Genomic DNA, 144,179 nt, shown 5'->3' with positions numbered 1-144,179 from the left:
CTCGCATAAAACTTACAAGGAACAAGTTAGGTTATTTAACTAAAGTGCAATCAATTTTATTCCTTATTTGCATGAATGACATATCAAACAATGCTGTGTAGGCTGGTGACCTAGCGATGATGACTCATAATGCATCTCTGCATTCAGGCATACACTCCTTACAAGAATATTACCATGCACTGGAGTCCTAGCTTCAGCAGGTACATTTTGTTGTGCTATGCAATCTCTGTGGGTCCTAAATTCTAAAAACTTTTTCATTTTTTTTTTTTTAATTTAAAAAATTTTCCTACTTGATACTTCTGTAAATTCCAAAATTTTGCACACCTGCCATAACCACACTGGCTGTGGCCTCAGTTATCCAATGTTCTAGCAAAATCAAATATTGTAACGTTATTTTAGACCAGACTTTCTTAAACCCCCATCTACAGCAGATCTACAGATCGCAACCCCCATCTACAGCAAGGGGTAGTAAAACATTTTAGTAGTTTTGTTATTTCTTAGACTCAATATAATGATTTTCAATTACCCAATATGTTTACACAATGTATCTGAAAATAGATAAAGATAAGACAATACAGACAAAGAGAAAGACAAAAATGTTTCAACGCATTCTTTTTGTAATATAAATGTTCATTTTACTTGCTTTGCACATGATGCTGTTGCTTAATTAAAATTTTAACATTGTTCTATGTCTTAAAATGAGAAATTAAAGATAATGACCTAAAACTGCAATACTATCTTACAGTACAAGTGAAAAAATTGACAGTTTCACTCGCGCGTTTCGGATTTTTGCAATGCTTATGGGGTCCCACAAAATTTTCGTAAATATTTTGGGGTCATGAAAAAAATCTGTGATAAAAAAGGGTCACGACTAAAAAAAAGTTTTAAGAAGCCCCGTTTTAGACCAGTTTCCTAACGGCAACCCATTTTTGGCCTGTTTTGTTTCTCAGTCGAATTATGTTTCTGTGGGAACTTTTCTATATTTTTACTGTTTCAGCTGAATGGAAAAACACGCTAAAATGTTTCAAATGACTATAAGGGGAAGAGGATCAAATACCTCACATTATTATCATCTCCATTTATCTCCTGTTTCGGTTGAGTTGAATTATGTTTCTTGATAGAATTTTTCCATATTACATATTTCAGTTAACAAAAAATCAACTTTTAAAATATTGAGGAAAAGCATGTACTAAAATGTTTCAAAATGAAAATGTGAGATAAATAAATATATGAATTAAGTTTTTTCTAGGAGTTCTTGGATATACATATATATAAAGAAATTTAGAACCAACTTTTCACAAAGACTAAAAAATTGAAGTTCAAATGATCTTCATAAAATCCTATCTAAATGTAGAATAATAATACTTTAAAATGTAAAAATTAATACGTTGACTGCCGCGTGCATTTTACGTGATTTGTCCATGATGCCAACTTGAAATTTTTATTATGCGATATATATTATGTTGAAATATTAGCTACAAAACATAATGTTATATATAATCGTGCTTAATGCATTTTTCATGCCGGGGGTCACCGACGAATCCCAAACATATGTAGACCATTTTTGTGATTTATAATTTAAATTTTTACGATTTATTATTCTTCAAACCATTATAGCAACAATGGTACTATTTAAAAATTTATCAGTATCAATATTTATTCTAAGTTTGTATTTTACTATTGGTCGCATTGCCGGTGGCACCTGGACGGTTATTCTACGCTACGAGAGTCGACAGCAAGTTGTGGGCCGCCAGATGTCGCTGCTAGTGAAAAACAGGTCTGCCCGACATCCTATATTCTCTGAGTATGGAAGTTGTAGAAAGCGCGCAAAAAAGTGTTGCCGCGTCGTCAATCAGGGTTGTGCAGTTGACGTACTAAGTAGACGATGGCTTTGTATATGTTTTTGCCACTGATTTTTTTCATATTTAAGTGAAGAATACGGTCGTAGATCTCTGAATTGGTGGCGAATTTATAGAAAATATGTTGATGCTTTTGCTCTGCCAGAAGATGTTTTCATTGTGTATTTCAGATTGCCAAAATTTATAGTTATTTTAATTTGCGATGAATTGGTAGAGTATTTGGAACCACATTCAGAAAACAAGAACGCAGTTTCTACTGAAAGAAAGGTTATTTATACTATTCCTGAAATTATAGATATAAATTGTAATTATATGCTTTAAAAATGTAGAAGATAATAAGTTTATTAAGCACATATAGACATCCGATAAGCTTCTACTCGATTTATGTACAGCAAGAATTACGTTTATTTTAAAATCTAACAGTTGAATATCTTACGAACAATACTGTACACAAAAAGGAATGTCGTTCATTATTACGCGAAATTCACACTACTGTAAAATAAAAATTTAAAAAACAATTATAAAACTATAAAATAGCTTTATAATATTTTTTCAGTAGCAGTACTACTACTAGTGTGATACTTTTAAAAATAAGTTTTAGCCCAGAAGGGCTATTAACTTCGTTTTGCCATTTTGCAGCGTTTCACTTTTCCAATTGTTGCCACTAAATATCATCGCACTGTATTATATTTAAAGAAATTAAATAATGAGAAATCTGCAGGCAACATTATACGGAAAAAAAAAAAAGAGGAAAAAAACATTTTCATCTCTAGCGCGCGAAACTATGTATCAGAAATTCTAAAGATATGCTCTTTTTAAATTATATGATTTTGCTGTTGAATTGAATTTTATGGTTTAAATGCGAAGAGCATGATATTTAATAAATAGAGGTAACACGCAAAAAATTGAAAAAAAAAAAACGCCCTTTTGGTAGTAATATAAAATCTGAAAGCTTTCAGATTTTTTTCTTTTGTGTGTGTAGTTTTATTACGCTTTAAAATTGGTTTCTAAGGGAGGACTTTCTGAGGGAAACTGGCTTGTATACGCATCACATATGGGGAAAAGCCACGAAAACGCCGATGCGGGCAGCTCGTTCGTGGGATTCGAACCTCGGACCAAACTACCTGCGTTCAGCGACTCTACCGCTCGGCCACTGGTTGGCTTATTAGCAGAGTTATACTGTATTATGCTATAAAGTAACAATACTATAAGACTGAGACATACCTTAGAATTTCCGATACATAGTTTCGCGTGCTAGAGACGAAAATGTTTTTTTCCTCTTTTTTGTTCATGGAATAGTACTTTTGTAATCCATTAGTATTAAAAAATCATTGTTTCTTTGCAAACTTAAAAAAAAAGATACTGTTCATAGCAGAGTTCTCATTTTTATACAGTCAAAAGTCATTAATCCGGACTTGTCGGGACTTCGGTTATTCCGGATTATAAATCATCAGTTTAAATCGCGTAAGATGGCATGCAGAAATTATAAAATTAAAAATATGAAACCGTAATTTATGAAATAAAGAACAATTATGATCTAAAGGGTATCAAAATTTACAAAAAAAAAAAAAGCTTAATATTTATTTGTTTACTTTATTAAACATTTCTGTCAACGTAAGTTGTTTAAGTTGCTTCGTTTTATGTGATAATACTTTCTCTTTAATTCTATAAACAGACATAATTTTTTGTTCAATTACAAAGTTCCGCTGTTCAAATCCCGTTAATTGTTGTGCCGAGAATACCGACTAACTTGTCAATCGAAATTTTTTCGTTTTCACTAACCTCTCTGTCACATTCTTCATGTCTTTATCCATTTTTTGCAGCAATTCCACTTTTTGTTTGATGGGCATCGAAACATACTTCGGTGCCCATCAAACAAAACGATCCTTTGGGAGCTACAGAATCTAAAATTCTATTTGACATAATCGAAAGTTCAAGTTTACTTTTATAGTATTGATCTTACAGTCTGCAAAAAATAATAAGACGGATCCAATTAGAAAATTAAGAAACAACGCAATCATCAACATTAACTGATTTAGATAATTTTAGCTTATACCGTCCGTTATACATAAAACGCACACGCAAAAACGTATTCTGCGCTTGCGCACACGCAAATGCGCAGTCGTAAGAGGTCTTACTCGCACGCGTAAACGCCTATGCGCATGTGTCAACGCGGCGCATGAGCAGAAAGTTTTTAGCTTTGAGGTCCGGATTATAGATCATTCTGAATTATGGGTGTCCGGATTAACGACTTTTGACTGTATTGTAAAAGAGATATTGATTATTATTAGTTTTCTATTTAATGTGTTGAAACGCTGGTTTGACAAGGACTTCAACTGCAGAAAAATATTTAAAGAAACATTGCGAATCTGGAAAAAAATCACCTTCAGTATATTTAAAAAAACACTGATAAATTTATAAAATAATCTGAATTAATATAAAAGATTTTCTTATATGAAATTATCTAAGTGCATTTAGTTACAAAATTATTAACGCGAATATCGTTTTGTGTAAAGGTAAAGAAAATATTTTTTCGCGCTAAATTAATTAATGGATTATTTATTTTGAGAAAAAAAGAAAAAAAAAAAACCATGAAAATCCGAGTTTAAATTATCGCGAAAAGTCAAAGAAACGTTTTGTCAAAGAACGATTCATCTTAAACCCTGTTCCTCAATTTCCTATATACGTCGTACATTGATTATTTTTACTTTGGTACTTGCATTGTGAAAATAATATTACTAGCTTTTAATTATTTTCACAGAATAAAATCTTTTGAGAAGGAAGAATATTTTAAATAAGCAGTTTATATATATATATAAGAAATTAAAATAACACCAATGTATTATTAAAAAAAGTATTAGTAATTGTGTGACAAAAATTACAGTACGAATTAATCACACATACAGGATAAATTAGTATAATTTAGGTATATTTTTTATATTGAAAAAATATTTTCTTTCATGTTAATTATAGAATAAATTATTTAAAATAAAACATTTTGATGAGTGTGTGATAGCTGAATGCAGCAGCAATCGGCCGTACTGTAATAGCGAATGAATTTTAGTCCTTTTCCTGAAAGAAATAATTTTCATAAAAAAAGGAAGAAATATTTTCTTTCTAATTTCTTACTTAAAGGAATATTTTTCTAATATTAACTGTAAAATAAAATGCGTGAAAACAGCTTAATGTAAGCATATTTAAAAAAAAAAAAAAAAAAAAAGAACTTAGTTTGCAATTAGATTGCAATGCAAGTTAATCATATTATAAATTTAAATGAATAAAATTGTTTATTTCTAAAAAGATTTGGAGTAAGCTTAATTCATTTACTCTTATCTATTTGCTTTCATGATATCCCATATCACTCTATATTTCCTAAATTCCTGCGTTAACTTTCCCCTTAAAAAACGGATAACATAGCAGCATGTTCTGCTGCGTGTTGGTCATAATACTGTTTTGTGCCATTTTTTTTTTCAAACAACAAATGCAGCATGTGAGTTAGTGAAATAATGGGAGAATATTCCTAGAGCTTTCAGCCAGCGCGCGCTATAAATTTCGTCACTCGTCTGTACTGCGATTGGTCTAAAGCTCCTTGAAGCCTTGTCCCCTTTCAGTAAAGTCAAATGGACCCACCCGCCCACCAACTGAGGACCACAGAATGGCTTTCTCCGATAAGTTGTGATGGGTTGTCCATACCAGTTTTTTTGAGTCAATATTGTTCGCTCAAATTGTAGAAAGATCCAGTGATCATAGAATAGGCGTCCTGAGGCGCTGTAGCCAAATCGAGTGCTGGTCACCGGTGATCCCCACAGCAGTCAACATGTTAAAATAAACCATCACAAGAAAAACAAAAAAGAAGTATAAAAGAACAAGAAAGGCGAGGAATGCAACCACCTTCAACATAATATCGTCAAGAGGAGGTATGTCGAATTTAATTATATTTCCTCTTCTAAAACAAAATCCTTGCTTTTCTGTATCCAGAATCAGCTGATGAACCATTTCAATATATTTTTTATCTTAATAGTTCACCTGAAAATTCTAGTCCTCCTCAAAGCGAAGGAAAATCATTAGAAATAATCTTCCAATTTAAAAATATTTTTCTAATCTAAAAAGAATCTTTCAAAAAAAAAATGTAGAAAAAATTATAATCCTGCAGTGGAAAATCTTTGAAAGTTCAAAATAATCTTAACACAAAACTTTACTAGAACCTCTTATCAAACAGCAGTAGCAAAGGAAAATAAGGGGGGGGGAAGTAAAATCATTAAAAATATCTTTTAAAAAGATTTTACTAGTCTAAAAAGAATATTTGATATTCTACATTTACAGGATTTTATCAAGTTAATTTAAATTTAAATTTTTATTCTTTCTGAAAAATTGGTTCTAAATTTCTTTCTTTGTATATTTACTGATCAATTTTTAGCAGCATAATGCAAGAAAATTTTTGGAAGGTTTATAAATTTTCCTTTAAAAAAAAATATTTGTATATACATACTCCAAACACATCTGTATACAGTGGAATACGTTTAACGTGAAAACGCTTAAGGCGAAATATTGGTTAACACGAAATAATGCAACGGTCCCGACAAACTACTATGTATTTTCATGCATTTTGTTTCTCTTACAACAAAAATTGCTTAACATGAAAAGGTATCCTTTCTGGAAATGAACAAAATACAGAAAACACTGGCATCGCAGGGGAGATTTAAGCGGGGTGTGAAATGAAAGAGAGGTGGTTTCACATTTCCTTAGAAAAGAGGCTAATTTGACTTTGAAATACCCTCGGAATAGCCTGTGATACAAGCCAGTTTTGTTTATCTATGCTACTTTTGCCTTCCACCTCTACAAACATCTCATCTCTCATCAGTTAGCTTTAGAATTTGGTGACGAGTACATGGTAGTGTGAGTAAAAATTAGTGAGTTTGGTGCATATGATGCATTGCATGGAATTCAGGGATTCTAAGGATGAATGAAAATTATTTTCATTACACACGATTCTCAAAAGTATCATTCTTTGGCGCCAAAAGAAATGGAGAAGTAGGATATTGAAACTGACAGGGTTGCCACTCAAACAGGAGAATGAAATTCCCTGACTTTTCCAGGTGTGTTTCAAGAAAATTCCAGTCTATCCATGTAATGTACGTTGGCTGTGCTAAGAGGTAAATTAATTATGGTATTACTTGTATTGTGTAGCAAATTCACTTAATTATTCAATAAATCCCAGAGGACATTTATTCTTAATTATTCTTGGTATACTTTGTTTGATAATTTTGTTTAGTTTTCCACTTAAGAAACTTAATAAAATTTAAGATATATACATTGGATAACAAATGTATGTTTTATTTAATTATTACTCATGATCATCACCAGTTCAACACGAGGCTAATCCGGTCCTTATAAATCACAACGCAATGCTAAATAGTTAGGTTAGATTTTAGGTAAATTTAATTTGCGTGAGGTATGTTCTTAAAAGGCATCTTAACACTTGAAAACACAAATATAATTATAATAGTTGTTGTTTTCTCCACTGAAGATTGAGATTAGAATCTTCCCAATCTGGAATAAAATAAGGCTTTTTTTGCAGACATTCTGCAGCTAAACGAAAGAAAGAAATCTATTTTAATAAATTGAGATATTTTATATTTATTTTGCAGCATACATAAGGAAAAAATATGTGCATTAAATTTCGTGATGGTATGTCATCATACTGCTATAATTAATTTTAGGATTATGCCAGAGAAAATTTCCTGAAATTTGGAAATATTATTTACTAATAATAAATAAATTTAGAGGGAAGAAGCAACATTAAATTATATGAATAACATAAAAATAATTACTTAAAAATTGAATTAGAATAATCAACGATATTTTAGCGAATATAGTTATATTACATGGCTAGCCTAGATGACTGATTACTATTTTTTATTTTACTGCAAAATGGCAAGGTATTTATTAAAAAGAAAAAAAAAAAGGTTTAAAAAGATTTTGCGGTAAAATTCTAGTATACGGTAAGGCTTTGGCACGATTTTGAAAATTGTCGCCAAGACCAAAATGACCCGTTTACTGCGCATCATGATGTCGCCAAATCCCATTATTATTCTAAACAAAGAACGTCTATGTAAAGAAGAAAAGGTTCCATACAAGTAAAATGCTATTACGCCGTTAGAATGCGGAGGGAAAATTTGCTAAGGGATTTGGCGACGGAACCTGGCGGCCAGAATTTCTCTCTTCGCGATGTGTACAGGAAATTGAGAAACACGTGTTAAGAAGAAACGCTCTTTGACAAAAACTACGAAAATCCGTTTTTAAAATTATTGCGAAAAATCCACGCAATAATTTTAAAAACGGATTTTCGTAGTTTTTTTTTTTCCCTGAAAATAACTAATCCATGAATTAATTTACTTGCGCCAAAAAATATTTTCTTTTCCTTTAGAGTTTAACCACTTGCGCTAAGACTAAACTTCACGGTAGGGGTGCAGTACGCTACAATATAACAAGCGGTAAAGTGTCTCATTTACGCCGCTCCGCATCTGCGAGTGCAATCCAGAGCTGTAACTCGAGAAATAAACAATCTCGTTGTTAGGCGACGTGTGCACCACGTTATTTTCATTTTTGCGATAAATGCTTATCGACGTGGTGTTCACGTCGCTCACGGTTTGAGACAAAAGCATCTCGACGTGCGGGGCACGTCTTTTTAGCGCAAGTCGTTCAAGAAATTTTAAACGATATTCATTTTATGAACTCTTGATAACGTGACCTTCGAACTTCGACACCGGTTTCGAGCTTCGGCGACAGATATGTCAGACATGCACAGCTGTTTCCCTCTATGATGGAACGGAGCCACGTCTGTTGCAGAGAGGTTTTCCTTCTTTACAATACATATTCTTTGATTCTAACCTCCATGGTACCGTATACTAGGATTAAACCCATTTTGTTTTATGCGAGAACAGGTACTTTCTTTAGTTCATGCACTGCACATGCGATTCTCGAGAATAGTGGAAACCAAAAGTTGCGGGAAAGTTGCTTTGCCTTTCTAAAAGACAATCAAATTGGAGCTGCGAAAATTGGCTCTATGCCAGCTACCCGAATGACACTCACGTGATACATAATTCGCCAAAAAAGTTATCTCTTCCGACGTCGGCGCAAAAATCGCTTTTTTTGGCGGCATCGTTGTATGAACTTCCCTGACTTTTCCAGACTTTGACAAAAATACTTAAATTCCCTGACTTTTCCCTGAATATTTTGGTCAATTTTCGAATTCCCTGACTTTTCCCGGTTTTCCAGGTAGCGTGGCAACCCTGAACTGAGCTGACACTTGATGAAATGTTTGAGAAAGTTTCTGTATTAATGAACTGTCCTACTGTCTATCGGAAGAATTTGTTGCAGTAGTTTACGATAATGTGTGTACAGCCCCAATTATGGCAGACAAAGTTATTTTAGAGTTTGTTCAAAGGTAAAAATATATCACTGATGCAGATTCTGATGATGAATAATGCAGTTCCTGTTCCCACATCATCTTAAATGAGGAACATCATAAAAAGTATGGACAATTATATAGACGCACATTCCAATGGTGAAATGAATAACAAAATATTCGACATTGAACAATTTGATGCTAAAAAAGACAATGCAAAGAAAAAAGATTATTTTCCCAAAACTCAATAAATGTTTTGTTTTTCAAAAAACTTGAAAATTTTGTATTAAATTCCATTAAGTTCTTGTGGATGTTTTTGTTTCATTGATTTTTATTAAAAATATGCATATATACATATCTATGTAAATAATGTGTACTCTAATAAGCTTAATTTCGTTGAATATATGTTCTTTTTTTTTTTTTCCCCTCAATATTCTTTAACACGAAAAAATATTTCAGTCCCCTCTGTTTTGTGTTAAATGATTTTTACTGTATATCTATTGCACATAAATCCCTTTCTTACATAAAATATAAATGTACGTATAAAATAACTAAATAAATTGTAAAGGAAGTTTAATTAGCAACAATGAAATCTTAAAAAAGTAGTATGAAATTTATAATGGCAAACATTAAAATAGATGAAAGTAAATAAAATTTAAATTATAGAATTTACTTTATAAAATTAATAACAAGTGGTTAAAATATGTATTTTAATTGCTTAAAACATGGAAGTTATTTGGCAGAGATTGTTGGATATAAAATTACAACTTCAAATTTTCAGATTACTATTGTTCATATTTAAAGTCTCAATTTGCAGTCTTAACAACCATTGTAAAAATAACTCGTTATCATATTCCAAAGATCAGCAGCATACATTTTTTTCAAAATCGTGCATAATATTAAATATTGGCTTTTAATAGTCAAGTTGATACAAATAAGATGAACTGTTTTTATGGTTTTAGACTAGTAGTTTATTCTTCCATTCACTTATTACAGTATTTCATTTTTTATATGCTCGACTATCCAAAATTTCAAGAGCTTTCCGGATATCTTTTAGTTGAATTTTTACTGTACACACATTTCAGTATTTATATCGTCAAAATTGCACAGACACACACTTGAACTGAATTTACTTTTACAGCTAAACACAGGAACTGGAAAACAAAAAAGTACGTATTCGGAGATTGTATTTCTTTTTCGTTCATGAAAATCAAAGTTCATTACATAAACATGCAATCACACTGCACAAGCATGTATGGAAATTCTTAACACATTTAGTACTCCTGATAATTGATTACACATTTAGTAAATAAAATAGAAAATATTTTAATGTATAACAAATGAATAAAGTTATAAAACAGAGCATAATACTACAGTTACGAAGATACTTAATGTTATAAAAGTTAGGTAATTTTAGTTTTTCACCAAAGCAATGAAATATTTTGATAATTATGAAGTTCCTTGTATATCTTTATAAATAAACTTTATTGCTGTTTTAAGCATTTAAACAACTGTCCAAGTTATTTTAATACTTTTGAAATATATACACTAAAAGAAACATTAAAATTTAATTAATCTATTTGTCAACCTTGATTTTGGTATAAAAGTCTGCAGAATGCTTCGTAGTTTTTAAGCACACAGAGGCACTGCAATTCTTTCTTATTCCTTAATCTAAAGTTTTCTGCAAGTTTTTTTTTTTTTTTTTTGGAAATTTGTTTGGCGAAATTTTGGAGCGATAAATGAAAAATTATGATAACCTTGGTAACCCTAAATACTGAGCTTCAAACAGCCATTTCTGTCCACGTAACTTAAACGAATTTGATAGGTATCAGAGCTTTGATGGCAGGAAAGATAAATTGTGTGTTTTTCTTAAAGTTACTTTTGTGTTAGGAAAGCACAACATTTAAATTTTTTTTTAAAAAGCCAAATTTTTGATAGTTAAAACTGGTGCTTTTAATATTACATCACATGAGTCTTGACATTTTTTCATATGTCAACTCTGCATATTCTTATAAACTCCACCCCCCCCCCCAAGGAAAAAAAAAAAACACATTTTCAGTAGCATGAGGTAAACTCTTGGTGTTTCCTTTGCTAAGGAGATCAAAATTACCATGGTCTAAAAATACTTATTTACCTCATATTAGAACTAAAGGGATGTGTAATTGCATGAATTCATAGGTTCAAATCAAGACCAAAATCAGGTTTCATTATTGCTTTTATAACATGAGGTAAACTCTTGGTGTTTCCTTTGCTAAGGAGATCAAAATTACCATGGTCTAAAAATACTTATTTACCTCATATTAGAACTAAAGGGATGTGTAATTGCATGAATTCATAGGTTCAAATCAAGACCAAAATCAGGTTTCATTATTGCTTTTATAACATTTTCATAATTTGTCTGACTATAAAAAATATAATGTTGCTTAGATTATGGAATATATTGCTTATAATTTAGAGTTCTCAAATTTTGTAAATCTTACAACCTAACAGCTGTATGTGAATAACCTTCACTGAGTATTATTACTTTTATTAATAGTATGTTGACATAACAGTTGACTTTTTATTTTAAATTTTATGCAAATTTTCTACATTACTTAAACATTTTATCTAACAGAAATCTGAATTTTTTGTAATAAAAACTCTATAATAAAAGTAAGAGTACAATTTATATATAAAAATTTGACTACATGGGAAACACTAAGATACTGATTTCAATGTCTTTAAATGTTATTATCATAAAGTTTAGATATATTCTTATTAAGTTAAGATATACTTTTATTCTATTATAAAGTTTAGATGTACAGAACAGAAGGCACACTTTGTGCTTACGACTCAGTCAACCACTTGTGGCATGATAACAATTAAATTCAAATAAATTTGTAGCCCAAAGGCTGCACAAATCAATTTAATGCAAAGTTGGTTAAAAACTTAACTGGCATGGAATTCAACTATCAGCAATTATAATGCAAGGCTGAAGACTACAAATCTTTTCTTATCTAGCAACCTATTAATGTGTCCTCAAAAGGCAAAACACAGTTTGTTTTACAAAATAAAAACTTCATTTGGATTCTGGTGAGAAAACGGATGGAGGAAATTAACAGTAAAGATTCCAAGCATAAAATAACTCTGGTTACAAAATAAAGGAATGTTACAATATACTTTGTTCCCTGATTAATTATTCAGTACATGAAATAGTGTAATGCATTTTTGTATTTAGTTTATTTAAATGCTTTCCAAAACTGACAGGATTTTGCAAACATATTGACCATATTTTTCGACCTATAGATGCAACACTTCTTCTCTTCAGAAGTAAGATTTAGAATTAAGAAATAAGAAAATAAGAGAGAATTATGAATAGAAAATAAATACATATGCTGGCTAGCAGAAGAAGGATGCCTTCATAAAGTACTTTTTAAGAGAAACTGGCTCAGATTCACATTACATCTACGGAAAACTACTAAAACTCCCATATAGCCAGCCTGAACTACCATTGTTCAGTGGCTATCACTCCACCACTAGTGGATTCCAATGACTGTTCGAATTTTTCACAGAAATTATCATTTACAATGATTGTTGTATTATTACCACTGGTACAAAATTTACTCATTATGATAATTTAATTTTAGCTTTTAAATTATAATCATAAATTACTTGTAATAAATTGAGGGATTAAAAAATACACACTTCTTAATATTTTTACCATTTACAAAATTTAATCATAAAAAATATTTCTAACACTGGTACAAAACTTGCCCATTATAATTGAATTTGATGTCCTTCAGTTTGAAATATTTTTTTTTATTTTCTTTTAATAACAGCATCTAAGAAACTAAAGTAACATATACTAGTTTGAAATGCATTTTTTAACCTTTTGTAAATTTCATTATTCATAAACATAAAAATTAACCTTTTGTAAATTTAAAATATTAGCTAAGTACTAATATAAAAAAATATAAATATGAACTAACTACTTAAAATATTAATGTTTAATACATTATATTTTGTAATTAAAAATATTAACATTTTGTAAATTTCATTACTCATAACATAATAATTGTCATAAATTCATTTACAGTAGTGTTTCAAGAATTTATCATAGCAGTACTTGAAATATTGAAAATTAGAGAAAGACTGTTTATTCTGATTAAGAGCTTATTTTTTAGGATTGTTGTTTAGTCTAGATCGGGTTTTGTTGACAATCCGCCATTTTTTTCCGATCTTCAAAACCGGGTCTACCTTTGCGACCGAAGTTTGTCGCCAAAAGGACCAATACTAAAGCTGTTACTTTTTTTTTTTTTTTTTTTTTTAATTTATTTATTTATCAAAATATCTGTGTTGGCACACATACAATTTTTGTATAGTGACTTCAGATGTGGATAAGTTTTGCGACTACTCGTTTGTTTTACTGGCTTCGCTGAATTTTGCGATGAATGCATCACATTTATTGCGGAGTCTTCCAAATTTTTCATACTGTTAATGCATCAGCAGTGAATTATTCTCCTCTTTCCTCAAGTACACTACGGCGATAAACAATAACCATTCACTAAAGATTTTGCTTAAATTTCCACTCATAATAATTTAAATTGCGAAAAATCTCACAATTAGCACCCAAACACTCTAATCAACACCATGACACCACAATTCTTTCGAAAACGCGCGGTAGTAGTCAAAAGTGGGGTACGCCGTTTTGCCAGGTGAAACTAGTCGATATTTCCGTGACGTCAAAAATTCGAAAAGTGGGGTAGGGTTTGGAAATACGCGGAGCCGTTCACAGCCATCCCTGTTTTGAGCCGCTAGTCTTTTGGGATCATGAATCTGATCCTCCCGTCTTACGCGCATCTCAGTTTGCGCATCATGTGACGTTAACAGATACGTCGAAAATGTGTCTGTTTACATTTTGCATTTGACTTCGTGCGTTTTATGCTTCGTTAGTATGTGAATTTTGCTTTCACATATTTATAATGAACTGAAGAATCTCTCAATAAAAGACCCTTCTCACGGCCAAATACTTAGGAATATTGTGAGGATTCTGCTTCAGAATATTAGAATATATAGCACCAATTTAAATGAGCTGGGTGGTGATATCAATGATCATTCAAGACAATAGATCTGAAATTCACATTTCCGCTTTGATTACGATTGGTAACATCTTTCAGAAAACTGTAATTTCAAAATCTTACAACTGTTCTATTTGCAAAAAGTGTTTTTCAAATGCCAGCAATTTATAGCATCATTTGAAGAACATACATTCCAATAAAAAGCATATTTCTACTGCTGAAATATTTAATTCCAATTCAGATCATGCATTTTATAAAGTCGTCAATGGTAATTCGATTTCATATACTTTTGCTTCAAAATCCAGTATAACGTCAAAAAAGTTTTAGCTGCCCTGATTCCAAAAAAATGTTTCTCAAGTAACAGCAATCTAAAATGTCACTGCATGAAATTGCATATATCACAACAAACAACATTACTCAAAGCAAGTAAAAATAAAGTTTTCCAATTTAAATGCAGTTTATATAGTCGTCAGTTCAACAATAATAAAAATTTATTATTTTCACAATCAGATAGTGCATTTACTGCCCTTGAATGTTCATCATTAAAAAATTATATAAATGCACATTATGTAATGAAGGTTTTCCAAAGGAAAACTTTTCATTACATTTTCAAATGGAATATGAAATAGTCATTGAAAAAGAAGAGAGAGATTTCTCTGTGTTTAATGATTTCATGTTGTGAAAGGAGAATTTTGAAATGGAAACATAATCTAAATTTTTTTAATTTACAAAGAAACATGACCCATTACATGTAAAAGATATTTATTTTGTATGCCATCATTCAGGACATTATTTTATATCTAAAGTGCAAGGCATGGGACATTTAAAAATACAAGGGAGTAACAAAATTAATGCTTATTGCCCAGTAAGCCAGTTTAATAATGGAAAATGTACTGCTTATATAGAAAAACCCATTGTAAGTCATAGAAAGGGTATAGGGCATCTGTCTCTTACAAAATTAGATCGGCAGTTATACCATTCTAATGTTAATTTATGTAACTTAAATTGCTGGAAAAGTATCTTTTGATGAAATTTTAGATAAAATTCAAGATTCTGTATATGATACTGCATCTTTTGACAAAGAATGATTTATGGAATATTGAAAATTCGGTACTCTTCCATTATCAGAACCAGAATCAGAAATGTATGCATGTATGGCTGGATGGATGTGTTCATGTATGCATATATATGTGTACATATGAATGTATACATTTCTGAATCTGGTCCCAGTAACAGAAGTGTACCGAAAATTCTTATAATCCACAATCAAATGCTGTAAGGCATAAAAATGATTGTATAAATGTTAATGAAATGCCTGGGGTTAATGAAATTACTAGTGAGGATAACAACTCTATTTTATTTTATAAGCCTTAAAATAGAATTTTAGAAAGTTATCCTGAATTTTAAAATGATGATTTCACATTAATGAAAATGAATGACTCCCAGAGGCACTTTCTTCAGAAGTTGGGATCAGACTATATATGTATAAATGGTATACATAGGTTGAACGGTTACAGAATTGAATTAATCACACTGCTTTTACTTGATGCTTTGCTTCACGGCTTTCCCTGTGCATTTATTATTAGAAACAGAACTGAGCAGGAAGTTTTGTCTGTTTTCTTTGCACATCTGAAAGATAAAGTCAGTTAATACCCGAAGTATTTATGAATATGAATACAAGCTAGTTTTGGCTCACCAGCGGCCGAACGGTAAAGTCACTGAACGCTGGTAGTTTGGTCCGAGGTTCAAGTCCCTCAAACGGGGTGTCTGCATGGGCATTTCCATGTTTTTCCCCATGTGTAATATGTATACGAGTCTGTTTCCCTTAGAATGTCCTCCACAAAGGCATCCCTCCCCTTAGGCAGATGGCCATCAAGTGCTTTGCCATAATAAAATAAACCAAACCAACAAACTAGTTTTGATTAAAAAGTCTTCCATGAAGGTATTTCTTCCCCCACATGATCTTTGCCATATTCCAGTTCCAACAATCAAATCAACACATTGTTATTTAACTACTTAATTTGAAGATTTTTGGGCCCACCAGCGGCCGAGCAAGCGATAAAGTCGCTGAATACTAGTAGTTCGGTCTGAAGTTCGAATCCCGTGAACGGGCTGGCTGCATGGGCGTTTTCGTGGTTTTCCCCATGTGTAACGTGTATAGGAGCCAGTTTTCCATAGAAGGTCCTCCACGAAGGCATCCCTCCTCTTAGGCAGATAGCCCTCGAGGCTTTGCCATAATCACACGCACACATTTTGAAGATTTTATAGCAGATTATGAAATATACAATATTATATTGATGCAAAAATATATTTTTTACTCAATTCTGGAGGAGGGGGCAAGTGTTCATTTTCCCGTTTCCTGCAGATTCCTAGAGTCTAGCATTTTCAAACCTAAAACATGATAACCCTAAGTAACATATCACCATCATTGGTACGCATTAGAGCAAACAGATCACTAGAATTTGCATATCTTCTATGTCTATTTGCTTCAATATTAAATCTGCTTCAATATTAAGTCTGTAATAGTTAATGTGAGAGGCTTGAAATAAAGCAGTATGCATGATTGATTAGAGCTCATATTAGCAATATCATTATTGTTTAGAGCCTGTTCTCTGGAAGTAATTTACAGACTTGCTGGGAATTTTATTAAAAATGATATACTTTTCAGTAGTTGCTGCGTAAAAAGTAAAAGCCGTGTGTTGGCCATCCCTGGTGTAGGACGGTAAGGATAAAAATTGCCTTTCTCTCGACATGTTGCAATGCAGTGAATATAACTGAGCTTTAACTTCAAATATCTTGAGTTATACTTTGTGCAGCAAATGAATGACATATGTGTTATCCCTGTTTCATTCTTACTTTTAAGCAATTCTACTGCAGAACGTAGCTTGAGAGTTATACACCAGAAATATGAAATACTTGTCAGCTGGACTAACACCACAGATTTACACCAGTGGACAGGGCCGTCCCTAGGCCATTGGCTGCCTGTGTACTTTCCTAAGAATACAGTGCCCAAATTTTAAAAAAAAATTCTTAATGATTAGTTGAATTTTTATTTCATACTCACTAAGTACTTATATGTGACAAATTGTATAAAAAGTATTTACATGTGACAAGTACAATGAATTAAAAATATTTAGTCGTGGTATCGCGAGTGTTCAGCTGTTGCATAATTTTACAGCTGCACCGCGCTAGGAACGGCCCCGACAGTGGAAGATAACCATGTTCAAATCATGACAAAATTACTTTGGCAACAACACAATCAACTGGCTATTAAATTGCTGGTGAAGGTTACTTATCAAGTTCCTATAATTAATAAATACCCTCATTCAGGACTTAATTTCTAAACTTAGAAGTGCCAGAAATTTCTAAACTTAGAAGTGCCAGAACCCTATGCTAAACTGTCAGCAAAGGGGAAGAAAAGTAAATAAATAAATAAAATGACTGTTACAATCATTAATAATTTAAAAATTAAATAGTTAATTAATACCAAATTAATTCATTATTATTTAATTAATATTAACAATTATCAATTATTTTTAATTAATGATTGTTATTTAATTAAATAAATTATTATTAAAAAACTAAATTATTAAAGTAATTAAAATTAAGTAAAATGTAAAGAGATAAATTAAAATTTAATAAGCGATTTGTAATACAGTTTTACTGCAAAAAATAAAATTTTTGAGATCAAATTTTTGTTCAGTTGCATAAAAGAAGTGCCGGAGCCTTTTTATTTAGGCCTCCGGCTATATTTATGATTTATTCCAAAAACTAAGAAGTACCGGAGCCAGGCTCCGGTGCAATTTAAGCTCTGTCTCTATTAACTTTTTAAAAAACTTACACATTTAGTCATTATGAATATCTTAAACTTCCATTAAGTTATAAGGTTATTCTTGGTCTAATAATGGAATTTTAGTCTTATAACCCTAATATAATTATCACTTGAGATATTATGACAAAGCTTTATGAAAGATTTTAAAACAACCTTTTTATTTAAACTGAACTTTTAACAAAACAGAGCATGGCCTGAACTTAGAGCATAACCACGGCTAGTGGCGATGCAAATAAATGCGAACAATCAAATAAATGAAAAATGTTGATCAGTAGTCTAAGACTACATAGTTAATTATTAAGCTAGCCACTAATTTACTGGCACATCAGATTAAAGTATCGGTGGCATGAGAACACAAAGCTGATACTTTTAATTATACTAGAGCTGGAAGAATCTGACCATCCAACACAGATGCCAGAAACGCTCTCTAAAGATCCAAAATCCTTAATTTAAATAACGGAGGTAGAAATAAGAGGAGAGGTCTTAACTGGTTTTCCTCGTGTACTGCCCTGAAGCAGTAGTGCACCTCTCGTGGAAACCAAACTATTCAGTGACTATCCATTAAGATCAATAGGTTTTAACATAATCGGCGGTAAACATTTTGTAATTACATCGTAAATATACATATAAATATATATATTTTCTTTTTCCGTAATACTTCAAAGTCATAAGTATGTAAAAAGAAAATATTTTAAAACAATGTTTTATTCTGAGCGGAATTAAATGCTATACTTTCCCAGAAAAGTTTAATTTGAATGAAATATTTTCACAAGTTCTTGTTAATTACATTACAAAGAAATTTTAAGTTAATTTGATTTTATTTGGTTAATGATTACAAAAATTAAGATCAAAGTTTATTATAATACTAAAATCAAAATTATGCATTATTTCTTTCCTATTTACAGAGCTTCTTCCTGAAATACCTTCTCAAATGCAGAATGATTTTTCAGCTTCTGAGGCATCCTTTAAAAATCAGAGTTACTTTATAATTAATGCTCAGTTCGGTTAATTTCAAATTAGAGCAGCGGTTATTTCCATAGTAAAATACGTTAAATATTGCTACTGATTTCCATGTACTTAACTTTCTATGAGTATTTTTGAAATGGATTAAAAAAGTTTATTTTTAATATTGTTTAAAACTTGTAACTGATTTATTACAAAATGTAAGGAAAGAATTCTTTTGATACTTACAGTCAAAAGTCTTTAATATGGACGTCCATAATCCGGAATGATCTATAATCCAGACCTCAAAGCTACAAACTTTCTGCGCATGCGTCAACACAGAAATTATGGTTTCATATTTTTAATTGTATAATTTCTGCATGCCATCTTACCAGATTTAAATTTATGATCTATAATCTGGAAAAACCCCTAATCCGAAATCACTGAAGTCCCGACGAGTCCGGATTAAAGACTTTTAACTGTATTATATTTTTTATATCCTTAATTTCAACAATGCATATTCTAAAAATTATTTTTTACTAATTCCTTAAGTACACATCTGTCTACCTCACTTTTATGTACTTTGTGTGTTTCTGGACAAGTCATGGACACTGCTCATCTGGACATGTGCTAAGCACTTTAATGGTCAGCCAGGCATTTGATAGATAAAATTAAGTACACATCTTGTAGACTGTGCTTTACAGCACTTTTTAACAGATTGCTTTCCAGTATGAATAATTCTTGCTGAAATAGCAAATAAAAAATTCCTGCTCAAAAATTTCAATTTATGTTTACAATTAAATGTTAAGGTTATTATATATTTAAATAATATTTATAATCATTATAAATTTAGATATATTTAATAACTAGATTTCTTCACAATAACGTTAACAGGAGTTTATGAAAGAATAAATCCTTCATTTCCAAATACATTTATAATAATTTAATAAATATTTATGTATTTTATGCTTTTTACAAGGATAATGTATACTCATATATTTCATATTTTTCGAAATGTGCAAATCTTAAATTTCTGTGTATTTACTATATTTTTCAAGTAAAGTAATTAACAGTAATGTAGCATATATCAGAATTTTTTACATATGAAATATGTATAAATTGAATGAAAATTAGATGTATTATTTTTTAATATGCACTCAAACTTCAGTTTTGCCTTGAAATTCCTCCATGAAGGCATATTTTCCTTTAGGCATATAGCTCTTGCATTCCTTACCTTATTTAAAAAGATTAACCTGACCTATGTGCCTAATTACAAAGTATTTAAACATCCATAATTTTATATTTACACTCAGCCATCAAGTTTCAAACTTTTGACTCAAAACATGTGTTTGGATACATTCATTATGAAATTCAAATTTTTTAGTAAACATATTTTCGCGTAGCATTCAATACCTTCCTTGGCGATTATGCCCAGTTTAATAATTCTCTGATAATATAATAAATAACAACTTTCCATTTCACATTTAAACATTAATCTCATTGTCATCGGATCACAATCTTGATTTCCTTACTCTGCATAATATTGCTTCATTTTTTAAAACAGTTAAAACGACTAATTGATCTGAATTCACAAATGCATACATTATACAAGTAATTAAAAATATATAAATTATACAAATTTTCACACTTAATACTATTTAGATGTAAGGAAACTGAGGTTTAAAGAGTGTTATATTTTTCCGAAATTTTGACATTTTAAATGTATCTTAAGGTATTTTTCATTCTTTACGCATAACATGAACATTTTGCTAAAATCTATATTTTTGTTATCCAGTAGCTTAGAATTTCCTAAAACAAATTTATAATCAAAATCACTGTTGCAAGTTATTGAAAAATAACCAACACATAATTTTTACATAAATGCCCAACTGTACAAAGTACTATTATCCATTCAACAATTGAATGTTTCTTTTATGTAGAAGTGTCCCCCGTTTTCGATTTGTGTTGAACTGTCATGTGTGGAAAAAACACTACAGTCAAAAGTCGTTAATCCGGACTCGTCGGGACTTCGGCGATTCCGGATTATCGATTTTTCCGGATTATAGATCATCAGTTTAAATCTCGTAAGATGGCATGCAGAAATTATAAAATTAAAAATATGAAACCGTAATTTATGAAATAAAGAACAGTTATGATCTAAAGGGTATCAAAATTTGCAAAAAGAAAAAGCTTAATATTTATTTGTTTACTTAAATAAACATTTCTTTCAATGTAAGTTGTTTAAGTTTTGCTTCGTTTCATGTGATAATACTTTCTCTTTAATTCTATTAAACAGACATAATTTCTTGTTCAGTTACAAAGTTCCGCTGTTCAAGTCCTATAATTGCTGTGTCAAGAACACCGACTAATTTGTCAATCGAAATTTTTTCGTTTTCAATAACCTCTGTCACTTTTCTTCGCTATCGGAAGCGAATTATAATGACGAGGAACTTGTTTTAAATCATATCAAAGACGGAGCATATCGAGATGAAATACTACATTTGGTAAGGAATTATAAGCCAAATAAAATAAAAACATCTGATCTTCAATTATAAGCCAAATAAAATAAAAACTTCTGCGCTGAAGATAAGGATAGTGTTGACAGATCAACTTCCAATTCATTACGTGCCCGCCGGCGCGTTCCCCCCGCCGAGCAGCGTGAAATTGATAAACAGATTTCGAATTTCAAAACATACTTTCGCTTTAGATCCTTTACATATTAACAAATATATATCGGAAATTCTATTTGATATAATCGAAAGTTTAAGCTTACTTTTATAAAATTGCTCTTACAGTCTGCAAAAAATAATAAGCCGGATCCAATTCGAAAATTAAGGAACAACGCAATCATCAACATTAACTGAAATAGAGAATTAGATAATTTTAGCTTATACGTCCATTATACATAAAACGCGCACGCGAAAACGTATTCTGCACTTGCGCACACTCATGTGTGCAGTCGTAAAAGGTCTTACGCGCACGCGTAAACGCCTATGCGCATGTGTCAACGCGGCGCATGCGCAGAAAGTTTTTAGTTTTGAGGTCCGGATTATAGATCACTCCGAATTATGGGTGTCCGAATTAACGACTTTTGACTGTATCAAAGAGCTCTGGATGTAAAAACAAAAAATACTGCCTCTGGAGACAGTAAGTGAAAATACATGCAAGATCGAAGTACTGTAGGCAGTTCAGGTAGAATGTTATAGCTAACATTCAACCTGAAATGGTCTTTACTAATATCTCAACTATGAACTAGCAATAAAAATGTTGCAAATTTACTAACTGTAGTCTACTACTATACTGTTATGTTACATAATCCTTAGCCATTGAAAGGCTCCTCAACGATAAAATCACAAATATCTGAATTATTAAGTAAACTGCAGCTATGGCTCTTACAGTTATTTTAAAATTAGATACTTCTATTTAATCTTCATGTCTATTAATTTCATTTTAAAATCCAGGTTGATGTATGTTTTTTAAGATAAAACACAGAGCTTCAATGATAATTCTGAGCACCTTGTTCTCCAGCTGTTACACAGACAGTCGCTTCATTGGCAGCAACCATCCAGTAAGATGATGTACATAAAAACACGTTATTCATGGATTGATAAACCTCTTTATTTTAGTACTGAGTAGTGAATCATGTTTAGTTACAGAAAGAATTCTTATACTTTCTTTGTCAACCTTGTCCTTGACATATAATATACCTCTTTTAAAATGATAAATTATCACAAATAATACTTAGGTATTATTAGCTTGACATTGTAAATATATTGAGAATAACATGATGAATATGAATGTCTAAAGTATTTATTTTTTCCAAAAAGTAACAGTTTTTTCAAAGAAATTGACTTTAATTTTCTTGTTTTCACACTATTGTAATAACAATTTAATGCATTTGTCTCACATGCACGACTTAATGATATAATTAAAATACAGTACAGTCAGGATATATGGAAAAACAGTGCACTTCATTGCTCTTGTACAGATGATGAAATGTCAATAATTTAATTCATAGTTGAAATGCCAGTTGTAACACCAACTTATCACATAGCTGATGCAACAGAATGTGCTCATATGTGTCGTAAATAAGCTTTTTAATACACTTTAACGCATAAGCTTAGTATAAGCAATAAAGAAATTTCAGGAACAAATAATAGCCACTCTCTATCATGGTCCTGTGATTACCTGCTAAGAAATAAACTAGCATAACATATATTTCCTCATTATTTGCACATGTTTTAGCAATAATTTACAGAAGATAGGCATGCTTAATTAACAACAATCATAGGTAATATTTCATTATTATTTAATGTATAAATTTAATTTAATGTTTAATGTATAAAAAGAAATAAACTCTTTTAATGAAAAGTGCACTACTTAATAACTTTCATTAGCAAAAATTTTATTTTTTTATCTCCAAGCATAAATTAATTTTTTTAACAATTTTTAACAATGAAAGTTATTAAGTAGTGCACTTTTCATTAAAAAAGTTTATTTCTTTTTATACATTAAACATTAAATTAAATTTATACATTAAATAATAATGAAATATTACCTATGATTGTTGTTAATTAAGCATGCCTATCTTCTGTAAATTATTGCTAAAACATGTGCAAATAATGAGGAAATATACGTTATGCTAGTTTATTTCTTAGCAGGTAATCACAGGACCATGATAGAGAGTGTCTATTATTTGTTCCTGAAATTTCTTTATTGCTTATACTAAGCTTATGCGTTAAAGTGTATTAAAAAGCGTATTTACGACACATATGAGCACATTCTGTTGCATCAGCTATGTGATAAGTTGGTGTTTTTTAACAAACACCGATTTATTAATTGAACTGTATTTCACTGTAGATCAAATACAGATGTAATACAATTTCATCCATTCTCAACACATGACGCAAATTTCAAAACCACAAAGTACTTCACGTAAATAAACAAAATTTCACGAAGTGCACGGCAGCATATGCGCAAATTGAGATGCGCACGGGAGGATCAGATCACGATCCCAAAAGTTGCCTTCTCTCCATAGACGCTAGTCACATTGGAGGCATGTTCATGCGCAGATGATCTCTGCGCAACCAGTCGTACGTTTAGCATTTTTACCATGTTTGAGCTAGCCGTCCGACGTCGTACGGGTAGACACTTCCCAACTTATATCAACAAGAAAATAAATATTAATAAAATAAAACAGATTTATGTGAATTCAATGATTTCAGTTTATGCGCGTTTCATATTTATGAATCTCAAAGAAATTACCTTGAATTAAGCTGAATTACAGAAATATACATATATAAATTTTTGGAGATATCTTTTCACATGTTCAATTGTGTAATATTTTATTTACATTTATCGCTATACTGCCAGAAATTTGTAAGCTTATGCAAAAACATTTTAACAACAGAAAGTTTATCTCGATCAAATGCACAAATTATATCCGCAACAGTTAACAAAACTTAAGAATGAATAGTAATTAATACATAAAGAAAAGCGTTGCTTTATTTAACACCTTCACAATTCATAAAAATAGTAACAATTGATTTCTTACTTTTCATGAAAATTATAAAACGAATTATCTAAGCGTCCAAATTATACAGTTTAAATCCTAGCATATATCATTGTATGTTAAGGAACGAAGATACCAGATGTAAGCAAAAACATTAAAATGTATTTAACATGTTTTGATTATTATTAAGTCATTTTTGTCACATCTGGAAAGAAAACAACATGACATTGTGATATTTTTAACATACTTATAAAATTACATAAAAAAAAAGAAAATCAATACTTACGAGTGAACAGTAATCCCAGGAATATTTTTCGAAAATCTATTTGTGCATCCATATGCAATATAAGCTGACATGCTTCAAAAAGAAAAGGAAAAAAAAAAAAAAAAAAAAATGTTGCAATTACAGACTTCCTTGCACAAGTCACAGCGATAACAGTAACATGGCCGTCAAGCTTCACTGTTTAAAATGAACCTTCCCTCCTTGTATTCTAACCAAGGAGGTTAGAATAGAAGGAGGGAAGGTTCAACTCAAACGGTGAAGCTTGGCGGCCATCTTCCTGTTATCACCGTGACTTGTGCAAGGAAATCTGTCATTGCAACATTTTTTTCTTTTCTTTTTGAAGCATGTCAGCTTGTATTGCATATGGATGCACAAATAGATTCTCGAAAAAAATTCCGGGCATTATTTTTCACACGTAAGTATTAATTTTCTTTTTTATGTAATATGACAACTATGTCAAAATATATCACAATGTCATGTGGTTTTCTTTCCAGATGTGAAAAAAAAGGACTTAAAATAGGTTATTTAATATAACTATAATCAAAATATATTAAATACATTTTAATGCTTCTGTTTATAGCTGGTATCTTCGTTCCTTAAGATACAATGCTATATGGTAGGATTTAAATTGTATAATTTGAACGTTTTAGTTAATTCGTTTTATAACTTTCATGAAAAGTAAGAAATCAATTGTTACTATTTTTATTAATTGTAAAGGTGTTAAATAAAGCAATGCTTTTCTTTATATATTATTATTCATTTTTTAAGTTAAGATAAACTGTTCTGTTGTTAAAAATTTTTTGCATAAACTTACAAATTTCTGGGCAGTATAGAGATAAAATTAAGTAAAATATTTACACAATTGAACATGTGGAAAGATGTATCCAAAAACTTATATAGGTGTATTTCTGTAATTCAATCAAAGGCAGTTTCTTTGAGATTAATAAATATGAAATGCGCATAAACTGAAATCATTGAATTCACATAAATCTGTTTTATTTTATTAAGATTTATTTTCTAACCTAAGCAAATTCGTGAAATATGCAGAAACATCATTTTTGAAAGGCTTTAATGTTATGCGCATGCATTTAGATTTCGAACTATTTCTTAATAATTTGCTGTACATAGTAAATTATGGATATCATCTTTATTACTTTAAAACAAAAATTCAACAATAGCGAAGGATTTCATTATAAATTTAAGATATTTTTACTGGAAAATAAATGCACGGAACAGCTTAGAAACACGTACATGTCACTGCCGTAATGCAATGTTTTGAAGTCACAAACATGGACGCCGCTTGTTCGGCGGAGTTTCATTCCCCGATAGTGGAGGAAACTGCGAACCCTCCCTCCTTCTATTCTAACCTCCTTGATTCTAACCTTCTTGGTTTGTGTCCGTGGTTTGTGGCAACGTTCTTTTCACATGTGCGCAGAGAGGCTGAAAAAATTTGTTAGATGTTGTTAATATAAATACTTTATTATTATAAAATATGGATCGCCAAAGTGGATACCTAAATATTTTTCCGTCTGTGGATCCTAATATGATGCAATGTGAGTATTTGATTTTAGCGTAGTTTTATGAACAGCATATGATAAAATTTTCAGCAAGATCATGATATACATTACGTAATCTGGAAATTTACTTTTTAATTTATGAATAATTAAACTTTTGGGGTATTGTTCAAAAAATTAATGCTTTTCTTTTATATAATTCATTTTAATCTGTATGATATTAAAATGCAGCAATTTAGACATGTAGTGAGGCAAATACATGTTATCCGGCTCCACTCGCCCAGTTAATACAAACACGGAAACATGCCAAGGTATCGCATAGCTCAGACCATTTCTCTCAGTTTAAACATCATAAATAAGAAAAGGTTATGTGGTAAGTGGAAAATAAAGAAATACTTTATTTAATAAATGTTACGTTTACTTTATGTAGTTTTCACAGGTAGCATATTGGGATCTTTACATTATGGTAACTTGGCGAAAATTTGGCGACCAACTCTCCTACAGCAACCCTCTATTTTTTTTCCCCCCGCCGCCATTTTGTCTTCACGAAGTAAAGACATGTTTCTTTTCTTTTTATCTACTGAACACTTCTTCCAACAATCTACTAGCCGAATTACACTTATGCTAGAAATTTTATCTAACAAAACTGCTTAATCATGACAAATATTCACTGCAAAATTGGGAAAAAGTGCACAATACCATACTCCTTACGCGTTTTTCAAAATAACACATACACATAAACCATGTACACGCCGACTTATTTTTACTTAAAAAAACATCCCAGAATTGCACAAAAATGGCATTGCGCACACTCTTCACTATATCCATGTACACTGCTTTTTTCTCATAAATTAGAAAAATTTCACGAAAATACATGACAATTTTCTCAATCTTTAAACCCGGTAAAAAGAACATATATGAAATTACCTGATCGCGAAAAAGTATTTACCCTTTACAAATATGAACATTTCCACATATAAAATAAATAAAATATCCAAAAACTTTTACCTCTAAATCATCTATTACATTATACACGTCACCAACGAATTCATACCGCAAGCATTACAAATACTTAGTATCAAATATTTAAATTATTTCCATGCACGTTTATTTCAACTTAAACGTATACCAAATTCCTACAAACATAAAATTCACAAAATAACTATCATTTAATTAAAATATCACTAAACCATGTACACGTCGACTTATTTTTACTTAAAAAAACATCCCAGAATTGCACAAAAATGGCATTGCGCACACTCTTCACTATATCCATGTAGACTGCTTTTTTCTCATAAATTAGAAAAATTTCACGAAAATACATGACAATTTTCTCAATCTTTAAACCCGGTAAAAAGAACATATATGAAATTACCTGATAACGTATACCAAATTCCTACAAACATAAAATTCACAAAATAACTATCATTTAATTAAAATATAATTAAATTCAGAAACACTATTTAAAATATAAATAAGCACATACATTAAATTAATAAAAATTACCTTACAATCCTAATTACTTTAAACTAAATCATTGCTAATAACAATTTTCCCAATAATACCAAATTCCTTTACTTCCACCTTACATTTAGAACAATGCATAAAAATAATATCCTCAAATAATTAAAAATACTAACTTACCTAATCTTCTTCAGAATCTTGATTACGTGTCCGATAAACCGTCACCAGGTTTCTTGCACCGCCATTCAAACTGTCTGTAATATCCTTCCTTTCACACAATCTCATTTCATTCCCACATATCGGACATTCATACTTATCCGCAATTAAGCAATTCTTTTCAATTACACATAAACGCAATAAAAATTTTGGATTTACTTTATATACGGCCATGCGATCCAAATATTAAACAACACTTTTTCACAGAGCATAAGATGAAACTACTGCTATAAAGTACAGCAGATATTTTTACAAATATACCCCCTTTTCCGATTAAAGATAAGTGATTCATCCATTAATGTCACATGACATATCTCAAGATCTCTCATTTCCCTCACACAAAATAATGCGTAATCGGAACTGACTACTTCTCACATTATTCCCAAAGTCCTAGGTAGTAACCATTATCGCCTCCAAAATGTCGCCAAACTACCTGTTACCATATTCCAAAGATCAGCGAATTTTTCTTAAAATTTTTGGTACATTATGAGAAGAATGTTCAGGTAGTTGTCAGAATTAATTTTAAAGCTTTATTATTATATTTTTCTTAAAGATTTTACAAAATACTCATTTTAGAATAATATACCAGGTTGTTCAATAAGTTCTCGGAATGGAAATGAAGAAATCAATTTTTATTTGTAAAAATGACTATTTTTCAATATAGTTTCCCTGAACTTCAATATACTTATTCCAACAGTCTTCTAATTTATGGATCCCTTGATTGTAGTGGTTTTTTGGCAGCTCTGCAAAATATCCCAGCTATTACCTCTTCATTTGAAGAAAATCGTTTTCTACGGAGATATTGTTTGAGGTGTGGGAAGAGCCAGAAGTCGGAGGGAGCTAAATATGGCGAATAGGCTGGATGTTGCAACAATTCGTACTTCAATTCAGTTATTTTAGCAATGGTTTTTTGAGCTGTGTGCGCAGGTGCGTTATCTTGGTGGAAAATTATTTTCTTCTTCTGTAATCCGGGTCTTCTTTCACGAATTTTTTCGTCTAATTGATTCAAAAGGTTACAATAATAATCTGAATTAATTGTTTTGCCAGTCTGATAAACAAAATTCCTTTCGCATCCCAAAAACTGATGCTAACACATTCTTGGCTGATTTTTGCAGACGTTCTCGCTTCGGCACCAAAGAGCCGGGTTCACACCACTCCTTAGCCTCCTGTTTTGATTCAGGATCATGATGGTAGACCCAAGTCTCATCCATTGTGATAAATTGACATATAAAGTCACTTTTATTCTTCTTAAAACGCTCCAAATGTTGCTGGCAAAGTCACATCCATATGTGTTTTTGCTCAATCGTTAGAGAATGTGGCACCCATTTTGCACAGAATTTTTTGAAACCCAAATTAACACTCAAAATATTGCTCACTATGCCCAATGAAATGCCTAAAGCCTCTGTTAAATCTCTTTCAGTCAATTGACGGTCTTCATTTTTCCGATGATTTCCAGTGTTGATGCAGTTTTTGGACGTCCCTCTCGTGGATCGTCTTCAAGGCTGGTACGACCACTTTTGAATAAACTAACTTTTGAAACCCACTTGCAAACCATTGTTTTTGAAGGAGCAGATTCACCCAACACATTCACCATTTCAGTATGAATTTCCATTGCCTTTAAACCTTTCTTTACAAAGAATTTGATAACTGTATGTTGCTCAATTTTATCCATACCTGAAAAAAAGCACAACGCGTTAGATATAAAGGGCAGTTAAACAATGAATAAATTAACAGATTGAAATGAAACTTTTGACGTGTTCCTAAGAAAGAACAAATATGAAAATGGCATCGAAGTTTTAGGTCTAATATTGACGAATAGATGGCACTCCGCAAACTTGTTGAACAACCTTGTAATTTTCTCATCTCGCAAATAAATATATATGGAAAAATATCCAAACAATCGCAGATTTTATTTAACATAACACACAATAAAAATTAAAAAATATTAAAACTGTCTCATAAAAATTTAATGAGCAAACAACGAAAAGTAAGCAATATTTTAAAATGAGACAGTGTATGATATTCTTTGAAACATGGGTGTGTGCAAAGTCCAACGTTGCATATATCACAGGAATATAATATCTGCTGCTATTTGACTCATTTAGCATTTGTATATGTTCCATGGTCAGATAGCGCTTTCGTTTTGCCATTAAAAAAAAAACCTTTCGCTAAGCAATACAAAATATTCATCTCAATACCAGTAAACTCAAAAAGTAATAAAAAAGTCTCTAATGATAGAACATCTACTCCACTATAATGGATAACAAAATAAAATAAAAATTAATAAATTAAATTAAAAGTATTCCAGAGCATCGAGAACATGTTCATTTGTTTGTATAAAATGACGCAGTAAGAGCCATTACATTACTCAACACTAACGAATTAGCATTTGTGTATATTCTACGTTTACATACTGCTTTTGTTTGCCATTAACAGAGTTGCCAACTCCCGATTTTCGACCGCTCTCCCGCCAACCCGATTTACAATATATTTCTCCCGACTTTTTCTTATTCTTAAAATTTCTCACGATTTTTATGCAACTTGGCTTAATACTTTGTTATATGAATAAAAAAAAGTGCTTTTGGACGTCTGAAAGCAATTGAATTTTCTCTACATTATACAGTCAAAAGTCGTTAATCCGGACTCGTCGGGACTTCGGCGATTCCGGATTATAGATCATCAGTTTAGATCTTGTAAGATGGCATGCAGAAATTCTAAAATTAAAACTATGAAACCGTAACTTATGAAATAAAGAACAATTATGATCTAAAGGGTATCAAAATTTACAAAAAAAAAAAAAAAAAAAAAAAAAAAAGCTTAATATTTATTTGTTTACTTTATTAAACATTTCTTTCAATGTAAGTTGTTTAAGTTGCTTCATTTTATGTGATAATACTTTCTCTTTAATTCTATAAACAGACATAATTTCTTGTTCAGTTACAAAGTTCCGCTGTTCAAGTCCCGTTAATTGCTGTGCCGAGAATACCGACTAACTTGTCAATGGAAATTTTTTCGTTTTCACTGACCTCTCTGTCACATTCTTCATGTCTTTATCCATTTTTTGCAACAATTCCACTTTTTATTTGTTGGACATCGAAACATACTTTTGTTTTGTAGATCCTTTGGAAGTTCCAGCATCGGAAATTCTATTTGACATAATCGAAAGTTCAAGTTTACTTTTATAAAATTGCTTTTACAGTCTGCAAAAAATAATAAGCGGGATCCAATTTGAAGATTAAGGAACAACGCAATCATTAACATTAACTGAAATAGATAATTAGATAATTTTAGCTTACACCGTCCGTTATGCATTAAACGCGCAGACGAAAACGTATTCTGCACTTGCGCACACGCATATGAGCAGTAGTCAAGGTCTTACGCGCACGCGTAAAACGCCTGTGCACATGTGCCAACGCGGCGCATGCGCAGAAAGTTTTTAGCTTTGAGGTCCGGATTATGGGTGTCCGAATTAACGACTTTTGACTGTATCTAAAACAAAACCTTGCGAATCAGATAGCTTCTGCTTTGTGAGTAAGAGCATTATACGTATCCAGAAACGTCGTTCTCCAGTTCTCCAATGGGCTTCGAGCTCCACTGCATGTCAGCTGGCATATATTAGCCAATGAGGACAAAGCAAGTTGTTATTTGGTCGTTCTTTTAGTTATTTCGTTCATTTTGTCCTGAGTTGTGTGAGTACACGTGCCTTAGGGAAATAGTTTTAGAAATTATCATCTTTTGTTACGTCTGCGAGAAAGGTGAAATACTCGTGTACATTTCAAAAATCGTACACAGTTGACTTTCCTTCCATTATTTCCTCAAGGAAATGTAATAAATTTGCGATGTGTACCGCCTGTCGTTACGATTTTTCGATTTCGTATGTTGGAAGGGCGGATGTTCTCAAACATGTGCGTACACAAAAACACAAGGATAACATGAGTTGTTTTGAAAAAAAACGAAAAATTAAATTTTTCTTCGGAAACAAAGGACCAAAAAGTTATTAATGCAGAATGTCTGTTCTCTGCCTTTTTACTGGAGCACAACCTGCCACTGAATGCATCGGATCACGCTGCAGCTTTATTTAGAAAAATGTTTCCCGATAGTGAAATCGCTAAGAAATACTGAAGGTGCAAGAATCAAAACAGGTGCAATTGTTAAAGAAATGGGTTTGAAAAATAAATCTTCAGTTATTGATTGCATTAAAACAGCTATGGTCTGCCTCTCTACTGATGGAAGCAATAATACCGATTCAAAACTGTATCCAATTGTTGTTTCTTTTTTTGATCCAGAGTCTTCAGAAATTGAGTGCAGTTTACTTTATGTTCCCACTTTAGAAGGACATTTGACAGGCTTTAATATAGCACAGCTAATTATTAAAACTTTAAAAGAAAACTGCAGGCACTCTGGATAATTGCTTAGCACTTGGTGCCCATAATGCACCAGTATTGGTAGGCTTGGAAGGCTGGTGTTGCAGGCATCTTAAGAAAGGAAAATTCAGATTTTCAGATTATGAGATGCACCTGTCACCTCTTAAATTTAGCAGCTGAAAAAGGGACAACTTCTTTACCAATAAATGTGGATGAACACATTGTTGATATTTATTATTATCTTGAAAGGAGTTCTAAAAGGAAGGAAAAATTGAAACAGTTCCAACAGCTGCATAACAGCAGTTTACAATTAGAAAACTTGGATGAAGTTATAAAATCAGCTACGATTGACACCCAGTGGAGTTTAATTGCAAAACTGAAAGGTGCTGATGGAATTTTAAAATATAGTGAACTGTCTAGAATTGTGTTGGCCATCTTGACAGTTCCCTATAGTAATGCAGAGTGTGAGAGGATTCTCAGTGTTGTTGCGAAAACGAGGACTAAATTTAGATCTAATATTAGAGATGGCACATTAGAAAAACTTTTATTAGCGAAAGCAGGCCTACGTGGCAATTCAATTGCTGTGAACAAAATTATGAAGTTTCTTTCTTAAAGAAAGCAAAATCTGCCACTGTTTATAACATTTGTACAAAAACTGATTAAAGTGTTTTTTTTTTTTTTTTTTTTTTTTTCTTAAAAGATGCGTGTAATAAAAATTTTTTTATGTGTAAGGTATTTTTGTGTTGCTTGCATTTAAGAATTAGTTACTACTTAAAGTTAATTCATTATTAAAACTTATATTTTTATCATTTAAAAAGTCTTTTTATTTTTAACATTGTGAAAAATCTCCTGATTTCTTAAAAAAAAATCCTGATTTTTGAGTGTCATAGGTTGGCAAGTATGCATTAAAAAAATACATTTCGCTGATGATAAAACATATCAAAGCCTGAAAAATCTAAGAGTAATAAAAAAAATCTCTAATGATAGAACGTCTATCCCACTATATCGTAAAAATAAAAAGTACCTCAATGCAGCGAGAACACATGCATTTCTTTATATCAAATGACGCAGTTAAAGAGACATTACATTGCTCAACACCCACCCACGAATCTCTCTCATTCTGAAACAAAATACCAAAAATAAAAAACATTGCGTAGGAATGAAGGTAAACCTACTTAACTTTCGATATATTTCGCCATAACACACATACAGCTACAACGGCAATGAAAAATACAGTCAAAAGTCTTTAATCCGGACGTCCATAATCCAGACCTCAAAGCTACAAACTTTGCGTTTACGCATGCGCATAATACCTTTACGCATGCGCATATGCGTTTACGCGACGCATGCACATTTACTGTATAACGGACGGAATAAACTAAGCTAAAATTATCTATTTCTGTTAATGTTGCAGATTCCGTTGTTTCTCAATCTTTGAATTGGATCTGGCTTATTATTTTTTGCAGACTGTTAGAGCAATATTATAAAAGTAAGTTTAAACTTTCGATTACCGTAATTTCCGGAAGAAACGCCGCGGTGTTTACGTGTTTAAAACTTAAATTTTCAGTGGGTGCGGCGTTTCTACCCATGCGGCATTTAGGTGCACTAAAAATAAAATATTTCCTATGATGGTCATTGTACATAGTTTGGATGGCCTTGTCATTGTGCATAGACTGGTGCTGTTCCCACACAAAAGACCACTCAGTTGCTTTTCGTGAACGTTATTTTGTTTACATTCTTTCCCTTGAATAGACCTACATGCCTTATTCACCCTAAACGAGATCTCAGAACAATAACATTCTTCCCCCTTTCAAATCAACATTCTTATCAGTTTGAGTAGTCTCTCTCCTCTGCCATTCAATGAATCTTCCGGGACCCATCCTCTTTCCACTCCTGCCTTTTCTGCAATTTTTTTCAAAGGTGGACACGACTCCACCTGCCTCGCAATAACGAACTCTTGAACTCTTGACGTATTTCCCCTTCAGCATGAATGGATTTTTCTTGGCATTCTGCCAAATACAGATCCCATCAGTTAGGGTACAAGTACTTGTTGCATAGTTTTTAATTAGGGTGCGGAAAATTTTTGAAAATGTCTCTAAACAGCACAGAAGCTATACATTTCTTACCTTAAATTTATTTTTGAGTTATGGTTTCATTTCATGCATTTTTCTTAACTGGTATGTCATATATCGGGACTTAGGTTGAGTTTTTGCATCTATACGGCCCACGACAATGTCACGTGCAATTTAATCTATTGTGGCGTTTCTGTGTAATTTTAATTTTTTTCCTGCCATTTTTCTCGAGTGTGGCGTTTACGCTGATGCAGCCTTTCTTCCGGAAATAACGGTATGTCAAAAAGAATTTCCGATTCTGGAGCTGCCAAAGGATCTACAAAGCGAAAGCATGTTTTGATGTCCATCAAACAAAAAGTGGAATTGCTGCAAAAAATGGATAAAGGCATATCCTTTGTTTCTCTAACATTCCGAAATCTGTATGTCAATTTCATGTTGCGGCCCGCAATGTACTGGAAGTTGATCTGTCAGCACTATCCTTATCTTCAAGGCAGATGTTTTTAATTTATTCGGCTGATAATTCCTTACTAAATGTAGTGTTTCATCTTGATGTACTCCGTCTTTGATATGATTTAAATCAAATTCCTCGTCATTATAAATATCACGAATACACATCAAATAGTTTTCTGGTTACAATTTTCTAATTTCGACTAGGCGTAATGTATGCTTTACACATGCGCGCGTTGAAAGAAATGTTTGCTAAAGTAAACAAATAAATATTAAGTTTTTTTGTGTAAATTTTGATACCTTTTAGATCATAATTGCTCATTATTTCATAAATTACAGTTTCGTATTTATAATTTTATAATTTCTGCATGCCATCTTACCAGATGTAAACTGATGATCTATAATCCGGAATAGCCGAAGTCCCGACGAGTCCGGATTAAAGACTTTTGACTGTACTAATTAAATGTTCTATCTAAAAAGTCAAATGGGGTAAGCCAGGCCATAGAGTGAACTAAATGGCGATTCAAATATGACACACCCGGCTGTAAGATAACGTTTGCTGCTGATGCATATATGACACGCCCGTACTGAACGGATTAAGCCAAATGGCATTCTCAAACAAAACATGCCTAACTTCGTTATAAAAGCTATTTTCTCGACATCCATGGGTTTCACTGCAATTTGAAAATATTCTGCGTCAGGTCTAGAGTATTCATGTACTTAGTGGATCAGATTTATCTAATTATTGGGAGGGGATATGTGGGATATTTAGTTATATTATTCAGTTTACATTACTCAACGGTGAATCCCCACGAATTCGCATCAGTGGAGGTGGGAGGCCATTTTCCTTTCTGCATAAAACTACTGGGCTTGCATAGGGGCTGCTACTCAGAACAATTCTTTGATATGCCAGCATCTATTTAATATGCTGTTGTAGGATTTTTTCCTTCACCTGGCCATAGTGATAAGACTTAGCCTGAACTGGGAAGGTGAGCATATTTATCTCGTACTACACCAGCTGACAGAAACTGGGCTTCTCATTGAATAATTTACAAAACTTTCGTACCAGATTTTTACCCATTTGGTAAGCCATCTAATGGTTTTTCTTTCACATGGATAATAGGCAAGCATCTGATCTTGCTTATCAGTACCTGCCATAAACTTATTATATTGAATCACAGGAAGTGGTTTTGATTTCGTTTTGCCTCTTTTGTTTATTATCCTTACAATATCATTTTTTTGTGTTCATTAGAAATATAAGCTATGTCTCTTTTATCTTTCCACTTGCCAATTCATATCACCATTAGCACACTTCGCTACCGTTTCCTCTTTCTATAGTTTTTTCTCACTAACCTCTTTTGGAAATGTCTTCCTGTTCCTTCTGATTATCCCGGTACAATGAGTTTTCTATTGTTAAGACATATTGCAGTTCATAGCTATTATAAAAATTGTCCACAAATACACTATTCCCAACATCTAGCATTCCTTCCAATAAATTAAACACTACTTTTTACACCTGTCTCTTCCATCTACAATCATCTATCATGCTGATATAAACCATAAATTTGATACCAATACCATTAAGGGTTGTAATCATATATAACTTGTATCTAACTTGATATATTTATGGTTTTTGTTTGGACTATACTGTTTAAAAATGAGCCGCCTATGCCATAATAGAGCTACTCTTATATAAGCCCTCACTTGGCGACAAATTTCTCGCCAAATATTTTTGGCGAGAAACTCCACGGTGCCATATTACTATCTCAATTTTTACTCTACATTTCGAACTTAAAGCCTTAAGCCTAAAGTGTCTCCAAAAATGCGGTTTTCGCATGTGCAAAAGCCACATTTTGAACACACAATTTAAGCTAAAAATCTGAAACAAAAAAAAAAAAAAAAAAAAAAAAAAAATTTAGATAGCATAAACGTAAAGTTTCTAACCTAAAATATTTGACAAGAATTCATGTTCACAGCGATATGTTTTAACTTAAAAAAAATCACAGAATTGCACAATCTATGCAGCAAAGAAATCTACGAACTACCCACACCTAGCTTAAATAAATTAACATAACAACAATAAATTTCAAAGAATACCATATACACAGTGCTCTGTTTAAATTTAAAAGAAATCTACGAATTGCGAAATCTAGGCAGCGAAGGAATCTACGAATTACGCACACCTCGCTTTAATAAATTAACATAATAACAATAAATTTCAAAGAATACCATGTACACAGCATTCTGTTTAAACTTTAAAAAAAAAAATCTACGAATTGCTCAGCGAAGGAATCTACAAACTACGCACACCTCGCTTTAATAAATTTCAATAATTCCATGTATGCAGCATTCTGTTTAAACTTTAAAAAAACATCTACAAATTGCACAATCTAGGCATTGCGCACTAATCAACAAAATAAACTAAAATAACTAAAATAAATTTCAAACAATTAAAAAAAACAATAAAAAAAACAACAATAAAGACAGAAATTCATACTAAAAAGACAATGAACATAATCTTTACATCAACAACAACAATAATCATTACAGTAATAACGACGAGCATAACATTCTACAAAATAAGAACAAGAATAAAATAAAATGCACTTGAATGAATGCTTCTTCGAACAGCAGAAATACCAATTTCAAACATCACCAAACAATTTCACCACAAATTTGTTAAAAGCATCTTCTCCCGTTTCAGAACAACGATGGAAAATATATAAACCACCAAATAAAACTCCAAATCGCTTTTCCGTTTATAAGTCGGCAATGTCGCTTTAACATGCCGCTACGTAATTTATATGACAGCCAGACTCACTATCTACAAAATTGATATTATCTTTAACAAATAAATGTTCAAAACCTTCTCCTAAATACTTGTACAATTTCCAGCCACCCGAAAAAATAGTTGTACCAGGCACATGACTAAAATTTTGCCAACAGTAAAATCCAAGTTTTCACGTAAAAAGGAGCATCCATAAAAACCAACATCACCCCAAATACCAGTGCACAACACATAACGCAGCATTTGGCAACCTGAGGGCGCATATAAGAGTAGTACATAGTAAGAGTAGATAATGTCATCAACTCAACTAATCTCTCATCTTGGGTAATACATTTCAGTCAATCACATTTTGAACAAATTCACCATACTTCTAATTTCATATAGTCGATCCTTTGAGGGTTTTTGCATTTTGCTTTGGGATTGTTGCAAAGTGCTAAGCTCTCAGCAATAAAAGAAAACAATTCCTGCTCATATTATATGAGAATCTCATATTTAAAATTAATCCCACAAATACCAACATTTCATCTTGTGGTTTCCTTCCAAGGGTTTTCCATCTTTTTCATACTCCTGTAAGATATTTATATTGTTTATTAGTTCTTCATCAATTAAAATTCTTTGTTTAAATATGCTGCACAATGCTGCTAGGGAAATTTAGTTTAAATGTAAATTTTCACTGGGTTCTCTTATCAAGGACCTTAAGATTTTTAAACAATTTTTCCTTATCTTTCAGGCTTAGATCTTTTCACCTAAGCATTTTTTAAATGTTACAGAATAAATCTACAGCAAGTTTTAAAATGCTTCTTTCTATAATTTATTCAGTTTTAAACTCGCATTTCTTAGCCAGTGGAAAGTTTGCACTTATTCAGTTAAGTTTATCTGCCACTTCATGATTACAGGTATGACCTTTTTTTTTTTTTTTTTTTTTTTTTTTTTTAACCTTATGTTAATATACGTTGCTGCTAGGAAATAGTTTATGAACTTTTTTCAGAGCATTTTATGAAAAGAAGTAATCCTGAAAAGACAATATTGAACATGGAAACATCAAAAGTTGGGATGCAGAAGTTGCATGTCTACCTCTTGTTAGTATGGAGAAACACTTACTCATTTACATTGACTCTAGAGCAGCAGTTCTTGATCTTTTAAATACCGCATACCATCTAAACAAAAACTGAAAAATTTTACTACTGCCACAACATTTTACAATGATTATTTTTTAATTTCTCAATAGAAATATTTTTGAAAATATATATTTTGCCATTTGCACAACCTATTGGCTATTTGTATTAAATATGCACGCACAAATAATACGTATTAGATTAAGAATTGGTTGCCGTTTTAACTATCAAAATTTAAGTTTTAATATTTTAATTCTCAATTTAGTGCAAAATTTGGGTCTGTTTAAGGGAGGTCAATTTCTTTATGTTTGTTCTTATTTCACTTAGTTTTAGCTGTAAATTAGAATCCACTTTTAATTGTGTTCTGTAATAATTTTACAAATGTAACACGGAAGAAAATCCTTGTTCACACAAATAGGTTGTGCAAAAAGGCAATAAAAATCTAATAGCTGTATTTGAAATGCCTTTAAATTCTTTTTTTCACTTCATCCAAAAGTTAACAAATGTGTTACTTTTGAAATCTTCAGTTAGAGTTCCCCCCCCCTCCCAACAGCGTGTGATTGTGAACAGTTACAGTTTTGTAACAGAGTCCATTAATCTATGCCAGGGGTTCTCAACCAGTCGTACGCATACCATTGGTGGTACCCTAGAGAAAAATAGGTGGTAAGCAAAGCATTTTTAACTATAAATTCAAAAATTAAAACCCTTTTCAAAATTAAATCCTGATTGAGTTTTTTCTCTAATACTCGCAAATTTATGTGATCTGAGCTTTGTTCAAGAGTAGTGATGGGCAACTTCGGTACTTTCTTGTACCCGGTACAAAATACCCGTTACTCAAGTAACCGTTACTTTGAAAAGTACTGAAAACCGATTTCAAGTACCGAGTTTACATAAACATGTCCGGATAATTTACGGTGTTCCATTCGATAGTTCCCCCCCCTCAAATAAGCTCCAAAGGTAGTAAAAAAAAAAAGATTCGGACTGCCAGGTGAAAGTTCACCTCTCTTCCTATCGGAGGAGCGTCGTCACGTCCTGGGGTTAAGCAGGCGTTGACAATCCTGCGTTAGGCACATGACCTGGGTTTAGTTTTTGGCGAGATGAAAATCTGTTTTTAGAAAGGGGAAGAATTATCATAAGTGGGTCAGTTATCTTTGTTCTTTCATTAGAAAAGTTTAAAATTGCGTCTGCATTTTATGTTGATTGGCTTAGTGATCCACTAGATGCTGTGACATTTTCTGAAGTAGGTACAGCGGGATAAAAAAGGATCCTATTTATTTAAAAAGGATCATATGATTTACGTTGCTCTATTAAACAAGCAAGCGAAAAATATTTTTCTTGATTCATGCTAAAAATATGTTGAGGAAAAGGAAGTAATCTAGTTGGTAGTTGATTCCATTCACCAATCCAACAACAGCAACTTACCAAATCAGTCATTTCAGATCCATGCAGTTTTTCTCCTACAAATGATGAAAAATTAAAACATGCACAATTCAGATTGCAAATCATCTAGTGCTCCCTTCCCTTTCCCTCCTGACTATACCGACTCCAACCACAAGCGAGCAATGCCGGCTACAGTGACTATCCCCCCCCACGCGCACACGAAGGCAATTAATTATACTACCTCAAACTCTAGTCTCCGTGACGAACGGAACGGAAGTTCCCCCCTTTCACGCTTGCCATTCCATGCCCTATTTCAAGGTCATTCATGGACACAAGGAGCGCATATCACCATTTCGCAAATACAACCAGATACTACTGTCCTCGTACCAAAACCGAAGTGAGCTGAACCGTCATCGATCCTCCAGTAACGAATACCGAGAAGAGACACATATTTGCGTTCCAAAGTAGCGAATACCAAAAAGCACCCGTTTCGCTACAGAAGTAACGAATACCAAAAAGTACCCGTTTCGGTACAGAAGTAACAAATACCAAAAAGTGCCCGTTTCAGTACAGAAGTAACGAATACCGAAAAGTACCCGTTTCGGTGCAGAAGTAACGAATACCGAAAAGTACCGATTTCCGTACTGAAGTAACGGGTACTTGGATGTACTGATTTTCAGTCCCCGTTACAAAATACCCGGTTCGGTAGTACCGACTCTTCACTATTCAAGAGTGGTGGTGGTAGTAGTACTTTGTAGTGGTGGTACTAGAGGTTTTCAATTTTTGTTTAGATGGTACGTGTTACTCAAAAGATTGAGAACCGCTGATCTGTACTAAGGCCAGATGTGGTGGTCTCTTTATTATGAAGGCACCTAATAGGTGGGCCACCATTGTTTCCTATGAAGGGACAGACAGTTACAACCATCTCTTCTCCGGTATTCAAACCCATGCTCTTCGCTATCACAGTCAGGCTTCCCTAACCATTATACTGTCTGGGCAGCCTTCAGTTAGAGTTCGATCACAGAGTTTCTGTCAGTTGTTTTTTTTCTTTATGAGATAAAATGTCAGGTACATTTGAACAAAATGGATTTCTAATTCAATTTTCTTTTTCATAATCCAATATTATACTTTTATTTATTTATCAATAAATACTTGTTAATTATTTATCAATGAAAAACGATGATTTTTAATATTGGATGCTAATTTTTCTTTGATTTTTCAAATTATTTTTGTTTAGAAAACTTTCTAAAAGTTTTAAAAAAGCTTAAAATATTATTATTCATTTCTTTGATTATTAGCTCCAGTTTCTTTTTTAGTTCAAAGGTGCTTTGTCCCTGAAGAACAACTATTGTTTTAGTTTTGCGTTAAAAACTTTAAAAGGCTGTATCACTTTTCAAATCATTGCCACCAAATGCTATCACCCTGTATTTGAAGAAATTAAATAATGAAAAATTTGCATAAATGTATGTATGTTTCTTGCATTGTGATAAAACAATGGTGTAAGCCATCCAATTTTGAATTACGTAATCATTCTGCAAATATGGGCATCTGAAAGTTCAAATTTGAAACTTGGAATTTGTTTTATTATCGATTACATATTTTGTAAAATTTTAACGAATTTTTGATTAACAAACTCTCAATGATTTAAAAGCGAGCAATGGCTCTCTATGGGGCGGGGACCTTTTTATCTCCAGCGTGTGGAACTGTATATAGGAAATTCTAAACTTATGCTCATTAAAAAATTACTTTCCAACATTGCTGTTGAACTGAATTTAATGGTTCAAGTGCAGAGAACATGATATTTAATAAATAAAGGGGACACACAAAACATTAAAAAAAAGCCTCTTTGGATGTAATTTAAAATCTGCAGCCTTTCAGATTTTTTTTTATACATTGCATTTATTTGATCTCCAAAAGCAAATAAATTAACACTTTGTCCTTGTAATCCTGAATTTAATTTATTTAACTTCTAAAAAAAAATCTGCAAAAAGCTTAAAATATTATTATCCAATTCTTTGATTATCGAGTTTTTTTTAATCATTGCTTTTATTTTATTTCTAACGGTAAACAACATTTGTTCTTATAATCATTTTTTCGGTAACATTTTGTACTTATAATCCTAAATTTAATTCATTTAATTTTCCGAAAATGACAGCTAAGTATGCTCAACCATAATTTCCTAAATAAACATTTTTGCAATTCCTGTTTTGATTCACAAAAAAAGGAAAATTTGAATTTCTGATTGAAATTCAAAAAGACGATTTAAAAGTCTGACTCTGGATAACCACTTTACTTCAGAATGTGACAAAGGTATTTCATGTTCATTGCCCATCTCTTGGCATAAAATTATAAATATTCTTGAATTTAAAGCTTGGCCTTTAATAAAATTAACAATTTTCACAGTTTGATTCAAAATGATTTTCAGATTTTCCGCAATTGTTTTGTCTACTAAAACTTCACGATGAATGGAGAAGTGAGTAAATTTAGTTTCAGATGTGACTTTATTTGAGAAATAACGTAGGAATTTTTCCTTTTAAAGCTTCGTCATTGCATACGCCAATGCACTAAATCAATGGAATATCATTCTCAGACATAAAATTATCAATTACTTTAAAAATTTCATTTTCATTTGCTCTATCATGAAGAGAAGCACAAAATAAATACTCTTTGGCAATTCGTTTATCTTCTTCGAAATGTATGTTAACTAATAATTGAACGAACATCGTTATGTGATTACTTTCATCTAATTGTAATGCGAAACACTCACTATGTGTTATTTTTTGAATTTGTGTCTCTTTTATGGAATTTGCCATTTCATGAATTTGTCTACTTTCTCTATCATTTGATAATGGAATATTATTATGTTCATTAGCTACTTTTTCATTGAGCACTGTTAAAACAATATCTTTAGCTGCTAGTAATAAAAGTTCAAAATGCGGACCTTAAAACCACCAACAAGGTTTTTCTTGTAGGCTTTATGCATGCACATTTGATTTCCCCCTCTGCACATAATAAAACATCTGAAGAGTTCTGATTCTTAATTTCACTTCAACACTAAATAAAATGCCATGTCATTGAAGAAACAATCATTTTAGCATAAATATGTACGATCAGTAATTTGGCTCCATTGCTACATATCTGCTTGGCAGCCATCCCAAACTGAAACATTCCATGCCAAAAGCTGATGAATCATTATTTATTATACTTTCCTTTCATCACCACATGTTTATCAAAATGTGACAACTTGAGTAATGACTCATGTAGCACTGCCTAAAGAATTTTTTTATGTATCCTGGTGTGGTAACCTTTTTTGTTGACATTACGCTTGGCGATGATTACAGATTTGTGTTAAATATGCTAAAACATGTTGACAAGGAAAAATTTACCAAAAATTTTTTTCCATATGCTGAAAATATATTTTGTTGAGGATACTCATAGACCCAAAGATTACATTTAGGGCTGTTTGAATTAAAAATAACTGATTTGTTATTCACATAAACCCAGAACCAGCGCCAGGGCTCGTATGGCTGCAACGAGTCGCAGAATTTAGGACCCACAGATGCTGCATCAGGCAGTCGCTGGCCCTCAATAAAGCTTAAGTATATGTGGCAATTTATTTATTCAGAACTCTGATAAGCCTTAAGCATGTGGAAGAAATAGACATAAGTATAATAAATAACTGAACTAATACAATTCAGGCTTAATTGTCTCAGTGCGTGATAGAAGCTAGATAAAATTTAAGGGAACAACTTGTCATTAGTCGCCAAGCTCATGATGCATAGCCAAATATGTATAGTGAAGGATAGCTAAATTTGATAATGATTGCCGCTAATTTTAAAGGTTTTCGAATATCGCAAAACAAAGGTGAAATTTTCCAATTAATGGATTTTGTAAAGAAATGTTGAGAAGCGGTAATAAATGAAGATGATATAACAGCAGTTTTTTATTGCAATGGCAATGCCGCAATCATCAATCAATAAACAGATGTCGAAATCTGTAGTGTGCTTCTAGATCCAGAAAATACTGCTACCGATAGTGAAGGAAGTCGACAGAAAAGGTGCTAAAAACGAGAAAATTTCGATTGACAAGTTAGTCGGAATTCTTGAAACGGCAGTTACAGGACTTCAACAATGTAACTGAACAAAAGATTAAGTCTGTCTACAGAATTAAAGAGAAAGTCTTAGCACAAAAAACGAAGCAACTTAAACAACTTACATTGAAAGAAATGTTTAACCGCTTGCTTGATTATCCCGAGTTATCTCGGGTTGGTATATATTGCAGTTAATTATTATGCCGGGAAAACTCAGGCAAAGCAGAATTTGGTAGTACGATTCGTTTTATTACATTTTTACTTGCTCTTGAGGAAATAAAAGGAAATACAGTCAAAAGTCGTTAATCCGGACTCGTCAGGACTTCGGCGATTCCGGATTATCGATTTTTCCGGATTATAGATCATCAGTTTAAATCTCGTAAGATGGCATGCAGAAATTCTAAAATTAAAAATGTGAAACCGTAATTTATGAAATAAAGAACAATTATGATCTAAAGGGTATTAAAATTTGCAAAAAGAAAAAGCTTAATATTTATTTGTTTACTTTATTAAACATTTCTTTCAATGTAAGTTGTTTAAGTTTTGCTTCGTTTCATGTGATAATACTTTCTCTTTAATTCTATTAAACAGACATAATTTCTTGTTCAGTTACAAAGTTCCGCCGTTCAAGTCCTATAATTGCTATGTCAAGAACACCGACTAATTTGTCAATCGAAATTTTTTTGTTTTCAATAACCTCTGTCACTTTTCTTCGCTATCGGAAGCGAATTATAATGACGAGGAACTTGTTTTAAATCATATCAAAGACGGAGCATATCGAGATGAAATACTACATTTGGTAAGGAATTAAAAGCCAAATAAAATAAAAACATCTGCGCTGAAGATAAGGATAGTGCTGACAAATCAACTTCCAATTCATTAGGCGCCCGCCCCCGAGCAGCGTGAAATTGATAAACAGATTTCGGATTTCAAAACATACTTTCGCTTTAGATCCTTTACATATTAACAAATATATATCGGAAATTCTATTTGATATAATCGAAAGTTTAAGCTTACTTTTATAAAATTGCTCTTACAGTCTGCAAAAAATAATAAGCCGGATGCAATTCGAAAATTAAGGAACAACGCAATCATCAACATTAACTGAAATAGATAATTAGATAATTTTAGCTTATACATCCATTATACATAAAATGCGCACGCGAAAACGTATTCTGCACTTGCGCACACTCATATGCGCAGTCGTAAAAGGTTTACGCGCACGCGTGAACGCCTCTGCGCATGTGTCAACGTGGTGCATGCGCAGAAAGTTTTTAGTTTTGATGTCCGGATTATAGATCATTCCGAATTATGGGTGTCCGAATTAACGACTTTTGACTGTATTCAACTTTGATTGGCAGTTTGCGAAGTTTTGTTGGTTTCGCGGTTCTTTTGGCAGGACTGGTTGCGTGTTTCCCTATTGTATAGTATATGTCGGTTTGTGGATTAGTAACGTATGAAGAAGGATACTTGTGTTGAAAAAAGTAAAATAATGGCGATGGTGCAAGACAGCGGTTTGCACCATCACAGATTATGAAAAGGTGGAAAGATTATGAAGAGAATTATGCGAGGTGGAAAGATTATGAGAGATTATTATTAGAAGAGGATTATGAGAGGTGGAAAGATTATGAAGAGGTTCATATAGTGATTATGAAGAGGTGGAAAAAAATCAAATCCTACGACACAGTGTACTATATGCTCCCATAGAAGAGATCCCAGCGGTAAGTCAGTAAGAAAAGAGACCAGGACGGTTATTCTACGCTACGAGAGTCGACAGCAAGTTGTGGGCCGCCAGATGTCGCTTCTAGTAAAAAACAGGTCTGCCCAACATCCTATATTCTCTGAGTACGGAAGTTGTCAAAAGCGCGTGAAAAAGTGTTGCCGCGTCGTCAATCAGGGTTGTCCAGTTGACGTACTAAGTAGACAATGGCTTTGTATGTGTTTTCGCCGCTGATTTTTTTCATATTTAAACAAAGAATACCGTCGTAGATCTCTGAATCGATGGCGAATTTATAGAAAATATGTTGATGCTTTTGCTCTGCCAAAAGATGTTTTCATTGCGTATTTCAGATTGCCAAAATTTATAGTTATTTTAATTTGAGATGAACTGAGAGAGTATTTGGAGCCACATTCAGAAAACAAGAACGCAATTTCTACTGAAAGAAAGGTTATATTATTCCTGAAATTATAGATATAAATTGTAATTGTACGCTTTAAAAATGTAGAAGATAATAAGTTTATCAAGCACATAAACCTTCTTCATTTAATACAAATATAGACATCTGATAAGCTTCTACTCGATTTATGTACAGCAAAAATTACGTTTACTTTAAAATCTAACAGTTGAATACCTTACGAATAATACTGTGAACACAAAAAATGTTCATTATTACGCGAAATTCACACTAAAATAAAAATTTAAAAAAAATAATAATAATAATTATAAAACTATAAAATAGACTTATAATATTTTTTTCAGTAGTTGTACTACTACTAGTGTGATACTTTTAAAAATAAGTTTTAGCCCAGAGGGGCTATTAATTTCGTTTTGCCATTTTGTGGCGTTTCACGATAAATGGCGTTTCACTTTTCAAATCGTTGCCACCAAGTATTATCGCACTCTATTATATTTAAAGAAATTAAATAATGAGGAATCTGCAGACTGTATGAATGTTTCTCGCACTGTGATAAAACAACGGTACCTAGAGCCATGAAATTCTGAATAACGTAATCCTCCATCCTAATATAGGCATCTGGAGGCCCAAATTTGGAACTGGGAATTTGTATTACTATCCATTTCATATATCATATTTTGTAAAGCATTTATGAGTGTTTGATTAAGAAACCCAACGATTTCAAAGCGAGCAATGGCAAAAAACACTTTCATCTCTAGCGCGCGAGACTATGTATCGGAAATTCTAAAAATATGCTTTTTTAAAATTATATGATATTGCTGTTGAATTGAATTTTATGGTTTAAGTGCGAAAAACATGATATTTAATAAATAAAGGTAACACGCAAAACGTTAAAAAAATGGCCCTTTGGGAGTAATATAAAATCTGTTTTTTTTTTTTTTTTTTTTTTTTTTTTTGTGTGTGTGTGTGTGTGTGTGTGTATGTGTGTGTGTGTAATTTTAATACGTTTTAAAACTGGTTTCTAAGTGAGAACTTTCTAAGGAAAACTGGCTCGTATACACGTTACACATGGGGAAAGCCGCGAAAACGCCGTCCAGCTCGTTCGCGGGATTCGAATCTCGGACCAAACTACCTGCGTTCAGCGACTCTACCGCTCGGCGGCTGGTGGGCTTGTTAGCAGAATTATACTGTATTATTATTGTATTATGCTATAAAGTAACAATGCTATAAGACTGAGGGTTTGTTCATGGAATAGTACTTTTGTAACCTATTATAGTATTAAAAAATCATTGTTCCTTCGCAAACTTAAAAAAAAAAAAAAAAAAAAAAAAAAAATTAAAATACTGTTCATAGCATTCTCATTTTTATATTGTAAAAGAGATATTGATTATTATTAGTTTTCTATTTAAAATGTGTCGAAACGCTGGTTTGATAAGGACTTGAACTGCAGGAGACCTACACTGATTATTTTTACTTTAGTACTTCCATTGTGAAAATATTACTATCTTTTAATTATTTTCAAAGAACAAAATCTTTTGAGAAGGAAGAATATTTAAACTGAGCAGTTCTTATATACAAAATTAAAATAACAGCAATGTAATATTGAAAAAAAGGTATTAGTAATTGTGTGACAAAAATTGCAAAACGAATTAATCACACATACAGGATAGATTAGTTTAATTTTGGTTATATATTTTATATTGAAAAAATATTTTCTTTCATGTTAATTATAGAATAAATTATTTAAAATAAAGCATTTTGATGCATGTGTGATAATTGAATGCAGCAGCAATCGGCCATACTGTAATAGCGAATGAATTTTATTTCTTTTCCTGAAAGAAATAATTTTCATAGAAAAAGAAAATAAAAAAAGGGAAGAAATATTAAGAAAGAAATATTTTCTTTCTAATTTCTTATTTAAAGAAATATTTTTCGAATAGTAACTGTAAAATAAATTACGGGAAAACAGTTTTAATGTAAACATGGGAAAAAAAAAAAAAAAAAAAACTTAGTTTGCTATTAGATTGTAATGCAAATTAATCATATTATAAATTTAAATAATTAAAATTGTTTATTTCTAAAAGGATTTGAAGTAAGCTTAATTCATTTACTCTTATCTATTTACCATTGCTTTCATGGTATCCCGTATCACTCTTTATTTCTTACCTCTAAATTCCTGCGTTAACTTTCCCATTAAAAAACGAGATTTTCTTTCACATAACACAGCAGCATATTCTACTGCGTGTTGGTCATAATACTGTTTTGTGCAATTTGTTTTTCGAACTACAAATGCAGCGTGTGAGTTAGTGAAATAATGGGAGAATATTCTTAGAACTTCAGCCAGCGCGCGCTATAAATTTCGTCACTCGTCTGTACTGCGATTGGTCTAAAGCTCCTTGAAGCCTTGTCCCCTTCCAGTAAAGTAAAATGGACCCACCCGCCCTCCAACTGAGGACCACAGAATGGCTTTCTCCGAGAAGTTGTGATGGCTGTCCATACCGGTTCTTTTGAGTCAATATTGTTCGCTCAAGTTGTAGACAGATCCAGTGATCATAGAATAGGCGTCCTGATACCAGTGTGTAGAATGTCAGGTATCACTTTGTGTTGTCCTTTGTTTTAAAAACTATCATACAAACACTAACATTTAACTTGTTTTCGCTTGCCCAAGATAACTCGGGATATTAAAACTAAATGCATTTACACCTTCAAAAAATTAAAAATTCAACTTAAACCTACATATTTGGATTTGTTTCATTGTATTTAGTAATAAAATATAAAAATGTGATGATTTTTTACAATTTTGTTTGAAAAAAATGTGTAAGGGAAGTGGTTAATAAGGTAAACAAATAAATATTGAGCCTTTTTTTTTTTTTTTTGTAAATTTTGATACTCTTTAGATCATAAATACTTCATTATTTCAGAAATCATGATTTCGTATTTTTAATTTTATAATTTTTACATGCCATCTTACTAGATTTAAACTGATGATCTAATATCTGGAAAAATCTCAAATCCGGAATCGCCGAAGTTCCGACGAGTCCAGATTTCGGACTTTGTACTGTACAAGGTTTTCTCCAATAGTGTGAGCCTGCGTAGTCTTAGTAATTCTTATTCTTACTAGCTAACTAGCTTCCAAAGCTTTTTCACTTGAAGTAACAAAACCTGTCATTACTTGTTTACAAATTTTTAACGCCCATAATTTCCTCTCAAAATATTCTTCAGATTTATATTTTAAACTGGCATGTTTAGATTCAGCATGGGAGAAACAATGGTTTCTTGCTTTGATTAGATAATAGTTTACCGCAAACAACACATTGAGGTTGATGGTCCATTCCATCTCTATTCCAAGCAAACCCAAATGATAAACAACTTTTATATTTTTTATAAACATTTTTTCTTTTCTTTTCAATATTCTTAGTACTAGTAGATTGGCCTGGATACATCACTTGTGAATCATCACTTTTCAACTTAATCAGTCGTAGCCTTTTTTTTTTTTTTTTTTGAAAATCTAAGTTTGTTTTTATCATTTTTTTCACAAACATTTAAATGCATAATATATAACGAGTTCTTCAAAAACAAATGATACCATGCTCAAATGGGTAGAAAAGTAAAGAATGCAAAGCAATTAGAAGACAAAATACCTGCTGTTAGAGATAGCAAATCAAAGTTAAAAAAATATATATATTCTAATTGAAAATAGAGAAATATGAGCCGAAAAATGATGGCGATAAAAATGCAACATTCAAATAAATTGATTAACTGTAAAAGAATTAATGAGATAATACTATCTTTGTATAGAAACTTATTTTTATTTCCTGTAAACATCTATTTCTATTACTCCTTTTAAAAACATCATTTATGACAAATTTTATGATATTGTCTATGGCTAAAAGAATATTTGTGAAAATAAAAACGGATTATTTTGCTAAAGTCTATGAGTGGCTCTTTCATATGCAAAACATTTATCTTTTGGGGGGAACTAAGTAAGCAAATATTTGAGGTTTGTATGACACTGAGGTGGTTATAAGGAAATACTAAAAAGAGTACTTTCTGTTTAGGAAGCACTTTCTCTGCCTGATGAGCTTTCTTCTTCAATGTACCTGATACTTCTGATGAAGAATATTCACACACACACACACCAAAAAAAAAAAAAAAAAAAAAAAAAAAAAATGAAGAAGGGGTAGTTGTTTAACAGCATTTCTTCCTGATACAGAATGCTTTATTACAACTTACATTTGCAAAAATAAAGAGACCCAATGATCGAAAGTGTACAGGTGGGGGGAGGGCTCTCGTTATCATAGCAAGAAACGTGCTCTTTTTATGTACTATCTAAAGCATAAAATATAATAATTTCAAAAAAGAAGATTTTCATTTTTTTCAAAAAAGAAGATTTTTATTGTTACATTTTTAGAGCATTATGCTAGTTCAGTTATGATAGTTTACACATGCAGTGTTAAATTTTTTGATAAAATGAAAATATATATAATTATAAGTTATCATTTTAGTTCTGACTTTTCCTTTTCATTTTATTAATTTTATTATATATATATTTAAATATTGAATTATTGATTTTATATTTAAAGATAGTGTAGCTAAGTGAATTTATTGTCTCTATTTGTAATTTTAAGCCATAGTGTCCTGTTGACGTTTTAAAAAAATCAAATTAATGAATTCTTGATATATATTATATTACTGATTTTTATATTTAAATATTGAACTTAAATTACTTTCAAAAGCCATTTGTCGTATATTTTACATAAGTATTTTCAACTGGATTACATCATCTTAAAGTGCTTAAAAATGTAAATTTTATTGCTAAAATTTTAAATTCCTTCAGAAATTCCCAGTGTTTTTTAATATAGTTTTCTTTTTGTATATCATAAATAGCAGTCAGTTTCCTGATGGCTATCAGGCACAGGTTCCTCCATTCACTTCTTGAAGAAGAGGGACCAATCCATAAGTCAAAATTAGTAATTTTGCTTTTTTACTTACTTTTATATTGTGTCACTCAGTTTCTGTTTGAGTACTAGTGTGTGTTGTTTAATAAGACAGCTGTCATTATATATTTGCATTAGTTTCAGAACGTGGATTTGCTGTTTTTAGGAAGGATTTTGGATTTTTTTCCATTACAGGGCAATGTGCCACAGAGAATTTTGCATAGAAAAATAATGAGTAAACTCTTAGACTAAACATTTTAATAAATAAGGAATGAAAAAGAATTGCACACTTTAAAAACTTTTTATTGACATTACTTATTTTAAACAACCAGAATATTGTTATAAGAAATTATTTAAAAGAAAATTGTAAATAATAGGCAAAATTAGTGCATATGTCTTTTTGGAGAAAATCGTTTGGCACATGTTGTTCTCTAAGCAAAAAGGGCTAGGATTTTATTTCATTTTCCAGAAATTGACCTTTGATATATTTAAAGAAAAGTATAGCTAAGTGAATTTATTGTCTAGTACAGTCAAAAGTCGTTAATTCGGACACCCATAATCCGGAATGATCTATAATCCGGACCTCAAAGCTAAAAACTTTCTGCGCATGCGCCGCGTTGACACATGCGCATAGGCGTTTGCACGTGTGCGTAAAACCTTTACGACTGCGCATATGCGTATGCGCAAGCGCAGAATACGTTTTCGCGTGCGCGTTTTATGTAAAACGGACAGTATAAGCTAAAATTATCTAATTATCTATTTCAGTTAATGTTGATGATTGCGTTGTTCCTTAATCTTCGAGTTGGATCCGGCTTATTATTTTTTCCAGACTGTAAGAGCAATTTTATAGAAGTAAACTTGAACTTTCGATTATGTCAAATAGAATTTCCGATGCTGGAGCTCCCAAAGGATCTACAAAACGAAAGTATGTTTCGATGTCCATCAAACAAAAAGTGGAACTGCTGCAAAAAATGGATAAAGACATGAAGAAGGTGACAGAGAGGTTAGTGAAAACGAAAAAATTTCCATTGACAAGTTAGTCGGTATTCTCGGCACAGCAATTACGGGACTTGAACAGCGGAACTTTGTAACTGAACAAGAAATTATGTCTGTTTATAGAATTAAAGAGAAAGTATTATCACATAAAACGAAGCAACTTAAACAACTTACATTGAAAGAAATGTTTAATAAAGTAAACAAATAAATATTAAGCTTTTTTTTTTTTTTTTTTTTGTAAATTTTGATACCCTTTAGATCATAATTGTTCTTTATTTCATAAGTTACGGTTTCATAGTTTTAATTTTAGAATTTCTGCATGCCATCTTACCAGATTTAAACTGATGATCTATAATCCGGAAAAATCGATAATCCGGAATCGCCGAAGTCCCGACGAGTCCGGATTAACGACTTTTGACTGTAGTAATTTTGAGCCATAGTTTATTGATGACGTTTAATAAAAATCAAATTAATGAATTCTTGGTAAGCTTAATTTAATGGAACCATAAAAAAATTAAATTATAATTTTTGACTTAAAATAAAAGAAAAGAAGGGGGGTAGCTTCATAGACTATACCTAAAGCTTTAGTTGTGTTTCTATAGAATTAAAGATCAAAATGTTTTTCTTTTAGATGGTTCTGGTGGTGGAATGCAAAGTATATCTCCTTACTTGAATGTTGATCCAGCTTACTTAAATCAAGTATGAGGTTTGACTTCTTTTTTTTTTTTTCCTGTTTTAAATTAATACAATTATATCTTAATGATTGATTTAGAGAAACATAATATAAGCCAATTAATTACATAAGAAAATTCTAGCTTAGTTACATCTTTCTACGTTAAACTTTTTCATAGTTTTTGTATTTTAGATTGATAATGTTAGCATTAATAATACTTTGTTCAGGCTATAATTATTATAGCTATCTTATATACTGGAGCTATAACAGGATCTGAAATTAAGTGTATTTGGTATTTGCCTTCTGTAGTGACCTTGGCAAGAGAAAACAGAATTGGTGCAATTTAGACTTAAGAATGTGTGATTTAAAAATTAGGCAAAAGAACAATTTTATTTTGGCGATAATGAATTCTGTAAAAGGCGAAATTTTCAAATTACCTGAATTTGTAAAGAAATGTGGAAAAGTGATAGTAAATAAAGATGATGTGAGCTGAAGTTTTCTATTGCAATGGCATTCCCTCAATTGCCAAGCAACTAACAGACTGTGAAGTCTGTTGTATGGTTTTAAATCCAGAAAATGTCATCATAGGCATGTTAAAATAAATATCTTCTTCATGATCCATGTTCTTATCCTGCAACATCATTCAAATTACACAAATTGTTATAGTTGTTCCTTGTTATTTTTTTTTTTTTTTTGCTAATGCATATATGCATAGATTCATAAGGAGCAGCTAGCATGCTTCATATCAGATTTATCTAGCTGAAGTAATTTCTTGTCATTTGAAAATTTCCCATTTCAGGGAGGACCAGAATGGATATTTCCCGAAGGTGCATCACGGACTCGGGGTAGATTTGAGCTTGCGTTTTCTCAGATTGGTGGGGCTGTCATGACAGGTAATTTTGTTATTAAAAAAAAGTAATAATAACATTTTGGATACTAATTTATGAACTAGAAAAAGATAAATTGGAAATATTTACCCCTTTTTAAGAAGTTGTATAACCTTGTTTTTTTCAAGGGGGAAAAATGTTAGATTTTATGAGATGTCAAAGTCTGCCAAAGATTGAATAATTTGTGTACATTTGATTCTATGTGTATATAAATATATCAGTTTTTGTTTCTTTGAAAAGTGTGTCATCTTAAAATATCTAAAATTGCAATAAAAGAAATGTAAATATTACAATTCAAGAAAAAATATAAGTTTCTTTTATTCTTTTAGTATTCTTATTGAAATTTTAAACTCTTTGCTTTGAAAAATTTCTCTTCAGGTGCATTTTTTGGTGGTATCCAAGGGTTTTATGGAGGCTGGAAACAAATGAGTTCAGTAGAACAAAAAGCTAGTGTTAGGAGAACTCAGTATGTAACTTTTACTATTTCTTCACTATTTGAATGATTTTGTATCATATCAATTTAATGTATTAGGCAATAATATTTATACATGTAAAAGACATATTTTTATCATAAGATAAAATATTTCATCTTATTTTGAAAGATTATAAAAATATGCTTTAAATAAAATTTATACAAGCTTTTATAGTTCTAATTTATAGACGTTTGCCAAACGAAAGATTTCTTCATTATTTCCAGCTATAATGATTGTTATTCGTTGAAAAATAAAAACTAACTTCCAAAAGTGGCTAATTTATTGTCACCCAAAAGGCATTTTATTATTTTTTACTTTATTTAATTTATATATGTATTTTAAATTTTTTATTTCTTCTTATATCTGGCATTTAAGTAAAAGGTTATCTTTGCATGTTTTGTTGCTAGCAGGCTTTATAATCAAAACTGAAATATTTTACTGCATGATTTAATGTTGCATAAAATATTAAAGTAGATTTATTTTATGTGTATAACGTTTAAATGTCTCAATACGGCATACCCGAGAAACAGTAAATGACTTGTTGAACAAAAAATACTACCATATCAGATTTTTTTATCAAGTCAAGAAAAATGGATACCATGTTTAATCACATATTTCCCCTTTTCCTTTTAATTTTACCGCTTGAAAACTGGAAGAGAAAAAATATGCATTCTATACTATATAAGATGGCTTAAATGACACTAATAGCACATTAATAAATACACATAAAGGCATATCATTATTATTATTATATTATTCATTTTAAAGAATTTCTCTGTTTCATTGCACAAACTTGGCTATTTAAAAACAGTGTATTACTACTGCCTAAAATAAAATACTGTTATCTTCCACGCATCAGGAACTTGTCATTCAATAAACTGTAAGGTATTTAATCTTTTTGTTATAGATTAATAAGCCAAGCGATTTTAAAGCAATAAACACAATTCTTATAATTTTCTTTCAATATGGTTGATTTTAATAAAAATACATTTAAATCATGAGATGTCTAATTAGAAATATTAAATATTTTTATGAAATTACACTAATTGAACTCACGAAAATCATTTTAAATTTTTTCTTTTCATAATAACTGTTCTAAGCAGCTGGCCATGCAAATAGTTTGTTTTATAAATATGTAATTAGTATAATGTTTATTTATACAAGCTTTTATAGTTCTAATTTATGGACATATTTGCCAAACGAAAGGTTTCTTCGTTATTTCCAGCTACAATGATTGTTATTAATAAACAACATCTTTTTTAAAGTTTTTCATTAAAGTAAGTTCTGCTATAATATTCCTTTAAAAGAAAAGTAGGCTTTTGAGATATTTTATGTTGGTACTATTAAAATATTGATTAAGTATTGATGAATTAATGGACTGAACTTGGTTTGTAATAATATCATTTAGAAAATATGTTATTAGTCATAAAAATATTTTTTCAAGGTGATCTGAAATGAAGAGAGTACTTATTAACTAACTTTGGGCATATTGCACTACGAAATTTATTATTATAAATAGAAAAGTGCTATAATAATAGGCTTTGTTATAATAGGAAAAATGTAAAGTATATGAATTTTTAAGCAAGCTTGAATACAAGTAATTTGCCACAGTCAACTTATATTTAGCATTTATTTCAGTTTTAAGAACTTCATTAAATTTCCAGATGTAAAAGATTAAAATTTTGTGTTTACCTGATTCCTTAATCTTGTTTTTAATTATTGAATTTCCTTTTTAAGTTCCTTCTAATTTTGCTATATACTATGCTGTGTATTTTTGCAATATGAATTTATCATGTGATCATTAACTGGCAATCTCTTTAAGAAAACTAATATAATGAAAACATTTCTAACTGTGAGAGACACAGATAAAAATGATTCTAATTCTGTCTCTCAACTTTATGTGAGAAATATAGGTTAATATAAGAGGTTGCAATCTTTCATCCAAATCCATATGTACTGGCATCATCAAAAACATCAATGTATTTTAATGTAATAACACCCCCTAATGAGGAAATTATGAACTCTGTTTCCTATGAAAATTTCAAATAGAAATACCTGCTTCCCTTTTGGTAATATGCATTTTTCTGCCTCTAAAATATCCTTGTAGTTATTGAATAAAAGATGTGCTTCGTGTTAAATATAATATTGAATAAAGGATGTGCTTCTTTTTAAATATAATATTGAATAAAGGCTGTGCTTAAGTTATATATTTGTTTATTTGATAATGTCATGCCAGAAATAAAGAAATGTATCGACCTATCATGGCAGCTTCACCACCATCATCATCTACATAAGACCCAGAGTTTTATCATACACTGTGCATAAATTTATGAATTACATTGCATTTTTTATTCTGCCATACATTTTCCCCCTTGTTTGGATAAACATAGATGTGCATTTTTGTATAGTTTGGTTTATTTCATTATGGCAAAGCATGTTAAGGTTATCTGCCTATGAACATGGATGCATTCTTGGAAGACATTCAAAGGGAAACTTACTCATATCTACATTACATGTGGAGTACAATGTAACAACCTATGCGAGGAATCAAACTCGGATCAAACTTCCAGTATTCAATGACTTTGTCACTATTTTTGTAGTTTTAAGTACTTCATTAACGCTTAGAAGACTGGTGACCTAAGAAATGGCCAGAGCTGCAGTGTCTCAAAAAGGCGGCTGTGGCTGAAATTTCGGCCAGAGAAATTCTTTAAATTTAAAGGGGTGGAAATGCATTTGCATTACCCATCTTTTTAAGTGAAACCTTTCCAAACTCCCCAGTCTTTTAAAGGTTAAGATGTCTATATAACACAGCATTTCTGTGTTTTAATTTTATTAAAACATACATCATTAATAAAAATGATGAATCAGCACACAGTGTGCTTTGCAACTGATTTGAAAAAGAGCAAGGAAATCTATTCTGTTGGCCATCTTTGAAAGAGACCAATATTTTTCAGAATATAAACAAACAATGGTGTTGAAACATTAACTATCTATTGCTATATTTCCATGGAGCACCAAAAGTATATGGAACTATGAATGATGAATTTATTCAAAAAGTTGTTTGTGATGTTAATTGTATTCAAATTCTTTTTTTTAAACTGGTATCAAACTAATCTGAATTTATGAATTTTTGAGTTTTATTAAAGTTCAAAAATGTATCAGTGCATTTTATTTTTTGTTGTGTAGTGTATGTATATGTTTGTATAGATACATTTATATGTGTATAATGATCTAAATGATGCATTGTTCCATCATTAAAGATATCTTTTATTTCTTTAGATTACTAAATCATATAACAAAACGTGGAGCTGGTACTGCAAATACCCTTGGTGTAATAGGTATGTTAATATAAAATCTCATTTCATTGATAATTGACTACTATTTGTATTGCTTAAAGAGTAATCCATAAAAGTTAGGTACTAAAAGTTGTCAATGACTACTCTTACATTATTTATGATATCTATTAATAATGACATGTTTTTGTGCCAAAATTAGTATTTCATAGTGTTTTCATTTCTTACTAAAAATATTTGCCAACCATGATATCTATTAATAATGACATGTTTTTGTGCCAAAATTAGTATTTCATAATGTTTTAATTTCTTACTAAAAATATTTACCAACCATTGTGTGGGGATGTATACTTTTTCCTTTTATATCTTTTACAATGAAACATAAATTCTTGAAATAAAAAAACTTGTTTTAATGTCTCAAACTTGGAAAAATTCTGACACTGTTTAAAATAGTACACAGACATACACACACATACCAAAAAAAAAAAAAAAAAAAAAGTCCCCCTCCCCATGCTTACCTTGGAGGAAGGTTAGGTTTATTTGGATATATCAAAAGTCATAAGGACTATCTACCTAAGGGGAGTTTTGCCTTCATAGAGGGCTTTCTAATGGAAGCTGGTGCTTGTATTATCATTACGCATGGAGGAAAACCAACCATGCAAGTAAGCTCATTAAAGAATGTAATACATAAAGTAATAGTCATTAATATTTTTAATATAAGCCCTTGAATTTTTTTATTCCCCCCAAATTTTGAAAAGTTAATCTACCGCCACCCAATAAAACTTGGTGCACTTCTTTGAATATGCATATCTATACATTAAGTGTCTGGATTCGTAGCGTGCATTTCTTATGTAAAAATTCTGAAAGATGCTGAATTATTGTAAACTAATTTACTCAAAAAATATAAAGAATGCCCTGAAAATAAAAGAGTTGCTCTAGCTGAAAGTAAAATATGTGAGTGTTTATGCATATCCTTTTAAAATAACATGCATTTCCATCCAACCAATTATGTAAATATTAATTAACCCCTTCGAGCCGGGTAGTGAAAACGCGCGCTTATCGCAGAGGCCGGCAGTGTCTTCCGCGAGCGTCTCTCCAGGGCCGGGGGCTTTTTTGCTACTAAGCCTAAATCCATGAAATTTCCGAAGTATCAACGCATTGTTTAATAATGCTCTATAGAGTATTTAAACGGCTTATGCTTTATAGGTATTTTTATATATATACTTTAATTACCTTATTTCTTGTTTAAATGCATATTTTACACATTTTATTTTAATTACTCACCATTTTATGACTTTTAACATTATAATCTGAAAACTAAATATATTACTTAAAATTCTCTTTTCATATGAAAAATTTTAAAACAGGGATCTACACACAGTCCTACGCTACATTCCTTGAACTCGTAATAACTCATTTGCCGTTTTGGAGGATTTTTTCGGGAATGTGAACAAATGAAGCATCGTCGTCTCATTTTCTTATCAGTCTCTTCTGAACAAAGTTTTGGAAAATGTCTTTCAGTTAATCTTTCAGAATCAATATCAGAATTTCAGAATCAATATCTGAAATATTTTGCATCATTTCTGCTATTTCATGCTCTGTTAAACATTTTCGACGCTTCGACATTGAAACGGTAAAAACAGAAAGAATTCACGTCTAACAAGATGTAATTATTTTCTAAAAACCGAACTGTAAACGGAAATACTCAACGCTTTAGTGCATATAAAACTTCTACTTACAATAAACAACTACCACGTGCGAATAAAGTGCGATTTAAAGAGACGCCATAAATCATGCCATTCGGAAACATTTAGTTCCCCGTTTGTTTATATAATCAAAAACACGTGTATGTGAGTCATGCTTCTCTCATTTCAAGTAGAAGGTCTAATGCACATGTATCTGAAACCATATGGACGTACAGTGCCATCTTGTGGCAGAAATTATAGTTTGAAAAACGTTCCAAGATACTGGCACAAATACGTGACAGTCGGTAGAGAATGCAACAATGCTCTGGCACGCCTGTGTGTCTGCCGGTAGATAAGTGTGTTCGTTGCTGGCACGTATACGTGACAGTCGGCGCGAAGGAGTTAAATTAGTTTTAAATGTATTTAGAAATGAAAGATTAACCACCAGCCATTGGTGGGGCTCACCTTGGAGGAAATGTAGGATTATGAGGGGAAATATGAGCTAAATGCATCGCTGAATTAGTGTATGACCTGAATTTAAATTCTGGCAGTGATGTGTATAGTAATTATGAAAAATTTCCCTTAGAATATCCTTCACAAAGGTATCCATTTCCTTATACTTATATACTTTGCCATACTTGATTAAGTGAATAAGTAAATCTTTTGAAGACCAAAATACCATGTTGTGATAAAAAGGATTAAAGAAATTTTTCAACTGAAGTTTTGCATATTGACCTTTTATGGTGAATTAATAATTTTCAGGTGTTCACTTTGCAATTTTAAGCTGCAATTAATTAATCAACCCAAATTCTTAAATCCACAATTCATAAGAATGCAATATGAAAATCCACTAAATGAGAAAAATGACTGTGATTGATGAATATATTAGTATATAGAATGGAAAATTGGAATTTTTTATTTACTCAGTATTTATAGCAAACATTAACATTCATCATACCCAGTTTTACCACTTTCACCTTTTGACACTTTTATATCCCTAATAGCAGTGTAGAAGTTTTTAGCATGTATGGACATGACTGTGGTTTTCATGTGTTAAGCACTTGCTGCATTGTCTCGTGCGCCTATTTGGAGCTGAGCTGTCCAACACTAATATGTAATAGTTAAATCACTATTTTGGTTATGATGCCCCATGTCATGTTTCCCATAACTCTCTTTCATGCCTGATATAATCTGGTGAAGAGAATTCTCCACATTAATGACACTGGTCTTCATTGCCTCAATCTATTCATGCATGTATGTATCAATGCATGTCATTATATTGAATTCTCCTCTGACAATTAACTTCTGTAAGTGTAGCTACTTTTCTAAACAAAAATCTTACTATACTTAATTGCTTTTGCTTGGTGCATCATTGTAGACACACCTGTTTTGTCAAACTGCTTTTCCTTGCATACACACATAGCTGACATAATAATAATGGGCATACATGCACACAGATTTTAGTACAACTTTTTGAGTTTCTTACTGGATTAACCTAATAATTTTTGGTGATTAGCTATTGCTGGCCTGTGAAAAATTGAGTTTTACTGATATATAGTTTATAACTGTTCATTTCAGAAAATTTTAGAAATTTTGATGCATAAATACACTATTTATTCATGCATTTTCCCACTTGAAAACCAGGAGGGAAATATGTGGTACATAATATTTCTGAAGAGAATACTTAAATTGTAAACATAGCATATTAAAAAGCATATGTAAAGACACATTATTATATTATGTATTTCAAAGGATTTATCAATTTCAATTATTTTTCACTTGCGTGAAATAATTTCCTTTATGTGCATACATTTTACATTGTTGTCACAAAGTTATAGTTTCTAAAACATGTGTTGAAAAAAATAGGGGAAGAAAGCTTTGAGTAAATGTGATATTTAACATAGTGTGCATTAATTTTGTTACACCGAAAAGAAATTATATTCGTAATTTCTTAAGTTCGTTGATATAGAATTTCTCTCAGTTTCGATGTATAGTTAAATGTTTTTTAATGCAGGCACTGTCATTAATTAAGTTTTATAATAAATTTATCCCACTTGCAGATTTATTTTATTCTTTGAATGTTATTACAAAATGAAGTTTGGGCATAGATATTTGCTTTAGCATATTCAATTCCCTTTGCTGTTAGGTTCTTTATTTTTTCATTAATGGTCATTAAAAGTATTTAATATCAATGTGCAGAAATGTGTACAAATCCTGTAAAAGTATTGCCACTTTGTCTAGCTTTGCATACTTTGCATTGAGCTCTCATGCTGTGGATAAAGTTATTGATAGTAGCTTGCGGCAACAAATCCCATTCTTTTTAAAGCAAGTATTTTAATGTCTGGATGATGTTGACATCATGCAGTAGCCTTTTTCTAAAGTATCCTCGTATTTGTGTAGGATTCAGGCCTGGTAATTTCAGTGCCAATACCAGATAGCAAACACCATCTTCCTCCAGAAAACTATCAATCATTTGAGCTCTTTGTGGAACATTCATTATTAACCCAGTACAAATTATGTCCTCACCATGAGCATTACAGTAAAATCTAACCTAAAGCTCAAGGACCTTATTCTTATAATGCTGTATGGTCATAGTGCCCACATTGAAGACATGCAATGGTGTTCAACCTCAAAGATGATGCCTCATCCCTTAAGGACTCAACTTCACTTTAGGTGGAGTGGTGGTTGTGGCTAATTTCTCTTTGAAGAGAAATGGTGGACTCCAGGTTGTTCAGATAAACATTTGTTGAAAATTACTTTGTATACCTTAAACATTTGTTGAAAATTACTTTGTATACCTAATCTTGACTTCAAATTTGGTGGTCATGTTTTCAAGACATAATTTCCAAATTTGATGTGTTAAAAAATGATGTGCTTGATTCCATAAAAAATGTTTCTGTTCTGCTGTCTGTTGATAAGGATATATGCCACTGAGCATAAAGGGTCTACTTTTTAAGGCATTTGTGTACAATTTGCCTAGAAATTGTTATTCCCAATGCAGTAATGGCATCCTGAGAGAGAACTCTTTATGTATCATCTGTATAGCGTTGTGATGATCTCAAAATGTTTTCTCACTTGTGCTTTTCCATCTTGGCTGTTTGCTAATAACAAGATCTAATTAGCATTAATAAGAAGTGCAGCAGCTTGTGAGTTTTCAGTGCCCTCGAAGATGGTAAGTGACCTTGGGGTTCAATAATGGGTTTGCTTTATGTGAGTTATATCATACCACTATCGCTAAAGCATTCTCAGGCAGTAGCTTTAGATGTTGTTCCATCGTACCAGCTTCTGATTGACTCTTGAGACCACTACATAGTCTTTTCCCAAACTTTTTTAATGCGATATGAGGAGATGCGACTGGTCATCATAAATTGAGCCCATGTTATGGGCACGGTCACAAGCCCTTTGCATTGATGTGATTGATCATTACACTGATGGGTTGTGGCCTCGGTGTATGGGCATGTGTAGTGTGTCCATTATAGCACTGTGATACTACTAATATATGTTATGAACTACATAATACATGTTATGGCATACTGAGCCATAACATGTATTACGTAGTTCAACATTTGCCCTCACGTGGGTGGAGGGGCATGTTGTTGTTCAAGGTTATCCAACTGTGACGATGCTGAGGTGGTATCCTTCTTATTACGTCTCAGTCTGTAGGCAGTATGCTTGTTATTGCTAAGAAATTATCTCGAGGTATGCTCATTTTGCTTGTCGGTCCTTTGCTGTTGCTTCATGATTTTTTGTTGGTATTTTCCAGGTCACCATTTATAGTGAGCTCAAAACGTATGCTTGTTTGTGCTTGCTGCTTGTTCATGTCACGGTCTATCGATACCAATGAAAAGTGTAATAGTGTGCTAGTTTTGATGTTCTTGAAGGTGGCATATGATCTTGGAGTTCAATCATAGGTCTGCTTCTTTTTAGTTAACCTCTTATTGTACTCAGCCGAGTTTACTTGGGTACACTGAACTAAATTATTTTCACACACCCAAGTAAATACGTTTTAAGAACTTTTTTCAGATACATATACAACAGAATATATCTGCTACAGTTTTGAGTTAAAATAAAGAAAGAGGTTAAAATAAGCTGAATTAAAGAATAAAAAAATTGGTGGAAGGAAGATCACTTCCTGAATTTTTATTGGTGCATTAAGGTGTTAAATACCATACTGCTATCGCAAAAGAGCTCATACGTAGTAGTTTCGTATATTTGAACAGTTTTAGTGGTATGAGGATCTGATTGACTTTTGGATTCACTCTGGTGCCGTGCACTTAATGATTTTCTATATGTGTCATGACTCTTACATGCCTTTGGCCAAGTCTGCTCTTCATGGTGCCTTTAGTTTAGAATTGGTGCCATAATATGGATACCATCATTCAAAATTTTCATAAATTTTGAGCAGCTTCCACTTGAGACTAGCCAGCCCAGCCTCAAGCCAACTAGTAGCTGTCCATCTCAATTCATGTGTTTTAATTGTATCGTCTAATCTTTTAATAAGTGAATTTTACTCAAAATCTCTTCCAAAATAAGGTTGCTTTTTTGCCTAATTTTAAACCACCAGATGCTTACATATCATTTGAAATATTAGTGGTAGCTATTTTGAATTATTAAAAAAAAATGTGTCTGTGACTTTAATTTTCGATGTCATTATACCGGGTGGCCATAATTAAACGGACAGTGCTCACAGTGTTCTGTAGCGTGATCTATTTGCGAGAATGACGCCACATTTTGTAGGAATATTACACAAGACGGGGACGATCCGCGAAAAAACAAATTAGTTTCAAAAGTCACCGCTAGGGGAATATTTAGCACTGTGTAATAGAAAATAGAGTGTTAACAAATGCAAATTAATGCGGAATAAAATTACCTTTTATTATGCACATTTTCTGATTTAGTTCCAGTGCAATATGGCAACACTTTTAAAAAAGCGTAAAGTCTACATAAACACTGATAAAGTCTCGTGATCTGTAATATCACGAACGCTGAGCAGAAGAAGTTCTTTATTCAGATTTCACGTTACATCCATTTGCACAGTGCCGGCTGCTTGGGTTTTAAAAGGCAATGTGTTACGTTTCGAATCAATCAGATTGAAAGTTTATGTGCAATGTCTCCTTCTTTAGTCGAGCGTGCGTTACTCGTCAAATTTTTTTACCTCAACCAGTGCAACGCGTCAGCCGTTCTTCATGCTATTAGAACGCACAAAAAAATGCGTAAAGGTAACGGTCCTGTGTCAGTTAATGGGCTAAAAGCAATGGTTGTGACGTTTGAGAAAACAGGTTCTCTGAAGGTTCAGTCAGGCAGAGGACAAAAACCTGTACTACAGGATACAATCAAAGCAGTTGCCACGGTGATTGTCGACAGAGAACCAGACAATATTGCTGCCACCTCTAGCGCTCGTGGAGTACCTCGGAATATGGATATGCCTTACAGTACAGTATGGAAAATCTTACAAAAGATTATCAACTTCTATCTGTACAAGATCAGCCGTGTACAGGAGTTACTGTACCCCGACCATGATAAGCGATTGACTTTTGCCATCACCTTTCTTGCCAGAATGGAGGTGGATGATGCTTGGCCGTGGAAAATCTTATGGGGAATTGAGGCCCACTTTTACCTGAATGGAACTGTGAATACCCTGAACTGCCGAATTTGGGATGACAAATCACCACATGCAGTCACAGCAATTCCCTTACATTCACCAAAGGTAACTGTTTGATGTGGGTTCACAGCAGAATTTATCGTAGGTCCATTCTTCTATGAGAACATTACCCCGACAGGACCGGAAACCTATTCCCAGGAAATTCTATTCCCAGAGAGAAATATCGTCACATGTTGAACAGCTTTGTCATTCCGGCACTTTAGCAAAGGCAATGCCTGGGGAAAATCATTTTCATGCAAAATGGAGCCCCTCCACACGTTGCTGTACGGGTGCAACAGATGCTCCGACAGAAATTCACAACTCAAAGAGTCATTAGCCACTACTTTCCAACTGCATGGCCACCTCGGTCGCCTGATCTTACCCCATACGACTTCTATGGGGTTACCTTAAGTCCAAAGTCTATAAAGGAGTGGTCCAGGACCTGGCTACGTTGAAGGATAACATATCACGGACTGTGCGGGAGATTCCTGCAGACATGTTACTTTCTGCTGTTGTGCATACTGTGCGCAGAATGTAATATGTGGTCCACAACAACGGCAGCCACATTGAACCTCATTTGAATGCAAAATAAAAGGTAATTTCGGTATTGATTTGCATTTGTTAACAGTCTATTTTCTATTACACAGTGCCAAATATTCCCCTAGTGGCGAGTTTTGGAACTAATTTGTTTATTCGCTGAATACTTCGTCCTCCGTCTTGTTTAATCTTCCTACAAAATGTGGCGTCATTCTCGCAAATAGATCGCTCTACAGAACACTGTGAGCACTGTCAGTTTAATTATGGCCACCCGGTATATATAATTTTTAAATCATGCATTGAAATCTTTTATTCTTTTATTATTATTTATGTATTTATTTATTTATAAATGTCTATGTATCAATAAAATATCTGATTATTAAAATGTTAATAAATTGTAAATTTTTATCTGTTGTAGCTGTTATGTATAGTGGCTTTGGTGTCGTACTTTCATGGATCCGAGGAGTTGACGATGAAGTCAATACCATTGCTGCAGGTACAGCGACTGGTTTACTGTACAAATCTTCAGGTGAGAATCATGCTTTCCGAAAACTTTTTAATTCATTGAAAATTGTTTGTGATATATTGGTGCAAAGAAGCAGTAGAATTCTTAATAATTATTTTAAATTCAGTGTGAATTGTTGCCTTTCTGATACAAGTGGGAAACTTCCAGTTTTTCTTCTCATCTGATTGACTCATCTGTAAAATTTCTAAATTTCCCAATTTTTAATTTATCTGAATTTAGATCATCTCTTTCAGATGTGGTTCTGAAATAACTTTTGATTTTTAAATGACAAATAAAAATTCTTTTATAAGTTTGCTAATTAATTTTTACTCCATGACAGAGATTATGTTTTAATACATAGCAGAGATTGTTATGACAACAGAGATTATTGTTTTAATTCATAACAGAGATTGGTAAATATTTCACCTCTTCTTCTATTTCACTCAGATTTTCATCAATATAAACTTTGAAAAAATTTAAAATCAAGCAAGATTAGCATAATTACTTAATGTTTAAAATGTTTTTCTAAATTTTAATTATAAATTAGGTTACAATTAGTGTAATGTTGAAATTATGCAGTAATAAAATGTTTTTGTGAAAAATGTTAAATTTGCATGTTGATAAACACGTAGACTCCAACTACTACAAATTTTTTGTAATTTTTATAGAAATTCCTTAAAAATTTCAAGCTATGGGGAAAAAACAAAAATATGGATTTTGCAGAAAGAGGACAAGTGAAGTAGTATTTAAAATAAAACCAACTTATTATTCTGATGATTGGTAAAATGCTCATGACATCATGTATAGCATGTTAAGTTGGTGGTCTTGCTCGTTTTGTAGAATAGCCAATTGTAGATTTGAAAATTCTGACTATTAATCTTTTCATTCAGGCATCTTGCATTCCCTTTCAGTTAGATCACAAAATGCCCCTTGCTAAACGCGGACTTGTGAAATGTGATTTTGCATATGTATGCATTATCTTAATTGTCTTCATTTAATTTGTCCAGTGTGAAAATTTCAAATTTATCTTATACACTGCAGAGAATCAGCTGTGCTGTAATGATCCTCTTCAACCCTTTGAAGGGCTGGTTGTTTGTCAGTTTTTTAACTTCTGAAAAAATGCTAATTTTTCTACACCAAAAGCTATAATCGTAAGTGTCTAGTGTTTCCTTTTGATTCTAAATGGCAGCATCACCCTATGAATGCTCAATATTTTGCAGTTATGAAATTAATATACCTCGTTCCAAGGTATCATGTTGGAAAATTGATAAATTCTATTGGAGGGAAAGAAAAAATTCAAAATCTGCAAATATATGACGTACACATGCTGAATCTTATATATTTACTTCATTTCAGTCAGAAGTGATAAGTAACAGAAGATTGTTTATACGATTTTAAAACTGGTATGTAATATATACCGTCGCCCGCACTGAGAGTACCACGCCAATAGATGGCAGCACCAGTCTTCTCCTTTTCTACTCTGTGACATGACATAATTTCTTTGTTATTGTAACAGTTTATGATGTAATAATTTTTCATGATTAATTTATAAGTCGTTTAGGATTCAATATTATCAAAATCGTAAAAACAACCTTGTATTTAGCGTAAAGTATAATGAAACACTCAATCGATTTCGAGGGCAGCTAAAGGTCCCTCCTCATCAGGAGAAAGAAATACCTAGAAAGAAGAAAATAAAGGAGAAGGAATCTCAGAAACACATGGTCCTTATCAGCACTGCACGTGGTTATAACTGGATTTTTAATCAGAGTTGCACTGGCCGCCTACTTTTAGTTAGCCAGGCTATCTGATCAAGCATAAAGGACAAGGAAAATTAGCGAAGTTAAAATAGGGAGCGAGGGGCAAATGCACCTTCATGCTCAAAATCTGAACTTCAAATAATGGAAAGCAACCACTGAACGGATTTTTATACCCTCTGGTAGTACCAAACGCACCAAACGCGAGGAGGTAATGCCATCTATCGGCAAAAATAACTGAATTAAGATAGTAGAATTTTAAAGGCATAAGGAAGGACTGGATTGGACTTCAAATCATTAACTAAACCTGCTAAATCTTTGTGAATGTGAAAAGCCTCAAGAAAATCCAATTCACCTATGGAAGAAGCCTTTTGCATAATTTTTGCAGACTCAAAGTCAAAATTATGGTTAAATGTCCACTTATGATACGCTATTGAAGACTTGTTAATTTCGCCTTTTCTGACATAAGATTCATGTTCCTTGATACGAAACTTCAACGCTCTTTTTGTTTGGCCAATATATCTTAAACCACACTGACACGATATACTATAAATTCCCCAAGAATTCAAGACAGAAATGCAATCTTTTAGAATCGAAGGGTGAATTTTATTAATAGGGGAGAAACCGACTTGAAAATTGAATTTCTGGAGAATCCATGCAATTTTATAGCTAACAGAAGGACGTCCTTCTGTTAGCAAGTAGCAAGAGGTTGCTAAGCATGGTTCGATTAAACCTTTCTATCATACTGTCTGACTGGGGATTTAAGGTGTCATTGGGTTTTGTCTATGCTCAGTAGTTTGCAGAGGTCTTTAAATACAATCAAGATGAAATTTCCTTTGTCAGAATGTAACTGAAGAGCCATTCAAAACCTCTGATACCATGACAGCCTCTTGATCAGAGACAGGGTATGCTTCAGGCCACTTCCTAAAGTAATCAATGACAATGAGGATATATTTGTTGCCATTAGCAGTTCATGGCTGAATGTTGAAGGCGATGCTTTCAAAAGGCACTCCCACATTGTAACATTGTAGCTTCCCTCAGTTGTATTTCTTCATTTTTTTCTGGCCCACACAGGCATCCAAGATTGGCACCATTGTTGCACATCAGTTGTATTACTCCAGTAAAAGTGCTTCTGATACAAGATGCCATTTCAAATATGTAGTGAGTCTGATAGAGATTGTTTTTTCATATAATCATAGCTCGAAATGACCTGCCAGGTTGATTTCTTATTTGAAGATTCCATAAGGTCAGATATGGGTTTAATGTCGCCATTTTAAATCTGGTCGTTTCTAACTTATTCATCATTGTATGGGTTCAGGATCAGACAGTGTTCAATTTGTAACTTGAGGTGTGACTGTATGAAGCAGCTCGTATATTTAACTTTGGAACAATATGGACAGTTTTCTGGGTATGGTCTTCTTGACAGGGCATCGCCATTTCTCTGTGACAGTCCTTTTTTGAAGACTAGTTATGTCATATCCCTGGAGTTCTTTGTATCTATCTGGATATTTGGCCTTCCGGAATCTTGAAATTTAACTACCAGGTCAACGTGCATGGTCTGTGTGGAGTGGGAATTTTTCACTGTAGAGGTAATGGTGTTCTACGGCTTTAATTATGGTGAGAAATTGAAATGTTCTGCCAGGAAGGTATTTTATTTGAAGACTACATGAGGTCAAATGGGTCACCATCTTAAAACAGATTTTTCGTGACTTCTTTATCATTCCATGGATCGTGATCAACCAATGTTGAAGTTGTAACTTGATGTATGACCAGATTAACCAGCTTGTTTTTCTCTTTGACCCCTGCAATGATATGAGCAGCTTTCTGGACAGGGTCCTTTAGACAGGGCATCGGTGTTTCCATGTGATGATCCTATCCAACATCATATTCTCCACGTACTGATTTTTTCTCTGTATTCTTCGGTGGATTCAAGTTCTTTATCTTGATCTTTGGAATCTACTAACTTTTCTACTTTGGTATCCACAACTTTGAGACTTTCAAATTTGTTGTTTAATTGTTCTAAGTACAGCTCCAGCTCACTATCAGTGGCAGTTACTTCTGTTTTTGTAATTTCTGCTTCAATTTTTGAACAGAGTTTTGTAACTGACGCTGTTTAATGTTGATCGTTTTTGAATACACAAATTTAATGCTTCAGTGGCCATTTTACTGAATTTATGTTATGTTTATATGCTTAATTCAACTTCAATACTAAATATGATATTCAAATATATTTCTGATAAATTATATCATATTACGTAAAATACAGATCACCATTCCAGCGTGGGATGCCATGTTAAAAAACTGACTTGATAATTTTTTAGTTTCTTTAAAAGTTTTATTTCAAATGAAATATAAAAATTCTGCCTACCTGTTCTTCCCGTGTGGTGACTGTATCTCCTTCGATGTTGATTCAGCTTACAATGAATGACAACGTAACTAAATGGCCACATGGTTAGACTAGCCCTAGAATATATTTAAAACAACATTGAAATTACAATTAAAATGATACAGTCTCAAGAATACGTCGTTAGCATGTCATGGAACACATCTATCTCTTTTTCCACCGTTCCAAATGTGTTGTAGTTAGAAGAGTTGAGTTGCAGTGTGCTTCTCACAAATGATAACTATGCGCAAAATTTTAAAGGCTCTGTTTTTAACACTCCCCCTTTTGAGTTTTGAGAACATTAATCCGGAACTCAATACCTTTTTGCCCTATCTTAAGGGAGGTTTTAACAACACGTCCAGTTTTTGTTCTAACAAGATGGTAATCGTTTCATAGAAGGTTCTCCTTCTAACATAGATTTTCCACATTGGCGACATAGTTCTCGTCATCCAATTCTAAAGGACACAGTTTTTGATGGGCCACAAGTCCTGCTTTAGTTTTTATTTTGGCGGTTCTAGCTACTCCATCTTTGCTGGTGTAAATTGATAATATTCTTCCTAAAGGCCAATAAAATCTTTTGAGGTTATCAGTCCATATTAATACAATATTTCCAATGCTAGGGACATAAACTTTGTTTCGAGCTATTGCCCTTTGTTGCAATTGACCCAAGTATTCATTTCGAAACTTGACTTGAAGATCGAACATCAGCTTTCTTCTGTAAACCAAATTTTTTTCAAGTCTTTGCTAGTAGATTTTATTTGAACAAAATCAGTTGTATTGCTTAGGCAATTCTCTTTCAAAAATAGATCAGGTGTTAATGGGTTTAAATCCTCTGGATCTTCACTGACATAGATTAGATGTCTAGCATTTAGTTGGCTTTCACAGTCACAGAGAATGATTTCCATCGCTTGATTGTTTAGAGATGCTCATCCTAAAACTTTTTCAGAATTCATTTTAGAAGGCCAATCAACCTGTCCCGAAAGCAACCCCACCATGGGGCTGCTGGAGGAATGAATTTCCAGGTAATAGGATAAATAGGTATTTTTAATCTTTTTGGATCGAAACTTTTCAATACATTTTCAGCTCTGGTAAAGTTAGTTGCGTTGTCTGAGTATATCACTAAAGGGCGACCGCAACGAGCTATGAATCTTCTAAGTGCCAATAAGAAATTGTCTGCTGATAGAGAAGTTCTATCAACTGCTCTATAAACTGCACAGGTTAAAATTACCTTCTTTCTTTCAGTAGTAATGAACTTGCTACATCCACTCCAATAATTTCAAAAATGCATGCATTTTTTACACGATCTTCAGGAAGCATTCCTACTGGAATATCAGGCGGTTTGACTCTGAATCTTGGACAAACATTGCAAGTTTTGATTACTGCTTTTATAGTTCGTCTACTTTTCAGTATCCAATAATTTTCCGTCAAAGCTACCATTAGCAACTGTACTGTACAATGTCCAAGTTCGTGATGTTTAGACAGAATCAGGCACTTAACTACATGATCATCTGATGGTAGAATAATCGGGACTCTGAAATTTTTATCGTCATTTCTCAAAAGAAGTTTTGTTTTAATTCTCAAAATTCCATTAGTGCCTGTAAATGTCAACAGTGATTTTAGACATTGAGTTTTCACTATGGAAAGAGTCTTCTTGAACTTTTTTCAAAATTTTAAGTTCAGCTTCTTTAAGCTGTTCAGTAGATAGTTCTCTGAAATTTTGTTAGGAGACTTAGAATTCCTATAAAACCTATATATCCAACTAGTTATTCTAATTATTCTCTTATAGGAGGATATGTAACTATAACAGGGATGCCACGCTACCTGGAAAACTGGAAAAAGTCAGGGAATTCGGAAATTGACCAAAAAGTTCAGGGAAAAGTCAGGGAATTTAAGTGTTTTAGTCAAAATCTGGAAAAGTCAGGGAATTTCATACAACGATCCCGCCAAAAAAGGCGAGTTTTGCGCCGACGTTGGAAGTGATCACTTTTTTGGTGAAATGTGTATCACGTGTGTCATTCGGGCAGCTGGCATAGAGCCAATTTTCGCAGCTCCAATTTGATTGTCTTTTAGAAAGGCAAAGCAAGTTTCCCGCAACTTTTGGCTTCCAGTAACCTCGAGAATCGCATGTGCAGTGCACGAACTAAAGAAAGTACCTGTTCGCGTATAAAACAAAATGGGTTTAATCCTAGTATACGGTACCATGAAGGTTAGAATCAAAGAATATGTATGTATTGTAAAGAAGGAAAACCTCTCTCGAACAGAGGTGGCTCCGTTCCATCATAGAGGGAAACAGCTGTGCATGCGCAATATATCTGTCGCCAAAGTTCGAAACCGGTGTCGAAGTTCGAAGGTCACGTTATCAAGAGTTCATAAAATGAATATCGTTTAAAATTTCTTTAAACTCTAAAGGAAAAGAAAATATTTTTTGCCGCAAATAAATTAATTCATGGATTAATTATTTTGAGGGAAAAAAAAAAAAAACTACGAAAATCCGTTTTTAAAATTATTGCGAAAAATCCAAGAAAAAACGTTTCTTCTTAGATTTTTCGCAATAATTTAAAAACGGATTTTCGTAGTTTTCTTTTTTGTCAAACAACATTTCTTGACATGATCATGAGCAGTAAACGGGTCATTTTGTTCTTGGCGACAATTTTCAAAATCGTGCGAAGACCGTACCGTATAGTAGGATTTTACCACAAAATCTTTTTAAACCTTTTTTTTTTTCCTTTTCTTTTTAATAAATACCTTGTCATTTTGCAGTAAAATAAAAAAAAAATAGTAATCAGTCATCTAGGTTAACCATGTAATATAACTATATTCGCTAAAATATCGTTGATTATTCTAATTCAATTTTTAAGTAATTATCTTTATTTTTATGTTATTCATATCATTTAATGTTACTTCTTCCCTCTAAATTTATTTATCATTAGTAAATAATATTTCCAAATTTCAGGAAATTTCTCTGGCATAATCCTGAAATTAATTCTAGTAGTATGATGACATACCATCACGAAATTTAATGCACATATTTTTTCCTTATTTATACTGCGAAATAAATATAAAATACCTCAATTTATTAAAAAAATATCATTAGATTTCTTTCTTTTGCTTAGCTGCAGAATGTCTGCAAAAAAAGACTTATTTTACTCCAGATTGGGCAGATTCTAATCTCAATCTTCAGTGGAGGAAACAACTCCTATTATAATTATATTTGTGTTTTCAAGTGTTGAGGTGCCTTTTAAGAAGACACCTCATACAAATTAAATTTACCTAAAATCTAACCTAACTATTTAGCATTGCATTGTGATTTATAAGAACCGAATTAGCCTCGTGTTGAACTGGTGATGATGATTATGAGTAATAATTGAATAAAACATACAATTGTTATCCAATGTATATATCTTAAATTTTATTAAGTTTCATAAGTGGAAAAGTAAACAAAGTGTACCAAGAATAATTAATAATAAATGTCCTCTGGGATTTATTGAATAATTAAGTGAATTTGCTACGCAATACAAGTAATACTATATTTAATATACCTCTTAGCACAGCCAATGTACATCACACAGATAGACTGGAATTTTCTCGAAACATACCTGGAAAAGTCAGGGAATTCCATTCTCGTGTTTGAGTGGCAACCCTGTTATAATAATTATCATTACTCTGATTCATGTGAGATACTATAGTTTTCTTCTCTTCTGCATTTATCACATCTTCGTCAGGTGACAGATCATAATCCAGCCATTTATCTTTAGAATCTCTAAGCCAGGGAGGCCCTACGTGCCATTTTTGCTTTAATAAGGTTTTTACTGAGCAACCTCTTGATGGTATATCAGCAGGATTTTGACATCCAGGAACAAACTTCCATTCATTGGATTCTGATAGAGTTTTAATTTCATTTACACAGTTAGATATAAACATTTGCCACGGACCTTCTCTTTGTATCCAATATGGTACGTCCGTGGAATCGGACCAGTAGACTGAATATTTTCTAACTTCAAATCTTTCTTCACTGCATTGGTTAATCTAGCCCCAATAAGACATGTTAGCAATTCCATCCTCAGAATCGATAATCCCTTCAAAGGCGCAGTTCTTGATCTAACTTTTACTAATTGATAAGTTACCCTTCGCTCCTTTTTAGCTCTAAGAAAAATACAAGTCGCATATGCAAACTTGGACGCATCACAAAATGTATGCAGTGTTATGTCGGATTCACTAAGGTCTAAATCAGATAGTCTGCGAGGTAGGTATCTTGAGATTTTTAATTTCTGGTAACTGGTTTTCCTATTTTTCAAATCTTTTAATTAAATATTACGAGATTCCCAGCTTCCAGCATTCCTGAAGAAGCAGTTTAGGAATTAACGCTATCGGGCAAGTGAAACTTATGGGATCAAATAATTGATGTGCTTTAGATAAAATCTTTCGTTTAGTAATCAGTCCATTGTTCTTCTTAGTTTCTATCAATTGGCATGGTAGGGTGTCATTCTTAGTATCCCATTTGAGACCTAAAACCGATACATTGTTTTCATCTACATAAGCTGAGCTATCTCTAAAGGAATCTTGTATCTCAGGAAGATAATTACTTCTCCATCCATGCAAGTCAAATTTAGCCGCTTTTAGAATTTTTTGAGACTCTCTTTTGAAATATTCTAAGCCAGCAACAGAGTTAATACTTGCAACACAATTATCGACGTAAAATGAATCTTTCAATTTCATTGCAATACCTTTCAAAGGCTCTTCTACTTGATCTAGAACATGATTCAAAACAGCTGCAAGTAAAAAGTGGCTGCTTGAAATACCGAATATGACTCTGCAATGTCTGTATGTGATTAACTGTTGGGGATCTCCACCTTTCCACCACATAAACCATAAAACATCTTTATTGTTTTCGTTTAGGCTTATCTGCAAAAAGGCTTGCTGGATATCTGCAACAACACCTATATTTCCCAGCCTAAACCGATTTAAAATTGTCAGAATCATTTCAATTAGATTGGAAACGTTTTCGATGCATTCATTCAATGATACCGAGCTGCTTGTTCTAGCAGAACCGTCAAACACAGGATAAATTTTGGTGGTAGAGTTATCCTTAAATATTGCTCTATGCAGCAAATAATGTATACCAAACTTTTCCTTGAACTTATCCTGATCAACTTATTCAATACCTTCTTTTTCCCATTGATTGAACTCCTCTTCATATTCATTTAATAGATTCTTTGATTTAAGAGATTTCACTGTGATTTTAAGTCTTTTTTGGGGTAACTCTTTATTATCTGGTAAAGAAGGATGTCCTTGTAACCAGGGTAACCTTGAACCTTGAATCTACCACTATTGTCTCTGCTAAGAGTTTCTCTGAAATGTTTCAAAGCCAGTTTTTGGATCTCCGTTTTAGTGCATTTTTCGCCACTTATCTAAACTCCAGAGATCTTCAATCTTTGCTTTATTCACGTAAGCCGAAGCATCTTTTTTCTTATATTTACCCATTACTGACCACTCCAAGAGAGTATGAACTGCAACTAAGCCTCTTGAAAGATGCTTTATGTTCCCCGTTAATAATTCTCCCGCACAGTCAGCTCCAGTGAGTAAATGGATTTCATCCGAATTATTTTCATATAGACAAGATTTATCATTTATAGCCGTATCACTTATTAAAATATCAAGATCGTTTAATTGGTTTAAGCAAAGCGAATCATTCAATTTAGGAATAGAAGCACCCAGATACATTATTTTCGTCTAAAACTTCTAATTAACAATTAAAGCTTCCATATATATTTGCGAGTTTAACCCGATCTTTTTGGTGCTTTTCTGTGTGGGTAATTCCTCCAAATAAACCATGGTTTACAGATATTTCTCCTATCTTCTTTAATTTCAACTGATTAGCAACAAATTTAGACACATAACTTGTTTGGCTACCCATGTCTATAATTATTCTTGCAAGATATTTTATATTGTTTTCCATAATATACACTATTAAAGTTTGAAGATAAACTTCAGTTGTACAGTTATTATTCGAAAGAACTGTGTTCTGACAAATGTCCTTTATTTCAGTATATATGGCTTTATCACTCGACTTTTTTTTTTTTTTTTTGTCTGAGTAACACATTATTTCCAAATGTCTTTTGCTGCCACATAGTATGCTGCACTTTACCTTTGATAAACATCGAGAAGAAATATGACCAGATTTCAAGCACCGGAAACAAATCCTGTTTTTATTAGTAGTGATTTTTTGTTTTCATATGGTAAACCCTTTCTGTATAAACAATCTGTGCTTATATGTGAATTCTTTCTGCAGAGGTACAATGTTTAGATTTGAAGGCCAAATTGCTCGTTAATAACTCATTAGCTGTCACGGGACACGACTTTTCTTTTTGTTTTTCTAATCACGTGCCACCCGGTCTGGAATTAGTAAATGTATCTGGGTGTAGCACAGGGGAATTATGAAAATGCAATTCTGTTTTTTTCTTTAGCTATTAACTGTTTGTGCAAAAAGCCAATTAGATCATTAATAGAATATTCATCTCCTAATTCTTTATTAAATTTGAATATTAAATCGCTCGGTAATGCCTTTAAGATTACAGGTGCTAATAAGGCACTGAACATGTTCGAACTTATACCTAGCGATTCCAAACTTCTAATATTAATTTGAATTTTATCAAACTATTTCAAAAATTCACTACATCACTAGAACGTTTAAGTGTGGATATTTCTAGTAACCGTTTCATGTGTTTATCAGAACTGCTTACCTTCCAAATCTTTCTTCAAGTAATGAAGCAGCTTTTTTTATAATTGTCGCTTGAAATAGAAAAACCTTTTATAGTTTCCAAAGCAGTTCCAGCTAAATGGGCTTTTAAGTAATTGAATTTACTAACATCGTCAAGTGATTTGTGATTATACATCGATGTTTTGAATGAGTTCTGAGTTCCAGAATGTAAGCCAATCACTTAACTTTCCATAAAATTTTGGAATTGTTATTTTAGGTAATTTCAGATTAAGCATTAATTGGTGAGAATTTGCATCCAAATGAAGTGATGAATGGGAAGAGTCGACTGGCTGATTAATTTGATTCACACATGGTAAATATTTGTTTGCTCTAAATCTCCATAAAAATGATTTTTTCTCTGCATTCATCGGTGGATTCAAGTTGTTTATTAAGATCTTTGGAATCTACTAACTTTTCTACTTCAGTATTCACAACTTTGAGACTTTCAAATTTGTCATTTAATTGTTCTAAGTAAAGCTCCAGCTCACTATCAGTGGCAGTTACTTCTGTTTTTGTAATTTCTGCTTCAATTTTTCAACAAAGTTTTGTAACTGACGCTGTTTAATGTTGATCGTTTTTGAATACACAAATTTAATGCTTCAGTGGCCATTTTACTGAATTTATGTTATGTTTATATGCTTAATTCAATTTCAATACTAAATATGATATTCAAATATATTTCAGATAAATTATATCATATTACGTAAAATACAGATACCATCCCAGCGTGGGATGCCATGTTAAAAAAACTGACTTGATAATTTTTTAGTTTTATTTCAAATGAAATATAAAAATTCTGCCTACCTGTTCTTCCCGTGTGGTGACTGTATCTCCTTCGATGTTGATTCAGCTTACAATGAATGACAACGTAACTAAATGGCCACATGTTTAGACTAGCCCTAGAATATATTTAAAACAACATTGAAATTACAATTAAAATGATACAGTCTCAAGAATACGTCGTTAGCATGTCATGGAACACATCTATCTCTTTTTCCGCCATTCCAAGTGCATTGTAGTTAGAGAAGAGTTGAGTTGCAGTGTGCTTCTCGCAAACAATAACTATGTGCGAAATTTTAAAGACTGTTTTTAACGCTGATCTAATACTAAACTAAACTGACTTAGCCAAAGCTAGACACAAATATCTAATGTAATTGGCCTTTAATTTAACCTAGCCAGCAGTTATCAACAGGCTCATTCAATATGGCCGAGTGCAGTAGATTTAATAACAAAGTAGCCTGACGGCAAGCACACATCACTAAGGATTCCTAAGATCTCTCTTTTGAAATAAGCTGAACCTTCCTTAAATAGTCCTTCTAACTCATTTGAATACAACGTGATACTGGAACTCATTCTGGTAAGGAATAGTAGTTGGGAAACAAGAATGGACAGTTAAACGTAAAATAACTGTTAGAAACTTAAAGTAACCTCTACAACTTATTTATTACACTTTCTCTTAAGGCTTATCCAGGGCCAGTGCTTTATTCCGTGGCCTGTTGCAGTCTCTTTGGGTCCTAAATTCTGTTGCCAAGCATCTCCTTAAATACCTTAAAAACTAAGAAAAAACACCCCTTCTCATTTTTTTTTTGTCTTACATTCGATGAAAGTCTTATTTCTTATCTTTCCAAAACTGTTTGAATTTTGTTCCTACGAATTGAATTCCTAAAACTTTATTTAATTGCATTTTAAAGACCAGAAAGTATTTTTATGATGGCAACAAAACAAAGTTCTAGCATATTTTCAAGCTGTGTGTTATTGAATTCACTAACGCATTTTCGTTGGTTTTTTGATTCTGTGTTTACATTGCTGATAAGCACTTTTTTAAATTTATTACTGAGTAATATTCATTAATTTTTATAGGTATAGATATGGTAAATTAGGTATTGATATTGGTTACTACACTGCAAACAAGTGTGAATAGTTTGATGTTAATTGTATCAACAATGCAAAACGACATTCCCTGATTTGGCTTTAAAAAGCAGAGAAAAATTTTAAAAGCTGCCAAAAATGCAAATTCTGAAAAACAAGAGGTCATTAGTTATAAATCAGAGGAATTTTAAGTTTATGAGCTGATTAAAAGTAGGTAATCGAGTGTTTGAATTCTTTAAATGCATTTATCTTGTTTTTCATTTTTGTGTTTTAATGCTAACAAGAAACGCAATATCTTTAAAAATTATGATTGAAATCTTCTGAAATTTGGTATACCTGTTTAGAACACTTCATGTAAGGAGACAGACTATTCACTCATTGAGAAATGCATTTTTTATAAAGTTTATTATGTGTTAAACATGAATTTTAATGAGAAAATATGCTTTTTCTTTGTTATATTACACATTCTAGCTTAAAATTGTTTTAAATAACTTCCTAGCTTTAACACTATAAGCGCTGAGCTTTCTCCCTACCTAGAAGTGCCAACAGCAGTCAGATTGACTGCTCAGCCAATTAAGTGTATATATCAAAATAAAAATGTTTTATAATGCTTTTAAGAGTATCAATTATAGTTCTTTAAATAACAACAGATTATTTTTAATAATAAATAAATATTTTATAACTTTCAACTTACCATCAATAAAACGCATTTTATAGCTTTTCGCAATTTTAACACAACTTTTTCAATACTGGAAGTGTATTTTTCGCACATATAATATGAACATTTTTTACACATATCACTTGTTTTGTTGTTGTTACAAAGTCCAATCTGGCACTGACATCTTTTCTTCGAGAGTCTATTGCTAGAGTTGGAAATTTTCCTAGGGCAATCTTGTGCTTTTTCTTCTGTTTAAATGAAGCTGTCTTAACTCCTCTGCTAATTGAAATAGGAAGTTGTGCCTTGTAATATTTTTATCACTCAATTTATAGTAGATAACGTAGGCATTCATTCCTGCTAAATCCAGCATATTATAGAAAACATGCACAGGCCATCTACGTGAAGCAGCCCGAACAGAATATTTATGCGTCATTTGGTCAAGGATAACTCCATATGTGGTTTTGTTGTAGAACTTTACTGTTTCTGGAAGTCTCTTCTTATTTTGTGAGTCTATATTTGCACTCGGATGTAGTAGGACATTTTTATTTCCTTTTCTCTGATAGACCGTCAGTGTAGTTTCACCATTCTTTAGCAAAACTGTTTCAAAAAGCCGGCTTTTTGATTTCCTTACTTCATGCGGAATTTCTTTTCGATGTCTTCTTACTGTGATTACAAAACTTGTGTTTTTCATTCTAAGTTTTTTAGCTAATGATAGTGAGGAAAAATAATTGTCTGCAGTCAAATTTCTACCTGAATTCAGATAATGGCTTAGAAGACGCATTACTACATTTTCAGGAAGACTTTCAGTTTCTTTTCCAAGATATGGAAAAGCATTGCACATAAGTAGACTAGAAGAGAAACACGCTAATGTGACAATCAAAATCGTAAAACCCACCTTGTCTTTAGTGTAAGTATAATGAAACACTCAATCGATTTCGAGGGCAGCTAAAGGTCCCTCCTCATCAAGAGAAAGAAATACCTAGAAAGAAGAAAATAAAGGAGAAGGAGTCTCAGAAACACGTGGTCCTTATCAGCACTGCACGTGGTTATAACTGGATTTTTAATCAGAGTTGCACTGGCCGCCTACTTTTACTGAGCCAGGCTATCTGATCAAGCATAAAGGACAAGAAAAATTAGCGAAGTTATTTGCCCCTCGCTCCCTATTTTTAACTTCGCTAATTTTTCTTGTCCTTTATGCTTGATCAGATAGCCTGGCTCAGTAAAAGTAGGCTGCCAGTGCAACTCTGATTAAAAATCCAGTTATAACCACGTGCAGTGCTGATAAGGACCACGTGTTTCTGAGACTCCTTCTCCTTTATTTTCTTCTTTCTAGGTATTTCTTTCTCCTGATGAGGAGGGACCTTTAGCTGCCCTCGAAATCGATTGAGTGTTTCATTATACTTATGCTAAATACAAGGTTGTTTTTATGATTTTGACTGCACATAAGCTTCGAGTCTACATTGACTAGCATCCAAAATTTGATACCGAATTTGTCTGGTTTATTCGGCATATACTGAATAAACTTACACCTGGCTTTGGATGGAAATAACAGCTCATCCACAACTAGATTTTCTCCTCGCTTATAGGAAATTGCACAATCTATATCTGTGGCAGATAACACACTTGTTCAGGACTTTTCGAATGGAAAATCGAGCAGATATCACCCAAAAGCTTTGTCTCAGAACTCATTAGTAACTGAGGTTCAGCATGTAAATATTTTAGGTGAAAATGTTTAATGATCAGTCCGTTGATGAAATGCTTTTTAGGGGGGGGGAATTACATGTTTTTCATTTTCTGGAATATTAGCATTTCTTGAATGTCCACCGACACACAAAACACCTTTTTTAGATATTTGGAATAAATTTATCCCAAAAATCTGAAAAAAGTGCAAACTAACCACTTTCTAAATGCTGCACCCTAGTTGACCAAGTCAAATCTTAGATATTTCATAATATTTCGAAAACGATTGCCAGACATTGTTTCTCGAAAAAAAGGAGGACTCCCATGTATTGTTCCACAAAAAATCATAATCCATATCATTGCAACCATATGCTCCTCTTGCATACATAATAGCAATAAAAGCATCAAGCTCCTCTAAAGATGTTGTCCAATTTTCTTCATTGTTCAAAACTGCCTCTTTTTGTGCACTTTTTAATATGGTGTAACGTAGAAATGCTTAATAAAGTAAATGATTAAATATTTAGCATTTTCTTTTTGAAAATTTTGATACCCTTTAGATCATAATTGCTCTTTATTTCATCCACAAATAACCTCCAAGCACTTGACACATTGTCCCCAACATTTCTTTTTGCATAAGATGTTGACCCTGCATTTCTTTTAGCACATTTTGAGCTCCATATTTCCCAGTTGTAGTTTGTGAAGTAGATGCCACAGTCCACGAGGTTCCATCTTTCGAGACATATATAGAACCTACTTCGTGGTTTTGTAAAAAACTTCTTCTTCCCCATGCATATTTTGAATTACATAAATCATGTTTTCTCTTTAATCCTGTGCCTTGTACATTAGTAGAACCTAAAAAAATAGTATATCTGTATTTTTGACAATAAATGAATCATTATGTTTTTAAAAAAATTCAAGTATATCTGAAGTTATCAAAAAAAATAGCAATACATAACCAGAAACATTTCTTACCTATTTTAACTGATGTGGTCGTCGCAGTTATTGATAACAAAATGTTTGCTGCGGAAATATTGATGGGCTGAGAATCTAGGCCCAACGATTGCTCCTCCATGCTCTCTTCAGAATCAATAGAACTATTATTTCCCTCAAAGTTTTGTGGAGGCTTGTATTCCATATCATTATCAATATTATGTTCTTCAACATGGGGTTCATTTTCAGGTAAGTTCTGTAAAAGTTGTACAATTTCTTCTGGACTCAGTTTTGTGGCCTTCGAGCTCCCATGAAATGCCACAAAGCATAAATTGACTCAACTACAGCAAACTAATGACTATAACATTTCGCCAAAGAAGGATGGACAGAGAGGCAGGAAAGTTAGGAAGTATTTTCTGTGTAAATAAACAGAGAATGAAAAGGAATGTGGAGACCAGATGTTTTTCCAAAAAAATGTGTTTTCTGATCAGAAGTATATCCTGTTGTAAATAATCAGTGAATGAAAAGGTGTATACCAGACGTTTTTCGAAGAAAAAGTGTTTACTGAACGAGATAACAAGATAACTCTACCCAATATTACTAGCAGCCAATATGACTGCTCGTGGCACTTTTAGGTATAACTCATAATATCTTTGTTACTTTTATTCGATTCATGTTTGGTACCAATAATTTTCGAGGTTTTTTAGGAAAATACAAAAATTGACTTCTTAAGATAAGGTTTTTTTTAGGAATCCATAGTGAAATGACAAAAACAGTCAAAATGACTGCTCTGGTGCTTCTAGTTTTAAAATACAGTCAAAAGTCATTAATTCGGACACCCATAATCCGGAATGATCTATAATCCGGACCTCAAGGCTAAAAACTTTCTGCGCATGCGTCGTGTTTACGCGTGCGCGTAAGACCTTTACGGCTGCGAATATGCGTGTGCGCATGCATGTTTAATACGGTATAAGCTAAGGTAAAATTATCTAATTCAGTTGATGTTGCAGATAGCGTTGTTCCTTAATCCCTTCGAGTCGGGTAGCGAAAACGCGCGCTTATCGTGGAGGCTGGCAGTGTCTTCCGCAAGCGTCTCTCCAGAGCCGGGGGCTTTTTTGCTACTAAGCCTAAATCCATGAAATTTCCGAAGTATCAACACATTGTTTAATAATGCTCTATAGAGTATTTAAACGGCTTATGCTTTATAGATATTTATATATATATATACTTTAATTACCTTATTTCTTCTTTAAATGCATATTTTACACATTTTATTTTAATTACTCACCATTTTATGAATTTTAACATTATAATCTGAAAACTAAATATATTACTTAAAATTCTCTTTTCGTATGAAAAATTTTAAAACAGGGATCTACACACAGTCCTACGTTACATTCCTTGAACTCGTAATAACTCATTTGCCGTTTTGGAGGATTTTTCCGGGAATGTGAACAAAAAAGCATCGTCGTCTCATTTTCTTATCAGTCTCTTCTGAACAAAGTTTTGGAAAATGTCTTTGAGTTAATCTTTCAGAATCAATATCAGAATTTCAGAATCAATATCTGAAATATTTTGCATCATTTCTGCTATTTCATGCTCTGTTAAACATTTTCGACACTTCGACATTGAAACGGTAAAAACAGAAAGAATTCACATCTAACAAGATCTAATTATTTTCTAAAAGCTGAACTGTAAATGGAAATACTCAACGCTTTAGCGCATATAAAACTTCTACTTACAATAAACAACTACCACGTGCGAATAAAGTGCGATTTAAAGAGACGTCATAAATCACGCCATTTGGAAACATTTAGTTCCCCGTTTGTTTATATAATCAAAAACGCATGTATGTGAGTCATGCTTCTCTCATTTCAAGTAGAAGGTCTAATGCACATGTATCTGAAACCATATGGACATACAGTGCCATCTTGTGGCAGAAATTATAGTTTGAAAAACGTTCCAAGGTACTGGCACAAATACGTGACAGTCGGTAGAGAATGCAACAATGCTCTGGCACGCCTGCATGTCGGCCGGTAGATAAGTGTGTTTGTTGCTGGCACATATACGTGACAGTCGGCGTGAAGGGGTTAATCTTCGAATTGGATCCGGCTTATTATTTTTTGCAGACTGTTAGAGCAATTTTATAAAAGTAAGCTTGAACTTTCGAGTATGTCAAATAGAATTTTCGATATATATATACTAATATGTAAAGGATCTACAAAGCGAAAGTATGTTTCGAAGTCCATTAAACAGAAAGTGGAATTGCTCAAAAATGGATAAAGGCATATCCTTTGTTTCTCTAACCATTCCGAAATATGTTTATCAATTTCACGCTGCTCTGCGGGGGGGACGTGGCGTGCAATGAATTGGAAGTTGATCTGTCAGCACTATCCTTCTCTTCAGGGCAGATGTTTTTATTTATTTGGCTTATAATTCCTTACTAAATGTAGTATTTCATCTCGATGTACTCCGTCTTTGATATGATTTAAATCAAGTTCCTCGTCATTATAATTCGCTTCCGATAGTGAAGAAAGTGACACAGACATTATTGAAAACGAAAAAATTTCGATTGACAAATTAGTCGGTATTCTCGACGCAGCAATTATAGGACTTAAACAGCAGAACTTTTTAACTAAACAAGAAAGTATGTCTGTTTAATAGAATTAAAGAGAAAGTATTATCACATGAAACGAAGCAACTTAAACAACTTACATTGAAAGAAATGTTTAATAAAGTAAACAAATAAATATTTAGAATTTTCTGTTTGTAAATTTTGATACTCTTTAGATCATAATTGCTCTTTATTTCATAAATTACGGTTTCATATTTTTAATTTTATAATTTCTGCATACCATATTACCAGATTTAAACTGATGATCTATATATAATCCGGAATCGCTGAAGTCCCGACGAGTCCGAATTAACGACTTTTGACTGTAATAGTCTACCTTATTGAGAGTATAATTATGATGGGTTTGCCTTTTACAAAATATGAAAATATATTATACTTGTTTTAACGCAGTGTTTCTAATTTATTGTAAATATTGCTGTGTTTTTGCTTGTATTCTTACTTTACTCCAAAAATACAAAATTAATGGTCATTAAATAACTCGGCTTCTTCATTTTTTTCATCACTAATTAATTTAAAACCAAAATTAAATGCAGAAACTTAAAATTTTTTTAAAAAAGTGTTTAAAGGTATACAGCCTACTTAAATTTTAAAAATTTTGCATCCTAGTGCCTATTCTAAATTCTAAAGACTTTACCATCTCTAGCACTGGTCCTGGGCTTAGCTGAATATCAAATCAAATATTCTCAAGTTAAGCAATACTAAATGTGATACAGTCAAAAGTCTTTAATTCAGACTCATCAGGACTTCGGTGATTCCAGATTATAGATCATCAGTTTACATCTGGTAAGATGGCATGCAGAAATTATAAAATTAAAAATATGAAACTGTAATTTATGAAATAAAGAGCAATTATGATCTAAAGGGTATCAAAATTTACAAAACAAAAGCTTAATATTTATTTGTTTACTTTATTAAACATTTCTTTCAACACGCGCATGCGTAAAGCATACATTATGCATAGTCGAAATTAGAAAATTGCAACCAGAAAACTATTTGATGTGTATTCGTGATATTTATAATGATGAGGAATTTAATTTAAATCATATTAAAGACGGAGTACATCGAGATGAAATACTACATTTAGTAAGGAATTATAAGCCGAATAAAATAAAAACATTTGCCTTGAAGATAAGGTTAGTGCTGACAGATCAACTTCCAGTTCATTGCGTGCCACTACATCCACCTGCCGAGCAGCATGAAATTGATAAACAGATTTCGGAATGGTTAGATTAAAAAAGGATATGCCTTTATCCATTTTTTGCAGCAATTCCAGTTTTTGTTTGATGGACATCGAAACATACTTTCGCTTTGTAGATCCTTTGGCAGCTCCAGAATTGGAAATTCTTTTTGACATAATCGGAAGTTCAAGCTTACTTTTATAAAATTGCTCTGACAGTCTGCAAAAAATAATAAGCCGGATCCAATTCGAAGATTAAGGAACAATCTACAACATTAACTGAAATAGATAAGATATATAGATAGATAGAATAGAACTGAAATAGTTTATTAACTGAAATAGATAAGATATATAGATAGATAGAAATAGAACATTAACTGAAATAGATAACATATATAGATAATTTTAGCTTAGCTTATACGGTCCATTATAAATTAAAAACGCATGCGTAAATGCATATCCGCATGAATGTGTTTACGCATGCACAGAAAGCTTGTAGCTTTGAAGTCCGGATTATAGATCATTCCGGATTAAAGACTTTTGACTGTAATCTTTTAGCCTATGAGTATCATTTATAAATTCTTTCCCCCCCATAAGGAATGAAATTTCTGTTAAATTTATCTTCATGACCACACACTTCAACTTCGCAGCAGTGTTAACTCAAGTTTGTAATCATCACCAAGTGTAATGTCAACAATATAAAGAGATTACCATGCTCTGGTATTCAGTTACAAATATTTAAAAATAGGTTATTTAGACATGACAGAGTGAGTCTTTCTCAGGCAGGGTTCGTACAGTCCTTAAGAGTCCTTAGATTTTTTGGAATCTATTTTTGGTCCTTAAAAGTCCTTAATTTTGGCCAAAATCAGCAGAAGGTCCTTAGTTTTAATCATCTGAAATTTCTGTCTCTTTTTACAATTGCCATTTTGAGTGTGAATTAACAGTTTGGAGGAATATTTTCGGCGATTAACTGGCATATATGGTTATCTTTTGAATAGGTTTATGGGTTATAATTTGTTTCTATTTCTAATATAATTGATGGGATACTCGAGTTTCTAAGCAAGAAGTGAGATATAAGCATTTCAAAATTCATTTTCTCTAATAAAGAGTTCTTAATCAACTTTTCGCTTTTGGAGATGTGAATTCTTTTATTAAACTGTTCTAAATTTGGCGACTTATCAACATTTTGGCGATTTTAAGATCAGCTTCTATAGAAAATTTTTAATTCCGAGATCAGAGAATTTTTGGACGATTTTTTTTAAACATCCTAACATTGATAAAGTTCATAAAAATAATGGTAATATATTGAAATTATATTTAAAAAATAACATTAAAATAAAACATTTTTAATTTTCTCTGTCATATTATAAAATTTCATTTTGACAACTTATTATACAATATTTTGATTCTGAAAAATAAAGAAGGTATAATGCTATAAAGCACAATTTACGAAATGGCTCTTAGCAAAAGTAAAACTAGCTATGTAATTAGTTAAAAATATCTTCTTTTTAATTTTTTCATAGTAAAAGTTTTTCGCATGTAATTGTCTCGGAATATTCAAAATTCTCAGAATATGTATCAGTTTTCTCTATAAAATTAATTTTACACTTTTTCCTTCCTTTTTTTTCCAAAATATTTCTGGCTTTTTTGCTGTTACTGAATTGGTATTGATAATTTTTCTTTAGTATTTTAGCCATTGCAGCTTGGAAAGTTTAGAAGGATTTGAAGGCAAGAATTATAGACCCACGATTCTAGGAGATTCGAGAAATATGTCACAAAATGAAAAATGTCTCCATGGTATCAACACGTAATGGATGTATTTTACTGAAAGTTTGCGATGAATTTCTTACTTTTTGGAGAATGTCGGGAAGAACTATCAAAACATAATATTTGAATGTTTTACTCCTTATACTAGAATCATTTTCTTAACATGTTTATCTTCCCTTTATTTTCTCTACTTTTCACTAGACACAAGCATGGAAAATATCAAAAATCCTTCTAATCTTGTCACACGGGCAGGCATTATAGAAAGGGATTTTTTTATTAATAAAGAAATTGACAACTTACAATTTAAAATATTCATCTAATATGTTTTAATGCATCATATACAGAGGCACTAGGCATTTTCCCACCTGATGCAATCTCTGTGGAGCCTAAATTCTGCTTCCAATGCCTGCTCTAAATTCTAAAAGTTTTGCCATTTCTAGATTTTGTTGTTCGGTGTGTCACTAAATTCTAAAAATTCTTCCTCAATGGCTCTGTAACCAGCCTTTACCATATATATTTCTTCTGAATGTTCATATTACTAAAGAAATAAAATTAACTATTTTCTATAGATTCTAAATGCATTTCATGTTTTTTAGAATAACAAAAATCTTTTAATTAAATCGAAAAATTCTAAAATAAAAAGGAAACGTGTTAAAGAAAGAAAATAATAAAGACAAAGAAAATGTGCAGTTATAATTATGTAAATTACCCAATTGATTATAAGATTTCAGCCTTTACTATAATTTCCCATTTCTATTTCTTCATGCGATAGAGTTACTGAGCCAGATTAAATTAAAATTAAATTGTATAATCTTTGACCGCTAGTCCACACTTTTAATTTGAATTTGACTGTTCTTGTTTAATTACCTCACCGTGAGCTGTAAATGATTTTGTTAGCATCAGAAGATGCCTTTGTATTCTGTGTTCTTTTTATATAAGAGGCTTATTTAAACCTTTGTCTGATATTTTAGTTATTTTCAGACATAGCGATAGTTTGCTTCACATCAGTTGGGGGTTTCGACTATTTAACTTTTACCAGATCAAGTAAACCCTCATAGGTACATTGTGGAGAGGTTGACAAGTTAGGAGATAAAGCAGTTAGGTTGATGCAGAAACTAGCAAGAGCATTGGTTTCCATTTTGAGACAAATCTCTAATTGTTAGAAAAGAAGCTTAAAGGGAAGGAAATCGATATAAACTAGCCAAAATGTTTGGGAAGGCTTCAAATTAAAATGACAGATAAATATTTTGTTGAGTGTTGTTGTTCAAAACATAAATGTTTTGTAGCTTTTAATGTGTAATTATCCTAATATCGTTTAAGAATCAATGTTATAAATTACATGCATTTTAAACTATGAAATTTGATTAGATTTTGATTTTTAAAAGGGCTTTTTTAACAAATATTGTTAAAAAATAAAATTTAATAGTGGCCATGTAAATCCATAATGACTAAGGTTATCTAATTACCTAATTTAATTATTTATAACTAACTGCTTACCCTCAAAAATTATCTCTACGTATAAGCGGGTTATTGCCTTTCGTTAATGCTCACTGTGTCACAAGATAAAACATAAAAAGCATCTAGTGAGACTTAAAATAATACAGAACAACTTATCACCTCTGGTGCTTTAATGGCTTATTGGAACCTTAAAGTATATTAACTGGGTTACAACCTCTGAAACTCTACACAAAGCTACGACACTCTGCATCAAACATAGCCCGACTAACTTTCAATACTTGCGAACCTACATCAGGCCTTTCAGGGTTTGTTCTAATGAGCAGGTCTCTCTCTAGACAAGCTGCAGCAGTAACAACATTCAGTCTTTTGTTCTGAATCATGCTGATTATGATCTTACTTCTCATATTAACCAGCCTTTACTATAGCCGTTTGACATAAAACTACTTGCTATTTACTCAACCTCTAGACTGACCAAGTACGTGACAAAATAAGACATTTAAAAAAAAATCAACATAAAGCCAACTGTGAGTAAAACGTAAATGTCACTTATCTTCTTTCAAATATGTCCATCTGTTGTAAGTGTAAAATATTTAATGCTACTTGATAAATTGCATAAAGTTTATTTTATTCTCAAACTTATTAATAATTATGTTAATTAATTCATGTTTAGTAATAATGCAGACTACTTAGATCTATTTTATTTTTAGGATGGTCTCACAAAAGTGAAATTCAGGCATAGATATATTTTTAATTGAATTTTTTCAGTTCCCATTTGCTCATAGGTCCTTAATTTGTTTTATTAATGGTCTTTAAAAGTACTTAATTTTCGTGCGTAGAAATGTGTACGAACCCTGTCAGGGTAGCATGTGTTGATAATCATGCAGTGATGAAAGGGAAAAAGAAATAAAGATGATAATGATTTTTCAGGTTGCCGTCATGGATATTTTTCGATTACAATGTTTGGGTTTGAGTTATATCGCAAATAAAAAGGTGATTGTGGAGATTACTCATCTCCATAGTCAGTTATTGACCATACAAATTTATGCTAATAAATGATTATTTCTTCGATATGGAGGTATTTTATGTGGTACTGAAATTAAATTAAGAATTGGGATTCTCAATGTATATATTATGAAAAAAATAACTTGCGTGCCTAAAGCATATAAAAAAATTTCTTTAAAGAGAAAAAAAAAATGTATTCGTGATCCTGATAATTCAGGATACCACTTCCAGATTTCGGAATTTGTGCTGTATTGCATATTACTAACACTTATTGTTTTCAACATGAATACCTGCATTAAAAAAAATTACTATTTAAGCCCCTAACCCCCCCCCCTAAAAAAATTACTCATTCCTTTGTTTCTAGCTTGTATTGATTTTTATCTACTACTTCCTCCAGATGCTTTTGTAACTGAAACTAACTAACAGGGTTTGTAGCGATCCTTACAAGTGCTTATAAGTCCTTATATTTGAAAATAAAATATAAAGGCCTTTATAGGTGCTTACTTTTTCTTTAAAGCCCTTATTTTTTGTTTTGTTTTTAGTGCTGTTTTTTTAATCCTTTGTTTTTAATGAACGCGCATTTTTTCCCCGTACCAAAACTAAATAAACAACTTTTCTTCCTTATATGCAACATCAGATGGTGAATCATACTCCCGGAAATTGCTTTGCCCCCCTTCCTCTGCATTAACGTAACCTATGGTGCGCGCGAGAGTACAGACAGGTGCACGTCGTTCTGTTGGCCAAAGAATTGAAAAGGGTAGAAAATTCCGGTACATTTAGTATTCTTTTCCTCCCACCCAAATACTGCACACGTTTGAATTTTTATCAAGATTTTAATAATTTGCATTGTCGTTCCGCGTGGTCAGTTCATATTCGTGTTTATTATGATCGTTATGCTTATATTATGAGCATATGTATGAATATTTATAATAATACAGTTGCAGTAACTACTGAAGTATAGATAAACTTCCAAAAATGGGTGTGTTTTTACACAGATTAGCTTTCTAAGGAATAATATTCATAATGGCTTAAATAAAAGGAAAGTAATCGAATAGTCAAAATAATTTCATTTTCTTTGCCAATACATTATACAGTACGGAGGTTGGGAGTTTCTCTGCAAAATCTCTAATATTGAAGCAGCGGACTTTTTTTTTTTTTTTTTGTCACTGTCCAATCTGGATTGAATAGGACTAAAAGTTTTTGCGGTCTACCCAACCCAAGCGAAGATTGATTATATTCCGGAAATTTAATACAGTCTGTTGAAAATTAGAATCAGAAACACCCCAGATTAGTAAGTCTCTTTCTTTCTCTCTCTTTCCCCCCCCTTTATTTAGTTCTTTATTCTCCGAATACCGGCAGGTGTTGATTCCGATTGCGTAATATCACATATGGAAGAATTATGCCGCACGTATTGCGCAATAACGTTTGCAGTATTTTGCATTGATAATTAATTTTGGTGTTCAGTCTGAGATTTGTTTATGAACACTTAAAAGAGTTTTACTGTACTTTCTAAGCAGAATATTTCTCAGTTCCGTTGGTCTATTTTTATATGATGCACATATCGAAACGTCAAAATCATTTATTTGGCCGAGAAATCTAAAGAACGGCTACAATCTCCCTCACTCCTCTTTTTCCAGTTACTATCTGGAATATTCGGGAATTTCCGAGCATGCGGGTTAGTTAAGCTTTTACTGTTAAAGGATGACTGCATGAAGCAATTTCCCGTCTTCTGATTTCAGAAATGTGCCTCTTTTTTACTTAAATTACTTTGCTTGGAATATATGTTAAGGGAAAACTGTTATGCAATGAAAATTTAGAAAATGTTCAGAATTTTGATCTAAGTTAAATTATTTAAATATTAATATGAGTGGAAAAATAAATTGTATTTATTATTAGGTGCCAAATAAATACAATTAATATGGCTTATTATTATTTATTTTCTATATTTTCAACTGAAATATCATCATTAAATCTTATAATATAGTTTAGTTCTGCATAGTTTTTTTTCTCTCATTGTAAACCAATTCTGTAAATTGAACTGTCATTTAAAATTTAAAAAAAAAAAAAAAAAAAAAAAAAAAAAAAAAAAGTTAATTGTTTTCCATTGTTGAAGTAATGCTCATTCTCTTAATAAATATTGCATTGCTCCATATTTTAAATTACAAGTCTAATTTTTCTTTTAAGGTTATGCAGTTGTGCATAATGTAATTAGACAGGTGCTTATTTTTTCCTTAAAATGTGCTTGAAAAGTGCTTATAGGTGCTTACTTTTTTAACTAAAATGTGGCTATGAACCCTGAACTAACTCTGAAACCCATCAGGAATAAACTAATGGAAATAAACTTAGTACAATTTGAAATCGAATAATATTCTGAAACAGTACTTATGTTGCAGAGCTTAAGACCCCTAGTCTGAAAAGAAGGCAATACAAATTATAAATATGCTCTTTGGTTCAGTTTTATTTTTCAGATGGTTTATATGGCTAATGCTGTGTTATTTACTAACAATTCATGCAGTAAAATGGTAATTTGAAAAATTTGGGTGTGGAAATAAATAAAATCTTTTTTATATGATTTAATAGCAAGTGATTACTGATTTATATTATTTAATAGCAAGTGATTACTGAAGAAATGATAGATTATGGCATATCGTACCACTATTGCATATTATACTTCGGTTTGATAAAACAGTTAATCAATCGGATGTAAATTACTCTGTTGATTCATTAATGTGTCCAATAAAGGATATGGTAACTTGAAGCAATGAAAGAACCTTTGTTAGTTGAAATTTTGCTATCCTAAAAATTTCATAGTATGTGAAATTAAAATTTGCTTTCAGTAATTTTGCTTATATAACTTAGCAAATTTGAAATTTGGATAAACTGTTATTTTTATGCTAAACAGATTAAAATTGCATTTCTAGGTCTTTAAGAGGAGTATTGTGAACTGTTTTGCCTTCTTCTTCTTGGATATCTTTAGTACTTATAAAATAGAAAGCCTTTTTCAGACACTTATTGCACATGTTTTAGTATTATCTGAAATATTAAATATAAAATGATTTTTACTTATAAATGTTAATGCACTTTTTTTTCTTCTCACTTCTAGCTGGTTTAAGGAAATGTGGAATAGGAGGAGCTCTAGGTCTAGGAATGGCTTCAGCATATTGTTTATGGACTAGTAAAGATAGAATAAAGCAAATGTTTCACATAGCATAAATAAAAACCTCCATAAAGGAATGTTGACATCTTCAAGCGATAATTCATCAGACTGTAGGGTTACTCTGTACATTTAGACTCGATTTATAGCAGAATTTTAAAACATGTTACTTCACATTCAATTTTCAGTTCCATGTCAAGTGGAGTTTATATCTTTTGCTTTCTCAAGTGTGAGGTGCATTTGTTTACAAACATAATTCAAATAATTTGTTTTCTCAAAATTATTTGATTTTTGATGCTTTCTTTCTTGTATATTTGCATTGTAGAATTTCTGGAATAATAATTTAGATAAATATGTTTTATTTATATTATTTGTAAATTTGTTTTCTGAAGTGTTGCTCATGCAGTCAAATGAATGGAATCAGTGAATTTGTTTAATTATTGCAAATGCATTATGGTTATCTTCTGTGGGAAGGATGCTTTCTGGAGGACTTTCTAAGGAAGACTGGCCCATATTTGTACATATGAGGAAAATATCACATAAATAGCCATTTAAATGTTTGGTAAACAACTGCAGCTTCAACCATTCAATCACTTGCTGGCAGGTGAAGGAAAAGAAATGCTAAGAAATTTTCATTTCTTTTCTTTCATTTGCGAATCATTTTACAATTGAGGTATAAATGTAATTATAAAAATATTCATAATTTTTTACTTGCCATAATTTAGGAAGCATAAAACAAACCACATGACTTTGCATTCATTGTATAAAATATTTATTGAAATAAAGCGATTTGTGAGAAACTATAGAGGCTGTATGTAAATATATTGATCCTAGCCAGTTTTAATAAGATTAAATCTTTCTTCTAGTAAAATTATAATTCACTTCATTTATGTCAATTATTTTACTTAACATGAAATATGTTTTTTCTTTATCATGAATAAAAATATGTAATAAAAAATGAAAACATTATTAAAATTTTAGAACACCTATTATTTATGAATCATTTTCCCAAAGCAAAGAATAAGGTGTCAACAAATAAAAGAATATTATTTATATCCATTTAATTTTATACTCAGTTTGTTAGTACATTCAGTTTTATATATAATGGATATATATATATAATGCAAACTGAAAGTGTGTCTTCATAGTAGAAAATGATAGTTGCAGGAGTTGTACCTTGAATATTTGGTACTTGCATATTATCTCAGACAACTTTATGCAGATAATTATCTCAATCAATCAGTGAATGTTACAAGAATTTTTTTTTTTTTAACTTTTTGAAATTTCATGATATTCACAACAAAAATAGAATCAAAATAAGTGTTTTAGCCATTTTTCAGCAAAATACTGTATTTCTGCACAGTAATTTTACCGCAGTTCTTCCATTGCAGCAAATCTCACAAATACATACTTTAAAGATAAGTTTAATGCAAACAATATCATAGTTTGTTTATAAAGATCATTAGAACATAGAATGTTTAAAAAGGAAAAAAGTGCATATGACATAAAACTGAAGAACTGTTATTCACATGTTTGGCAGAATTTTGATGCATTCTAGAAATTTGGTAGCCTCTACTGAATTGGTTGCAGTAATATGTAAATGCCAAATATTTGTTTGATCAGTTTTATTTTTATGCTCAGCTATACAATATAAAATAAACTTATTATGTAATGCAAAAAGGCTTAATTTCTAAAATGAGAAATGGCCAAAGCCTCATGGAAAGATAAAATTCAAAATGTGTAAAAACATAAGGATGAAAATTCAAAATGAAACATAAGAAGATAAATGAAAATTTAATAAACTATTAAATTAATGATTGATAAATAAATAATAAAATCAAATACCAGATATTACATTATTCAGTGCTCCAGATGGAGATAAGAGTTTCATTCAAAAGCTAAGAAATAGTGAAATAACCTGCTATTTTAAGAAATGATAGAAATAAAGACCATTCTTTTTCCAGCATACCGATAAAAAAAAAAATAGTTAAAGCATCATTAATGATACTAGAGAGAGTACTAGAAATAAATGAGAAAATGAATGAAATTTTAACACAGAAGTGTAGTTATGAAAATAAAGAATGAAGAGTCCAGCACTTTACCTTCCAGTATGATTCTAGTTATTAAGCACAATAAGATGGAAGAATATTCCTCTGAATCCGAGGATTAATTTTTTAAGCTGAGAACGAAAGTAAAGATCTATGCAAGTGACTACTATTTTCATCCCATGCTTTGGTCACATCATTAAAAAAATGTACTTTCTTTTCCATGGAAACTTTCAAGTGTTGAAAGTGTTTCAGCCATTTATTTTATTAGTATTGAATTGTCTGAAAAGTCTTGCACCTGCTAACCCATGCATGCAGAGGTCAGAAAAAATGCACCTGTATGTCTTCCAGCTACTTTTTAGTATAAAGGGGGATAGCTCATGCTCGGGATACCTATCTTGCAGAGACTGTGTTATGTAGAATGCAGAAAATAGATGTTTAAGATAGATCCAGTCTGGCTGCTATCTCCCTGATTTTTAATCTAACATTCAATATTTCCTTCTGGACATGAGCAGTATTTTCTGTAAATGTCTTCCATGGTTGACCTGCACAATAAGTCCTAATTTGGGCCCATGCAAAATCGTTTTATTCATTCTTTCACTGTGAAGGAGACAAATCAGCATATAACTGAACCAGAAACTGTTTTATTTCTTTGACATTAAGATTTTTAGTTGAATTTAATCACAAAAGCAATACTCAACTTTTAACATTCCAGAACAAATGTTCTTCACTTCATTCAGTAAACAGTCAAAAAAGAACACATACGATTTCTTTACTGAAACTTTCAAATATATTCAACTTATTTTTGCAATGGCATGTCTCCAAGAGGAATTTATAGCTAAATATTTTTTTTTTTCCATGCTAGGCCGGAAACTTTTGGATCAAACTACTTATTTTCCCATTATTACTCAGCATGCATTTTGAGAATTTTTTCCTTCTGTAAATGACAGATAACTGAAACCACAGATGCAGAAAATACTCTGATATTACAAATTTTTTATTTGCTTATACAGTACAAAGTCTTTAATCCGGACCTCAAAGCTACAAACTTTCTGCGCATGAGCATAATACATTTACGCATGCACATTTAAGCTATTTCAGTTAATGTTGCAGATTGCGTTGTTAGCTATTTCAGTTAATGTTGCAGATTGCGTTGTTTCTTAATCTTCTAATTGTATCCGGCTTATTATTTTTTGCAGACTGTTAGAGCAATTTTATAAAAAGTAAGCTTGAACTTTCGATTATGTCAAAAAGAGTTTCCGATTCTGGAGCTGTCAAAGGATCTACAAAGCGAAAGCGTGTTTCGATGTCCATCAAACAAAAAGTGGAATTGCTGCAAAAAATGGATAAATGCATGAAGAAAGTGACAGAGAGGTTAGTGAAAACGAAAAAATTTCGATTGACAAGTTGATCCGTATTCTCGGCACAGCATTTACAGGACTTGAACAGCAGAACTTTGTAACTGAACAAGAAGTTATGTCTGTTTATAGAATTAAAGAGAAAGTATTAGCACATACAACGAAGCAACTTAAACAACTTACATTGAAAGAAATGTTTAATAAAGTAAACAAATAAATATTAAGCTTTTTTTTTTTTTGTAAATTTTGATACCCTTTAGATCATAATTGCTCTTTATTTCATAAATTACAGTTTCATATTTTTAATTTTATAATTTCTGCATGGCATCTTACCAGATTTAAATTGATGATGTATAATCCGGAATCGCCGAAGTCCCGACGAGTCCGGATTAAAGACTTTGTACTGTATACAGGAATTGGGAAGCTGAAGTTTTCTAATGTCAATAATAAATGTGAATTCCTGAATTAGGGAATTTTTTTTTAATTCCTTAATTAAACTATCATATGGACATTTTTGTGCAGTAAAAAGACTTTTCAAAAATTAAATTTCCTTTAGTTATTACTTACATTCTTGCAGTATTTATTAACCACATCTCATACAAATTTTTTTGAAAAAAAATTGCAAAAAATCATCACATTTTTTTATTTTATTATTAAATACCAGGAAATGAAACATAAAGTACGTAGGTTTTAAGTTGAATTTTTAATTTTTTACCGGTGTAAAAACATTTAGTTTTACTTTAATATACCGAGTTATCTCGAGCAAATGAAAAAAAAAAAAAAAAAGTTAAATATTAGTTTTTGAAACATGGCACAAAGTGAGTGATACATGACATTCTGTACACTGGTATCTGGTCCCTTTTTTTACTGGCTTACCCCTGGAATCCATTTTACGGGAGCGCAGAGTACACTGTCTCGTTAGATTTGATGTTTTTTTCAGTAGCGTGTATTGTGTGTGTATTTTATTATGGCAGAGCACACTAAGGCTATCTGCCTAAGGGAAGGGATGCCTTCGTGGAGGACTTTCTAAGGGAAACTGGCTCGTATACACGTTACACATAGGGAAAACCACGAAAACACCCATGCAGCCAGCCTGTTCGCAGGATTCGAACCTCGGACCGAACTACCAGCGTTCAGCGACTTTACCGCTCGGCCGCTGGTGGGCTCTTTTTTTCAGTAACAGAAATAACATCTGGAAAATGTCCACCTCTTCATAATCACTATCTGAAAAATCATCGCTTTTGCTATCTTGCATCATCACCATTATTTTACTTTTTTCCAATGCAACTATCCTTCTTTATACATTACTAATCCACAAGCGGATATATACTATTCAACAGGGAAAACGACATGACCAGTCCTGCCAAAAGAACCGCAAAACTTGGCAGACTGCCAATCAAAGCTGAATATTTCCTTTCATTTCTTCCAGGCCGAGTAAAACCGTGATGAAACAAATCGTAGTGACAAATTTTGCTTTGCCCAAGTTTTCTCGGGATAATAATTAACTGCAATGTATACAAACCCGAGATAACTCGGGATAATCAGGCAAGCAGTTAAATAGATTATGTATTTATTCATAACAAGAATTTACATTGCTTTGCTTTTCATCCATTTATTTATTGGAGGCTATGAATTTTCGAAAAACAAGATAATGCTGCATTTTCAAATACCATTATTTTTTATTTACTTTTCATTATGCATGTCTGGATGAATCTAGGCATTTCAGATAGATTTTTTTTTATTAGACATATGAGATGCCAGATACAGAACCAATATCTAGTGGAGCTCATGTGTCAATTTAGAAAGATGTTTATTAATATTTGTGACCTTTTATAGTGGCTCACATTTGTTTTTGGACACTTGCATTTTTAAAATTTGAATAGACACTAAATATTGAAACAGCATTCCAGATTTTTTTTTTTTTTCTGTAGTTTAATAATTAGTAGTAGTAAAATAATTTGTTCAAAATGTGTTAAGCAGTAACTTGTATACAGACGCTCCAGATTTTGTTGAGATGTTTCTCGTCATAATTTTCTCTTTTAAATAAAATACATCACAAGAATTACTGTCTACATTTGAAATTATTATATATTTACCAAAAGGTATTAGCAGTTCCACATCTGAAGTAAATATGGTAACACATGACAAATTCTATTAGAAATTTAATTATTCATCGTTTTTAAACATAGTATTCAAAAGATCACTGATGTAAAGCATTTGACTTTGATATTATTAAACAGTGGAACTGTTGAAAATGCACTGATATCTGGGCCATATTCGAAATTAATACCCAAGACATCATAGATTATGAAATTTTTTTTTTTTTAAAAACTAGAAATTGGTGCTGTAAAAGTTAAGCATATTTAGAAGAGTCTGCAATAAAATTTAACCCTGAAACTGCTTGAGAAGTCCTTAGGGTGCACAGATAGAATGGGAATCTGCATCAAATCAGAAAACAAGAAAAATAATCCTGGTATTTGCAAAACCCATAGTAAACAGATTTATCATATTGGAATAGTGTTACATTTTTAGTAGTCACAATTCAATATATTTGTGTCAGTGGATGAATTACTGTGTGATGAAAGCCAAATGAATGATTTAATTTGTAAAATCTATTGCTAAGTTTAGGGGTAGAGGAATAATTGTTTGTAGATGTTTCACTGCCAGTGGGATCAGAAAGATTATTAGATTAGGAGAGAAAGCAATATGAATAATATATAAATATTCCTAATGGAAACCTTAAAGCATCTTCAAAAAAACTTAGAATGCAAAGAACCTTTAAGCTGTATCAAGATAATGATCTTAAACATATAGCTATAAATATTGACTTGCGCTTATCATACAACTGTCCTGAAGTTATGAAAACTCCTCCATATTATCTGGACTTGAATCTTATCAAATATGTAAGACCTAGATTGGAGAAAGAATCAGGAAGCATTTCTACAAAAGCTGTACATATAGTAGTTCTTACATAAAAATATTAGTTGAATCCATGCCAAAGCACATGAAAATGTAATTTTAACTAAAGGATATTCTATGGAGTACTGACTATCTGTTTATTTCAATGTTTTTATTAAATGTTCATTGTTATTTTTTACCTTACATGTTTTGAACATTTTTCAAAACAGAAAGTTTATAAAAAAACTAACAAAAGTGTATGCGACAGAAAAACGTAAAGTTTAAAAAAAAAAAGCTAACAAAAGTGTATGCGACAGAAAAAGGTAAAGTTTAAAAAAAAAACTAACAAAAGTGTATGCGACAGAAAAAGGTCATTTAGCTAATACTTAGTAACTGATATTTGTAAATAAAATTGAGTAGCATGAGTGCCCAAAAACAAATAGGAGCTCCTATACGTATCCAGTGATACTTTTCTTTCAAGGTGAGACCTAGTAAATATTGGGCATAAAACTTCTTTTTAATATAGAGTTAACATTTTTTCCCACTCTTATTAATTTCCCATTGTAAGAGAAGCTTGTGACAGTCATAAACACACGTCATGATGTGCTTTCATGCTGGCATTCTTAACCACAGTTTAAGGAATTTTAAGTTCCACTCCAGCAATGCAATCTTCGTGGCATTTATATCTATTGGAGGAGGATGTCACTGTGCAACTGCTTTTTCAAGATAGTCCCATATGTTCTTTATCAGATTTTTCTGGCCATGGTATTTGCTCAATGCCTTCGCTTCAATGAATTCATTAACAGGATTTGTTTACTGTGACAAGCATTATTGTCCATAAATAAAGTCATATATATGCACTTCTGAAAAGTCTTAACAGAGATTTCCATTATCTCAGGCCAGTAACAGATCACTGTTGAAAATGTATAGGGGTGTTTGTGTGTCGATCATTATTCCTCCCTATGCTTTCACACCTGCATTACTGAAACAGTCGCATTCCATGATGTTCGAAAGAAAATCTCACATTCCTGACTCCCTCCAAATGTAAACACATTTAGAACAAGATGTTAATCTAAAACCATTGTGAATCTTTACACATGAAATCAAACACTGTATTGCAGAAATAATGCCTTGATTTGCATATCAAAAACTATTTGATCACTTATGATTGGACAGTCTTTCACATATTCCCTGCAAAAATAAATTGGATATTTTATGAAATAGCATTATTTTGGTGTGTACAGATAAAATTGGGCATGAATAATTAAATTGTTTTGTGGAACACACACACATTCTCTTTATTAAATTGCAATACACTGGTATTTGTACAGATGTTCATGATTACTGAGGTAAAACGACTGATATAATAACACCTTTGTTTCTAAGTCATGAGTCCGATTGAAAATTACAGAAACTTTTATGAATTTAGTTTCATCATTATGTTTTAAAAATGCATAACAATCTTAAAATTTTATTATACACACATATTCAAATAAAAGAGCTTTATTTCAAAAATACATATAAAAAGGAAAGTTGTAAGCAATTGCTTGCTTTGAAATTTTCATATGACAATTCAGAAAAGCTCATTCAACATATTACAATAATATAAGTACAAAGCACATGTAAGTAAATTGTCCATTGTTCAGAAGCTAAGAATACAAATTACAATGTCATCTAAAATTTCAGTTGCTGATGAAAGGACAATAAAAGATTGAAACAAATATATACAAATAGAGGAACATTAAATTAATTAGCTGCAAACACTTCCTATATTTGAACCTGTCAAAGCCTTCATAAAAATGCAACTATATTAAGAGAACAAAAATTAATCTTTGCATTCAATAGCAAACATTTTTAAACTCTGTAAAATGCAACTAAATGTCATATATTTCCTAATAACATTTCCCTGTTAGGCTGATGCATGTATATGTGTGTAAATCAAGACAAAAATGAAAATTAAGGAATATATAACATTTCAACACAAGACACTTGAATATAAATAAAACGTGTGACTGAAGCTGCAACCTCATATTTAAAACTGAGATTTGAAGAGGAGTAAGCGTGTGTTTCATACAAATTACACTGAAATATTTAAGAAGCATGACTTGTAAGTAATGCAAATAAGGACCTTAAATGAAACAATAAAATGTCATTGCTCCTTAACCACACTGCCTTTAAAGCATTCCAAGCATCTAGCAGCTCTTCTAGGGTGGTGCAGCTGGCTTTAAAAAACGCTCTTGGGATGGTGACTTACCTCGATTTGAATTGGAACCTGTACCCTGAGAGTTCTAAAAATAAGAGCAAATAATACTAAATTTTCTAAATATGAACATTTGATCATCAAAACTACAGTTTAAAAAATAAAAAAAAAAAAAAATAAATAAATAATAATAATAATAATAATAATAATTAAAAAAAAAAAAAAAAAAAAAAAAGCAGCTTGATGCAAAGTTACGCTTTTACTATTATGCTGTCGTGAACAAATAATGATTTGCATTAATCTTTAACATTTGTATATTTATTATCAATATGGACTATTATTTTGTCAGCATATATATATGTGTATGTGTGTGTAAAATACAAAATAAGGAAGAAAACTACTAATTTAGCAATAGTCCTTTTATTTCCTCATTTTAATTTGGCTATCTTTCCTTTGTGTTCTTAATTGTTTATAATAATTTTTCTGGATTGCATCTTTTCTAATTAATTCATTTGATGTTTCTTAAGTAATCATGCTGCAATGCAGATGACTCCCATTCAATCGGATTTAAAAAAAATTTCCATAAATATCACTGTTTACTATTGCGCATCCCTTTCTTTCCTTCTTTTGCTTGCTGGCATGCATCTATTGCCTCTGCAGTAATTGTCTAAAAAAGATGTGAGCTTTACAGAATAGAATACTCATAAAAATGATGTGTGAGACTAAGAATGTATTAAGCGTTGAGAAATAAATTATGTCTTTCTCTTCATTATGTCATCATATGGATCTATGCACTATAGCCTTGCAAGCAAGCATCTCATCTTTAATAGCTATTTTCTAATCTCAAGTTATCTACAGGATTCATTACATATACAAATATTAATACATATGTAAAAATGAATCCTATATATATATATATATACATACGATTTAATGAGTGTATCATAATTTATTAAATTTTGCAGCACACTGTGCGACTTGTGTGTAATTAATCATCTTCATTTTGTGAATATTTATTGTGAATAATTAATAATCTTCATTTTGAAATTTCTAAACTCTTGTTTATATATATATGCTGACAAAGTAAATACATAATATATATATATGTTATCGTGAAAGATCAAAATTGGAGAATGTCAACTTTCACCAAATACATTGATGAAAGATTGAATATTGCATTACATTCTTGTACATTCGGACCCTCATTGGTGCATGTCGACAATCACAGATATGCTCTTGTGTAGGTCGAAAAGAGAGGAGTTGACAATTCAAATTGTCATAACAGTTTAAGTTGTTGCAATAAATAAGATTTGAATCACATAATTTAGTAACTTTTCTATTACTATTATTTTATTTTCTCATTTAGAACGTACTGTACAATTAAGTAAGTTTTTAACTTCTATTATTTTCCATTCTCATTTTGAATGTACTGTGTGTTTTAAGTTCTTATTTTAAGTCTCAAGTGAGTTTTTTCGCGACTGAATTACGAAGAAGAAAATATAATATTCTTATATGTTCAACATTCACCATTAGTACATGGTGAATGTCCATATTTACCGGTGTAAGTCAGAAATAAGAGTATTTGGAAAATATTTCGGACATCCACCAAGCGACTCCAATCTTTGAAATGTTGCTTGATACGAGTATCTGATTGGCTTTCAGAACACCTACAAAGATAAATACCTTAAAATGACTTTTGATGCCTTAGGTAGTTATACAATGCCTGATTCTTAATGGTCTTTTTTATTTATTTATTTATTTATTTAAGAACTGAGAAGAGATTTAAAAATGAGATTTTGATAAGTAAAGATAAAAAATGAAACAGATTATCATGGAAGCAGAACTGATTATTTGTTGAAACATTTAAATAAGTCTTTACAATTTAAAAACATGTAATTTAGGTTATTTCAAAAGAAAAGGCATCATGTACGAGGGCTATCCAGAAAGTAGATTACGTTTTGGAATAAAAAAATAAACAAAGTATAGGAAACAAATTTTATTATATACAGATGAAAGCCACACTCAAATACTACTTTTCTACATAGTCACCATACAAATTAAGGCATTTATCGTAGCGATGTACGAGCTTGGAAATTCCTTCGTCGAAAAATTCGGCTGCCTGCGCCTTCAACCACTTCGTTACCTCTTCTTGCAGCTGTGCGTCGTCATCAAAACGCTGCATAGCCAGTCACTTCTTCATTGCTGGGAATAGGTGGAAGTCGCTCGGTGCCAGGTCGGGACTGTACGGCGGATGAGGAAACAACTCCCACTTAAAAGATTCAAGAACTTTACGAGTGACATTTGCCGTGTGGGGCCGGGCGTTGTCGTGAATCAACAAGATCTTAGAGCTCAACATTCCTCTGCGCTTGTTTTGAATTGCTTTTCTGAGTTTTTGGAGAGTTTGGCAATACCTTTGAGAGTTTATTGTAGTGCCTCTTTCCAGGAAGTCCACCAAAATTACACCTTTTCTGTCCCAAAAAACAGTCGCCATCATCTTCCTTGCCGACATTGTTTGCATGCATTTCTTGGGATTTTGGGGAGAACTTGTGTGCCCCCACTGCATTGATTGCAATTTCGTTTCACAGTTCACATGTTTCACCCATGTTTCGTCACCAGTAACGATGCGATCGAGTAAAGAGTCACCATCCTTATGGTAAGCGTCCAAAAAGTTCAACGCTGCAGCCATTCGCTGATTTTTGTGGTCCTCTGTCAAGATTTTTGGAATCCATCTTGCACAAAACTTGTGGTAACCAAGCTTTTCGCTGATGATTTCGTGCAACAAACTTCGCGAAATTTGTGGAAAACTCAAAGAAAGTTCCGTTATTGTGAAATTTCGATTTTCACGGACTTTAGCATCGACTTTTTCGAGAAGTTCGGCGGTCACTATGCTGGGTCTCCCACTTCGATCTTCGTCGTGAACATTGGTTCGGCCATTTTGAAATCTTATGACCCACTGACGCACTCCACCTTCAGTGATAATGTTGTCCCCATACACTTCACGAAGCTGCCGATAGATTTCTATCGGTTTACAGTTTTTTGCAGTCAGAAACCTTATTACTGAGCGCACCTCGCAGCTCGCGGGATTTTCAATTAACGCAGACATTTCAAACCGTCACAGTATCTGAACGGAGCACAGCACGAACCTCTCACTAGCACGGCTAGATGCAGACTGAGCTGCGCAACGCTCTGACCCCAAGATGGCCGCGCTAGCCCCGCCCCTAGCGGACACAGACGGAAACGTAATCTACTTCCTGGATGGCCCTCGTATTTTCAGTGAATAACGCAGGTCTCCACCCGAATATGGGCGTCTGGAAGCCCAAATTTGGAATTTGTTTTATTATCTATTTCACATTTTGTAAAGTACTTACAAATTTCTGATTAAGAAACTCGACGATTTCAAAGCAAGCAATAGCATCACTATACAGGAGGGAGGGGAAACAGTTTTATCTCCAGCATGCGAGACTGTGTATCGAAAATTTTAAAGATATAATCTTTTTAAATTATTTTGCGATATTGCTGTTGAATTGAATTTTATGGTTTAAGTGCAAGGAACGCGATATTTAATACATAAAGGTAACACACAAAATGTTTTAAAAAAAAAAGGCCTCTTTGGGCGTAATACAAAATCTGAAAACTTTCAGATTTTTTTTAGTTATTTATTTTTCCAAAATTCAATTTTAAACAGCCAATTGCAGATTAAAATATTTACTTACTACAGAGCCTGGTGAAAAAGCTGGTGGAGGTGAGGGACTTGGCATCACATTGAGCTGGGTTATACTTTGATTACAGTGGTGGCACCTGTTGAAAGAACTGGGACTAAATGTTTCTCGGCTGCTAGAAATACTCATGGCTGTTATTGGGAGAAAAAAAAATTAATAGGATGATAAATTTTAACCTACAACAGACATATAAATAGCCAAATTGAATGTAAACTTAAATATATCACAATTATAACCTATAATAAAAGCTATTATTTCTGATGTTAAAAAAAAAATACAGTATTTATATGATGAATTTTACACAATTTGTCATGTAAACATTGACATTTCATAGAAAGCGACACTAATACTCTACAAAAATTACTCTTGATAACTTAAAAGTGTAAAGAGGAGACTTTAAAATTATTAAACTAAATATGTATTAAAAATGAGATACAAGTAAAAAAAAATTAAGGCATAGAAAGTTCAGTTCAATAATGGACTTACAGTGGCTGGCATTCATTTTTGTGTTTTCAGTTTTATTTGCAAATATCAGATACTAAATATTTAGTAACTGACTTTTGGGAGGAGGGACACTGTTCATTTTTTAAAACTCGCTTGCTTTGAAAAAAAATAATCAAAATGTTTTGACAAATAAAATAATTTATTCATGAAAAGAAACGGATGTAAGTATTCAGCACAAGTACACAGTTTATATTTAATAAAAATGTGAAACAACACTTGGTATTTAAGTTCTATAACACAAATTATATGTAATATATTTACCAAGGAATTAAAAAAATAAGATTTTCTAAACCTTTGCTTGATTATTTAAGAATTTTAATTTCTTAACTAAGTTGAGAAAAATTTAACCCATGTTTGAAAAAACAGTATACAGTAAGTAATGTCCAGATTTATGCAAACCCAGAGTTACGCGATTTTCAAATCTCTTTGATTCGTCTTTTGAGCACAACACAACTCGATTTTGGCAACAAAATGTTGCATAATGGATCATAAGCAGTGTGAAATGACAAACTTTCCTCTCAATATCTGGAACGTCTGCAATGCTTGCCACAGCGCTTTTCACATTCACTTTCCCGCACACTATTGTTTAGCTGAGTTATTATACTCAGATTATATCTGAATATATCTGAGTCATTATACTCAGATTTGAGAGACGTCTATGTCATCCAAAGATTCTTCTGCACCAAACCAGAATTGACAGTCAAAAGAGTTATAAAAGATAAAAAAATTCTCGATGCTGTGAAAAATACTCAGTCTTTAAATTTAACCATCATTTGTAAAACACCATGGTATTATCGCTGAAATGGATACTATGTTAAAATTATGGTGTGATAATCCAGTAAGTGTGAAAAATTGTCCTGTTGGTAAAAACATGGTGTGCTTTCAACCTAATCTGATTTCTGAAAAAGGATGCTGGAGAGACGTCTAAAGGTGAAGAGTTCAAAACTAGTAATGGTTGGTTCAGCTGACTTAAAACTGGCTGTAATTGGTATAGCATTGCAGAAAGTGAAGAGGGGGCAAGTGCTGATATACAGGTTGCATCTTATTATCCAGAGAAATTAAAAGCTATGATAGATGAAGGCAGCTAAACCAACCAAACCATATTCAATGTGGATAAGACGGACCTGTTCTGGAAGAAAATGCCTAAAAGAACTTTTATCGCAAGTGAAGAGAAAACCTTTCCTGGTTTTAAAGCTGCCAAAGATCATTTGACAGTGATGGTTGGCACAAATGCAGCTGGAGAATGTAAGTTAAAACCTCTGTTTATCACTCAGAAAATCCAAACAGCATTAAAAATAAATCTAAAGCTGGCTTGCCTATCATTCAGAAGTCTAACAGCTTCCCTTTTTGAGGACTGGTTTGGTCATCATGTCATACCTGACGAAGAATGTTATTGTCAATCTAAACAGTGATGCTAATAACTGACAATGCATCAAGTCATCTCCCTGCAACTATAACTAATTTTGACCCACATGTAAAACTTGAATTTTCGCCACCCATTACAGTTAGTTTACTTACAATCGATGGATCAGGGAGTTTTCAAAGTATTTAAGCTTATTATATGAGACTATCAATTGCACATCTGCATGAAGCTGAGGCAAAACAACAAGCTCTTTGTTAAAGACTTTTGGAAACAATTCAATGTTTTAGATGCAGTAAGAATCATCGAACAATATTGAAATTAAGTTTCACAAAAATCTCTAATTGGCATCTAGAAAAAACTGTTTCCTTTTCTTTTTCATCACTGAAACTCAGGCACACAGATCCAAAGTCTGATGAAATTGGTAATGTGACTGAAGAAGTTGTTGATCTTGCCTGGCAAAAATTTAGAAGTGGATAAGTAATGACGTTAAAGAATTGCTGGGTTCCCACAATCAGGAGCTGACAATTGATGAGCTCATAGAAATGCAAGAGCAAGACATCGAAAACCTGGAGTCTTTTAGACCCAGTTCAATCAGAAGATCAAATGATGGTTGAGAATTCGACAGAAGGCCTCAGATTAATTGAAAAAAGGATTACGAATTTTAGAAAATATATACTCCAATGAAGAGTGTATTTTTTCAACAAGGAATTAAAAAATTATTAGCATGCTACAAGGAAATTTTGAGGGAGAAACAAAAAATCTTTTAACCAGCAGACTACTTTTAGATTTTATGAAAAATTCTACATCAATATAACTTTGATTTACAATTTTATATTTTTGTTTCTAAGATTTTATTAAACATTTTTCCCCTAAATTATTATTTTCTTTCGTCTCTGGCCACCAACTAAAAATAATTTATATGTATTAATATGTGAAATTATACCCCAACTTACGTACTTATCACTCAGTACCACCTATCGTGCAAATTCAGGGTATTACTGTATAATAAAACATCCATTAGCAAGAGCATGATAACCTTATTTAAGTTCTTCAAATTACAGTTGAAACATATTAATATATGTATTTAATATAAAATAATTATTGTTATAAAAATTAAGTTACTGCCTAAAAGAAGGTATACAGAAAAACATTTGCAAAGTATAAATCAATTTTTAATCTCATTATGAATATATTAAATAATTTCAGATTATAATTTATACATATTCATACTTTTGATATTAAAAAATATTCAATTTTTGTAGTTTGAAGGAGGCAGTCAAACTTGGTGATGAAGCCTTTTGGTGGGAGAATGTAATCACATATCAATAATTTTCGACATATTGCTTTAACCATCATACTAAAGAGTATGTTTCTTTTCTGGCAAAATAATTATCTTCCGAGTTTTATGCCAAAACATCTTGAATTTTGTGCTGTACCTCTTTCAAAACGAAAGAAGCAGGGCAACAAATTTTTATTTTGTATTATGACATCACAATTAATCTATGTATAATGAGATTATAATACAGAGATATACATTTGAATTTTACACCTCTTTAGGTGCAAGGATCTACTCTACAAAATTTCAGTTATTTGGCTGAAGTTTATGCTTTCTTGCACACATTTTATTTCAGTGTTTTCATCTCCCCCCCTTTTTTTGAGGAGGAGTCAGTTATATGTAAAAATATTACTTCAATATTAAAACATTCCATTTGTTTTAATATCCAAAATTGATTTTTTTGCTAGAATAGTTTCATTTTAAGTTCAAATATTAATTTAACCCTGATTTTTAAATCAAAGCAAAAATGTGTAATAGAAATGCATCTTACATCATGATTTCACTGCTTCCTAACTGCACGAAAGCAACATCTTGTAGTTAGGATTCCTTGTTTAACTTGGAAGTTGCATGCAAATTTTCTATACTGCGTTGTTTAATTGAATATGGCAAAGATTCGAAAGCCGTTTGTCTATAAAGAGAGATGCCTTCATGACAGAATCTGTGAGAAAAACTAGCTCATATTCACATTATGCGTAGGCAAACCACGAGAATGAATGAACAATCAAGCCAATACATCCACTGGAATTTAATTTTGGCTTGAATTATCAGTGATTAGTGGCCTTATTCATTCAGTTACTTGAGGGCTTTTCATGTTATGAAAATATATTTTACATTAATATTTCTGTGGATTTTTTATAATATAAAAAATATTAATTTTATAATACAAAAAAAATCATAACTGGGATTTACATGATTTACTGAGCTACTTGAATGAGACTACAAATATATTTCAAAAATGTTTAATGTATGATTAAAAAAAAAAAAAAAAGTAGTGCTTGCCTGGACTGTGAGGATTGGAAGACATAGTTGGATGGGTCAGCGGAACAGGACTAGGCACTGATCTTGAATTCATATGACCACAGCTTGTCATTTCATTGAACTGCCTGAAAAATTACAGACTTATTCATACACTAGATTTAAGTGTAGTAGATAAAAGAGGACAAAAATGTATTAGTTTTGTTGTACATGAAATGGCCATTAAATGATGTCACGTTTTTTCTGGTTGCAGTAGAAAGCATGAACTAAGTGTATATAAGTTTTTTACAACAGGAAACAACCTTGGGGATGCAACTGTAGTATCTGTTTCATTCAACAAATTTTAGTGACATCAAGTCAGTCACTTAAGGTTGCTATAAATTTGCAAGATCAACAGAGAAGTTCTGAAATAACTGCAGTATAAAACACTAATAAAACATTGGTGGAGAAACAGCTAAAGAAAGACGTATTCACCACCGATTTCAGGAGATCTGAGGTTCTAAACCAAACCCTGTGACCTTTGTTCTTCCTCTGTTGACTAGGTAAGATCTTAAATTATTACTCGGTATTATCTCAAATTTGTCCTTTTTTTTTTTTATTTGTGGTTAATTTTATTCACTTTAATTATAACTGCATCTTTATAAATCAGTTGTAACAGTTAATAAATGCAAACAACAATTCACTTAAAAAATATATATATAGTATTTTACAAAGTTCTAGGTACACACCGAGTTTGTTTGATACGAGAATAAGTATTTTGTTTAGTTCAGCATGCACTGAACATGCGCATGCGATTCTCGAGGTTACTGAAAACTTGCTTTGCCTTTCTAAAAGACAATCTAATTGAAGCTGCAAAAATTGGCTCTATGCCAGCTGCCCGAAGGACGCTCACGTGATACACAATTCGCTAATAAAGTGATTGTTTTCAACGTCGATGCAAACACTTTTTTTTGGGGGGGGGGATCGCTGTATGAAATTCCCTGACTTTTCCAGATTTTTGACTAAAATATTTAAATTCCCTGACTTTTCCCTGAATTTTTTGGTCAATTTTCGAATTTCCTGACTTTTTCCGGTTTTCCAGGTAGCATGGCAACCCTGTAATAAGCAATTAAAAAAGTAGTGTTAACATTCTATTTGAGTCTAAAAGTATCTTTACATCATCTAGTAATTTAATAAACAGCAAAGTTGTAATACTTTAAAATAGGTTGTAAAACACGTGTGAATTGCGAGTCTTAATGTTTAACAAAGCCATGTCAACATTTTAAAATTACTGATCTATTTGCTTTTAATTACAACCTTTCTTCATCCATTTCTAGACTAGATTCAATGTTTAACAAAGCCATGTCAATATTTTAAAATTATGATCTATTTGCTTTTAATTACAACCTTTCTTCATCCATTTCTAGACTAGATTCACTCTCAGAAAGATGACGGCATAAGGCTTCTCTTCTTTCAACTTCCATCTGTAGTCGTCTCTGGAGGCGAATATTTTCATCTCGGACATTTTTTTCTTCTAAAGCAAACTGTGCCATTTTCTCAGAATCTATAGAATTAAAATGCATTTACTGAGCAGTGAAAAGTAAGTGAAAAATAAATCATAATTTCCACTTTGAACATTTCAGTATTAATACAAATAGACCAAAGCATTTCTATAACATAATGTAGTAATTATTAATTAAGTAATTATTAGCCGATGGTTCTCAACCTTTTTTGTAACATGCGTTCCTTTCACCATTGCTAGATGATTATTCCCTTCCCCTTCTTTTGCATAAATTAAAAAAATGCATATACATTTATTTACATTTAAAATATTTTTAATGCATTTTATGAATTAAACAAGAAAGTATAGAAAATATTGCTAAATACCAAAACTTCAACAAAAATGTTTATAATGTATATATCAAAAACTAAAACTATTCTTAACAAGTAAATAAAAGGCTGGCCACATTCTTCCTAGAAACTGTGAAATTCCCTCGTGGTTAAGAGCCCTGTATTAGCCTGATACTTCCATGCTTTTGGGTCCCCAAGATCAGCAATAACAGATTGACTGAAGATTAAGTGTTCATGAAGTGGTGGAGTTGATTAGCTTGAAGCTGTTCAACACATTTTAACTAAGGAATAACATATAAGGAAGATTTGTGTGATGATTCTTCCAAAAGTTCTGTTCAATGACCAAAAGCAGTTCCATAAAGACTTGTGTGTGGACATGTTAGAATGCATTAGAAATGATCCAAACTTTTTGGAATCTGTTGTAACTTGTGATGAAAAATGGATTTTTACCTTGGATCCTGGAAGTACGCAAAAATCGATGCAGTGGAGTATTTAGAATCCTCAACACACACAAAAGTGTGCATGTTAAAATCAAAATTCAAGGCAATGTTGATTGTCTTCTTCTACATTAAGAGAATTCTAATGACAGAGTCGGTTCCTAGTGGTCAGACTGTTACTCAGCCCTACTACATTGAAGTACTAGACTTCACGGAAAAATTAGGAGAAGTAGGCCAGAGTTGTGGAGTGATGGATGGTTATTGCACCACCACAATACACCAGCTCAGAAGGCCCTTTCTTTCAAACTGTTTGTGATTAGCAAAAACATAATCTGATGGAACATCCACCCTATTCACCTGAATTGACTCTGTGCAACTTTTTTTTTTTTTTTTTTAATCTCACCTCATACTTCTTCCCTACACAAACACTTTTCTCTTTGTGAATCATGCCATATGCAAATACTTAAGTTTTAATATTTTAACAATTTTAGCTCTTTTTAACAGACACATGATTATTTTAATGTACATAAATGATAAAACATATCAGTATCTACATATATTTTATGTTTTATCTTAAGATTTCTTTAATTTGTATGTCACATTGCTTATTTGCTAATTTTTTCCAATTACAGTAATTTTCCAATATATTTATTCAAACAAATCTACATTTTAAAACAAACTGTGCAACACATACTCCTATGGTGCACAATATAGATAATGACTGCAACTTGACAACAATTTGTTATTTTTTTTAAAAGTGGAAACAAAATTCTTCCTTTATTTTCATTGTATTGGAGTGTACGCTGAAATTTCAACTGTTCTTGAGCAACTGTTATCATGGCCCATGTGCAGTGCTGAGGTTATGCAACTCTCTGGTGTTCTTTTAGCAAAAGGCCCATTTTCAAATTTTGCTTACATATGCTGTCCCAGAAGAAAGAAAATTCAAGATAAATTAATATTTGAATTAATATTTTAATTAAGTTGAATTTGAGCAATGCATTGCATAAAATGACTATAAATATATTTCTACAATTTAAAATATAAAAAAATCAATTGAAAATTTTTAGATAAAAATTTAGCAAATCAATAAAAATAATTTATCTTCCACTTCATGCAAAGTCCGTTACCTTGAGATTATTTTACCCCCAATTAGTTTGTAAATCTACCTAAAGGGGGTAGTACATATTCAAAGCAAACTTAGCATGATTCGTTTATCTATGGGCAAAATAATCTCAAGGTAACGGACTTGACATGAAGTGGAAGACAAATTATTTTTCTATTGATTTATTAAAGAAAAAAGCATCTGTAATTAAGTTTTATCATGAATATAACACACTAATAGTTCATTTTTTAAATAATTATGTTAAAAATCTTATTACAAAACAAATCAGGTTATAAAACAAAGAGGTAGAATAACATGAAACTTGATAGGGACAGACATTTTTGCCTATGATCACACATTTTAAGATTTATATCTAAAAATTTCAATTGATTGTTTTATATTTTGAATTGTAGAAATATATTTATAGTCATCTTTATGCAATGCCTTGCTCAAATTAAACTTTTAATTTATCTTGAATTTTCTTTCTTTTTTTCTGGGACAGCATATGAAAGCAAAATTTGAAAATGGGCCAAAAACACATTGCTGTATTCATGGGAAGAGCAACAGCACACAAAAATTATGGAAAGATATCTCGAAAAAGATAAGTGCATAATGCCAAGGTTGTGAAATTCTTTCTTTTTTGGGGAGAGGAGAAGGGTTTTCATTATTTTGTTTTTAAGCAAGAGCAGACTGCTGTGAGCGTGACAGAAACACCACAAAAATTTATAGCAGAATTTAGAATTTTTCGAAAACGGTAAGGGTTCTATTTTTTTATGTTATAAGGTATTTCTCCTGCCTTCATGGTGTACTGGTCTGCACGCTCAGAGCGTTTGAGAAGTCAGCGGTTCGATTCCCGGCGAAGGCGTTGCATATTTTTCATCTTGCCTGCTTCCAAAAAAATACCTTTTTACAGTGGCACCTGAACTAAAAACGTGTTGGATGATGATTCTTCTCACCTAGGATTTGGCGATTGGGTCCCCTAAAAACCCCAGTCACCCTTTAAAAGGGAAGAGTATGTAAGGTATATCTCCTGCCTTCTCGGCAAACCTTCGTGGTGTAGTGGTCTGCACGCTCAATGCATTTGAGAGGTGCACAGTTCGATTCCCGGCGAAGGCGTTTGCTATTTTTCATCTTGCCTGCTTTCAAAAATACCTAATCTATAATGTATCAAAGTGCAGCTGTTCAAGTTCTATAATTGCTGTGTCGAGAATACCGACTAATTTGTCAATCGAAATTCTTTCGTTTTCAATAACCTCTGTGTCACTTTCTTCACTATTGGAAGCAAATTATAATGACGAGGAATTTGATTTAAATCATATCAAAGACGGAGTACATCGAGATGAAATACTACATTTAGTGAGGAATAATACCTGAATAAAATAAAAACATCTGCTCTGAAGATAAGGATAATGCTGACAGATCAACTTCCAATTCATTGCGCGCCGCGGCGTCCCCCCCCCTCGCCGCAGAGCAGCGTGAAATTGATAAACAGATTTCAGAATGGTTAGAGAAACAAAGGATATGCCTTTATCCATTTTTTGCAGCAATTCCACTTTTTGTTTAATGGACTTCGAAACATACTCTCGCTTTGTAGATCCTTTACATATTAGTAAATATATATCGGAAATTCTATTAGGCATAATCGAAAGTTCAAGCTTACTTTTATAAAATTGCTCTAACAGTCTGCAAAAAATAATAAGCCGGATCCAATTTGAAGATAAAGGAACAACGCAATCTACAACATTAAACTGAATTAGATAATTTTAGCTTAGCTTAGACCGTCTGTTATACATTAAACGTGCATGCGTAAACGTGTTATGCACATGCCTAAACGCGTATGCGCACAAAGCATGCACAGAAAGTTTGTCGCTTTGAGGTCCGAATTATAGATCATTCCGGATTATGAATGTCTGAATTAACGACTTTTGACTGTATTTTAAATGAATAAAATATATTACCGTTTGATATACTGATAGAGTTTGCTAGTAATATTACAATAAATATTAATAGTTTGGAGAAGTCTTTAAAAAAGTCACCGAAATTGCCAACTTGCACCCAGTAAGTAACTTTTATGAGCATTTTCTTGCAAATTAGACACCTAGAATTCAGGGATTGCATTTAACTTGTGAGGATAAATCAACAGTTTTTAAATCCTGCACTTTAAATACTAGGCCAAAAAATAAAGAGAAGTAAAAACAAATAAGTATATATAGTAACTGCATTAAAATAAATAAATAAAGGGAGCACAGAAATATGAAAAACAAATTACTATTAAACAAAAATAAAATTACAAAGAAACAAAGTCTGATAAACAGAAACAAGAAAGTCTGATAAAATAACTTGATTGTTTTCCTTTTCTGCTTCACGACAACAGAAATTTTTTAAACAAGTCATCAGAATGCAAACATCCCCCCCCCCATGTGCTGAATGAAACAAAAAAAAAAAAAAAAAAAAAAAAAAAAAAAAAAAAGCAAGAAATTTTAATGTCATAATCGTTAAATTTAGTTATTCATTCTGAAAACTATTCACACATGACATGAGAACAACCATGTTAGAGAAAAACTAACACGTGTTGCAAATGGTTTAAAAAAATTCTTGTTTCAATCATACATTTACTTTTATCTAGTCTATTTTTTCATCTCTTTATATGAATCACGACACTTCTTAATTTCTTTCTTTGGCATGATAATTTTCAAAATCTTTCAATGCATAGAACTGTTTTAAATAAAGATGTGTAAATTTTGGTTTAAAAAAAAAAAAATTAGTGGGGAAATTTACACTATATACCATTTATAATTTGCCTTAAAGGAAGAAAATGGTAGAAGATTAAATGCATACTAATATTACACTATTCTATGTTTTAAAGAAGTCAGGTACAGTTTATTATTTTTCACTTATGCATCGTAGTGCCTGGTCCTCCGAAACTGTAACCCTGAAAACAAGTAGCGCCCTCTAGGCGGAAAAAAACGGTAAGTTGGAGACTGGCTTTCAGTGGGAGAGGCCGAATGCTCAGTGTGGTAATTTTGGAAATTTAACAATTCTGTTATTTTATATATTTCTATTTGTACAAAGTGTATATAGTTTACGTTGATGGTATGAATAAATTAAAAGATAAATCTGAGTCTATTAATTACGGCACCGGACACGGCTGCATCTTACACTGTCGCAGTACGACACGATTAGAATCGAAACTAATGCTTCAACGGAGAAAAGGTAAGTGATTTATGCTTACTTAAAAGTGACTCTAACTTTAAATTTTAGTTACGTAAACTGTATAATGAGAAAAATTTTAAGTTACTATAATAGTTTGAACTAATTAGCGCTGTATTACGAAGTTATAAGAAAGTTGCAAAATGTTTTCGGTTAAAGGTCTCAAGAAACAAGATTTATTTTTATTGGCAAAAGAACTAGGTCAGGATGCTGATGAAAGTCTTAAACTCACAGAACTGAAAGATAAAATTACTAACAGTAATGATTACAAAACAGATCCTGAATTTGTTAAATCTATGCTAATATCCATAATTGATGATAGGAAATCAGCTGAAGAATTAGAAAAGTTTAAATTAGAAAAAGAACACGAATTGGAAATCGCAAAACTTAGAGCTTCATCTAATTTTAATCTTTTGGATAACACATCATTAGAAAATTTAATCAAAAGCATAAAAACTTTAACGATATCCGTTCCGACTCATCTGGAATCATGGACACTTTATTTCTTTTTGCTAGAAAGTGCATTTAAGATTAAAAATGTACAAGAAGAATACAAAGCCGAAATTTTGATAAATCTTTTAGGTGAAAATGCAACAAACGCTTTGATTTATGTTAGTGAAGATGATGTCAAAAACTATGAAGCTGTCAAGGCTAAAATCTTAAAAGAATATCAGCCAACTGCTCAAGCATGTTTGGATATGTTTCGAAAGGCTAAACGTCAGTCAGGGGAAACACATGAACAATTTGCAGCCCGGTTAATGACACAGTGGAAATACTATTGCACTTTAAGGAATGCGAATGATTTAAATACAATCCATGAATTAATTGTAGCCAATAAATTAATGCAAACTCTTGATCACGAGATAGCCATGCATATAAACATAAAACAAGGCGATACTTGGTTAAAACCCACGGAAATCGGAAAGGAATGTGACACGTTCTTCGCTTGTAAAAGAAAATCTTTAAATGATATCGGTAGTTATTCTCAGAAAACACCGAATATTGAAACCAAAAGTACCCGCTATGTAACCCCTCCTATGTGAAGAAAGAATGGTTTGCCCAAAATTACTAAATTTAAAAGGGATTGTTATGTTTGTAGGTCTTTCCAACATATAGCTAAAGACTGTCAGAAGAAATTTAAACGCGAAAATCAAAATAAAACTACTTCCGAAAGTAATAAATCACAGAAAAGTGATGCGGTTGTGGCGCAGATTAATACAGAATACCTCGAGAAGAAACAAGTCGAAGTTCAGCCTTTGCAATATGTGAAAATATTAGTTGAAAATAAAGAAATTGATGCTATTATCGATTCAGATACACAAATTCCGGTATTAAACAGTAATATTGTACCATCAACCAAACAAGATAATGGAAAAATTAAGTTAATATCTGCATTTGGCGAAGAAATAGAAGCGAAATTAATAAAATTATTTATATCACTGAAAGATGAGGATTCTGATTTATTAAGCTACCCGGTAGACATTTTGGAGGCGGTAACAGATTGCTTGAACATAGATTGTTAATTACCCATACAGACCTTTGAACTCTTGTGCAATGGATGCGGTTTGAAAGGGGAAACAAATTTAATGGGGGGAAATGAATTTGGAAAGCGAAACAAATAAATGTTTAGACTACGCGGAGTCAAATACGCCTGAAATAAACATTCCTCAGCCATATGAAGAAACTAAAATAAAAAATAGGGCTAATTCATATGCCAACACGCATTCAGTAACGACTCCAATACAGATATTATAAAATAATCAACTTAATGATGCATTAAAATTTCGAGAGGAGCAGATGTCTTGCCCGACTTTAGAAGAAGTTAGAATTAATTTAAAACAGGGGAAAGGAAATTTTATGGAACTTGATAATATAATTTTTCATAAGGATAAAGTAATGGGAGATTCGGTTCAGCAGTTAGTTCTTCCAAAGAGTCGAAGAAAAGATGTTTAAAAATTAGCACATGAATCTGTTTTCGGGGCTCACATGGGAAGGAATAAAGAAAACAAAAGAGAGAATCAGATATAATTTCTACTGGCTCAATATGACTAATGATATTACTGAATATTGCCTATCTTGTGAACCATGTCAGTTAAGTACCGAAAAAATAACTGATAGAATTCCTATTACCCCAGTTCTAAGACTTTATTTACCATTCGAAGTTGTTAATATCGATATTATAGGCCCTATAGATTCTCCTTCAGCTAGAAAACATAAATATGTTTTATGTTTAATGGATCAACATTCACTTTGGCCAGAAGCCATTCCATTACGTCTTTAACGGCAAAAGCTACTTGTGATGCTCTGTTGGAAATATTTACGAGAACTGGTATTCTGAAAATTATAGCAAGTGACCAAGGAACTAACTTTATTTCTCAACTGACACAAGAATTTATGAAGCGTCTTGGATGTCATCCTAGATTTTCAGTTCCAGGATATCCAGCTAGTAATGGACTTGTCGAGAGGTACAACCGAGCTTTGAAAAACGCTCTACATCACATCATCCGTATGGATCCATCTAATTGGGATAAGTATCTACCATATTTGCTGTTTGCTTATCGCGAGGTTCCCAATTCTACTACAGGGGTTTCTCCGTTAAAGTTAATGTATGGTCGAGAGATACGTGGTCCACTGAGTGTTTTGAAATCTAGTTTTAGTGGTGAAATACCGATACCCTTAAATATGAAGCAATCAGTTGTTGATTATTTACAAGAAATGAAAATAAACTTAGAACGAGCAGCTGATCAAGCATCCTTGATAGCATCTGAGAAACAGGCAGCTTATTCGAATTACTTTAATCATCGAGCTATACCTAAAGAATTCAAATAGGGAGACAAAGTTTATTTGCTTATTCCCGATTCGTCCAATAAAATTTATGCAAGATGGACTGGTCCAGGGAAGATTATAAAATACTGTCCACCTCATTCATATAAAGTCAAACTTTCACATGGGAAAGTAAAACATGTTCACGTGAGTAAAATTAGAAAGTATATCGCTAGAGTAAATGCTGTGGGAGTTATTTTCGAAAATGAAGAAGAATTTGGAGAGATTCATCCAACTCTGCAAGCTTCTTCTCAAGATATGGAAGTTGTTCTCCAAAAATTGCAACTTGAACATTTAACGGGTGACCAACAGCAGAAAATTAAGCAACTCATAAGAAAGCACGAATCGTTATTTACAGGGAAAGAGAAAACTGCAAAGGTGGGTTTTCACAAAATAAAATTAAAATCCAATCAAGAAAGGAAAAAGCCACATATCTACCGTATTCCTGAAACTTTAAAATCCAAAGTTGATGAACAAATTGAAGAGCTGTTAGAACTTGATTTAATAGAAGAAAGCAGTGCAGAAATTGCATATCCTATAGTTTGTGTGAACAAGAAAGACGGAGGAATTCGACTGTGTGTTGATTATCGTGCATTGAATTCTGTGACAATTACTGATGATTTTCCTATGCAAAATGCTTCAGAACTTATACATTCAATAAGACAAGCTAATATAATATCAACACTGGATTTACTAAGAGGTTATTGGGCTATTCCTATGGATCCTGAAAGTCGTGATTACACTTCGTTTAAAACCCATCGACAACAGTACAGATTTAAAGTTATGAGTTTTGGTCTGAAAAACGCTGCAGCAACCTTTCAAAGGGAAATCAATAAAGCACTCCATGAATACAAAGACTTTGCCAGAGCATATATTGATGACATCGCAATATTTTCATCTGGAAAAAGGACTGGAAATCTCATATGGTTCATTTGGATATGATACTCACTAAGTTGGAAGAACTTCGCTTTACAGTCAATAACAGCAAATGTGATTTTGCCAAACAGCAAATCAAATATTTGGGTCATGTAATCGGATCTGGAAAACATCAAGCCGATCCTGAGAAGATAGAAGCAATTTCCAGATTATCAAAACCGAAGACCAAGAAGCAACTCAGAAGTTTATTAGGTCTATGTAACTATTATAGGGACTATATTCCAAAATATTCTGAATTAGTATATCCACTTACTGAACTTACAAAGAAGACACCTGAGGAAATACCATGGAAAGAAGAGCATGGCATTGCTTTCGAGGAACTCAAGAATGCTCTGATTAAAGCTCCATCGTTGTATACACCAGTTTTGAGACAACCATTCATTATACATTGTGATGCATCACAAAGAGTTGCAGCATGTTTGTCACAAAATTTCAATGAACGCAATTATCCCATAGCCTATGCAAGTCAGAAGTTAACTCGAGCTTAGCAATCGTGGTCTACTATAGAAAGAGAAGCATATGCTATTGTGTGGAGTTTGGAAAAATTTGAAACCTGGATTTTTGGATCCAAAGTTGAACTTTACATCGACCATAATCCTTTACCTTACCTGACAAAATGTGCACTGCAATCATCTAGATTGAGCAAAACCCCAACTACATTGTTTGGCTTTTGCTTTACAAAAATACGAAATAGACATGAAGTATCTACCAGGAGTCAAAATGGGTAACACAGATGCTTTATCCTGACTGATAGAAGGATGAATTTCCTTTTTTTTTATTTTTTATTTTCTTTTCTTTTATTTTATTTTTATTTATGTCTTTTCATAGACCAAAAACATTTATGGACAATAAATAAAGACTTTAATTTTGGTGGTTAGATTAATTGTTAATTTTCTTATTTTCTTTAAAGTTTATTGCAAGATATATCTAAGTAATATGTGTAAAGTTATTGAAATTAGTTACTTACAGCAATTAGATGATTTAAGTGTAGCATTCTTAACCATTTAGAAGTTTTTCTTTAAATTGCATACTTGTAAGAGTTAACTCTTTTGTTATGCAAATGTTGTAATATTTTATATTTTCTTTTAGTTAATTAGTAGTTATATAATGTTGAATTGTGAGCACCAGGCTTTGTTATCAGAATGTGTTTGGTCATCCTGCCCAACCACAATCTTAGGGGGAAGGTGTAGTGCCTGGTCCTCCGAAACTGTAACCCTGAAAATAAGTAGCGCCCTCTAGGGGAAAAAAAAACAGTAAGTTGGAGACTGGCTTTCGGTGGGAGAGGCCGAATGCTCAGTATGCTCAGTGTGGTAATTTTGGAAATTTAACAATTCTATTATTTTATATATTTCTATTTGTACAAAGTGTATATAGTTTACGTTGATGGTGTGAATAAATTAAAAGATAAATCTGAGTCTATTAATTTTGGCACCGGACACGGCTGCATCTTACATGCATTGTATTTTATTATCTGTTTATATCTTGGATGCCGTTACTATAAATAAAAAATTTTTAAAACATATGCTGAAAAAATAAAGGGATAATAAGAAAGAGAAAATGCAGTAAAGAAGATCATAAATAATATCAATCTTATTAAAGTTTCAGGCATTTTTGTTAAATTATATAACATAAATACAATTTGTTTAGGCAGATTTCCCTTGACTTTTTTTTATATCTAATAATCTGAAAAATCAAAGACAAACCAGCTGACTTCCCTTTAACCCCTTAACTGCCGCGGGCGTATATATACGCCTTGCTCAGCCGATGCGTTAACTGCCCCAGGCGTATATATACGTCCTTCCAAACTGCTATCATTTGCTTTGCGCTGCTACACCTAAAATTATTCGCAAAGTTAACGCATCGGCTGCGCATCTGGGGCAGTTAACGCATCGGCTGAGCAAGGCGTATATATACGCCCACGGCAGTTAAGGGGTTAACATAATGGAAAATGTAATGGATTTTTCTCCTCAGAATTTTGATCTCCTAGATTTATTTGATGTAATTACTACATTTTAATACATCTTTTTCACATTAAACTTTTTGCCCTAGCTTTTGTTGCCATTTAGCATATGCGATTCCTGAAAGGAATGTTAAAAATTAACTATTCTAATTACTCGGTTTTATTCTCAAGTCTCTGAAAGCAATAGCCTTTATTGCATTTCTTAAAAAGTTTATTATCAAGATAATTCTTTCATACAACTACATAATTGTACTATATAAGATTTTCAGGTACATTTTGATCATTACTTACAAGAAAAAAGGGGGGAAATGTTTTGGTTTGGCATGTTTTATGACAAAGTGTGCAAAGGCTATCTGCCTAAGATAGCCTTAAGATAGCCTTTGCAGCAAGATAGATAGCCTTTGTGGATGATTTTCTAAGGGTAAGTGGCTTGTGTCTACATTACACATGGGAAAAACCACAATAATGCCCATGCAGCCAACCTGTTTGCCTGGAAACAACTTAGGTAGAACTACCAGTGTTCAGTGATTTTACTGCTTTGCTAATGGGTTCTGCAAACCAGTAATGAAAGCTTTTGATAGACTGAGCATACTGCTTTGCCTCATGAATACTTTCTCACAACTTTTCGGTAATACAGATAGTGCTACTCTTCAGAATAGATAAGCACTAATTTTTAGTATTTATATGCTTTATATAATTAAAGAAATCAAAATTTCCATAAAAAGAGGAATTTAACTACTGATATGATATGGTAACTACTGATTTTTCATTATACATACACTATGCATAATGAAAGAAATCAAAACCTCCATAAAACAACTCAAGGAATTAGCATTATATTTAAATACTTGTCTTGAATGACAATTATTAAGCGCTGTCATAAAAGCATGACCTGTTCTCCATTTTAGTTCTTAAACTTGTCTTCCAGGTGACTTCAAAATTTAAAAAAATAAATAAATATAATAACTTCCAAAGCTATAAACATGAATTTGATGACAACTATATGAAGCTTAAAATATGTGAAATAGCTCCATGAAAAACTTTTAATAACTGTAATGGTAATGTTTAATGGGCAGAATGCCAAAGCTGCACACATTGCCGAATTTCTGCAATTCTCCGACTTTTTAAAGTAAAAGCAGATCAATGTGTAGAGTTAATTCATGACAATACAAAAAGAGGCTATTGTGCTTTGATGCACATTTTGATGACTGGCAGCCCATTAACAGAAAAGTACCATGAAAAAAATTACTTCAAAAATTAGGAAATCATTTTAAAGAGAAAAATCTTTCCTCTGAAAAATAAATATTTTCTGGATTTTTTTTAACTTAAAATGTTGTACAAACTGTAGATTTAATAATTTTTTATCTATTTACAACTTTTCTCTATGAATTAAAAAATTTAAATACAATAAAATTAATTTTTAAAACCCTAATTCTTAAATATATGAAACAAAATGAACAAACAAAACATTTATATCAATAAAATAATTTCAGTTTAGAAAAATAAAATGTAAATTAACATACGCTCTTGCTGTGCATTCAGAAGCTGCATTTTTAACTTTGCTACTTCATTTCGGAGGTGTTGCACATGTAGAGTTAAATTAGCAGCAGTATCACCTTTATTGATATCTCTTGGAGAAGGAGGTGCAGACACAGGTTGCTCTAATTTTTCTTGTAAAAGCCTGTAAGAAATGAAATTTTTAAAAACTAATAAAAAAACAGTCTAATAAGTTAAAAATCTTAAATAAAGCATCCCACAAAAACTTTACACTTAAAATACAAAATTTTAATTTGTTCTTTCAACACTGGTCATTCTTTCTGTGATATAACTCTTACTGTAGAAATTTTAGAGCTTCTATAAGAAAATTTCTTCAACATATTTAAAGCTTTTATTATCAAATGCACTATGATGTTTTATTTTATAATGTAACTATATAACCTGACATAATCATGCCGTAGAAGTACACAGGAGAGTATTCCTTGAAATACCTTAATTGCTAAAGGGTATATTCATTTACATTCATAAGGGATGCCCTTTTTTTCTACAAGTTCATAACTTACATCAAATCTTTTATTATACGATCAAAGCATATAGCATGACTTTTCTGAACACTATACAGTCAAAAGTCGTTAATCCAGACTCGTTGGGACTTCGGCGATTCCGGATTATAGATCATCAGTTTAAATCTGGTAAGATGGCATGCAGAAATTTAAAATAAAAAATATAAAACCGTAATTTATGAAATAAAGAACAATTATGATTCTAAAGGGTATCAAAATTTAAAAAAAAAAAAAAAAAAAAAAAAAAAAAAAAAAAAAAAAAAAAGCTTAATATTTATTTGTTTATTTTATTAAACATTTCTTTCAATGTAAGTTATTTAAGTTGCTTTGTTTTATGTGATAATACTTTCTCTTTAATTCTATAAACAGACATAATTTCTTCTTCAGTTACAAAGTGCTGCTGTTCAAGTCCTATAATTGCTGTGTCGAGAATACCGACTAATTTGTCAATCGAAATTTTTTCGTTTTCAATAACCTCTGTGTCACTTTCTTCACTATCAGAAGCAAATTATAATGACGAGGAATTTGATTTAAATCATATCAAAGACGGAGTACATCGAGATGAAATACTACATTTAGTAAGGAATTATACGCCGAATAAAATAAAAACATTTGCTCTGAAGATAAAGATAGTGCTGACAGATCAACTTCCAATTCATTATGCGCCACGGCGCCCCCCCCCTCGCCGCAGAGCAGCGTGAAATTGATAAACAGATTTCAGAATGGTTAGAGAAACAAAGGATCCAATTTTTTGCAGCAATTCCACTTTTTGTTTGATGGACATCGAAACATACTTTCGCTTTGTAGATCCTTTGGGAGCTCCAGCATCGGAAATTCTATTTGACATAATTGAAAGTTCAAGCTTACTTTTATAAAACTGCTCTAACAGACTGCAAAAAATAATAAGCCGGATCCAATTCGAAGATTAAGGAACAACACAATCTGCAACATTAACTGAAATCGATAATTAGATAATTTTAGCTTATACCGTCCATTATACATTAAACGCGCATGCGCATACGCATACTTGCAGCCGTAAAGGTCTTGAAAGTTTGTAGCTTTGAGGTCCGAATTAACGACTTTTGACTGTACAACTAAAAAAAAAAGGTTTACAAAACCCTGATCTGTTAGCTATTATAAAAGAAACTAATCAAAAAAAAAAAAAAAAAGTATCTCAAAGACATGTATGCTATGAAATGAATACTGATTTTAAAATCATTTGATCAAAAGATAAGTTTCCCTAGCAATTTAAGAAATAAAGAACTCTATACAGAATAAATGTTATTACAAAATGTATATATTAACAAATGTTTATTATATATATATATATATATATGTATGTATTAAACAAGGTATATTAATATTAATCAACATTAATAAGCTATATGGTAATTTATTATTGCTTATAAATCTGCATTAAAATTATTCCAGTACCTTTATAAAAAATGTACTACCAATATTTTATATTCATAAGTTATTAAATTTTAATCCTAAATATTTTTTTAATAAATCAAGGCAAAAACTTTTAAAACTTATAAGCATAAAAATTTAATAAAATATTTCATCCCTACCTTTTCTCAGCTTCCAATTTATCCATGCGCTTCCATAACTTATTCACAAGAGCTTCTTGTTCTTGTTCTAATGTATTCTCCAATTCTACTTTTTCTCTCCGCAACTGCTCTAAATTATGCTGCTTGGCTTGAGTCTGAGCTTCCAACTTTTCTATTTTTCTCATAAGCTTATTAACTAAGGCTTCTTGTTCATGTTCAAGAGTTTGCTCCAAATGCACTTTTTCTTGACGAAGCTGAAAATTTTTAAATATTAGCTCCATGACTTTAGGGAAAAATTTATGTTATTAATTAACATCCTGCCACTCCTATACTGAAAGAATAATTTGTAAAAGCTGAATCTCATTTCTCTATGCTTCTACATGTACCTTAAAATATCATTAAATTATAAATAACTAATAAAAAATAAAATGAAAACAATGGTTAAATGGTACTAACATATACATGCTGATCTTTGGAATATGGTAACTGGTAGTTTGGCGACATTTTGGAGGTGATAAAGGTTACTACCTAGGACTTTCGTAATAATGTGAGAAGTACTCAGTTCCGATTATGCATTATTTTGTGAGGGAAATGAGAGATCATGAGATATGTCATGTGACATTAATGGAAAAATTACAGTTCTTTAATCGGAAAAGGGGGGGAATTTGGAAAACTGTAGTACTACATTATTTTGTATTAAGCTTCATTGCATGTTGTGTGAAATAGTGGAAGTGTGCGTGCCACGTAATGAAGATTCTGAAGATTAGGCAAGTTAGTATTTTTAATCACTTCAGGATATTATTTTTATGCATTGTTCTAACTGTAAGGAGTAAATAAATTAATATGATATTATTGGAAAATTGTTATTAGCAATGATTTAGTTTAAAGTAATTAGGATAAGCTAATTTTTATTAATTTAATGTATGTGCTTATTTATATTTTAAGAAGTGTTTTTGAATTTAATTATATTTTAATTTAATGATCGTGATTTTGCGAGTTATATGTTTGTAGTATTTTGGAATACGTTGAGTACTTTTATGCCTTTTCGTGAAATTTTTCTAATTTATGAGAAAAAAGCAGTGTACATGGATATAGTGAAGAGTGTGCGCAATGCCATTTTTGTGCAATTCTGGGATGTTTTTTTAAGTAAAAATAAGTCGACGTGTACATGGTTTAGTGATATTTTAATTAAATGATAGTTATTTTGTGAATTTTATGTTTGTAGGAATTTGGTACACGTTTAAGTTGAAGTAAACGTGCATGGAAATAATTTAAATATTTCATACTAAGTATTTGTAATGCTTGCGGTATGAATTCGTTGGCGACGTTTATAATATAATAGATAATTTAAAGGTAAAAGTTTTTGGATATTTTATTTATTTTATATGTGGAAATGTTTATATTTAGAAAGGGTAAATACTTTTTCGCGATCAGGTAATTTCATATATGTTCTTTTTACCGGGTTTAAAGATTGAGAAAATTGTCATGTATTTTCTAATTTATGAGAAAAAAGCAGTGTACATGGATATAATGAAGAGTGTGCGCAATGCCATTTTTGTGCAATTCTGGGATGTTTTTTTAAGTAAAAATAAGTCTGCGTGTACATGGTTTATGTGTATGTGTTATTTTGAAAAACGCGTAAGGAGTATGGTATTGTGCACTTTTTCCCAATTTTGCAGTGAATATTTGTCATGAAAACAATGGTTAAATGGTATTAACATATACAGGCTGATCTTTGGAATATGGTAACTGGTAGTTTGGCGACATTTTGGAGGCGATAAAGGTTACTACCTAGGACTTTCGTAATAATGTGAGCAGTACTCAGTTCTGATTACGCATTATTTTGTGTGAGGGAAATGAGAGATCATGGGATATGTCATGTGATATTAATGGACGAATTACGGTTCTTTAATCGGAAAAGGAGGGAAATCGGGAAAAAATCTGGAAATTTTGTATTTGGCTTTATTCTGTGTTATGTGAAACAGTGTTCGTGAATTTTTTGATCCCATGGCCGTAACTAAAGTGAATTCGAAATGGGTTTTTATGTATGTATTAATTTAATGTATGTGCTCATTTATATTTTAAGTAGTGTTTTTGAATTTAATTATATTTTAATTAAATGATAGTTATTTTGTGAATTTTATGTTTGTAGGAATTTGGAATACGTTTTAGTTGAAGTAAACGTGCATGGAAATAATTTAAATATCTGACACTAAGTATTTGTAATGGTTGCGGTATGAATTCGTTGGTGACGTGTATAATGTAATAGATGATTTAGAGGTAAAAGTTTTTGGATATTTTATTTATTTTACATGTGGAAATGTTCATTACTTTTTCGTGATCAGGTAATTTCATATATGTTCTTTTTACCGGGTTTAAAGATTGAGAAAATTGTCATGTATTTTCGTGAAATTTTTCTAATTTATGAGAAAAAAGCAGTGTACATGGACATAGTGAAGAGTGTGCGCAATGCCATTTTTGTGCAATTCTGGGATGTTTTTTTAAGTAAAAATAAGTCGACGTGTACATGGTTTAGTGATATTTTAATTAAATGATAGTTATTTTGTGAATTTTATGTTTGTAGGAATTTGGTACACGTTTAAGTTGAAGTAAACGTGCATGGAAATAATTTAAATATTTCATACTAAGTATTTGTAATGCTTGCGGTATGAATTCGTTGGTGACGTGTATAATGTAATAGATGATTTAGAGGTAAAAGTTTTTGGATATTTTATTTATTTTATATGTGGAAATGTTCATATTTGTAAAGGGTAAATACTTTTTCGCGATCAGGTAATTTAATATATGTTCTTTTTACCGGGTTTAAAGATTGAGAAAACTGTCATGTATTTTCGTGAAATTTTTGTAATTTATGAGAAAAAAGCAGTGTACATGGATATAGTGAAGAGTGTGCGCAATGCCATTTTTGTGCAATTCTGGGATTTTTTTTAAGTAAAAATAAGTCGGCGTGTACATGGTTTATGTGTATGTGTTATTTTGAAAAACTCGTAAGGAGTATGGTATTGTGCACTTTTTCCCAATTTTGCAGTGAATATTTATCATGATTAAGCAGTTATGTTAGATAAAATTTCTAGCATAAGTGTAATTCGACTAGTAGATTGTTGGAAGAAGTGTTCAGTAGATAAAAAGAAAAGAAACATGTCTTTACTTCGTGAAGACAAAATGGCGGCGGGGGAAAATAATAGAGGTTTGCTGTAGGAGAGTTGGTCGCCAAATTTTAGCCAAAAAAACGCCAAGTTACCATAATGTAAAGATCAAACCAATATCCTTATCTTAAGGGCAGATGTTTTTATTTTATTTGGCTTATAATTGCTTACTCAATGTAGTATTTCATCTCAATGTACTCCGTCTTTGTTATGATTTAAATCAAATGCCTCGTCATTATAATTCGCTTCCGATAGCGAAGAAAGTGACAGAGGTTATTGAAAACGAAAAAATTTCGATTGACAAATTAGTCGGCATTCTCGACACTGCAATTATAGGACTTGAACAGCGGAACTTTGTAACTGAACAAGAAATTATGTCTGTTTATAGAATTAAAGAGAATGTACTATCACATAAAAAACGAAGCAACTTAAACAACTTACATTAGAAGAAATGTTTAATAAAGTAAACAAATAAATATTAAACTTTTTTTTTTTGTAAATTTTGATAGCCTTTAGATCATAATTGTTCTTTATTTCGTAAATTACGGTTTCATATTTTTAATTTTATAATTTCTGCATGCCATTTTACCAGATTTAAACTGATGATCTATAATCCGGAAAAATCGATAATCCGGAATCGCCGAAGTCCCGACGAGTCCGGATTAACGACTTTTGACTGTATTTAAATTATTTCCATGCACGTTTACTTCCACTCTAACGTATACCAAATTCTACAAACATATATAATTCACAAAATAACTATCATTTAATTAAAATATAATTAAATTCAAAAACACTACTTAAAATATAAATAAGCACATACATTAAATTAATAAAAATTAGCTTACAATCCTAATTACTTTAAACTAAATCATTGCTAATAACAATTTTCCAATAATACCAAATTACTTTATTTCCACCTTACATTTAGAACAATGCATAAAAATAATATCCTCAAATAATTAAAAATACTAACTTACCTAATCTTCTTCAGAATCTTGCTTACATGGTGGATACACTTTTATTATTAATTCAATAAAATTATTGAACGATTTTTTTCTGCGAATTTTTCCTACACACTTCCTCCGCTAAATAAAAAGTAAAATTCTCTTAATCACAATGCCTCGGAATGGTGCTTTTTATAGCACTCCACGTTCCCTCTATTGTATTGGTATGTGCACCTGTTTCCGGATCTTTAAAATAATATTAGACAGCGCCATACAATCCGAAAATTATTCAACACTACTTCACACAACACACAATGAAGCTTAATACAAAATAATATACTGCCACAGATATTTTTCCAAATTTCCCCCGTTTTCCGATTTAAGAACTGCAATTCGTCCATTAATATCACATGACATATTTCATGATCTCTCATTTCCCTCACACAAAATAATGCGTAATCGGAACTGAGTACTGCTCACATTATTACTTAGGTAGTAACCTTTATCGCCTCCAAAATGTCGCCAAACTACCAGTTACCATATTCCAAAGATCAGCCAAATAAGCATTTCTGATTGCTTCATAATTACATAGTTTTTCATGAGTATATTGCTATAGGAAATCAGCCCAAGCAATTTGCTCATTTATAGAAGTTATTAAATGTGTGGCAATATATATAAATTAAAAAGTTTATTACATTTATCCTTCCTTGTAACAGTCACAATTACATTACTTCTATGCTAGGCATAACACAATTCAGTTACATAAATAAAAGCAATACAGAATGAATTGGTAATAATTCAACTCACTTGAGAAAGCTTTCGAAATAAATCATTAGTGAGACATTCTTCTTCTTGCTCATAATTGATAGCTAAGGCCTCTTGTTCTTTTTTCAAAGCTTGAATTTTCTTTAAAAGAGTATTGCTAATATATTCTTCTTCCTGTTCAGCTTTTGCTTGCTGCAATGAATAAAATCATATTTCATTCCATTATATACATGTGATATTGTAAAAATTATCAATTGACCAAGCACTTGTCCTTAATAAACAGCAACTTAGCAGCCAAGGCAGATTAAGTATTCATTTTTTATTTCAATTGACATTTGCGGCCACAATTCACTTGGCACTCTAAATCATGCATATTTCAGGAACATTTAAAATTTTTATAGCTTTATGGTAAAAAGAGAAGCAGCTATCTTTGCTCAGAAGCAGAAGTGCATTGTTAACCAATATGGAAGCTTAAGAGAAAGGTTTCCTGTCGAATTAGCTACATCATCATCATTATATATAGATATATAAGATGTGGATTAATCTAAAAATGATGCAGTCCAGAAAAGTTTGGAATTACTCAAATTAAAATGAATTAAGAGGCTATTGCTAATTAAAGTTACAAGTTTTTTTAATCTTACATACACACAAAAGTTTACAAATTTCAAAATTGAGCGATTATTACAGTCCTGTAGTAATAGATGAAATTAATAAAATAATCAAATCAAAAGTAGGTAGGCAACAATCTGCAGGAAGAACACAAATCAAAACTGAAAAAGAAACAAAAAACTTAATAATATAACAAATAACAGAAAAATTGTTGGCTTTACCTTGAAAATAAACAAAACATTTTCACCTGCTTGTTATACTATATTGGTCATTGAGTTGTTTTGTTTTTGTTTCAATTTTGATTTGTGTTCTGTTAGAATGTGTATGCAGCACTAATATTTTGATTTAAAAGTTTTATTCTTCATACAGCAATTATTTATAAAAGTTAAATTTCTGTCATGAAAATATAATAGTGAGTAGATTGCTACTACTATTAATGTGAGTGATAAATATTACAGAATTTAACTGAAAGTTTAGTTGCTAGCTTATTTTAAAATCTGAACTTTTGATTGCACTTTCAAAAGAAAAATATATGACCCACACTTTTGCTTGTTTTCCCAATGTGAATAATTTGCAGAAATTATCCCAATGTGAATAATTTTTGCAATCACAGAATCATTTAATTGCTAACAAAAGTTTCAATTTAGCATACAATGGTTGATATCATTATACAAGATACAGAAGTGATGAAATTTTTGCTCACATTATTACTATAAATGGAATTCCACTTCCTTTTTAGTAAGACTAATAAAGTAATAAAGCGGATTACTTTTTCAGATAAAACATATTTTTCGTACTCAGAATTATTTTTTAATTTACTACAGTTATAAACTTTCATATTATTCAAAAGACTTCATATATCTACCAATGTTTAGTTTTGACATTAATAAGAATGATGTACCTTTTAAGGCCACTAATTAAATGAATTGTTTAATATATTAAAGTAATGCCAATATTAGGTTGAAATCTGCTACTAATTAAAGTTGGAATGCATTTAATAACACAGCTGCTATATGTAACAGCTAATTTAACATCTTTTAAGACAATCTAACAGCCTCATTTCCAACTTGCTCAGAATTACAGATAGACAGACTTCAAGTACAACAACGTCCGATTGTTTATTAACATTCGGTTAGGAATTTTCTTCCCTGCAGCAGTATTTTTATCACTTTTCCTAAAAGCATAATATTACAAATTTATTTTGGAGAAAGTGGAGATCATATGCATAAACGCATAGACTAGTTAAATGTAATAAAAGAAACTTAAAACCTTTTATACTAAATTTGATAAATTACAAAATAATTATTGTGCATAATAAAATGTTAGTATGAGTTTTTAAGTTCATTAGGATTTACTGAATAGTTTTATGTAAACACATCATGACAAGCGGCATTTAATTAACTAATCTCTTCAAACTTATGACAAAACTTTCGATTTAAAAATAAGAATTTATCACGAAAGCGGCTTACTATATTAACGCTAACTTGTCTCAAATATTTATTTTCTTCTTGCAAACTTTTGATTCTAAATTTATAAGTTTCAACTTCAAGTTTCAAGACTTTATTTTCTTGCTGTAAAGAGTCTATTCGTTTTTGGAACTGTTCTCTAGTTAAAGACAGAGGAATAGTACACAATCCATCAACCGAACCGCTGTCGCTTTCACTAGCACTATCCGCCATGTCAAAAACACAAACCAGATTTTACAACATGAAAATAGTAATCACTTAGAAAAATAACTTGTTGTAATGTTTGGGTACATTTCTGTGGCAAAGAACGTTAATAATAATATATAAAGATATCCCAGTCTCCGGTAGACAACACTATCTACCCATAGAAAATAACCGCTACAAACACCCGCACAACCACTATACTAAGCACAACACATCAATTTCATTAACCGTCGGTATCGGTAAATTTCAGGTACGAATGCCTAATGTAGAGGACAAAGTAGAATTATTTTATGTTTTCTAATTATATTTTGCTTTATTTTTGATTATAGCTAATATAATTAATAAATAAATTATAATGCATCAGAATAACTATAAAACATTTTTCAGATTCCCTATCAGACTGTATGAAAAATGTAAAATAACTAAATATTACGTTCTCACTGAAATTATATGAATTGTTTACGAATAAAATGACCAATTCCATGAAATTTCAATTTTTTTCCTTAGTGGAGGTATGTTAGTCAAAATAATTTGCATCTGTATTTATTAATACTTCAAATAACCTTCGAACGGTATTAAAGCCCAAACTATTAAACTCTATACTTCTGCTGAAAGCTGATACGTCCAATGAATTCACCCTTCCATGAGTTTTCTCCCAGAAGAACAATTCGGTTTTCGCAATCATCATAGCACTTGCCACCAACTTCTTACAGTTATCAACATTATCATTGAAAGCTACAACTGCAAGCTTCCGACCGGTGCCATATTCCTCGATATCGCGAAAGCATTTGATAGAGTATTACATCGCTGCCTCATTTACAAATTAATCACACTCAATTTTCCAGATCATTTTATTCGCTTAATAGCCTCTTTTCTCAGCAACAGAACAATCAGAATCATAATTGGTACTGCTTACTCAACCACCAGAGTAATTAAAGCTGGTGTCCCACAGGAGCAGGCACTTTCGCTGTATCTTTTTAATATATATACGCAAGACCTCCCTAAAGACCCCTCTGTTCATCTTGCACTCTTTGCCGATGACACAGCCATACTTACTAGAGCCTGCCCAGCAATCGCCGTAAGAAACTAACTTCAAAACTATCGGCCAATGCTATTCCCTCCAACGGTGCGAAATCGCACCAGGAGGTTCTAACCTCCTTGATTCGCACCAACATTAACGACGCATTCGCTTTGAGTTGTCGGATCTCAAGGTCCGTAGAAAGAACAGGTTAGCTCACTTGGGGTAAACAAACGAAAATGCGTTCTCGCTGTCTTTTGGCTGTGACGTCACTGAAGTTTTCTCTCCTCAGATCAACATAGATTTTTGCATTGATTTAAGCTGAATGTAAGCTTGGCTTGTGCGCGACTTTGGAAACTCATTCGGTTTTTTTTTTTTTTCCTCTCAAATATAATTAAATTTATGTAGTATAATGGTTGGTACGCACTGCGCGAGATTGCATTATGCACCGATAATGCAGCAAAATAAAACATTTAATCAGCAAAATGTATTATTTGATAGGTATAGAACTACTATACCTATCAAATAATAGTTTTGATTTGATGCAAGTTATTTTGAATTTTCGGGTTACTTAAATTAATTTATTCATTAATATATATAGAAACTTCTATGCATTTTATTAGGTGTATTTAAATGCCAACGGTTTTGAATATTGTTGTGAATTGTGACAGATGCATATAAATATGCTTAAATAGTTTTAAATTATGTGTATATGCATTAACTAACTCGTGTTACACATGGAAAAATGGCCATGCAACCAGCCTTTTCTCCAGGAATTGAAGTCAAACCACCAGTGTTCAGCTGATGGGCCTTGTCAATTACTTAGAATTTGAGCCTATTGTACAGTCGGTCACAAAAGTATTCGAACACCGCTACCCTATCAGAAAATGACAAGATGGCGTTTTTTTTTCTTTTTCTCTCTGTGTGTCGTGTTATTCCATCCTAGGTTTTCTTCTCCCCCCATCTTGGAAAAAACTGGAAAAAATTGGTTACGATCTCTTTTTGAATGGGAAGATGCCATTTTGAGAAAAAGCTGACGACCCTATCTTGGAGAATGAACATGACCGCTCTACACACCCTTTTACTCTCTCTCTCTCTTTGAATTGGGAAGCCATTTTGGGAAAAAGCAGACGACCCTATCTTGGAGAATGGAAATGAACGCCTCTCCCTCTCTCTTTGAAATGGGAAGCCATTTTGGGACCCTCTATTCTTGGGGAGGGAGAAAACTGAAGTCTGCATTTCGCTGTCTCTGAATACGGAAAGCCCTTTTGGGAAAAGCGGACCCTCTTCTTCTGATCTTGGAGAACTGGAAATGAACGCTCTACACGATCTCTCTTTGAATTCAGAAGGTATTTTGGGACCTTCTAATGTTGGAAAACTGAAATGAACGCTCTACACCTTCTCTCTCTCTCTCTCTCTCTTTCTCTGAAATGGGTAGCCATTTGAAAACTCCCTAACTTTGGAAAAAAACAGAAATGAACGCTCTACACCATCTCTCTTTGAAAATGGGGGTGTCATTTTGAGACCTCCCTCCCCTAAACTTGAAAAAAAAAACTGAAATGAACGCTCTACACTTTCTCTCTTTGGACATGGGTAACCCTTTGGGGACCCTCTCCTCTTGGTAGAAAAAAAAAGAACTGAAGTGAAGGCTCTACACAATCTCTCTTGGAATGGGATCCATATTTCGGGAAACGTGGATCACCTAATGCTGGAAAACTGAAGTGAACCACCAAGATTGGACTCTATATAATATTTTTTTTAATTGACATCATGACCCTCCTCCAATTTGTTATTAAAAAAATTGTTTTTTTTGTTTTGGTTTTTATCCCATTTCCGATGTGATTTCAGAAATGCAATTCCATAACAGTTCAATTTCATTCGAGGTTAAATGATCTAAACAGTCTTTGACCCACCCATCCGTATGATTATTTTCTTCTCCTTCCTGTTGCACCAAATTTTGTAAGTCCATATAATCATTCCATACGGGAAGGGCTGGATCCTCACAAGGCTGTCTTGAAACACTTGGAGTCTCTTTGGGATGAGTGGAGGGATCTAGGATGTCTGGACCCGGCTGCGATTCTACCTCCATGATTTCTGGACCCGTTGGAACTTGTTTACCCGGCTGTGATTCTGCCTCCATGATTTCTGGACCCGTTGGAACTTGTGGACCCGGCTGACATTCTACCTCTACGATGTCGGGACTTTTTGAAGCTTGTGGACCCGTCTGACATTCTACCTCTACGATGTCGGGACAGGTTAGAGAAGAAGAAGAAGAAGAAGAGGATACTGGAAGAGGTTCTGTCTGTGAGGAGTCCGAAAGAGGTTGCCTGTTTGAACAAGTCGGGGAAGAAGAAGAAGAAGAAGAAGCTTCTGGGTTCTGAAGCGGATCTTGCACGCCAGGTAGGTTCCGGTAAGTCGACCGTTTTTTAAGAGGTAATTTTTTTTCTTCCTCGTCATCTTGAATTGTGATGACTTCAATTTCATTCCGTTGCCGGGTCGATTTTGTTTCGGGCCTTGACGGTTTGGTCCAGCTCCTCTTATCATCTAAGGAAGGGATGGGTAAAGGTGGCGGAGGGTTTTCTTCTTCTTTTTCTTGAAACATCATCGGCGATTGGAAAGAAATCTCCTCTTTCAATTGTTTCCAAAGCGAGTACGAGCACCGATCGACGAGAAAGAGACTCTTCTGGGTCGTGACGATGAGATATTGCGTTTTCGGGGGAACGACATAGTTTTGAAAAGGTCTTAGAATATATTTCTTATATTTCATCCTGTCGCTGACTTTAAAACTTCTTTCCTTCAGATTGGGGGACGATGATTCGTAATAGGCGAGAGGAGCGGCTGTGGCCTGAACAATATGAACTTCGTCCTCAGCCGTCGTTCTCACTCCAAACGTAAAATATCGTTTCGTGAGAAAAATATTCTTCCACCGAAAACTCGTGCGCGGAACCGTATATCGCCGGTCTGTTTGAATAGGCCGTCTCAAAGCTCGATCCATCCGATTCCAAGAGAAGGGAGATTCCTCTTTCGTTTGTTGCGATTCGAATAAATTTCTGTATATATTCTGAACGAGCAGGTTGGAGGATTCGACATCATGGTTGAAAGAAACGATCGCTTGATGAGGTGGTAAATGCGGAATAAATGTCGCACAATGACACGCCAAAAAAATTTTCAAGTTGGAGATTTGCTTTAGCGTCTTCAAATCCTCCCCGTTCGAAATCCGTTGAGTTGGAAAAACGTCTAACAGCGACATGGCTCCCAATGGAAAAGAAATGATCTCGCCCAGTACTCTCGCCCTTTTGTATATATATATATAGACACACACAGACACACATAGAGGCTCTATGACGTCCGTTTTATTTGTTTTTTTTTGTTTCTCTCTCTCTTCTTTCCAAGAAATCTTATCTCCATGACCTCTTTTTCTTTTCTTAAAAAGATGAATGTGTGTGGGAATGAGGAAGTGAAAGTAATAAATTAATAAACAAAAAATTATCCAACCATGACCTTCTTTTTTTTCAAAGTCACCCTTTCCAATCCAAGGACGTCCAGAGATAGAGGAAGCAGGGAGAGAGGAGGAGGGAAGGGAAGGTCACACTCTCTTTCTCTCTATAAATAAAAGGGGAGAGCCCCAAAGTCGTATTTTTGTCCAAGTGGATCATGAGGAGGCATCCCCAGCTCACTACGTGTATTCCTTTCAAATATAAATATGTTGATCTTTCCTTTTATATCATCCAAGGAGTCGTTTACCTGAAAGCCTCCGATTTTTCAAAATGTGCGGGTTATCATACCGTGGGGAGTTATCAAAAGATGCGGGACGAATTTTTATCCGACGAAAACGTGTTGATGGCTCGTGACATTCCACCTTTGGATGCACAAATTTTGTTAATGAAACGAGCCAAATATTTTTACACGTCCCACTTTCTAACCGTCTCGCAAATGAATAGGATTATGGATCGTCTTGAGAAGACAAAAGGGATTCTCGTTCATTTTAGTGAATGGTTGCACAAATGTTTGCACGAACCTCTCTCGATCGAGAAGACTGGGAAGAATACCTATTATATTCTTCTCGAGGACTCTCCTCCTTCGTCTCATCTTAAAGAGGCCACGACTTTTGAAAAAATCCTCGAGCAAGAAAAAATAGAATGGTGGAACAACTACCCCATCCCTCTCCCCGAGCATCAAGAGGAGCCTGTTCAGAAGAAAAAGAAAAAACCTTTCCAAAAGCCTATCCTCATCCTCCTCGATAATGATGGGGATGAGGAGAAGCCTGTTCAGATTCCTCTCAGTTTGTCAAAACCCGTCGAGGATGAAAAACCTCTCCCTTCCTCAAAACCCCTTGAGGAAGAGAGACCCCTCGAGAAGGAGAGATCTCTCCCATTGTCAAACCTCCTCGAAGATGAAAAACCTCTTCCTTTCTCAAATCCCCTCGAAGATGAAAAACCTCTCTATTTATCAAGACCCCTCGAAAATGAGGGACCTCTCGATTTGTCAAAACCCCTCGAGGATAAGGGAACCAAAACTTCTCTCTCTTTCGAAGAGGAGGTACCTCTCAATTTGTCAAGACCCCTCAAGAATAAGGGAACCGAAAATCCTCTCCCTTTCTCAAGACTTCTCGAGGAGGAGGAGGAGAGACCGTTCCATATCTCAAGACAGGACCCCCCTCTATCTCTTGAGGATCCGAGGGAAACGATTCCTATTGAAAAACCATCTATCGACGATCCCCAGAAAAGGTCTTCGGAGGAGATTAGACTTCCATGTAGAAAACGAATCTGCCACAATAATAATAATAATAATAATAATAATAATAATAATAATAATATACCCCCTTCTCAACAACAGAATCCTACAACATTTGCAGATAAATGCATTCAAACCAATCCCTTTATAGTAATCCTTTTGATTGGAGAACCCGTGCATTAGCCTCGAAAAATAAAATGAGATTCTAGACTGTTTCTATGACCAGAATGTTAAGCCAATAGATAGGTCTAGCTCAGAATTTTTCTTTTTAAAAGAAAATAAATAAATAATCCAAAGACTATTCGTAAATATAAATGGTAAAGTCTCGAGTCGGCTGGAAAAAAATTTTCAGAGCTGAAAACATTTTTCCAACTCAAAAAAAAAAAAAAAAACTTTTTGTTAATTTTTATCATGTCTTAGACATGATAAAAATTAACGACCCCCTTCCCTTTTCGTCTGGGAATGTTGTCTCACTCTTTTGAAAAACAAATCGTGATTCATTCATGGAATGATTGCCATTAGCGAAAGGATGAGTCATGGTCTATTTTTAGAAAGGGTGAGACATCCTTCCCAGACAAAAAGGGAGGGTCATTAATTTTTATTATGTTTAAGACATGATAAAAATTAACCAAAAGTTTTTTTTTTTTAGAGAATTTTATTTCAGCTCTGAGAAATTTTTTTTTCTCCCAGCCGATTCGAGACTTTACCCATTTGTTTTTAAGAATGATTTCTCCCTGATCTATTATTTCAAAATTCCAAGTTTCGCTTCAGAACCATCTGTGCTGTTGAAGAAGTAACATGATATATGTATTTTTTTTAATGAGTTCTGTCAAGATTGAATTGTGCAGGATCGACCTTGCGAATTTCTTCTCTGTGTCTTTAAATAATAATGATACCGAACCGCTTTTTGTAGAGCGCAATGGAAAAAACCTTTTGTATGGTTAGGACAATTCATGTGTTCGATCCCATTGTATTTGAGAATCTCTTGCGTCGATCCCGAAATGCAATAAATGGATCTTTGCAACCATTTCTCTAAAAACCCCGTTTCATTTCTCCTCGCACCCAAATCATGGAAAAGGGTTCCGTCAACATCGTTAACACCCATGGAAAATAACTGTACGGAATTTCTCCTTCGTACCACGACAAGCCGTGATAATAATCACTCGCCCACACAGCGGTTCGTTTTTCTTTCTCGGTGAGCATTTGCCATGGAAACGGGGGTTTAAAAACAAATACTCCTCGAGAAGTACCGTCCAATGTGACGTAAGCCAATTCTTTCACAATAAAGGCTCCTTGAGAATCGTAGAAACCTTCAAAGTCGAGCACGAGTTCCATGTCTTTTATTTTATTTTCTTTCCAAGGTGACCTTTATTATTATTATTATTATGGATGTGTATTGAGATACGCACGATATTATTCAAAAACAAATATATATACGAATGTGACCTTTCCCAGAATTCATACGACCTATCACGTGCAACCTTCTCTCTCTCTCTATAAAAGAGGAGACGGCGAGAGAACGCTATCCATTTTTTCCTTCAGGACACACAGCGAGAGACAGAGAGAATTTTGTTTTCTTTTTTTCCTCAATTGAAGAAGATGGACATTTTGAGTGCCAAACCTCTCAAAGATTCCTACATTGTTCTGGACATGGAATACTTTCACTGTTATGATCCAAAGACGGGAGATATATGTTTCATCTTGAAAGAACTGGGCTACATCACTTGCGATTTAACCTTATGCGGATCCATGATTTTTCTCCCTCCTGTCCATTACGATGACTTATCGTCCCGCAATCAAGCTGTGGTCAACCAGACTACAAATAACCGACACGGCCTGCAATGGACCGAGGGTCGTCTTTCCTACGAGCATCTTCCTACGATCCTGAAAATACTGACCGAAAATGTGGAGGTGATCTACGTCAATGGATACGATAAAGCCGAATTTTTCAGCAAGCTCTGCCAGCGATCCGTTTACGAGTTTTACATCCCAGGGAAAACCGAGTGGCGGAACAAGTCGAAATGCACGCGACACCAATATTTCCAAAAGATGATTCATTGTGCCGAGAACAAGGTGAGAAATTTTCGATACCATTTGATGGAGGGTAGTTACGTTTTCCGGAAATTACATTGTTACCCCTCCGAGAGCAAAGCTGTCGAAGACGAAGAGGAGTCGGAAGAATCTCCCCAGGAGAACTTGTGCGACGATGAGGAGGAGGAGGAGGATGAACTTTCTAATAATAATAATAAATGTCTAAGTTGGGATGCTTTAGAGACCCAAGAATATTGGTCTCAACCCTTATCTCACCTAGACCTGAAAGAGGATCCTCAATTGTACTCTTTGTGGTCCTCTTCTAAAATTTGGTCTTGGAGAGAACCCTTGAATGTTCATGAATGAAATGGTATGTAAATCCCTAGAGAAGAAAAAATAGAAAAAAAAAGTTCTTTTTTTTGTAATATGTTGATTTCTTTCCAATCCCATTTCTTTTCCATAACTCCACCCCAATCGACGAGAAGAAGAAGAATTTTCCAAGTTACACAAGACGAATCTTCCAAGTTACACAAGACGTAGAAAGATTTCACAAAGATTTATAAATCACACTCTCCCACATGATATATGTATAGAGAGAAAAAGACCCTCTGTTCTCTAGCCAATACGTCAAGACTTCCCTAAACTAAGAGTGACCATGAGTACCGAGGAAACCTTAGCAGAGCAAGTGGAAAGACTTTCAAAGAGATTAGAAGAGTTAAGACGGGATAGATTTACAGTTCCGCCGACTAAAGAGGAAACTATCATCGATTTCAACAAACCGCTGTACTTTCATCCCCTACCCCAAAGAATGAGACGAGTGGACTCGCCGTTGAACAGTTCCAATGAGAAACAAAATGTCACTTATTTGAATAGCCAATTTCAACACATGAATATCTCATAAGTATTTTTTTGTTTTTTTCCCTAAAGCGTAGGGAGATCGGATCAGTAGTTTTTCCCTTTTCATCGTCGAAAAAGATTGGGAGGAAAAATCTTTCTCAGCCCTCTCAGAAAAATTTTTCAGCCTTAAAAAAAAAAAAAAAAAAAAAAACTTTTTGTTAATTTTTATCATGTTTTAGACATGATAAAAATTAACTCTACCCCCCTTTTGTCTGGGAATGTTGTCTCACACTTTCTAAAAATAGACCATCACTCCTCCTTTCCTAAAGAATAGAATTCCAAGAATGGGATCTGGTCTATTTTTAGAAACGATGAGACCCTATTCCAAGACAAAAGGCGGGTAGAGTTAATTTTTATCATGTCTAAAGTTCAGGGTCCATCCATCTTCTTATGTGAAACGGTGACCCTAACGAACGAGATCGAGATAAACAAGTCCTGTGAGTTGTTTTGTAATCTTGACGCGATCCAAGAAAGACTTTTTATTTTTTTTTGAAATAGGCGGGGGGTGGGGAGAGAAAATATTCTCATGACCCTCAGATATCTTTTCATAAATATATTTTTTATCAAAGTGTTTCTTTCATTCCGATCCTTTTAAGAGGTTGGAATGACCCTGACATTTAGATGGGGTCGCGATCCCGACAGATGTCGCGCGAGTATAAAAATGTGTGTCCTCCACGAGATTTCTTCAGAGAACAGAAGAAGACGTGAACTGAGCTGGTAAGTCCCTTTGGTCCTATGAATATGGTTATCTATAAACTCGATTTGATTCTTTGTTTCTTTTTTTAATAATCATAATAATCATAACTTCATTTAAAAAGAACTCTCTTCTTAACCCTTTGAAAAGAAAAATGTCTCTTTCAAGACGACGACTCTAAAACGTTTTATTGTTTTTTTTTCCTTTCTAGATCTTCCCTGTTATACATATATACCTTTTCGATTCTTTTTTTGCTCCTGTTTGTGGAAGACATCACCGTATTCATCGCCATGGCGTGTTCAGAAAACTTTATCGTGCTCGATTTAGAGGGTTTCCAGTCCTACAACCACAAGAAGGGTGAATTTACCTACGTTTTAAAAGAATTGGGCTATGCGACAAAAGATTTTTTGACCGTGGGATCGTTGACGTTTGCTCCTCCTCACCCCTTCCACCAACTGAATGAAAAAAACCAAAAGACGAATGCCTGGCTGACGAGAAACCGGCACGGACTTCGTTGGAACGAGGGTCATATTCCCTACAACCATTTAGGACGCATTCTCCAATCGCTCACTCACAGCTTCTCCACGATTTATGTGGTGGGATGTCAGAAAGCTAAATTCTTTGCTAAAGCCTTGGATTATAAAAAACCCGTGACGGAAATTTATGTGCCAGATGGAATCATTTGGAAGTATCGGGAAAAATGTGCCCGACATCATCAAAGGAGGAAATATTTCCATTGTGCCGAAAACAAAGTGCGCAACTATCGATGGCATATTACGGAAGGAGATTTTCATATCAATCACGTCTATCCAGACGGAACGGAGAAAGAGGAGAGGATTCAGGGGGAAGCAGACAATCCTCTGCAAGCTTTTGATAAGGCCTACGATCAGTTAGAGAAGGGTCCGTCCCCAAAAGCGTACGATAACCTCATCCAGAAATGGGATAATCTGTCCTGTTTCCAAGTGATGGAACATCCGGATGAGCATACGCCTTTAAACTTGATGGGCTCTTCCTTGTCGTCAACTTCCTCCAATAACTCGAGGAAGACGGAGGGTTGGGGAGACATACCTGAAAATATTCCCCATTACGAACCAGCAGCCTGTTGGGACGAACCTTCCAAAGAATGTCATGAGACCCCCAAAATATCTTCAGAGGATCCAAAGACAAAATCCACTGAATGTTGGGACGATGAACGGACGACTCATGCTCTAAAATCCACTAAGACTATGTCCACTGAGTGTTGGGACAATGAACAGACGACTCATGCTCCAAAATCTACTGAGACTATGTCCACTGAATGTTGGGACAATGAACGGACGACCCATGCTCCAAAATCGACTGAGACTATGTCCACTGAGTGTTGGGACGATGAAACCTAAAAGACGACAGAGAATTGGGATGACCGTTCTCAAAAGTATTTGAATTGATATATACATAAACTCAGGAGAAAAAAAAAAGAAAAGATTTTTAGAAATAAATATAGGGAAAGGTTCTTCGCTTTCCCTATATTTATGGAAATGGACTGAGAAGAGAGAGAGAGATGAATCAGGAGACCAAAAAAATGGGTCTTGGAAGGAATGAGTGCAAATGCATTCGATTCCTTCCGAGACCCATTTTTTTGCGTCCCTCTCTCATCCAATCTTGGAAAAGAACTTTGTCCTATTTTTCTAGGTCCATTCAAAAAGAAATGAATCTATCCATAAATTTTCTTAAAAGAAAAAAAAAAACAAAAAGATCCTTTACCTCTTGACGGTCCAAAGTCGAGAATCTTGGAAAAAGTCATCCACTCTCCATCCAGTCAAGCTTCTCTGTAGAAAATCTAGTAGGTACATCTGCATTCTTGAACACCCGGCAGTTATTATTGGACGCGAAACGTCGAATGCTGAAATAGTTAACAGTGAGCCCATTCTTAAAGAAACGGGGATGTTTTATTCATCCAGTCGAGTGCGGAAAATTTTCTGAGAGCCGGAGAAAAATTTCTCTGGCTGAAAAAAAAAAAAAAAAAAAAAAAA

At 32.4% G+C, this 144,179-nt stretch overlaps 2 protein-coding genes across 2 annotated transcripts; one reads left to right on the top strand and one right to left on the bottom strand.

Moving 5' to 3' along the window:
• Window positions 1–26,288: 26,288 nt before the first annotated feature.
• On the top strand, window positions 26,289–94,132 carry Tim23 (translocase of inner mitochondrial membrane 23). The gene is made up of 7 exons (XM_085820655.1): window positions 26,289–26,446; window positions 53,043–53,110; window positions 53,884–53,977; window positions 54,350–54,437; window positions 57,724–57,782; window positions 66,019–66,129; window positions 93,279–94,132. The coding sequence occupies exons 1-7, from the start codon at window positions 26,386–26,388 to the stop codon at window positions 93,386–93,388; spliced, it is 591 nt and encodes a 196-aa protein (XP_085676781.1). The 5' UTR covers window positions 26,289–26,385; the 3' UTR covers window positions 93,389–94,132.
• A 6,985-nt stretch (window positions 94,133–101,117) lies between these two features.
• LOC118199967 (coiled-coil domain-containing protein 6-like) lies at window positions 101,118–133,020 on the bottom strand. Its single transcript, XM_035371873.2, has 8 exons — window positions 132,593–133,020; window positions 130,557–130,706; window positions 125,657–125,889; window positions 123,549–123,706; window positions 111,114–111,270; window positions 109,752–109,855; window positions 105,544–105,680; window positions 101,118–101,918 (listed from the first exon to the last, which is right to left on the bottom strand). Exons 1-8 carry the CDS (start codon window positions 132,800–132,802, stop codon window positions 101,835–101,837), a joined length of 1,233 nt encoding a protein of 410 aa, XP_035227764.1. The 5' UTR covers window positions 132,803–133,020; the 3' UTR covers window positions 101,118–101,834.
• Between the last annotated feature and the right edge of the window lie 11,159 nt (window positions 133,021–144,179).

This window comes from Stegodyphus dumicola, chromosome 7 (genome assembly GCF_044657685.1).
Source record: "Stegodyphus dumicola isolate Sdum_Otavi_A_Nest chromosome 7, ASM4465768v1".
In the NCBI taxonomy this organism is placed as follows: Eukaryota; Metazoa; Arthropoda; class Arachnida; order Araneae; family Eresidae; genus Stegodyphus; species Stegodyphus dumicola.
Note: the sequence above shows the minus strand (reverse complement) of the source record. Positions and strands in the feature narration are given on the sequence as shown.

What these genes read in the sequence shown, in the direction of transcription:
- Tim23 (XM_085820655.1), top strand. Translation starts at nt 26,386, where the DNA reads ATGGATCGCCAAAGTGGATACCTAAATATTTTTCCGTCTGTGGATCCT. An exon ending in GGATCCTAATATGATGCAAT is followed by an intron (nt 26,447 to 53,042) that starts GTGAGTATTTGA and finishes TTTTTCTTTTAG; the next exon opens with ATGGTTCTGGTGGTGGAATG. An exon ending in TGGTGGGGCTGTCATGACAG is followed by an intron (nt 53,978 to 54,349) that starts GTAATTTTGTTA and finishes ATTTCTCTTCAG; the next exon opens with GTGCATTTTTTGGTGGTATC.
- LOC118199967 (XM_035371873.2), bottom strand. Translation starts at nt 132,802, where the DNA reads ATGGCGGATAGTGCTAGTGAAAGCGACAGCGGTTCGGTTGATGGATTG. An exon ending in TCTGAATGCACAGCAAGAGC is followed by an intron (nt 111,271 to 123,548) that starts GTATGTTAATTT and finishes TTAATTCTATAG; the next exon opens with ATTCTGAGAAAATGGCACAG. An exon ending in CTAGAAATGGATGAAGAAAG is followed by an intron (nt 109,856 to 111,113) that starts GTTGTAATTAAA and finishes GTAATTTTTCAG; the next exon opens with GCAGTTCAATGAAATGACAA.